At 50.0% G+C, this 143,756-nt stretch overlaps 3 protein-coding genes across 11 annotated transcripts in view; 2 read left to right on the top strand and 1 right to left on the bottom strand.

The window, feature by feature from the left end:
* Herc4 (HECT and RLD domain containing E3 ubiquitin ligase 4) overlaps nt 1–22,274 on the bottom strand; it is a 127,456-nt gene extending 105,182 nt beyond the window's left edge. For all 3 annotated transcript variants that reach the window (XM_077680945.1, XM_077680948.1, XM_077680953.1), the window contains exons 1-5: nt 22,115–22,274; nt 21,363–21,438; nt 13,961–14,116; nt 13,309–13,494; nt 5,700–6,129 (exon numbers count right to left, since the gene is read on the bottom strand). In XM_077680945.1, the coding sequence (XP_077537071.1) occupies nt 5,700–6,129; nt 13,309–13,494; nt 13,961–14,108 (764 nt within the window). In that variant the 5' untranslated portion in view covers nt 14,109–14,116; nt 21,363–21,438; nt 22,115–22,274. The remainder of the gene's footprint in view (nt 1–5,699; nt 6,130–13,308; nt 13,495–13,960; nt 14,117–21,362; nt 21,439–22,114) is intronic.
* On the top strand, nt 8,062–10,388 carry LOC144149401 (uncharacterized). The gene has a single exon (XM_077680961.1). It carries the CDS (start codon nt 8,523–8,525, stop codon nt 10,386–10,388), a length of 1,866 nt encoding a protein of 621 aa, XP_077537087.1. The 5' UTR covers nt 8,062–8,522.
* A 47,795-nt stretch (nt 22,275–70,069) lies between the features above and the next one.
* LOC144149337 (uncharacterized) lies at nt 70,070–131,953 on the top strand. Of its 7 annotated transcripts, none has more exons than XM_077680904.1 (18): nt 70,070–70,326; nt 74,193–74,369; nt 74,488–74,664; nt 74,783–74,959; nt 75,078–75,254; nt 75,373–75,549; nt 75,668–75,844; nt 75,963–76,139; nt 76,259–76,435; nt 76,554–76,730; nt 76,849–77,013; nt 77,135–77,311; nt 88,014–88,514; nt 93,845–93,988; nt 97,173–97,259; nt 110,375–110,626; nt 117,152–117,328; nt 129,860–131,953. In XM_077680904.1, the coding sequence occupies exons 2-18, from the start codon at nt 74,211–74,213 to the stop codon at nt 130,013–130,015; spliced, it is 3,234 nt and encodes a 1,077-aa protein (XP_077537030.1). In that variant the 5' UTR covers nt 70,070–70,326; nt 74,193–74,210; the 3' UTR covers nt 130,016–131,953. The 7 variants fall into 7 exon arrangements, with proteins under 7 accessions (XP_077537030.1, XP_077537021.1, XP_077537035.1 ...); XM_077680895.1 differs by having other exon boundaries at nt 76,849–77,043; XM_077680909.1 differs by lacking the exon at nt 75,373–75,549 and having other exon boundaries at nt 76,849–77,043.
* Nucleotides 131,954–143,756: the final 11,803 nt, after the last annotated feature.

Here is a 143,756-nt window from a genome sequence, read left to right as displayed (position 1 = left end):
TTGTAAAAAACAGCGTAAATGCAGTCATAACGCAAACAAAGATTCAGAACTGTTTCATAAATACTGGGGGCCAAACATAAATTAGAATCAATCTTTTGCAACATGCTGTAGCGTTCTCTTGAGCTTAGTTTAGTCATACGGTGCCTACATTGACCTAGGGTCTGATTAGTAAGTGAAAACATGGTTCCCTGCTTATAAGAGACATCTTGTATAAGAGACAGAAACTGCTACCCGGTACGTGTCTCTTATAAAGGGGTTCAACTGTAGTATTAGAAAAACAGATGAAGTGGCAACGATTTACAGGGGTGAGACAGCTGAATCAGATTTGGGAGCAGTTTTTGGAGCAGCGAAATCTTGATTTTGGAGCAGAAGAACTTTGATTTGGAGCAGGTGATGAGATTTATTATGTCACCTTAGGAGCCTAAAAATCAAATTTTTGGCAACTCAAGGGGGGGAGGGGGAGTGCACTTTTTAATGGGTTGTGAACGTACACAACACTGAAACAGCCTTTCAACGAAGTTTTTTCAACTAGAGTATTACAAGGCACGAACTGCACTACCTTTTTACAAGCCATTTAAAAATTCTTCGGCGTTATGCATAGATAGCATGGAGTGCCGTTGAAAACATCGAATCGAAAAACTAAGCAATCGTAAGGCATTTTCATTATCATGTGAATGCTGAAATTATTATTTTTGTAATCTCAGGCTCGGCTTTACACACAATTGTAGAGGCATGGCAAAGCGCAAAGCGAGGTGACAATCTTCGCACCCCACCAGCCCTGCCATTTCAATTCCCAAGGTGCGCATTTACTACAATCGCAATTTGAATAACGTTGGTATGTTTATCCACCTCCCTCTTGATATTAAATTTCACTTCAGATAGATAAACCATTATTACTAGCGTGCAATAATAGCCCGTCTCACTATCGGCCACTGCTTGAACATTTTGCAGCGATGTAGCCTGCGCCGCCACTCCTGCAGTGTCGATCGTCCGATTTCCGCCACTGGCAAGCTCGCTGTCAAAAGCAGCAATAACAGCGTTTTATTATAACACCGCAATGAGTCCGAAATTTCACTTCAAGCACACACCGCGCCTCTCACTCGAGGCCGAAACACGGCGAATTCACGGGCCCCACGTTGTTTTTGATTAACTCCCGTTCTTCGAGTCACACAACTTCCCTCAACAGATCAAACGACTAAATGAAAACCCAGCCACCCCCATAACCAAAACTACAATAGAAATCAGCGAAGAGCACTCTACTCTGCCTGAACCACGAGCAACTCCTTCGCCCGACGGCCGTGTTTTTTAATATTCACCACACCAAGATGGCGGCACCCAGTCATTCCGGAGATACGGTGCTCCGAAAATTGCCGTCTTTTCATCAATTTTCACCAGTAGTTTGTCACCTGAGTACACATACGCATTTTTTCTACAGGACTTTGCAATTGTTTTCCATGGGAAAACTTAACTCCCAGAATATAACATGTGCAACCCGACATGGTGACCTTCGAAAAAACTATCTTGTGGACAATTTTATGCGGGTTTTTATTGAATGATCAATCAAATAAACCTTTACTAACAGGATCACCTTGGTGGTGCTGGAACACTATGCCGTCAGTAAGCATTTTTCCCCACCGAAACTGGCGGGAGCGTTAAAGTCCTTGACTGTCAGACTGTTTTGGAGCAGTTTGGCGCAATTTTTGCAATTTTCAAGCTTTTGGAGCAGCCTGGCGCAGGAAAGCAGATTTGTATCAAAAGTGCGCAATATGCGCAGCTGTCTCACCCCTGGATTTACCACCCACTTTTTCGCCCAGACTTTACGTTGTCCTAGCGACTATTCATAAAGCCACCACCAAGAGATATGACGGTGGGACGTATTTTCTGCCCTTTCCTTTTTTGTTGAAATCGCAATCGTCGCTGTGGAATCGCCCATCACGCTAACCTTGAAGCCTTAAATTTAGGCCTGCGTACTGGCGTATTCAAATACCAGCGCTTAATACCAATGGCACACATTTTTTATATTTGTAACAAAACAGAAAAATCCTACAACAGGCACATAAATACTACCAATGAATTAGACTTGGTCACCCTGAATAATTTGTTCGAATGTCGACCTTATCGAATGTGCTAGCCACACTTTTGTTAAAAGTAAGCTTTAGTTAACGCTCAGTCACTGCATTATTGCTCGGACCACTGCAATTACTTTTGTGATAGCTATACCGGATGTGTGCATTACAATCAGTATGTCATCGTACCACCTGACCCCCGGCCATCGTTCCATGTGCTACATTGCAGAATCTTATAACAAATTATGCTGTTACAAAATGAAAGGGAAATTTGACGCGCGCAGCATGAGATGGGACTTTTTCGGGTAGACGCTCTTTAATTCGTCCACAGCAGTACTCCCCTCCGGAACGAGTAGCAGTAGAAGTAATGTAGAGAGTTGGGCAGTCAGTACAAGTGCACCTTCGAAAAAAAAAGCAGATCTGAAAGAGGCAAAACAGCAGAACAAGCAGAAAAGATGATCGCTGGGCGGATGGGACAGTGTGAGGTATCGGCCTGCCTTCCTGCATGTGTCATCTACTTTATTACTGTTTTTGCTTCCAAGACAAGGTCGAGGGCTGCAGTTTCTTGCCAAGGGATTAAGTGCGCACCTTAACAGCTTTCCTTGACATATCTGTTGTTATTTGCATCTGTAAAAAACGGAACTTGTCCACTGTACTGTACTCAAAAACTGACCATGGAACTCATTTCCTTCGCATTGATGACACGTTTGGTTGTGAAAGGCAGGGCAAAGAAAAGTATAGAGCAATATCCACGTTTTAGTGCTTTTTTTTTACTTATTTGGTTTTATTTACTTTTTGCGTAATATTTTAAAACGTGATTCGCCATTTCTTTTTTGTTGTTTTCCGTGTAAACACATTTTTTAAAAAACTGGTGCATTTGATGCCCCGTGCTCTATGTCTGCTCCGAGGCGCAGCTTATGTTGCAGGCCGGCAGACTTAATTTAACCAGCTGGTGATATTAAACATGGATCAAAATCTCGATACACGGCCGTTCTCGATTTCCATCTACTTCAGGAAAACGGTCGTGGGGAAGGGAGATCGAGGCCACTAGTGGTCAGCAGCAAACGGCTTAGCCACTGAGCAGCTCCTGCAGTCGCACTTGTTAAGTTAATTATTAACAATTTGCAGGTGTTGGACTTTTTAAACAAGTTATGAAATGCAAAAAGTTTGTCCACACCGGGTGTGGGCTTTCGCTGTTGTGCAGTGGAGCACTCCTGCAGCCTGATTGCTCTAATGAAGTCGCAGCTAGGGAAGGGCAAAGTCGTTTTATATCCCCTGCAAGCTGCCGAGAATGACATTTCGTTTGGTCAGCTTGCACTACGCTCGCGCTTCCAGCAGCAACAGACCACTGCTACATTGGTGCTCATTCATTTCCCCTGTTGTTACATAGAGCGTGATAGTGTTCAATTGTCTGGAAGGAAATGTGCGTGGGCGGGTACGAAGTTGATGGTACGTGAAAGAAAAAAGGCCTGAATTGCATTGACTGTGCAATATCAACAACGGAGGGTCGAACCATTTTGGCATGAACCGGTAACCGTGTTTTTCTTTTTTCGGTTCAGTTCCGGTTTGGGTTCAGCGTGCTCAAAAAATAACGGTTCAGTTCTGGTTCGACACCCTGTTATAATATATATATATATATATATATATATATATATATATATATATATATATATATATATATATATATCGAGAGAGAGAGAGAGAGAGAGAGAGAGAGAGAGAGAGAGAGAGAGAGAGAGAGAGAGAGAGAGAGAGAGAGAGAGAGAGAGAGGGGGGGGGGGGGGGTCAGGGGGAGAGCAGCCCCCCTTACCCAGAGAAATAAAAATTTCTGCTTAGGAATGTGGTAGCTTGTTATTCTACACTGAGTATGGCTTACCATCACTACCTGTGCCCATGCAGGCACATTAATAGGCTATACTAGTTTATCATTGTCTACCCTGGCCTTTAAGAAAGCATAAATAGTAAAACCTTGTCACAAGAGAGACTCAAGGGACCCGGGAAACATGTCTTTTGTACCCAAGGTCTCTAGTGACCAAAAATTGTAAAAGCAGTGTGGAGTCAGATTAGATCACGTTACATCCATCTGCATCGAAGAGTGTTTAAGCATGCCTACAGGAAATGGCTTAAAGAAGTCATTCATAGTAGTTTTAGTGACCGCAGATTGCATTAACTTCCTTTCCAACTTCTGGAGGTAAAGCACTTCACTTTGCAAGCCCGGCTGTTGCTCAGAGCGCTCTCAGATGTTCATCAGCCTCAACTACAGACACTTCGTGCCCTGAAATATCATCCTCCTCCTCTGGTTCATCCTCTGCGGCACCAGTTAATTGCGTGAGGACTACACAATCTGTATGCTTTTTAGAGCACACAAGGCCCATATCTCCCCACACAAACTTCTGAAAAGTTTCTGGAAACCTCTGCGGTCTCTTGGATGCAGACCTGAGCTGCATCTTCAAAGCAGTTTTCCACACAATCTTCCCCTCTTCCATGGTGTCTCCTCTAAATAGTGAAAAATCTACTCTAGGGACCTAAAACAGTTTCCCTTAGTAACAGAGTGCCTCTTGTAACCATGTCTCTCGTATGAGATATTGCAAACATGGTGAACATTTTCAAATATCTCTTATAACCAAGTGTCTCTTGTAACAGTGTCTCTTATAACGAGGTTTCACTGTAACAAAAGACCAAGACCAGAGACACGACAATATGGAAATAGAAGGAGCTTTCAACAACAATGTTCCGTTTTTCATGCCCTTTGTTTCTAAATTATCAGGACACTTCTCAAGTGTCAGAATAGCTCGCGAGAAATTTAGTTTCCGTGAAGTATTCTGAAGCATCCAATTTAGTCAAGTGAGTCATCTTATGCACATACCCCATTTTCCCTATTCCCTATGACATCGACTTCACCCCATAACCCACCTGCACATATATCCCTCCTGTTGCTTTTATAGTTTCTTTGAAACTTCCTTCTATTTAATAATAAAAATAAATATGCTGTGTAATAACCATGTGACATGCATTTGTACACTATATCATTACTATTTGGGTAACACTCGGTGCAAAGTGGAGACTAGTGTAACAGCTCAAAGTCAACCCCAGACGTAATGTTTGCTTTGTTTTGTTTTTTCCTCACCACAGTCTGCCTCCAACAGACTTCAATACAGGCATACCACTTATAATTCAGGCACAAAAAGCAACGTATTGGTTATCGAGTACTTTTGTGAGCCGACTACAAATCAGACAGGGAGCAACAAAGTCTTTTTGCAGGCTTGCACTGGGCATAACACAAAGACAGACTGTAAAGAACATGTACACTTGACGTAGACTGTGCAAGCCTACCAACGATAAACTGTTATACCCAGAGCCAACCTACAAATGATGCTCAACCAACTAGCCCGACACCAAGCATGCAACAAAGCCTTTCATGTTTCCAGACGCTGAAACGTATCGGCCTTGAAGGGGAACGAACGCAAAGTGAGGGTGCAAAGAGAAGGATGATCACACAGGCACGCTTGCGGCCCTCGTTACCACTGTTCGAAGATCCTGCCTGCACACAACGATGGCAGTGACCTCCCTGGATCAGACGGGTGCCCTCTGGCCGAAGCTGATCCGAGGCCCTTACCCGGCAGGCCTACTGACCTGTTGCGGCCCCAGACGAGGACGGTGCCCGAGGGGGTGAGGCCGATGCTGTGCATGGCCCCGCAGGCTACCTGGGCCAGGGGCACGCCAACCAAGTGGGAGACCCGGCGGGGCAGGCGCTCGTCGGCCGTGGAGCCCCCGCCCAGGCCCAGCTGGCCGTAGCCATTGCTGCCCCAGCCGAAGAGCTCGCCGTTGCTGGCCAGGGCGAGGCAGTGGGCGGCCCCGCACGCAATCTGCACCACGTGCAGGGTGGCCAGCCGCTTGACCACGCGCGGCCGCAGCCGGCTCTCGTCCTCCGTGCCGCAGCCCAGCTGGCCCTGCCGGTTGCAGCCCCAGGCAAATACCTGGCCCGCATCGCTCAGGGCCAGCGAGTGGGCCTCGCCACAGGCCACCGCCCGTATCTCGTGCGCCGCCAGGGTGCTCACCTGCTCTGTTGGTAGCCCCGCAGGGAAGGAGAGAGGAACGATCCGTTCAGAGGAGCAGCAGAGGCCCTTCTCAGGACCTGCTGCCACAGGTAGCTTTTATGAAGCCCTCGAGAGATGCGTGTCCCCTGCTCACCCTGCTGTCTATCAGCACTTCAGCGACAACTGGCTCCACAATGCGCACAGACTTGAAAAGGAACCTCTAGCTTTCAAGCAATGCGTTAAAAAGTTTGGAAGGTCACAGGCTTGGTTACAAAATTTGTAGTGATAAGGCACCTAACAATGTAGCATAATAAGTTGAGCCAGTGCCGTCACATATTTTTGACACATGCTCGCACACGTTTATACAAACATAAACAGGGTGCCGCAAGACCATTTTGAGCGTTGTTACAAAACGTCTGCTCAAAGGAAGGCATAGTGTTTTGTTTTGGCATAGAGGGCACCTCCGTCTATGGGGAACAGGGGCTACTGTTGCCGAATTGGTGCGCTTAACAACAGTCCATGAAAAGATCGAGCCCTTGGTTTGGCATTGATAGAGGGTGCCACGTTTCAATACAGAAGAAAAGGTGGCTGTCGTGGAATCAGCCCTACAGGTTGGTGTTCCATATTTTTAGCCAACATTGGAAAGAAGCCAACATCAATAGAAGTCAACGAAACACACAGCCTCTAGAACTGCATGACCGTTGCATCTCTTGCTGGAGCTGAGGGATCCCTGGTGCAGTGATGCACACTTACAGCCGGCCGGCAGAGGCCTTGAGGAACGCTCAATATAAAAAATATTGTCTCGCCTAAAACAAAAAGGACTCTGATTAAACTTTCAGAAATAAATACCCTTTGCTAGCACTTTCAAATAAGCCTAAGACTGAATTTTTACATGGACCACCACACACTGTGATAAGCACTTAAACATGAGCAATATTTCAAATTTTTCAAATTTTATGCATTTACTGCTTTGAAAGCCCTCGATTCCTGACTCCCATCCTGTTTTCCCGCGCTTACCGTCAACAATATAACAAATTTGCAACTAGAGTGTCTCAGAAGAAGTTGTAACATTCGTAAAAAGATGTCTAAATATGGCCCAGAAATGCCCCATTGCTTCTCTGAAAAGCACATTTTGAGACACACTAGCAGTGGTCAGTGAGCTGTAGCAAGGAAGCACGGTTCTGTTTCTACCAATCGGAATTTTTTCGCCGGGCTCTGTATATTATATGTCATGTCATTTCTATGATTTTTTTTTTTTTTTTTTTGCAACCTAGGTTTTGGTCACAGTTCCGATATTCAAATTGCTGTGAGAGAGACAGAAAATTTTTTCCCGAAAAAAAAAAATTGATTACGAGGACAAATAGTGTACTGAAGGGGTCGGCCATGATTTTTTATAGTGTAATCGGAGATGGCAGTGAACTGCCTGGGACGTTTGGCGTTGAATGACCCATATGCAGTGGTGGAAGCGGGCTTGAGCCTTTCAGAGCAGCTCAAGGAGCAAAAATAACGCTGTTTTGAAAGCTTTGGAGCAATACAAGGGGAGTTTTGGAGAAGATTTTGAGCATCAAAAGACAAGTTTTAGAGCCGTGGAAGTCTGTCTGGGAGCAGATTTCTAGAGTCAAACATCAACTATTTGCAATTTTTTGTTGCTAGTAAACACACGCAAAAATTAAAATTGTTCTTGCTCAACATTCGATCAATACTTAGCCAAACAATTTTCCAATGAGTTAGAAAACATATGTTCCCATTATTAAAACATAACAGCTGATAGAGCAATAACTAAGAAAAAACTAGACTTAAGCGATGCTTTGAATCGCTACATTTAACTACTCTTCAGACAAATAAAAAATAAACGTTCGTAATATTGCAACATCATCACAGTCATGACAAACAGCCCAGAGAAGACCAGAGATAGGCAAAACGGTCCCTTTTGCATCTAGGCTGTTAAGGGGAGACGCGGGTCGAAAAGTCGCGTTTTTTTTTTCAAATTTCACCTTTTCTGTTTTTTGTTGCTTTATCATCTTTATACATTATATTTTGACATCTGAAAATATCACATCGAAATTTGCATCAGAAGTCGGTGAAAAATGCGTCTGAGTGAGTGGCAGTGACGCGCGGCATCACGAAATTTATGCAAAACTTGGTGCTGTTCGCGTGCTCGCGGGGCCGCGAGAAGAGCTGTCCGCCATATTGCGGCCGCTGGCTCGTGTAGAGTTGTCCTTACTCTCCACGATCCCGGTTCCTGAAGTCTCGTACGTTCACGAAAATTCTCAAAAAAAAAGCAACAAAAACAGTCTTTTCCTGCCGTTTCAAACCGCGCGCCACTGACGCGGGGCCGCCATTGGCTGACAGTGCCTGTGTGTTCTTGCCGTAGTTCGCTTCACTGTTTTCCGGAGTTATTTTCCGCTGTTTTCGAGCGATGGCAAGCCCGAAAAAGGCCATTGCCGACCACCGGAAATACAGAAGTAGGAACAAGTTCAGAGGGAAGCGGCGGAAGACGTACAACAAAGTCACCGCCGACAAAAATGTCCCCGACGGGCCAGCGGCCGCTAGGCCTAACATCGACCACGGCAACGTCGACCATGGCAACATCGACGACGAGATCAACGCTGCAGTGAATTTTGTGAGCGCATCGCAGAAAAAGATCGCGTTTTTCGAAAACGACGTCAGGCCGAATGCCGATCGTGCCGAAAGCGTAGTGCTGTGCGAGCTGGGTGGATTGACGGCTCTCGTCGCAGGCGCGGCATGCCCTGTTTGTCACGAGCGGAAACTAGCAGTTCGGGCGCCGAATAAAAAGTGGAAAGGCCTTTCTGTGTTTCTGGAACTACACTGTGAGAATGTGGAGTGCTCGGAGAGCATCCTTTCGTCCGCGTACTCGTCGAAGCGGGTCACGTCAGATGGCGGCCACGGTGCAAGCAGAAGCTACGACAGCGGCAGTTCGCGTGACGCTTTTGCCGTGAACCTGAAAGTGGTGCTTGCAGCGCGGGCCGTCGGCATCGGGCATGAGCAACTTTCGAGATTTTGTGGAGTAGTTGGATTGCCAAACCCTATGCACCATAAGACCTTCCATGCTATCGGCAAAAAAATTCACAGTGCGGCGGTGAAGGCTGTCTGTGAAAACATGCAAAGGGCACGCAGCGTGACCAAAGAGGTGGCTGGTAATAGTGACGTGCCAGTCATGTTTGACGGCACATGGCAAAAAAGAGGCCACAAAAGCCACAATGGTGTGGGAACTGTGGTGTCTTTGGACACTGGTTTGTGCCTGGACTATGAAGTGCTTTCTAACTTCTGCCTGTCGTGCAGTTTACATGAAGACATGGGAGGCGAGGAGGAAACATGGCAGGCGTTTCATCATCCCGTTTGTGAGAAGAATTGCGACTGTTCTTCCCATGCCATGGAGGCCGAAGCTGCAGTGCGGATTTGGCAGAGGACTGCAGACTATGAGACGCCCTTGCGGTTCACCATCTTCCTAAGTGATGGAGACAGCAAGGCCTACAACGGGGTCTGTGATGCCAACGTGTACGCCGACACCTCAATTGAAAAAGAGGAGTGCACCAACCACGTGGCGAAACGTCTGGGCACCGGCCTGCGGAAGCTGCCAACGCCACTTCCACGAGGGGAGAAGCTGAAGGAGACCACCATCCAGAAGCTTCAAACCTACTTTCAGGTGGCCATTGTGAACAATCGGGGAAATGTCCGCAAAATGTACACTGCCATATGGGCCTCATATTTGCACTCGTGCTCAACAGACGGTGCCGGAAGCCACAAGTTCTGTCCTGAAGGCCCAGACTCGTGGTGCAAGCACCGACGGGCTGAGGCCCAGGGCCAGCCTGCACCCTGCCACACCCCCCTCCTGACCAAGGCCCAGGGTTTGGCAATCCTCCCCATCTACAAGCGTCTCACAGATGCGAAGCTGCTTTCCCGGTGCCTCCACGGCAAGACACAGAACGCGGCCGAGTCCCTGAACAGCAAAATATGGCTGCTGTGTCCAAAGACCCGGTTTGCTTCCCGGACTGCTGTGGAAACAGCCACAGCCATTGCAGTCCTGTGGTTCAACAGGGGCCACGCGAGCTTTGAAAAGGTGCTGGAAGAGCTTGGGGTACTTCCTTCCGAGGCCCTGGTTACCCTCAGCGACCGCCGAGACAGCATGCGCATGCACAAGATGAATGTGCGTCAGACCGCTGAGGCGAGGGCACACCGCCGCAGTGCAGCCAAGAGGGCCCGGGTGGAAGAGTCCTGCCGCACCAGCCGGGAAGGGAAAACCTACGGCGCTGGAGAGTTCTAGATGCTCAGTATTCCCTCTGGACATGTGTGTCTATATTCAGCACAAGTTTCGTGCTACTGTGTTTTTCATTTTTGTAAATACGCACTTTCAAACTTTCAAACGTGTTTTTCTCATTTCGCAATTTTGGCCAATTTGCATTTTTTGCGGGAAGTGTTTCGGGCACTTAGAATGGTCATACGACAACGAAATTTGGCACACACATTGAGGAGAGTGCGTAGAGTGCCGATATCTACTTGAATGAGCACTACCTCTCAGCCGTAAATATCTATTAATAAATTAAATTGTAGTTTAGTGGCAAAAAAACAGTACTTTGCTACGCAGATATTTTTTTCATAGTTTCAAAGTTTCAGTACAATTTCTAGCTAGATATCAGCACTCTATGGCTAATAGGGAGCAAAAGGAGCTGTTGAACAACTCTCTGCATGAACATTTAGTATGCGCGAAAGTTCCCGGAAAACTTATGAAGTTTCACCATTACTTGCAACATAACTCACAAACTATTGCACTTATGTAAAAACTGATTACAGATTTGGAATCGGGAGGAAAAACTACATCAGTGGTCTAATTTCTGAAGCTTTAAGTTGTATAACAAAAAAAAAGTGTTTTCGAGGAGCGTCTCCCCTTAAAGGAGCCATGAAGAGAAAACACAAGTTTGGTTCATTCGAAAGATTGCCTCGTTAGAACCATAACGACACCACTTATAACGCAAACTTCGCTCAAATAAGCTACATAATTAGGAAAAACGGGAATGGTCATGCGACCCACCAGCTCATTTCCCGCAACAGAACCTATGCCGTCACATGGGCTAAGCTCTGCGATTGGCGGAGGCCGGCAAAAGCAAATGCATGTTAGGCAGGGCTTACAGTTTGCATAGCGAGCTAAATGCCCGTGAAACATACTGCACATTCTTTTTATGACAAAGAACGGTGGAGTAAACGGTTGAAGTTCCGAACGAACACGCAAGCGTGTGCGCCAATGCGTACGAAACAACCGCCTGGCCGAGCTCGACATCTCGCCGTCGCGCAGACGAATTTTCGGGTTCGAGGCGCTCTGACCTTGGAGGAAAAATGCCGTAAACACCGCGCATTGACGCTCGTATCTTTCTGGTCGAAGCAGAGAGCTCGCGCGAACGGCTTTCCATACACGACACCGGCCAACTGGCATAAGCGATACTGCTACTGAAGTTGAACTATTATTAACCGTAATAAAAGTACGGCACATACGTACCAGTCTGTATTCGTCCGTGGCGACGGCGCTGACGAGGCAGCGGTGCCGACGGCAGGGCGTTCGTCTGTTGTGGCTATCGCGGAATGGTCGCTTTTCCGTCCACCGCGTATCCCACAACTCTTGCCGCTCGTGCACTTAGAAGCGTTGAGCGTTCAAGTGGTGTGAGGTTGTTAAATGCAAGCCCGAGCTCCTCGGCGAGAGTTTTGTTCTCCGGATCAGGCGATTCCATGACTAGGGCTGCGGGTGCACTAGGTTTTACTAGCATTTTTAAAATGGCCGCCGTCTCGGTCGACTCCCGCGTGTGGGTGCTATATGGAGTCGACATACTAAGTATCTGTTTCATGGACCGGCCCGTGTGACACCATTGCTCACGTCACCAAATGTGCAATTTTAGCGGGAGATTTAAAATTTTGGCTTAAATTGCCTTATTTCTCAGTGAATAAAGCATCATTTGCTTCCGGGAAAGCGCTTGGGGTACTATGAAACACCTAATCTTTCGAATAAAACAAACTTTTGTTTTCTCTTCATGGCTCCTTTAAAGTTTAACTTTGTTCTACACCAAACGAGACTAAAAAAAAAAAAAATAGAAACTAAGAGAGAAAGAAATGGAGAGAAAAATAAACTAAGAGGAAACGAGATAATTAGATGCATCACGTAACTAAACCTGAGTAGACTCCAGACAAATTAAAAATACATGTTGATGTTCACAAAACACAAGAGAAGAAATTTACCATTCTGTTGACCAAGTAATTAATACTTTGTTCTACATAAAAATTACCGTGCAACTGTGTCGTGTTTATCCAAATAACGACCATAGCAATGTTTATCAACTTTTTTTTAGCACAAATGGAGGGCTTACTGGAGGGAGGATGGGGAAGGGGGAGCCCCTCTTCGGGCCAGAAAAAGCACTGCTGTACGGCAAAACGTACCTACTGAGCCGATTACTCGCACATAGCTGCTAGCATACCAGAATCTCCTCTCTCACTTGTGCCAGGGCCGCACCTGTACCTTTGGAATGGCAAGCACACTCACGATAAGATAAGATGTTGAAGGTCCAACTGAACCGTAGAACTAGAGAACTAGTATTTTCTTTGTTTTTTAATAAGTGGGAAGTTTGCAACAACTGCTGGTGACAACACACGCTTCATGGTGAAGCACACTGTGCGGTGAAGCTGCATTTAGGGGAAAAGTTTGCGCGTTCTCCGTACCCCACACTCCCAAGTCCCGTGAAACTGTGCCGCCACTTGGAGCCTAGGAAACTGTAACGAGTAACTCAGAGCATAAGTCGTTTCGAGAGCCGGAGCGTGCCAGGTCGTGAATGACTGCTGAACAGGGTCCTTACTGCTTGCTCCCTACGCAATGCGACTGGCATTGAACATCATCTTACAGTTGCTTCACATTTCACAGCACCGCGTGGGAGCACTTTCGGCACAATGCTGCCTTTTGGAGCAGGGTGGCGCAGGAAAGAAGGGTTGGTGCAGCAAGGCGCAAATGGCACAGCACTTCCACCCCGGCATATAATTTAACTAGGTGGTGCTCTTGGCCTTAACTATCATTGTGTCCCACCACCATCTCACCTAGAACACTGCGTGCTTGGGAGGATTTCAGCTGCACTAGAGCCCAATGCCACTGCAATTTCATCCCGTCTCTCACTTGTGACACATTCCCCTCACACAATGGCCGGAGTCCTTACCCAGCTTGCGCATGGAACGGTCCTGACCCAGCTGGCCGAAGTCATTGGAGCCACAGCTGTAGACGGAGCCGTTTGCCAGCAGCACGAGCGTGTGCCGTTGGCCACAGGCCACGTCCCGCACTGCCCGGACACCGAAGCGTCTCACCCGTTCAGGCTGGCCCACAGCTGTCTCCGTGTCCACACCCTCTGCGATGCCCCCCCAACACTTCAGCACCCTCACAAAGGTACAAGGCGTACACGGAAGCTCTCAAAAGGCTGCCAGTTTGCCCCCGTTTGGGCCAGAGCCACATCGAGCCACCCCTGGGAGGGCCCATCACATCACACATTTCCACTTCGATTAGTGACGTCGTCCTAGCTACAATGCAGGAAAGACCACTTGCTCGGGAAGCACGAGAACTCCATTGGCCCTTCACGTTTGGCTCCCTCATGTGATCGCCTCTGTTCTTCCTGCGTTTTATCGCATGCTGGACCCAGAATACATAATATACTGTGGTTGACAGTCGAACTTTAGTCAGCATGTGTCCCACTTCTCACCACCCTGTCAGTGTACGGAAAGCAATCATAAACATGCATCTGTCCACACACAAACGGACGGCTCCAACAGCCAGAGCAAAGCAAAGGGCGCTTCCTCAGCTGCCACGTTTCCCCTCACCTTTGACCTGAGTGAGTCCCAGCTCTCCGTGGGGTCCCAGGCCCCAGGAGAAGAGCAGCATGGGAGTCCCCGTGCCTGGCACTGCCCCCACCGATGGGCTGGCCCTCCCGCTGCTCCCTGTCACTGCCTCCGAGTGTGTCCTCTTCATGCTTGCCACTGCACAGCCAACAAAAAAGGCAGTACGCTCTAGGGCAAGGTAGTGACATCAGCCTTGTGGAGAACACCAGGCAAAAATGAGCTCCGAAAGAAAACTTAGGGCCTCCAATCGCAATAATTACAATTTAAAAACGCACATTTCTGAGCCCATTCAATGCCAGAAACACTACTTTGCTCACTTGTTTAAGACTTTTATGGATGATCGCATTTCCAGCCCCGTCTGACCAATAAACGATGTGCATTCTTACATGAAAGAGAGCTTTCGGAATGCTCCTTTCCCCATTTGGAATTTGACATAAGTTTCAAGGTAGCAAACATGGTTCACAAAGCAAATAAACCAGGTAAAGAATAAACCAGTCTTGCTTTCTGTATTTTATTTTGGACAAGACAGGTGACGCTGCTGCTTTACAACAGTCATTATTTTTATAACAGCTGCCATGGTTTACACAGGTGAAAATTGTCTTATTTCGATTTGTAACAAGAAAATGATAGGTTCAGTCCCTGATCGTGGTGTTAAACAAAACAGACCATAAAATGCCACATTCATGCAAAGTTTGAGTGAAAATAAACAAGCAATTTGCTTAAAAAAAGTTTTAAAAACTCTCATTTATTTTTTCAACAGCCTGCTTGAGCATCTGTTTATCCTATTGTGCAGTGATCCATTGCAGTGCACACCATACTTCCATTACTCACTTTTATTTTCCACATTAGAGATGCAGCCAAGTGTAAAAACAAACGGGCCTATTTTGGTAGGTTACAGTGCACTGAATACAAATATATCACCCGCAGATGCAACAGTTGCTCCTAATGCAGAAAAGGTCAAAAGACTCAAAACGGGTACTGCCACCCAACACATCTTTGCAAACGACAACTTGTGACGACGCAAACTGGGGATGGCAAAATGAAAAGTGTTTGTCTGAAAGCGAAAAAGAAATTGGCTGGCAATTACGATACTCCCTAATGCGATATGTGGGCGCAGCTGTTTGGCTGTTTTGACTGTGCAGAATATGTTGAGGCAAACAATTTCAGACCAACATGTTTGTATGGTTACAGAAAGCTTGTATTTGCTGTGGCTGACGAAGCACATGCACCGGTTGCCTCGCTCATTGTTCAGACCTCACTCGGGGTTCTGGCGTTCGCGGTGCGGAGCCTCCGCTCTGGCAGCTCGTTTAGCTGCAGCAGCTGACAAATCGCACGACCGGTTGCCTAAATTGCAGTGCAGCACTCACTACTGATGGCTGCTGCGGCAGCACTCACTCGTGTGTTATTTCAACGGCAGCTATGGTGAGCCTCTGCGTCGGCGGCGCGAAGCGCGCCTCAGGAAGGGACTGCGAACTGTGTCTTGGGAAGCAAGCGCACGCCCCCCTCACATTTTCGCCAAGTGTCGCGCAGTCGAGCGTCTCGTGCAGGCACAGCATACTGCCCCCTCCCCCGCACACTTTCGAAGAAGCGTACCGCGCCACCATGGCGAACCACCCTCCCCTCCCAATTTCTCGACAGTCTCCCCCTCTGCTTTCTTTCCCTCTTCGGACTTGCTATCGTTCGCTCAATGACACCGATGGCGACGCCCCTCAGCCCATAAACGGCCGCCAAAGGGCTGCACCCTAAAAAATACAGCAAGGCCATCATCATCGTCATCAGCCTGGTCGTGTTGACTGCAGGATGAGAGCCTCTCCCAAAGATCTCCAGCCTTGTCTTCCAAGTGCTAGCTGAGTCCACCCTTTGCCCCCGAATTTCCATAATTCATCTCGCCATAGAGTCCCTGGTCCACCTCCGTTGCGTTTATGATCTACTGGCAGCCACTCCATTATCCCTTTCACTGTCGGGTGCAGTGTTGCCATCGCTGGGGGTCAGACATCCGCCAAAAAGCAATGAGAAATCCACCAGATTCCGCTAGATTCTAAAACATATCCGCTAAATTTCCCGCTAGGGCCTAATTTATTTAAAAAACAGTGCAATTTCGTATGATAAATACCTTTATCATTCTTAAAACTCCCCAAAACTACGAAAGCTGAAATAACATAAGAGTCTTCCAAGGAGTCTAACTAGAACACTTGTGGCTTTAGTGCTGCGGTGGTCGTCATTTGTCAACCTCATCACAGGTGAGGCTAAAAGTTATAAATGTTCACACTGATGAAAAAAAAGAACTCACAGGTCAACGAAAAACACATCGAGGTCTTCGGCGCCGCTGTCGTCGTCTGACACCATCTCCACAGGACCGCTGGTACTTGTTAAGGGGCCAGAAAGGTGGCTTGGTTGCACATATGTTGCAGATGTCCCGATTGCACTAACAACGGTCGCGGGAAGTTCGTAATCAAAACAACTTTTCTGGTGTCGCTTCAGCCCCGCTCTTACGACGAGGATGGCGCTTGTGGTTTCAGGCTTCAGCTTGTTCCTCAGCATGAATTTTACTATGTTAAGCTGACTAAACGTCCTCTTTACTTCGGCATTTGAATACGGCAGCACAAGCATCGACATGGCAAATCCGGCCAGCTCGGTGAACGGGTTTTCGCCGCAGGCGTCCTTATAAGAGTGAACTTCACACCAGAACGACTGCGTGTATGATATTTGCTTGCAGTCCAGGAGGGTGATTTTGCTTCACGGGTTTTGAATTTTTTCGATTGTCTCAGGGGGTACTGCCATTGTTTCCAGCAGAGGAATCAATGGCTCCTTCACGACGCACAAAGCGTTTTCTACCGATAAGAGTGATGTTTTCTGGAGAACTGTGATGTTGTCTCGAAGTCGCGGTCTGATTTGATTTACTAGCATTGTAATAAAACTTATGCAGCTTTCTCGCATCACAGCTTCATCTGCGAGAGAGAACCCGTCCGTCTTCTGAGCAAATTTTACATTGTCAACGTACGTCTCAAACAGGTAGCCCAGATATGGGTTGGGGTTCAAGTGGTCCTCAAGTCTGCACGTCAGAACGTCAATCTGCTCTGTCGGAATTACAACTTTTTTAACCAAGCTTGAAAGCAAAGTGAACAAGCGTCCTCCTATTCTCTGAAGTTAAACAATTTCTGCATTTTTAGAGGACACGGAAATGGTTTCTTGCAGGGCGGTTTTGAATCGGTGCACTGCGTGAGGTATCCGCCAGAAATCCGCTATGTATGAAAATGGCCCGTCAAAAAATCCACTAGCCGCTAGACTAATTTTTTCCCCGGCAGAATAAAATGAATTCCGCCAAATTTAGCGGAAAATCCGCTAAATTGGCATCACTGGTCGGGTGTTTCTGGCTGTGACACACCTCCAGTGTCAGCTTCGTTTCCGAAATATGAGGGAAGGAACATAGTGATTTATTTGACTATGATAGCATCAGGAACGTAATGCGTCAAAAGGAAAGAGCGTGGCTGAGAAATCGCCTTTCTTCCAGATATTTTCAGTTTGCTGGCCACTTCCGGGACGACGACCACACTGTTTCAACATCAGAATCTGACGCTGTGGAACTCGCACCCCTTTCCCGGATAAGAAATTCTCAGAATGCGAATCCGAGCTCAACTCATATTTGGATAGGAATCAAAGAACCATCGCTGCTGTCCACAGTCGAAGGCCCAGCGCGGTCAGCCATCCGAAAGTAACCGCGAACACGGAGTGAGCACTTTTACCAGCTCGCACAACGCACAGAAATGAGCGAGTGAAAGCCGCGATTGAGTCATGTTTCGGTCTATTCGAGAGGCAACCATGCGCTGGGCTAACCTGGCATGTCATACCAGATGCGGAAACAGAATAAAAGAAAAACCTAGAAACCCATTGCAGATGGCACAACAACCCTTACATACGAAATCGCACGCGTGCCGCATGGCCACTCATCCCGACAGAGCACAGTGCATGGAGCGACCAAGCCCCCAGCAACGAAAGGTGGGCGCGGTCGCTCCATACTCTTTAATAAACTCGAGTCTACTTATAACGATACCGTATATAACAATATATCGGATATAACGATGAACAGCTATGGCACCATCCACTTTCATATGCTTTCTATGGGAAAATAAACCGATTATTACAATGCTCCAGTGCCGCCACACAGGATATAACGATTGAATCTGGTTCCAGCGAGCGCCGAAAATGCGAGCTCCCGCTGGCCCACCACGTCGATGACATGCCCCGCGAGCCACGATTAGTCTTGCATCAAAATGTGAAATAAACGTGTTCAAAAACAACAACATCCCTTCCACCCCTCAGAAAACGAGTCGACTGTGCCTCTTACGAGAAAGCGGAGAGGAGGAGAGCAGTTTTCCCTCCGAACCCCACCGCTTTGGCAATTGGCATCGTCCCCGCGCCCGCCCGCATGATCGCGGAGCCGCTCGCTCGCGATTCGCACGTTCGCTTGTTTTGTCACGTGTGCACTGATTTTTTAATTTGACTGGGTGCCTCTTCAACTGCCCCCGTTTTTTCCGCGGGAGGGACATCAGAGCCGATGTTTTTGGAAACATCCGAGTGCCTCACTCAAAGGCCACTGTTGCGCAGATACGTGCTGCTGATAGCGGTGACAGTGACGACTCTAACGATGCGGTTGTGCAGCCACAGGTAATGCCTTCGCAGGAGGCCCAATGCATGGCACAGTCCCTCAGGGATTTCATTTCGGCCAAAGACTTTTCTCTCAGCTAGGTGAATCACCTACAGATGCTCTTGAAAGAAATGTGCACTAGCTTCACGTGCGGCAAACAAACCTAACCGAGTATGGCTTCTTTTCCGCAAATAAGTAGTAGTACGACCTTGCTTGCATGCAAATAAAATGTTTTCAGAGCTCTTTCGTCTTTGTTTTTTCCGCAATCCGCTTATAACAATGATCGGATATAACGATGGGATTTCCTTGGCACTTGGATATTATTATAAGTGGACTAGACTGTATACCGTTGAGAGAGCTAGCGAGTGAAAATACGAGCTACTAGAAAGATTCGAAAGATGGCATGAACAGTCCAGGCGTAATCGCACACATGCCACATGGTCACTCATCCCGACAGAGTACAGCGCGCCGAGCAACCAAGCCTTCCAGCAATGAAGGGTGGGCGCGCTAGCTCCATACTCTTCAATATACAGTCATAGAGAGCTAGCGAGTGAAAATAGGAGCTACTAGAAAGATTCAACAGATGGCGCGAACAGTCCAGGCGGTGTGCACCCGCTTTGCGCTATGACGCGAATTTTTGATTGCACAATGGAAAACGTACTGGTACATCAGTCACACTGTGGAGGGGAAATGCGAAAATGTACCGGTACGTCAGTGACAGTGAAAGGGTTAAACGAATGGTCTGCTTGTTGTCCCTCATGCACATGATGTGTCCCGCCCATGCCCATCCACAGTAAGATAGAGACATGAAAATGCAAAATAAATTAATCTGGCAACTTCTGCTGATACCATTTTTAAAATGACCCTATGAATCAAGCAATAAATAAAATTTTATTAATTGCTTTGAAAATAAAAGCACAGGACAGGGGTGTTACCAAGAGATGTTAGGAGTGAGTGTGCAAAGATAGTTCATTTCTCTTTTTTAATGCCTGAATGACTGAATATCACGCTCCTCAATGCACATCTCACATTTTTGAATATCCAGATGAAATGCCAGAGCCATGCAAAGAGCTTTGCCCGTTCATGACGTACAGAGGTCAAAACTGTTAACAACAACGCGCAAATGCGTGGCTTTCGATATGCGCAGCGCAGCCTGCTGATAGCCATCGGCATGACCAGCGAGATTAGGTGATGGCGCTGCGGCATCTTGGCATGTGAAAGCCATTGCGGGTGCTTCCGTGTTTTGGGGGGCAAGGTTCGACGCCAAAAAACGGACCACGACCGCCGCCAAAGCCTATATTAAATGTTATCTTACGCTGATAACCAGTGCAGTCTTGTTATCGGCTTTGGAATGGTTCCGATATAAAAAAGGGGGAATGTGGGAGCCATACCAAAGGCAAAAACGAGACTGTGCTGGTTATCAGCATCAGATAATGTTTAATATAGGCGTTGGCGGCGGTCATGGTGAGGGACTTTTGGTGTCGAATCTCTCCCCCCAAAACAAGGAAGCATCGGCACTAGCTTTCACATGCCGCAGTCAGCAGGCTGCGCTGCGCGTATCGAAAGTCGCGCATTCGCGCATTGTTGTTATGAGTTTTGACCTCTGTACAGAATGAAACAACACAAGTGTCTGTGATGAGAAGCTCGTCACTACAGCGACAAGTGAAAAGAGGCACCAGTATTAATTCTGAGGAGCAAGTTCAAGGTCCCAAACATTACTCCTCACATCGCTCTTGTTGGGCCCCACTGCATGCTAGCAAAAGGTCCCCTACATCATTCCACACCCCCGCCTTCATGCCTGTTGTCCCTCATGAGGTGCACGAACATTTTATTCCTCACAGCAGCAATTCCCACACCCAAGGACAACATTCCTCTCTCATCACACACCTGTGTCACCACTGCAGCTCTGCACAGCCCCCTTCCCCTGAAGAATACAAAGAAATGCCAAAGTGCCAATGGGCCCTCTTGTCTTGCCACTACAACCTATTAGTTTTGCCATTTGGCTTTCTCTTGGTGGTTTTACTTTTTTTTTTTTTTTTTTGCCAACGTGAGATAACGAGGAGTCTATTTGATTTGGTTGCACTTGCTGCACTCATTCAGGTAGTGCAGCATTCGCCTCTTCAATTTTCCAGTGCAGCCTGCACTTTTCTCTTTGATTTACTGTCGGTGCAGAGTGCAGAATGAGTTCAAAGCTTTCCCTGCACTTCCCAGTGAGGAGGTGCAGACGCAGACGACAAAAGTTTCAGGACCAGTTCTGCAGTGGCGGTGCCTGCGCTGAACTGGCTGAACTAATTCTGCACCCACGCAGAAAGTGTAGACCAAATCGAAGAGACTTTACACTCAGATGTATAGCTCACAGGCTGTTTTCAGTCCTGCCAATGGACATTATTTGGCATCACTGAATTGATAAAATTCCTGCGAATAGAGCAGACCCACCTGCATCCCGCTCTTAGTACTTTTGGTATAGAACTCTGCCTATTTGCTGGCAACACAACGATATGTCATAATTATCATTAACAGCATTTTGTTTTGACCTGAACCAAGTACCAAGCGTCAGAATGAAAAAAAAAAACTCGTATTTTTCTTTAATTCGTTAACGTAGCACCTAAATGAAGTAGCCATTCCGTGATTTGAAACATCCCCACGAAATTTTAAAACACAATAAGGTTTCAAAAATGGCTTGGGTCACCAGACCAAAAAATATTTTCGAGCGGTTTATTCGGAGCTATCAAAGCTCACCTTGATATCAGAACTTCCAGAAGGGCGTCGTGAATGACGGCAGAGTGAAATTAAGTGCAGCACCACAGGAACGTAACTGCAAAGAAGAATCAAGAATTGTTTCTAGAGGCTTCCAGAAAGCTAGGTATTTTTTCCGGCTTAATCTAGGTATTTTTCCGGCCTAAATAAAGAACAGAGCACAGTAACCCAAGACGACCATTAAATAAAGAACAGAGCACAGTAATCCAAGACGACCATTATAAGAAAAGACGACAGTTAACGCTGTGCAGCTGCACGTTTGGCATTTTCAACCAACATAACAAAAATCACAGGGTGAAACATGATCTAGAACCATTGACGAGGGGGGGCTCCAGTAGTTCCTCAGCGGAGATGTAAGCGTAATAGTAGCAGTGAAAAGTGTTTTGCGTGGGTAGCTTCGGGTCCCAGAAAGTGACACAATTTGGGTGCGCGAAACAGCAGCAAACGCAGTCCAGAGTAGACGAGAAATAGTTTACCGCACATGGCTCCTGCATGAGAAACATTACCTAACAGGCCGACTGACAACGCGACGACCTCTACACACACTTGATTATCACCCCATAAGAACATCTGCAAGTGCACATTTGTGAAGGATTATTACGTCTTAAGTAAAGCATTACAACCAAGTAACTGGTGATATTACGCAACGGACGCGGAAAGAAATGCAACGGCTTCGATTCCCGTCGTCATTTCCCAAACGGCGTTCGCCGCAACAGATAGCTTGGTGCACGCACCTTGGAAGGCATTCCAGGCGTTCAATATCAATCTACCGGAGCTTGTAAACTCCTGTCGTCGGCGTTCTGGGACTCAAAACGATACGAAGCGATTACCGACAATTTTCCAAGCCTGCGAATGCGTGCACGGAGGAGTGAGAGGGTAAGAGCCAGACCCGCGGCTACAGTGGCCAAGCCAATCCAGAAAACAACCACCCTACCAGCGCCTCCTTTATACTTTCTGTCAATGCCCGGCAAAAAAACCGGAAATACACAAGCCAGAGCACCATCGGCGCTAGTGCATTGCCCCGCCGCTACGCGCCGCAACTTAAACTGGGTAAAACGCGCTTGTCCGCAGTGACCCCACGCCTGCCGCGTTGGCGACTCCGCGAGTTTCAAAAGTTTTAATGCGAAAACAAAGTAGAGATCACTCCAAAGGCGTGTACGGGGAGTAACCAACCACAAATATGTTCATTTCCCAGCTAACTGACGTTGACAACAGAAAATCAGCAGAAAGAGTTGCGGCAAAGCACGCACCAGGCTCGGGAAAAACAAAAGAGAAACAAAAATTCCCCCGCATTTCCCCGAGGGGGAGAATGTGAAAGTGCGAATGCACGGTTGTCGGCCCGCTTGCGGCGCTTGCGCTCGGCCCCCGCAGCCCACCGCCTCGCCGCCTTCTCTTCCATCTCTTCCATCGGGTTTGTAGTATCACGCCAACGCACGCCGCTGACGACGTAGTTTGAATGCGTTAAAGATATAAGGCGCGTTACTCACACTGATATCAGCGTGGCGTCCGTGGCTTAGTCTGCAGAGCGTCGCGCTGCGGCCGCAGAGTCCTCGGATCGAAACCTGGCGCCGGATGCTGTTTCTTTTTTAAATATAGAGGAGCACTGCGGACGCCGCCGCCGCCGCCGCCGGCGGTGGATGGTTTGGGGTCGCTTATAAAGTGCATTCGCACTTAAAACATTTTCCTGCTCTCTTTAGCACCCTGATCTCAAAGTTAGAGGTAGAGTACTGCACAGGCCCCGGCTGGCCCGAAAGTCCGGGCCAGGCCCGGCCCGGCCTGCAGTGGTTTATTGGCGGGCCCGGGCCGGGCCCGGACTAATGCCGCGGGCCTGGGCCGGGCTCGGGCTCGAAGCCATGGGCCTGGGCCGGGCTCGGGCTGTAATTCATGAGCCCGGCTGTTAATATTTCCGACGTGATGTGTACAAAAGAGCATGTAAAAGAATGTTGTGAGTTTATTTCCATGTGCCTCTTGATGTTAGTTCTATGCATTGTTTTAAAACGTGTTTAGGTCTGATAATCGCTGGGATGCATGGAGGAAAAATGCTGGGATGTAATTTCAATGGTGTTTCATGTAATGCATCAATATTTTATATTTTTGGGTATAACATACGAAAGATACGATTACAAGCAGTGCCGTACCCGGGAAGCAATTAATTCGGACAACCTTGAGCTTATAGCATCCTCGATTAACCGCACCGGTGCACACCGGGGCACACCGGTGCGCCTTTTCATCCTCGATAAACCACACCGGTGTGCACCGTCCGTCCTCGATAAACCGGGGCGCACCGTCGCGGTGCAATTTTTGGTTGCACCGCCGCGCACCGAGAGAGTCGATGGTGCGCCGGGGTGCAATCCCGAGATGCATCGCGGACGATGCCGGCGAAGGGGCTTCCTCCGCCGTCTGCTGCAGCGACGGCGCATCGCCGCACTCGTGTCAAGGCGGAAGGGGCTGCATATTGTTGCTGACAAGGATGGCGTGCTTCGGGCAGCGATGCGACATGCTCCTAACGGGCGGTAACAACGGCTAGAGATTGTAAATGCGGACGCGAAGTTCGTGTACTTCAAAGACGGCTGCATGCATTGCCAGACAGTTGGGAATTGACATTCGTTTCGTTCGATCGAATTATCATGAACTGTCACCGGAGTGCCTAGGCGATGAAGACCTACTTGTTTTGCTGTAACGGAAGGGCGGAACAAAACAGGCACTCGCATTATGGCTCAAACGAAGATGAGAAGCAGCTTGTATGTAGCTGTTTAGTGGAAGCGGTGGCGGTACGTTGTTCCGCATGTGTGACGGATTTAAGTTGTGCGTACATACAGTGTGTTGCGACGATAACTGGAACACTTTAAAAATTTTTCCTGAGCGATCCGCCGCTCTGTTCACGCTCAAACTTCACACAAAGGTCGCATTTTGTGGTCTATTTTGTTTGACACCGGGAACGACAACGGTACTTACCTGTTTATTCTGAAAATAAATAAAAACGATTTTCGCCTATGGGAAAATGGCGGCGATTTGGACGTGCGAGCCCGAAAACCGGGTTTTCTGATCGTCTGTTAGCTCATTTCTAGGTGCATTTTCTGATCGTCTGCTGCACCATTTGGCTCCGTACGTGAATCCCAAACATGCGTTTCACTCTGCAGGTGGTTCCGTCGTTCCAACATCAACTTGCGCTGGCTCGCACGTCCAAATCAGCGGCCATTTTCCCATAGGCGAAAATCGTTTTTATTTATTTTCAGAATAAACAGGTAAGTACCGTTGTTGTTCCCGGTGTCAAACAAAATAGACCACAAAATGCGACCTTTGTGTGAAGTTTGAGCGCGAACAGAGCGGCAGATCGCTCAGGAAAAATTTTTAAAGTGTTCCAGTTATCGTCGCAACACCCTGTATAATCATTGGCCTTCAATAAATACCACTTTCTAATAGCGCTGTGCTGTATTGCTACTTGTGAACGTTTTTATGAGTTGATTTCTTAGATTAAAAGATGGCGCCTGGGTAGAACCGCCCCGTTTGTCCTCGATCAACGCTCCGTGCCGGTACGCACCGTCGTGGGGCACTGTGCACCGCGCCGGTTTTGGGGGCAACACCGGTGCGTGTTTATCGAGGACGCTATTAGAGTGGCCCGAGCGGCGGTAAGCCACCCTAGCGGCGGCCTCTCCCATTGCTCCGCCGGGTCGACTTTCGCGCAGAAAATAAAACCGGTATAGCGGCGGCGCTGCTGTCGCCGACAACTGAACAGCCGACGCTTCCCGGCACCTGCGCGCGGCAAGATTTGCTTTGCTCGCTGCGGTGTTTTGCGCTTGCTCAGCTGATTTAGTTTGGATTATGAGGTTTAACGCGCCGGTGCTACACAGGCGATGAGGCAAGTGGTAGTGGAGGGCTCCGGATTAATTTTGATTTGGGGATCTTTAGCATGCGCCGAAATCTCGAAGACACGAGCGTTTTTCGCTTTTATCCTCCATCACAAGAGCGGCTGCCGTGGCCGGGAATCAAACCCGCACCTTTGGTCAGCTAAATCTACTTTGGTGATTTAGAAAGTAGACGCAGATCGTTATGACTCCGCTTGATCAAACTTTAAACTAGTACGACCCAACATTTATCTAACCCCCCCCCCCCCCCCCCCCAAATACTTTCTCATGTTTTAATGCGTATTCTGAAAACGTTGTTGATCTACAGTAATCTCTCGTTAACTCAAAGTCGTAAAATTAGCTGAAAATTTCGAGATAACCGCGGAGTCTTGAGTTAAGTCAAATGCAGGAAACTTTTGGCTAGGTCCCTGAAATAGCAGCTAGTGCTTCTAACAAAAGCACTATTGCATAGGGGAGATTTCGTTATAAAGGCAAAATAATTTGCAGGAAAAAAACTTTTATTACTGCAGAAGAAAGAACTGTGTTGTCCTCGGCTGTGTCGCGTTCGCATCTGCGTACCAGAAAAGCCTACTCGAGCTTCTCAATGCATCGCATGCATATCGCATGAATTGGTGGTCGCCACCGCTACATTATACCTTGCTACGAAGCAGACGCAGCATCTATTGGACCCACCGCGGTGGCTCAGTGGCTAAGGCGTTGCGCTGCTGAGCACGAGGTCGCGGGTTCGATTCCCGACCGCGGCGGCCGCTTTTCTGATGGAGGCGAAAAGCAAAAACGCCCGTGTGTACGAGATTTCGGCGCACGTTAAAGATCCCCAGGTGGTCAAAATTAATCCGGAGCCCTCCACTACGGCGCGCCTCATCGCCTGCGTTGCGTCGGCGCGTTAAACCCTACAATCAATCAATCAATCAGCAGCATCTATGTTGTATCGGCCGTTGTTGTATGTTGTATCTGCCGTCGTAGAAACTTCTGGGTGCTCCTCCGCATGATCAGCTGCGTCGTCCACAGCTATCTCAATGATGTACGCGCCAGACAGCATTCCGGTAACGGGGACACGTAGTCCGCGTAATTAAACTTGCACTTCACGGTGTTCGGTGCGTAATGGGAGTAAGCATTCGAATGGGGACCTTATCAGCTGCTTGTAGCGGACTTTGCCTTGTGTCCTCTCTGCCAGTATTTCAAGATATCCGTGGTCCTCCGAAAAAAAAAAAAAACGTTTCGGATAAAGCGGGCAAATGCGTATGGCCTATGGGAGGTAAACACACGGTAAGAAAAAGTTTCGCGAAGATATTCTGAGATAGCATGAGTTCGAGTTAATGAGGGATTAATTTGACGTACAGGCACCAGGAATGTTTTCCCTTCCCATTCTTGACTCTGCGCGTGAAGCAAAAGCGCTGGGGCGCACATTCTATAGGCTGAAAAAAGTTTACTGTTTTTTTACGTTCCTATTTGGAACGAAAATATTAAGAGCCTTCTTCTGAGATACCCCTAACGTTGGTGCTTGTTCTGTCGTTAGTGGGCTATCTTATTTTATTAACCTACTATGTCGCAGGCACTTGGTCAGTAAGCATGTGTACTGAAAACGAAGTGCCAAGTCTGCAGGACCACCTACTGCTTCCTGCAGCATGCATGCCAGGAGAAGATGCCGCTGTGTTTACTACCTCTTGTAATTTTGGGGGAATTCTGAATCCTTCCGTGCATTTTTTAAAGTTAATTAGCGATCTCTAGGACGTTTTTACCGGTTGCTTCAGGGACAAGGAGCTCCACCATGACAGCGTTACGGATGTGCTGCAGCCCTTATTCACAACAAACACCTTAAGGTTGCGACCAGCACAGTGAGACCTTGACAGCACATTTGGTTGGTTCTGTATACATTGTGACACGAATTCATTTCTATGTAAAAGGTTGAAACAAGTTTCGTGATTACATGCGAAGGCGGGAGCAACACCTTAAACTTATCCTTCGCTAATGATCGCAGGTGAGGTATGAACATGCGTTGGCCAAAAACGTCAATTTAAATCTCCCTGTTAGCGTCATTCCCAAACCGTTACCTGTGTAGACTTCGTGCATGATTTCCCGCGTAACATTTTATATGCTGGGCTATTGAAAATGAAAGCACAATGTGTATTTTGTTCTAGTTCCGTTTATTTGAACCTCCATGATAGCTTTCTTGACTTTGTGTATGATTTCCCGTGTTATATTTCATTTTTGTCGCGGTAATATATTTCCTGATCTATGCTTCGCTTTCGTTTTATGTGCGTTTAATTATACTCTCAGCATACTTGCGAATTAAATTTGTGTTAATTTTATTGAACGCCGAAATTCTTGACCGAATCAGGTGAAAGGTGGTGCGATTAATAGAATGTTGTGGGCATAGTTCTGTGAAAGACGGTAATTGGGACAACTGAGCTAACCGCTGGGCTATCTATCCCCTTTTTATTTAAACAGTTATCTCCCTTGCGCGTGTAATTTTCTGTTCGGACAGGTGACAGCATTGGCACCACGGTGACCCCTAATTATCACATGCGGGCTACTGCTTAAATAACTCCCGCAATAAAAAAACACAACCTATGATATTAACCCACATAACTGCAGTCGGTGCGTAAAGTGCGAGGCAATGAATAAGAAATTATTCTGAAAAACCATAATCCCAGTCCTCATATTTTTTCATGTCATTTGTGTCGACCAATTATGTCCATCAAGCAGCACAATAAGGACACACTCAAGCAATCATGAACTGGTTCATATCAGGCAATTTCACGCAAAATAAATTTTGATGAAAAGTTGGAATAGCCAAAATGTCGATGCAAATACTTTATTTACAATCTGCTAAGAATGTTGCACTCAATTAAGAAAAATCCTTAATTTTTTCGTTGTTATCGAGGGGAAAGGCAAAACTAACGCAAAATGAGCTGTAGCGTTTATTATTCCTTTCGTTACCCACAGTCCACTGTACCTACAGTATATTGAAGCAATTGTACGCCCCGCAGAACAAATTTCGAGCGCTCCGCGCGTAAAGAAGCAGCGTTTCCTGGCCCGACTGGGCGCGCGGCAGTACGCGCGGTCAGCCGCCGCTTTCAGTTGTTGTTGACTGCAGCGCCGCCGCTATTTTCTGCGCGAAACGAGCACCTCTCCGGGCGGCCGGTCGGGCCACTCTATAACTTCTAGTACACTCTACTGCCACGGTTGGTTTGGACCAACGTTTTTAGATTAGGTCAGTTGGCAAAGAGCGCGGCCTTCCAAGCAGCGCGGCGCGGGCCGGTGCTGTCGCCGACCAGGCGGTGGCGCTGCGGTAGCGTTGAGATCGGTCTCGGCGCGTCGTCTGCTACTCCTTGCTTGGAAAGGCGCCGGTGAACGACCACCGCACGCCTTTAATGTTCTTCTTTGACATGCGAAATCCAACTTCGCTCTACTCTTACGCTTTAGTGACAAGAGCTTTACATTTTTATCGACATTATAACGAGAAACAAGCTGTACTTAAGAAGAAAAAAAAAAGGCAAGGCGAACACTGCACAGTCCGCTTGTCTTCGGCTGCTTCCCGTTCTATTTATTTATTTTTCCATTTAGTTTTTCCCCAGTACGGGATCCCTTATAGCTCAATAATGTTTAAAGCATAGCCGAACACGTCTTACACTTCTGAAACTGCGGGAAAGCCTACAATAGTCAGCCACCTACTTGGAATCAAGAAAAAACGCCTCGACATTTTTATTTATGCTGTGTAAGAAAATGCAGTAGGTACGTTTTCACAAGAACATATTTACAACCCCAACAAAACTGATCAATTGAGCCGATTGGAAACCAAGTGCTGACGTGCGCGCTCACGTGCACGTGCTCACGTTCAGCAAATTCTTGGTATTTTAACTGCGGACACGAAAAATTACGATTTGTTAAACAGCTTCGCTGTTAACAAAGAATATTGAACCAATTAATAAACCAGTGTTTTTTTTATTTCTTTGACCAGTATAAATGTGGTTTCTTAAAAGAAATAAACGTTTTTTCTCGGATGAGAATGCTTGTCGTACTGCTATTTTTTGTTGGTTCGTAAATCTGATGGACTATCTGTTAGGGTCACAGAAACTTTCATTTATCTTCTTGTAGTCCTGATAAGCCGATTTTTTAAAGCGTTTCGCCTGGTAGTTTTTCCGCTGAGCCATCGCTTATGCTGTCTTCTGCGTTGATTTTTCCTGCTCGTTTCTTTTTGCAATCTGCAGATAGGCAACACTTCTCAGTTTTGACTAGTCAGATTGATTTGTAAGAGGTTTAACGCGCCGACGCTTCACAGGCGATGAGACGTGCCGTAGTGGAGGGCTCCGGATTAATTTTGACCACGCAGGGGATCTTTAACATGCGCTGAAATCTCGATTGATTTGATTTGATTGATTGATTGTAGGGGTTTACGCGCCGACGCAACGCAGGTGATGAGGCGCGCCGTAGTGGAGGGCTCCGGATTAATTTTGACCACCTGGGGATCTTTAACGTGCGCCGAAATCTCGTACACACGGGCGTTTTTGCTTTTCGCCTCCATCAGAAAAGCGGCCGCCGCGGCCGGGAATCGAACCCGCGTCCTCGTGCGCTGAAATCTCGAACACACGGGTGTTTTCGCTTTACGCCTCTATCAGAATAGCGGCCGCCGTGGCCGGGAATCGAACCCGAGTCCTTCCGCCCAGCAGCACGGCGCCTTAGCCACCGCGTCGGGTTGGGATCTGATCTGACAGCACCGTGAATATGTTGTGCCGCACACACTGCATGCCCTTTCACGGCAGTTGTTGCGGATGAAACGTCTGGAAACAGGTAACATTTGTTCCAAGGGCTGATCTTTAGCAACAATGTAGCGAATAAATGTTGTTACATTCTTCTGCCTTGACAGCTGAGGGTGAATATTCCCATTTTTATCGCTGTAGCTACACGGCGTAACAAGCAAACCTCTTGAATTAACTTCAACCGACAAGTTTTGCCCGACTACTGCACCCTTCTCAATGACCACAATTGCACCCAGAATCTCCGAGCTTGTATAGAGGATAACCTGGGTAGGCGAAGCCTTCACATTCTACGATTGAAATGTCGGACATTCGCTGAATTCCTGCATAACCGCGAACCACAGCTCAGTTCCCAATGTACGTGCTGACATCGGCGTTTTCTACACCACTCGCGCCACTTACGCCAGTTTCCTCGTGCAAAGACCCATCATTTCGGCAGGACCCAACATAGGTGGGAACCACTGTCATCCATTTGGGTGGTTTTCGGCATGACTTTGACGTCTTTGGTGGCGACAGATGCTCAGGTATGTCAGGGAAAATACGGGGCGCCGCGGGGTCCCTCAGAGTCCACCTGCCTTACGGTATCCTTACAGTTTGACCACTCACTGCGTGTTCGTAACAGTTGACGATGTCTGAAGGCTCACAATGAATGTCACAAACGTATGTTTACGGCGTAACCTCGAAGTTTTTCCGCGGAATCGCGCTTTCCCACGCCTTCAATCCGTCAGGACCCTTCGGCGCTTTGAAGAAATGCCGCTGCACGGACTTGGCTGCTTCCGAAGCATACACCGAACGGCAGCCCGGCGCGCAGCACGTCAACAAACCGCACCGACACTTCAGAGATCCACTAAACTATGTATGCACGATAACAGCACAGAGCTAATACGTTAATACAGACGTGACGAACAGGCGAGCGCCAACAGCACAGCGTAAACACATGGCCGGGGCGAGCCTCGCTCCCCAAACTAGATCTCAACGCTACGCCAGCGCCACCTCTCGGACTGGCGACAAAATGGTGCCGCCTCTCGAGGCGCAGTTTGCAAACTGACCTAATCTAAAAACGTTGGTTTGGACCACGGCACAGAACAGGGGATGGTTTGGACGCGCCCGAGCTCGTACGGGAGTCGCAAGCGACACCCGCGACACCGCTGCGCGCCGATTAATTGCGAGAAAGCCTGCCGCTGCCTAAGGAGAGCGAAAAATCCCGCGCGGGAGAATTCGATATATCCATTGTGAGCAAAATCGAGTTCGATATAAAAAGTTTTAAATACATGTAAATTTTACCACAATTATACAAGGATTCGACATAGGCAATATTTCGATATATCCGTGTTCGATATAAGCGGGCTTTACTGCATTAGGCAGATGTGACGTGAACCGAAGACGGTGAAAGCTAAAGTACGTGCACTACTTAACCATAATTTGCTTGCCTTTCAATCCTTGACGTGCATGCTGCACAGACTAGAAGCTCATGCTCCGTCTGACTGCCCGCTACGAAGACACTCAACCGAATATAATAAATTTCCTTCAGCGTCTAAGCCCGGGCCTGGTCACGCGCACGCGGGCACTCGTTAGGCTTAAAAATAAATTATCGGGCCTGGGCAGAGCCAGCGCTTGAGGAGACGGGCCTGGACAGAGCCACCTACTAGATGGCTCTGGCCTGGGCCGGGCCGGGGCCATGCTCGCTTATGAACGCCTGGGCCCAGGCCGGGCCCGGGCTAGGTGTTACGAGCCCGGGTCGGGCTCGGGCTTCACAAAGCAGGCCCGGCCGGGCCCGGGCCTTAAAATCAGGCCCGTGCAGGGCTTTTTCGAGGTACTTGAGAATATTCGTTGCTAGGTACATGCGGACTGTCTTTCGGTGATTCCTCACAGGTTGAGGTACTTTCTTGACAATGGTTTTTTGGTGATGAACTGGAAAGCATCATGCCTGTCTGTGACACCAAACGCATAGTTCGCGAGGAGAGGCTAAAAAAAAACGCACCGCGATCACCTTCATTAACTTGAGTCGGTGCACCTTACTGCTGCGCGTGCACTCGAGTAGCTTCGAGCTACAAAGAATAAGAATTGCGTTGTTCACCAGCGTGCTAAGGGGTCTCGGCAGTGTTGGATTCCCCTTGAGTGCCTGCTCAGCAAGAACTCGCAAAGTGTCGAACGCGAATAGCAACTGGTCTGAGGGGTAAATGAGTCCACCCCGGTCCTGGTTGCGGGTGACTGTGAACAGGGGTTGGTTCGTTCAAGTCTTTGCAGAAACGACGTCACAACTCTCGCAATTCATCTGCTCGTGTATAACTCTGGCGACTTAACCACCAACATACACTGTTGCTGATGGCTGCAGTGAAGGCGGCTGAGACGACAAAACATCAGCGTCGAGCCTTGGAAGCTTGTGAAGAGCATATCTTGAAAGTTGAGAGTTAGGCTGAGAAGAAGTTGGTGGTGGTGGGGACTCAGAAGGCGGCAGCTGAGACATCACTGCAGCTACACGAAAAATGCTTGGTAGTCTCCTCGAATTTCTCCAGAAGCCGGTCGAGGTAGGCTAATAGTGTCATCGCACTAAGAAAAAAAAAAAAAAACACCGTGGATAGGGTTCATCTTACTTTGGCTTCTATTGTAAGGTGTGGCTGATGACGGCGGGTGGCCGTCTGTGGCACGTGAATGGCTTCTGGTGAGAAGATAATTTATTATAAAACCACATATCAGCTCGCAGCGACTAGTGGTAACAGCGCTGCCCGAAAAAACAGAAACAAAAAAAACTGGCCGGCGATTACGATACCCCTTAATGCCCCGCACCTCCCCGAAGGGAATCGTGCAGAAATGCGAATGCATTGTGTGCACCGGTGAGTGTGTTGCGAGTAATGGCGTAATTAATGACGAGAGTGTGAACGTAATCATTTATTCATCAGCACCTGTTTGTGTTATCGTTGTACCTGACGGCCACAATCACTGCCTTGTGATCGCTAAAGTGCACGGTCAAAGGGTCTTTGAGAAGCGTACGCGCGTCACAGTTTCGCGTAAAGACCAGATCAGTGCAACTCCAGTGAATGGTAGTGGGTCACGTGCCGAAGCCGGCAGAGATACCATGCATAGAGTGCCTGGTCTGCATGTACTCGACCAGCCACTCGCCACTCTTCTTGCGCACGTCAACGTTTAAGTCGCCAACCAAGACTATGGGGTCACTTTCCATAGCCGCGTCCAGCTGCGCGGCAACGGCGTCTCGAGCGAGGTTGGGCGCGAGGTACACGGTCACCACAAAGTCTCCGTCTCCGGTGTAGGCAAGGGTGTACAAGTCCTTGTACGGAGACGTGTCTCGAACGGGAGACGTGGCAACGGCGTGCGATATCAAGTTCCCATACACGTTAGACACGAGACTAACACCGCAGTACTAGCCGTCCTTGCCGCTTCGAGCAAACTAGTACAGCTCGCTTCAAGCGCATGCGTTCGGCATTGAGCGCGGAGAGAGAGAGAGAAAAGGACTTTATTTACAGTAGCCCTGCTCCAGGGGGATCACCGCACAGGGTTCCGCCCTGGTCGTGAAGGCAAGAGCTGGAGCACTATCTAGCCCCCGGAGCGTGACCGGGCGGGGCACGAGGGACGACCCGGCCATCACTAGGACGTTCGGCGCCCGTCTCGGCCCGCCGCTGTCTGCTCAGGGCTGTCACCAGCAGCTGGACCACCGTTCGTTGTTCGAGAAGGTTCGTGGACACCAACCCAGAGTTTATCCTCTCGGGTAGAGTCTGTGGGTACCCTCGACGTTCGTGTTCATTACACCCCCACAACACATGTGGCAGATCTGCCAGCACTGCACAACACACACTGCACGTTGCCGACGCGTAATGTCCGGGCCGCACATGTCTCGCCAGCGCGGGAGTAAGCACTGTGCCTGTCTGAAGCCTACGAAGATGGACTTCTTCTTCTCTGGAGAGACGGTGATGCGGCCGAGCCATGCTTCGACGCTGCTCTCTGTACCATACGAGCAAGTCACTATAATTAGTGATTGGGCAGGGATCTGTCGCCGGAAGTTGTCGAGACGGCGGAGTGCCGGCTGCACGGTGCGTGAGCTCGCGTGCAGTCGAGTCTGCCTCTTCGTTCCGGTTAGGCCTGCCGCCTACTGTGGCGCCCATGTGTGCTGGAAACCATCTGATGTAGATTTTCGGGCCAGCGACAGCGGTGGCTGATGACCTACTTCCTCCATGTAGTAGGGCTCGCGCCGTCTGTCCGACATAACCCTTACCGAAGTTAGCCACGGCACTCATCGAGTCGCTCAAGATAGTGACCGTGTTGTGCTTGCTGCAGCCGATCGCAAGCGCAATTGAGATAACACCTGCGGGCGCACGCCGACGGAGCACGACAACCCCCGACTAAGAAATGCATTCGTATTTACGACGACGACGACGACGACGAAGGCAGAACTACGAGGCGCGCGCTCACGTGCGCTCGCGCTGGAGGAATGCAGGCGCACGCCGCTCGATGGACGCAAGACAACCCCCGACTAATAAATGCATTCGCATTTAAAATCTAATCAGTTTCCAAGTACTCCAGGCAGCCTACACTTTGCACAACAATTGTCTATGGTGGTGAAACAATTAAGCTTATCTGAAATCAATGCGCAAAAAGTTCACATGTGTTCAAAGAAAGAGTTCAGAAACTCGTTGAAAGTCAGTACGGCACAATAGTGATGCTCAGGATGTTATTCCTGAAAGGATAAATTTATTATCAAAAAATCCTGGTATCAATGATACAACGTAACAACCAGAAACAATTAAACAAGTGCAGCGCCTGTCGCTACAAAACTAATAGAGCGCGAAAGCTGCCAGTTACAGACACTTACAGAAACACATAAACAGTTTCAAGTTGATTGTAGACAAAAGATTAACATACAAACAATTTAGAGTTGCTTACAACCAAAAGATTAACATGCGAGGAAAACCATGATACAAAAACATTCGCTTCAAGAATGCAGCAATATACAAAACAGGGTTGGTTTTATGTCACAACGGGTACTGTAGCGCACTAACACTCAATTCTAACACCAAGATCAATTGTTACAACGAAAATCCCTAAGGACACAAGTCTGGAAAACTGGCATGAATAATAACCCTTTTGTTTGAAACCTCAATAAACCGGGTAGACCAATGTCGCAAAAACTCTTCCTCACCCAAAAGGGCCAACTCGCTTCCAAAAAGGTCACGAGGTGTTGTCTGAAGAAGGAAAGCAAGGGCCACTGCATACGTAGCCTGCGATTCTGTGCTACAGCCCTGCAGCGATTACGCCATAGTATATAATCGCCAATCACTACGAATAGTTTGCCAAGGGGAGTGCCAGGGCACTGTTCTCTCAGTTGATACCGTGCAAGCCCCAAACTTGGAGCGGCACGGTGTATGATGCGCCAAAAGCAACGCGCAACAGTGCAGCTTGAGAACGTGTGAGCCGTGGATTCTGGTTGACCGCAGTTGGGACAGGAAGAGTTCTGTGTTACTCCCCAGCGAAATAATCTATCTTTTGTGGGAAGAATTCGCCACGCTTTTTGCCACTGGATGTTTTTGGCGTCCTCTGGTAGCCTACCTGAAGTCAGCCGTAACCAGGGGAAATCTGGTGGATCCACACGTCTGCCCGACCTCGCAGTAACTATTTTTTCACACAGCCTGGCAGGTTGTTCAGTCACAAAATCGAGATCAGCATCCAGTGCACGAATTTCCTTAGCTAAAGTAATGACGGCCTTGAACAGTCTTGACGGGAAAGCTGCACTGGGGTACAGGTTTCTGGCCATAGTTGGACAAAGAACCCGTCTAGAGGGACCGAGAAAGTACAGGATCAAAGGTCTGCCCTGAGCTTCTACGTCACTGAGAAGTGAAGAGACGACTCTAAGGGCCAACAACTGGCTCATGAGGTCGATGCAAGGGAGACCATAACCCCCAGAGCGACGTGGGAGGCGCACGGCATCTCTCGCTAAACGCTCCGTGCTTCCATCCCAAAAGAAAGAAAAAATGTCGCGGGACACTTTGTGCGTAACAGGATTGGGAGGCAGCATAATCCTGGAGACAAAAAAGAATTTAGCAAGAAAAACGCATTTAATCAGATACGATTTCTCCGAAAAAGAGAAGTTGAAAGACCTAGCCCGGGCAACATTCTTTTGAATATCCTCAACTAACTCGGGCCACATGTCTGGAGAAACACCTTCTTCGGTAAATTTGACGCCGAGAATCATCAGGTCTCGAACTATTTTTAAGTTATGAATGGGGGCGAGTGTAGCGTTTCCCAGAGGGAGAATAGCACTTTTTGTGGCATTTAACTCGGCACCTGAAAGTCGAGCATAAGACTTGAAGTCCCCTAAAACAGCCGTGAGGCTATCAGTGTCCCGGATAAAAATAGTGACGTCATCTGCGTACGCAGACACTTTAACCGAGCCTTGTCCGGGCAAGGGGAGACCCCTAATTTTGGGGTTATCAACGAGTTTTCTGATGAAGGGGTCTAGACACAAGACAAACACAAGCGGCGACAAGGGGCATCCTTGTCTGACACCTCTATGAATTGCAATTTCACCCTGCACCACACCATTAATGACCAGGTCACCGGATAAGTTATCATACAATTCTCGGAGAAGCTGAACAAATTCAGAGGGAAACCCATATGCCTGAAATATGGCAAGCAAGTATGAATGATTGACCCGATCAAATGCCTGTTTTTGGTCTAAAGAGACACACAGGCCTGCAATACCAGTTTGGTGCGTATAGGCTAGTATGTCTCGGGTTAGGCTAAGTGCCGAAAAAATATTTCTGTATGGGACCGAGCCAACCTGTTGGAGTGAGAGGAGGTCCGGCCAAAGGGCTTTAATTCTGGATACCAAAAGGAAAGTTAAAATCTTGTAGTCCGAATTCAAAACGGTTATTGGCCTGTAAGAACTCGGGAGAGAGGGGTATTTTCCTTCTTTCAAAAGTAAGATTAGACGGCCTCTCTTAAACGAGTTTGGAAGCCGCTTATCTGCTAGGATTGAATTTATAAGTTGCACTAAGGAAGAGCCTAATTCTGCCCAGAAACGCTTGTAGAATTCCGTTGGCAAACCGTCCGGACCAGGCGCCGATCCGGTTTTCATTTCTCTTAAAATGTCGTATAGCTCGGAACAGGTTACGTCCTTCAGTATTTGGGAGTGTATGCTTTGTGGAACCTGAGGTAGGGAATTTGAAGCAGAACATAGTTGTGCTACCATGTGTCTTTCATCTACCTCGAGCGAATCTCCCGCAAAGACATCAGAAAAGAAAGAAAGAAACCCTGATTTTATAGCTGATGGGTCTGTGGAGACGGTGTTATCCGGGCAGCGCACACACTCTATAATGTTTGGAGCTTCACGCGTCGCCAAAAATCTTTGAATTTCTAAACTACCGTTGCAAGGACCATGAATATTGTAGGAAGCGGGTGGTTGCATTGTTTCATTCAGTTGGCGTTTGTACCGCTCCCTAAGGATGCCAAGATATTCGCTCATTAACGGCGTTAGTTCTTTATCATATCTAACTATCCGGATACGCTTGAGCGTATTGTTAAGCTCAGCTGTGTCACGAACCTTTTTTTGTTGGCCAACTGTCTGAGCTTGTTGCCTCCATATGGATTTTAAACTGTCCCACTGTTGTATGCTAACTTCGACCGGTAGGGAAGAAGAAATATCTGCTTTTAAGGACAATAAAGCTACGTCATCTTGCAGTATTCTAGTATCAAGCTTCCAGTGCCGGGCGCCATCCAGTCTACGGTGACCTGTAAATAGGCACAGGAGCACTGGGTAATGGTCGGAAATGTAACCGGCCATACTAGGGAATTGATTTACTTCAATGTTTGACACAGCCGGGATTAGGTCTGGAGTAGTCGGGACATTGAGGAACCGCGCTTCCACGTGGGAGAGAAATAATTTCCGCAATGGAGCAGCCATACATCCTCCAGGTGAAAGACTTGCACTAGGAACCCGAGTTCGCGTGCGTTCCACGTCGGTCGTCCCTGACCCGGCCCTCGTACATCACGCATACTATCCAGGACGCAGTTGAAATCTCCGCAAAGAACTGCGGGCACGCGCTCCAAAAGATAAACCCCTAGGCAACGAAAGAAGTTGTTTGTAGCTGTCACGCGTGCAGGAGCATACACGTTAATGATCTTAAAGCGGGCACCAGAAAGAGAAAATTTCAAGACTAGCAATCTTCCCTCACTATCTGTCGAACTAAAACTGGAGCAACGGATGGTGTGGTTGAAGATTAGGACGCCCACCCCACAGCAGTGGTTAGACGCCAAAGAAAAATAAGACGGAATATTAAAGTTCTGCTGAAACGTTCTGACGTCTTCAATAGAAAAAAAGTTCACTTCTTGGAGGAAGACTAGATCTACAAAATTTTCTCTGGCAAAGTGAATCACCTCTCTTTGTTTGTCACTGTTTTTAAAACCTTGGACATTTAGTTAATTATTCCTGACCGCTATGCAAAGGAATTTTTATTTTTCTCTCGTATCAAAAGGAAGTACAAAACACTCGTGGTTACGCTTTCCCACGTTTACATACTTGGTTCATCCGTTACATTGCAGGACGACATCTCTCCTTGCTATCAATAAAGCAGATACGGAATGAGTGAAAAACTAACATTGCATGAACACAAATACAAATGAAACCGTCAGCGGCTGCCGTGTGGGGAGCCAATCTTCTTCTCGAGCTGAGCAGGTTTTTTACTCATGGGTGACGACCTTCGGACAGTCATGTTTACGCGGTGACAGAATGCCATCGTTTTAAAATGCTGCTCCCCAGTTTGGTACGACTATAATGGCAACAAAGAGAACAAATGCAACTAACGTCCATTCACCCATTTGTTTACGGGCTCAGTAAAACAGGAACGTTTTTGTGCAGGAGATAAAAAGAGGGTGGGTAAAATTCTAAAAGAGTAGGAGATCCTCGAGCTTACGAAGAACAAGAATGAAGGCGAGGGGCAATGTCGGTGGTGGTGGGGGTGGCCCATAATCTGGCGCATACCAACTCAGGGGGATTGGCCAAGAAGATTTTTTTTCATTAAAAAGAACCAGTTAATGCAAAACAGTACAGCCGAAGAAAGAATTTAGTATTTAGATTCAAGAGAGAAAGGGAAAAAAGAAAGAGGAACGAGAAAGCCTGATCGGAATCATTTCAACACGGCAGACGAGCCGTCTCTGAAATAAAGGAATGGATGGCGTGACAAACATCGCCATGGCAGTGGTCTAGCTTCGTGCCCCCAAAAGACAAAAGCACTGGCAGAGTTAACGGCAGTCCAAGACGTCGCAGGGGAGCCTCCATCAACCTTATCCGGTGATTAGAGAATCGACGGGGAAAAAAAACGAAGAAATGTCCATCCGATTCAATATCATGGCAGCAGTGGCACAAGGGTGAGGTTGTGAAATCTGTCCGATATAGGTACCGATTAAGTGGGGGAACACCACAACGAAACGAGGTCAGCGAAACTTCACACGAGCGAGTTTGGTTGAGGCTTCTTTTCCAACGGAATGAATGAATGACTGAATTATTGTAAACAAGGAAAGGAAATACCACCAGCAGGCGTAGTTTGTCTCACCTAAGGGTGGACACCGGAACGCCTGCTGGTGTGGGGGGTGTGGGGAATGGGGAAAACAGTTGTACAGGAAAGGGAGGATAGAGAGAAGGAGAGGATACATATATACAAATATACAGGTATATATACAAATACGTATATACAAATATACACATATGTGTACAATATATACAAGGTAAATACTAAAACACGAAGACAAAAAAAAACAAGAAAAAAAAACAAAGCACCCACACACACACCGTTTCGTTTATGTGGGGAGAAAGCGGAGAGCCGGGAGGAGTCCTGAGGCATCCAGGTAGGACCCCAGGGCCTCATGGACTCCGTCCCGCTCTCTGGCACTGCCTGGTGGCCACAGAAATTCTTGGTTCACTGTGCCAAGCGAGCGCCAAGACCTGGTTCGCTGCGCCAAGCGAGCCACGCGGAGCTGCTCCATTGCCAAGGATGCCACCACGCCAGACCTAAAGCTGCTGCAGCTGCGAGCGGAGCGGAACCGGGCTGAGAGGAAGGCGCAGCGCACCGGAGCCAGGACTGACTGGACGGCATACCGCCGTGTGGACGCGGCCTGTCGACGGCACTCCAACCGCCTAAGCAGGCAGCGTTGGGCCGAGCTATGCGTTAGCTCGGAGGCCGACCCACGCTGCCGCCGCCTCTGAGGAATTTTACAGACGGTCCTCAAGCCCCGTGGTAACCGCAACCCCCTGGCAGCCCTGGCCATCAGGAGGAACGCCAGCTACGAGGAGCTGGCAGAGCTCTTCGTGGAGCACTTCCTGCAGCCACACCAGGTAGCGGCTGGGCAGGTGGTTGCAGCGCCGGAGGAGTCAGAGGGACGACATCCCCTCAATGACGCCCCCATCACGGAGGCCGAACTCCGTGGGGCGCTGCGCTCCTGCAAGCGGAAGTCAGCACCAGGGGCCGACGGCCTCACCTACCAGATGCTGCGCAACCTGGACGAGGTGCGGTTCGCGAGGCTTCTGGCAGCCTACAACCGCATCTGGGAGACAGGGTGGCTGCCTCCCGATTGGCTGCTGGCCATCCTGCGGCCCCTCCCCAAGCCAGGCCGTGGTTTTGGGGCAGTTACGGCCTACCGCCCCGTTGCCCTCACCTCCTGTGGCTGCAAGCTGCTGGAGCGGGTGGCCCTTGTTGCGACCGAGTGGGGGCACCCGATCCGAGCTCCGTGGCCTCCGACATACGAGTGGTAGCGTGTATGATGCGAGCGGCCAGCCGCTGTTGCAGCCGTGAAGCAGTCCAAAAGCCGTAGGCTAACGTAACTGTTTACTTCATAGCGAGAGGTGAGCCGAAGCCAAAAAAACAATGCCCCGACGGACGAGGTTACAATACAGGACTCGAGCAGAGCGACAGCATGGATTCGCTGCTCAAACATAGATTACAGCGCTTGGGCAGCTCTATTTATACCCAAAAGCGATAACGGTCAAAACGCCCACAAGCGGCAACACGCCACAAACGTCACAGACACACACAACGCTCTTTCCAGAGTTCGTGACAGTCGGTAGCCTTGGCGCACGTTGAGTCCGAGAGAGGGGAGAGAGGAGGACTCTGCTGTGATCGACGGGGCCTCTGTGTCCTTGAAACGCGTTGAGACGTGCCTCGCCGGGCGGCAACCGTCGAAGTTTGAAACGCGTTGAAAGCGAGGCGTCTGGCCCGGCTTGTCGAAACTTGAATGAACATGGTGGCGCCTGACGGCTGAAAGGCGCCCGCAGTGGCTTCGCCGCACAGCCGAGGAGTGATGCGGGAAAGTACGGCGGCGCTGGCCGATTCGTAACACCCTGCGCAGGATGGAGGCCATCACGTCGGAGGAGGAGTTCATCCCGGAGCAGCTCACAGGCTTCCGGAGGCATAGGGCTGCGACGGACTCCATTGCCGACGTGGTGGCAGCACTGGAGCATGCCCGGGCCACCAGGCAGGTGGCAGCCCTGGTGCTGCTAGACGTCAAGGGTGCCTTCGACAACCTGCAGCGCCCTGCCATCTCCCTGGCCATGGAGGAGGCAGGTATCGCGGGCAAGCTGCGGGGTTTCGTCGAGGCGTTCTTGACGGGCCGCACAGCGCGGGTGCAGGTGGGCAGCGCCCTGTCGGCGCCCCGGCCAGTGGACGTAGGCACCCCGCAGGGCTCCGTCGTCAGCCCCTTCCTCTTCAACCTGGTCAAGGCGGCACTACCAGACTGCCTGCCGAGAGGAGGGGCACACAGGGTGTACATGTCTGTGTATGCCGACGACGTGGCCCTGTGGGTGCTGGGCCCCAAGGGGAGCTGCCGAAGCGGTGCTGCAGCTGCAGGCGGCCCTGGATGCGGTGCGGGCCAAGCTGGTCAATGTTGGCTTACAGCTGTCAGCAAGCAAGACAGAGGCGATGCTGGTCCACCCGGATGCCCAGTCCCGTCGCAGGGCCAGGTGCCTGCACATCTATGGCGAGGAACTCAGCTGGAATCCCAGTGTGCGCTACCTGGGGCTCACACTGGACCACTGCGTCAACTTCCGGCAGGCCACCAGGGAGCTCCGAGCCAGGGCACAGATGGCCCCCACGGCCGTGCGAAAGATGGCTGCCCGGGACCGCGGCTGCTCGCAGCGAACGGCCCGGCGGCTCTACAATGCTGCGGCTGTGGGTCTGCTCATGTACGGGCTACCATTGGTCACCCTGTGCAAGCCCAGCTGGCAGCAGCTGGAGGGCGACCACCGCAGGGGCGTCCGCACCTGCCTTGGCCTGCCTCGAGACTCCCAGTGTGCGAGAACTCTGGCTGAGGCGGGGGCATGGACGCTCCAAATGACGGCGGACCAGCGCGCCCTGGGCCACATTGACCGGCTGCGGCGGGCTGAGGGAGGCAGCCCCATGCTGCAGCGGCTGCGCACACACCGCCACTCGCGCATGGGGCGCATGTTGGCCCTGTACGAGGAGGTGGTAGCCCCCGTGGAAGCAGGCCCTCCCTCCAGACGCCCCCCTGCCCTGGAGGCCGAAGTGCACACGCACATCCCGGGCCTGCGTAGCAAGCGGCGGACGTCGCACTGCGGGAAGCTGCAGCTGGCTCGGGGCGTCGTGTGGGGCGACCTGGAGGACCACACCCTGGTATACACGGATGGCTCCGTGCGGCAGCAGCAGGGTTCGGCCACGGCGGCGGCAGTGCTGGGGGAGGCCACCAGGCAGGCCCGGCTGCACTACACCGCATCATCCGCCACGGCCGAAATGGTGGGCGTAAGCCTTGGCCTGGACCTTCTACCGGAGCTGGAGCCACCCCCCGAGCGCTGCGCCCTGCTGTGTGATTCTCGAGTGGCCCTATTTCGGATCCAGGAGGGCGACCCGCGCTCCCTCCTGGTGCGGGCCGTGCGGGACAAGGTGGCATGGCTGGCCCAGCGGGGGACTCGCAGGCGGCTGCAGTGGGTGCCAGGCCACATTGGGCTGGAGGGCAACGAGAGGGCAGACGAACTGGCCGCCGACGCCCACGAGCTGCCCCCTTCGCACACGGCAGCCCACGCAGCTGCGGATGACGCCCGCCTGCTGATACAGCGACATGTACGGGCCCAGCACCCGGACCCGAGGTTGGCCGCTGGAGAGGCCCCACCACCCGTCCGGGCCACACGGATGTCCAGACATCAACGCTCGGGTGTCCTGCGCCTACGCGTGGGGTGCATGTGGACAGCCAGCGAAAACACCGCCTAGCGCTCATCGATGACCCGTCGTGTCAGCACTGCCGGGCGGCTGTCCAGACCCTGCCGCATCTGGTCCTGGAGTGCCCCCAGTTTGTGGCAGGGAGTACCGAAGTGTTGGCCGCCTTCGGGGGAGGGGCTCGGCCCAACGGAACCTGAGATGTTCGAGTTCCGGAGAAGTGGGCAGCCCGTGATCAGATACGTCCTGGCCCAACAGGTATTGGCGATAACGGGCTAGCAACGCGCAAGCGAACGGGGGAAGCACCTCCACAGTCGGTAACGACAATGCCATTTTTGCTCATTTATCAGCGGCTTCATTAAGGGCTAATCCACAGTGGTTAAGCAGCCAAACAAGCCTAATTGTCCGCACATGAGTGGGAACGCAGGAATGAAAAGTTTTAAAAAAGCATGGGACTGACATTTTCCGAGGAAAGGACCACATATGCACACGCAAAGGGAATCAGTGAGTACCATCACTGAAGATTCCGCCGAATCGAGTTTCAGGACGTCAAGAAGAATAGCAAGAAATTCTGCATAAAGTATGGGAATATAATCTGGTAAACGCAATGAAAAAGACCAATTCAATGCCGGAGAGAAGATGCCTACCCAACTTTCTCATTTTCCCCCGAGGCGTCGGTTGCAATAACCACTTGCGATGGGTACTCAGACTGGTGAGCCAGGAGAATGTTTTTAATCAAGTTAGTTGGAAGAAACGTAGCACATTTTTTGGGAAAATATTGTTTTTAATCAAGTTAGTTGGAAGAAACGTAGCACATTTTTTGGGAAAATATTGTCAAAAGAAATCTCCACTACTGTAGGTTGAGACTGCAAGGCGGGAACTGAAAGGAACGTGGAGTTTAATTAAGTAAACAATTGGCAAAAATTACCCTTGGGCGCCGGAAACGAGACCAATAAGAACCTAAAAACGCCATTGAGTGTTGGATAAAAACAGCCTGTGGTCCAGCCAGCGGTTACGGTGGGACATTGCTCGTGAAAGGAATGAAGAGCGTGCACCCCATACGTAGCCAGGGGATCCTGCGATCGGATAGACTGGAATGGCCAGAAATTGGCCGTTAAAATCATCCACATTACCCAATTAACTATAATAAACCAAACTCACAGCTGTGTTGGCCAAGCTTCGTGTCAATTGTCCACAAGTATGCGGCTTTTTTATATAGCAGGATGGGGGGTATGATTCGCTCGTAGCAAAAACGTGTCCATCACTACATGCATCTTTCAAGAGCAAGCACCATCGTCATGATCACCGCCGTGCCGCCGTCGTCCTGTGCTGGCGTACGTTGGACATGCCATATTAGTATGAAACTCTATGGGACATGCGTTGGACGAACCGGTGGCTTCCGGTGCATCTTGTGTGTTCCTGCTTTTCTGCCCGACCGTTATAGAGCCGAATTATCTCTCTCGTGAAGTAAACCAGCAAGTTCAACGGCACGTTACACTGAAGCTAAGTCTTTGTAAAACCTTGTTGCTGGTGTCGGTTCGGATTGTTTAGCAAAGGAATCTCTCGCTCTTCGGTACTCGGAAAAGCGAACGCACAAAGCATGCAGGAGACATACGCTGACGGTGGCACAAGCAAGATGAGGAAAACTGCATTTACAAACTGAGTGCACAAAGCGTATTTAAAACTTCACAGTTGGGGCCATTACAGACTTGGCGTTAGACTGCTCTGCTGTTACTTTGCACGGAGGCATCACTTTTCGGCTCAAACGCACGCGAATTTGTAAACTTCTCGCTCAAAGCGTGCACCACTGCAGACCGTGATCAGATAGTTCCACTTAGCATGATGAACCAATTTTGGGTTCAGAATTAGCTCTGTCACCCAGGTGGTTTAATCTCTCCATTCCATTTAATAAATTGGTCTACGCTACTCTCTGTTAGCATTGCCAACAAGAGGGGAAATGCGAACTCTTTGTGTTAGCATTTCCGGCCGCCCAAGAAAAACGGGGCATCCGGGGCATCGCTGTCATGTACAAAAGTCGTAGTCAAACCCTTCAGATGGAATTCGTCATGGCATCGGCCGTCACGCCTGCTTGTCTCAGAAACGTTCGCTTACCGTGTGGACGGCGGAAAAGGGTCGGAGGGTTTCATCGCTCGCACGCCTTCGGCCACGCTTCTGGCTCGGTGTTCGGCTTTCGAGCCGTGCAGTGAGCCCTCTTCCCCCCCCCCCCCCCCAGCACACAAGCTGAACGTAATTACAGCGAAAGTAAGCGTTGCGTCCCTCCTGCCCACCTAATTTAGCGAAGGCAGTGTGGGACTCTTGCATTTCATATCCCAACCCGCTATTTTTCACTTGCTATTACCTACCCATACCCATCGTGAACCTTAACTTATCGCTACCCCTAAGGGGGTCTGATGCACTAGCAAGAGACCCCCTTGTGTTTTTTCTACATTTCAATAAACGTTCAAAAAAGCGCTTGTGGAGGAGGAGGAGGAATCAACTTTTACTGAGCCCAAAAAGAAATCGGTGGTGCACGCTGGCACCAGACGGGGTGGTTCCCTAGTTACGGGACCCATATGTTCCCAGCAGCTCCTGGCCCCTGTCTGTCAGTGTGCGAGCTGAGTCGGCAGGGCGGGGCTGAACAAGGTCTCCCATCGCTCAAGGGGTTGGAGATTGGGGGTGTTGTGGGGAAGGGAAGGAAGGGGGCTCTTGAGTTCTGTGCACTCTTCCAAGATGTGCGGCAGGGTGCCCTTCTCTCTTTTGCAAAACGGACAGAGCGTATCGTGTTCCGCAGGGTACATGCGGTTCATCAGTACGGGTACAGTGGCTGTAGTACGGGATGCGCAAGCGATCCCGCCTGCGCTCGACGCAGGATCGTCTGTTGTTGCCTAGTCAGTTTGGGGTGCGGTTCCGGCAGTCTGCACCTCTCCTCACGGTACATCCGGGTAATGTCCCGAAAGCTGGTAACCGGGTGCGGTAGCAAATAAGCCGAAGATAAGGAAACATATTCCGAGAAGAAGTCATTATATAGTGGACTTGAGGGGCTCTGAGCCCTAAAGAACGTATACCTTCGTCGCAAGCAACCCCTGATTACCAATATACTACACCACTTTAGCAGGGAGAAAGACTAAAAAAGGTTGGCAATGCTTCGTATCTAAGTCCCCCTAACTTTCCTCCTTTGAACATCAATGGGTTGAAAAAAAAAGGGGGGTCGGGGGAGGGGTGCTTAGCCCCTATAAAACGCGGTGCTAGAACAATTAGGCGGGTATAAAGTAATCCCACGTAGTATATACGTCAACAGGTCATGTCAGACATGGAGGTGCGGTGCATTCGAAGCGCCCTAATCAAGGGCGGCCAGTGCGCCCCCGGTGCGCATGTTCTCCCTTGCGTGCGGTGCGTGCGTGTGCACGATCCCCGTTTCACCACGCAAGGCTCTTTATTCCTACGCTGATCAGTTCGACGATTGTCCCATGCCGACCGAAAATACACTCCATCTGCGACCCACTTCTGTGTTTGTTTCGCAACCAGGCCGCGGCTCTGGGCAGCCTCAGCGCGCCGTGTGGAGCCTGCGAGAGACGCGAGAGAAGGCCTTTGGGTGGATACAAGGCGAAGGCCAAATTTCTACAGCCATGTGCGTGGACACCGCATGTGCAGACGGATGGCGACTGAATACCCACTTTCCCACTCTCCCCTTGCAACGTCCTAAAACTAATTTCCGTGATTTACTGATGCCGACAAAAGCAATCGCAAATTGAAATATTTTTCTGAGCTTACGGTTTGAACTGATCAAGTATTGATGGCCTTACGCAGTTAAGCTACACCTAAGCTGTGAGGCGCGCCTTTGTGATTCGAAATTACGACACACGGGCGTTTTCGCTTCCTCCTCAATCAGAAAAACGGCCGTCGTTGCCTAGATCGAATCCACGCCCTTCGGCGTAGCATCCCAACGCCTTAACCACCGATCCATTGCCGTGGGTTAGTTTTTCCTTACAAAAAATATGAGATAACGTTATTTTACGGCTATTCAGAGGTCAAAACCGGCTACCATGAGAAAAAGGGTGCTAAAAAAATTACACAATCTTTCCGTAGGGGAACCCTGAGTAGTATGCAAAGCAGCCATGGGGTCGATTCAAGTGCCCATTAGTTTTCAGTTCGTAGTTTTTGTTAGGTTGAGGTACGTAGCTACTGTTATATTTACAGTTTCATTTCCATGGTAACTACCACACTTTTTACTTACCTGAACTATGAAATGGGAAATTGCGTTGAGCCCATGGCTGTTTCGCATACTACTCAGCGTTCCCCTACGGTAAACACCCTAAAAAAAATCGAGCTACCGTTATTTGCGAAAAAATGTGTACAGTCAATTTGAAACATGTTTGCCTGGGTGGAACTTGTGTTAAAAAGATTCAAGATCGCTTAGGCTCGAACCCAGGCTAATTCTAACCAAAGACTGTTCCTCAAACCAACCGAAGTCGAACGGCGAGTTCTTTAAGCAGTTGGTCAAATTTATGTAGCTACAGGATAGCTAAAGGATAAAGCGAACCAGTAGACGCGCTAGGTGCTTGCACGAAGGCTAGGCCATAAAATTTTCACCCTCGTGTTGCAAAGTCATATAACCGCACGAGCATCATCATCACCACCAACTGGCAGTTCTGCGCCGCCCAGGAAGAACAACGTTGCTGGTTGCTCAGAGGAACTGGAGCATGGCTGAGGAACTCGCTTTCTTAACTGGCAGTGTGTCAGGGGTCATTCTTTCTGCTCGCCTCGGCGCTCTGATCCTCTTACTCTTCTTCGTGCCTCGCAAGAAGGAAGACGATGCCAAGCAGAAACCGTCGGAGAGAGGCAAGGAAGAAGAAACGGCGCCGAAAGACCGGCAGGTGGACCGGCACATGAAGGGCCAGCACCCGTCCGCACGCGAGGCCGCCACCCTGCAAGCAGAGAGGGCCCCTGCTCGTGGCGTGGACGTTCATCGCAACAGGAAGTACCCTGTGGCTGCGGGTAATGGTCTCATTCTGCAGTGTGCTTCCAGCACCGAGGATGACTTGCAGAATTAAGCCTTCGACAGACGCCACCTGCTCGGCTACACGGCGCAGTTCGGGCCAACTCGCAGACACCTCGCCTCTTCCGCCTCGCACCCATGACTTGTACGACCAGCTCCTCCGCTACGTGCTCAGCCCTCAGGAACTGGATTGCCGTGGCTACCCCCGGGTATGCCCTGATAAGCCCGGCCGCGTCTTATTGATACAGGGGGGCAAAAAGGCGTACTCAAGCCGCAAGACGTGCAGCCGCTGTCGTGCGTCCTTCGTGATCACGCACAGCGGTGAGTACTACAGTCAAACCCGACTATAACGAACTCGGATAGAGCGAATTATGCTATATATCGAACAAAAATAAATCAGTTACGGAAATACTTATTCCTTATAACGAACTTCACATCTGATATATCGAACTCGGCGTGCCTAGAATGGCCGCCAAAATGCATGGTCTGAGAGCGGCGATTGAGATGTTGATTGGCCGCGACCACTGAGCAAAGGCCGCGACTGAGACATTGCGCCTCGTATTGAGCGACATGACGCTCGACACTTTCCGTAACTGTTTCCGACGCACGGAACTCACGACGGAACCCGCCCAGTCAGTGAGTCCGGACCAAGACGGTAGCTCGCCAACCTTCCCGATGCTGTGCCGAAAGGAGTGTCCTTCGAAGATTTCCTGAGTGTCGACGAAGACGTTGCCGTCACTGTAAGCCCCTCGGACGCGGGCACCGTCAGCAGCACCGTCGTAATGCTGATGAAAAGCACCGAGGAGGCAGAGGATGTCGCGAGTGAAAGCCGTCTAACGCTTAACGAAGTGCTTTCGGCAGTCGATGTCCTCCGCCAATATTTCTTCGATATTGAAGGACACGGACTCGAAGTGGTGCAAACAATGTCTCGTGTAAAGAATGCTGTGCTAGTTGACGCTGCCAAAACGAAAGGGAAAACAAAAATCATCGCTTTTTTTGGGAGTAGGCAGTTCAGGCGTTAAAGGGGCCCTAAACAGGGTTCCAAAGGTTGAGATTTTACGTGCGCAATCATTGGAGTACTATCCGAAGAACATCCTGTCGCAAAAATGATTTAAAAGCGTCCAGTATTAGCCGAGCTATCGTTCATTAAAAAGGGCCCGCATCAAGGCCTGGCGCATTCTCTTTAACCGCTCCTCCAAAGCACTGTGGAAACGGAGACGCCACCGACCAGGCGCAAGACCTGATCGGTGACACCTAGAGAAACAGGGTTGCGTCGAGAAGCGCGCAGCCATTGGCTCCGCTCGGCGGTACGTCACGCTTGTAGCAGCCGACGGCCAAGCTCCGCCTACTATCGCTCAGCGGGGTAAAATCCTCCCTGTTCTGTGGCAGGGTCGGTCGGTGGCCGGCCCGCATCGAACGGCTCCTCGCGCCGGCCGTGCTCGCGTCGGCGGAAACGAGCGCAAACGAGTGTTTGGAGGCAAGGTAGGGGGCTTCCTAACTCAACATGCTCGCTAACGACAATAATTGAAGATTGCCACCGACGACTATAGCGGCTCGCTAGCGTTAGCGTTTCGCGGTGAACTCGTCCCACCGAGGTCGGTGAAAAGGCTTAGCATCGCCGCAGTTATCCAGACACTGCTTTGCGAGGCCGCGAGGACGACGACGCCCCGCGCAATCTTTCACTGCACTATCACCCCCTTTCGCGTATTTGCAAACTGATTTTCAGCAATAGTCCCGCACTGGCGGGCGGTGACAAGTTTTAGCTGCTGCGGTGTATGCGTTATCGTGCGTACACCGCACAGTGCACCATGGGCTGCTTGCCGACCGAGCAGGCAGATGCTTGCCGCGGTCGCGCGTGTAGCGGCCGTTTGTGCCCGCAGAGATTTTCCGTGTTTTTCAGCGTTATTAATACCTTGTAAACGACTACATACTCAGCTCCGCTCGTGTAACGGATGATGACGATAAACATTCGTCCGTGCCACCCGTGCAGGACGAATACGCCGTGCCGCCGGTGCAGGAGCGCTGCGCGCAACCGCGTTTCTCCCAGAGCCGGGAACGCTGACTGGCTACAGCACTTAATTAACGGGGCCCACCAATAGCGCAGCCGTACTGTTGAGAGCTTCGTGCGTCACACGGGTGCGTCACAACCGCTCTGTCGCACGTCACAGCGCGCAAGTGTGGTGGCAAGGAAGCGGTAGGTGAGCAAGGAAGAAAGAAAGCATCTTTGTTGCGTGTTTGTGCGGCCCCTGCTTTACGCAGAGGTGTAATATTTGGTATACATTGTCGTGAAGGGGTACTCTAGCGATTGCGCGATTGAAATGGCGACCTTCAGAAACCTATTTAGGGCCCCTTTAATGAATGGAAGAATAAAACAAATTTCGTCAAAAAAGGGGCAAGGGATGGTGGGGTATTGGTAATGGGTGTGGCGATAAGATCACGCCTTCCAGCAATTTCCACAGCTCTTGTTACGGCCCAAACTTGCATCGAGGGGTCGGTGCTGAGCATCCCACCCTCCCACTGTTCTGAATTAATTGCAGACCACTTGGAGGGATCCTCGGGGCAGCCATACAATATATTGTTAGGCGGTGGCAGGACAGACGACATGAACGATGGTTGATGGTGGGTGAACGTTGTATTTACAAGGTGTCGGCGATGGACCTATTTACAAGTGACCATGATCTTTAGCCAGGTTGCGTGCTGCTCACATCTTCGTCGCCGTCGTTGGTAGATGAGCATATATGTAGGGCTACCAGACAGTTTGTTTTTCTTTTTCGACCTCTCCTCCCAGTGTGCCCTGGTGGAGTGGTCCCGGGTGGCCAGCGCAGGCAGGCCAGGGTATCCCAGACTAGAGAACCCCCCCCCCCTCCAGGCGGGTGCCCAGACATCAGCACCTAAGGCTTGCCTAAATAAGGTGTAGCGGCATCATCATCATCACCACAGCAGCGCCCATCATCATCACATACGCTCCGTCATCATCATTATCATAATCTAACACGGGTGCTGGTGTGGGAAGTCCGAGCCACGCGTAGAAAAAAAATCCCGCCAGTGTGAGGTCACTTTAACCAGCATCAGATGCAGAATACCGCAGCTTAATTTTCATTTGCATCACGCTGGTCTCACCTCCTCCGGTCTTTGTGCTGCTTGCGGTGAAATTGAAACAATTGAACACTTTTTCCTGTACTACCGCGGTTTTTCTTTCATTCGGAAACGGTATCTAGCCGCACCAGTTCAACGCATTGGCCTTCCTCTGTCGATGCCTGTGCTCCTTTCGTTCGGGGCCACATTTTGTCATAGAGGGATTATTGCGTCCATTCACGCATACATATCAGAGACCAGACGCATGTCCTGCTAACCCGGTCAGAATTTTTTAGCCTTTTCTCCCAAAAATGGCATCATTCACTGATTCTTCTCTAGATCTATTTATATTTCGGTAACCGTTTCCCCAATTCCTACAGGCTGATTATATAGGGCCATGAGGTGGGCGTTTTAGCCCCACCCCGTTTCTTGGCCAATCCCCCACGTGGGTATGTGCCACTAGAAGAGGAACAACAACAACAACAAAAACAAAAATCAGGTTCCTGTTGCGGCAAGACGTCTGGTGCCGTCTCTCTCTCGCCTGATTGGTGCTCTACAATTGGTGACCCGGACGTGAGTCGATTACCGTTGCCCATCACCGGGCAGGAAGAGGGAGCCATGGCTGACGGCGACCAGACCCCGCCTTTGCCGCCGGTTGCTGACGGCGACCAGACCCAGCCTTCGCCGCCGGTTACAATCGCCACATCTACCGCGACGCCCCTTCTGCTGCCATGGGATCAAAATCCTACTACCTGGCTCCTGCAGGTCGACTGCTGTTTTGAGCTGGCCAAGATTACGTCGCAGTCGACGAAGTACCGCCGCGTCATCGCGTCTCTTCCGGCCACTGTGGTGGATGAGGTCGCGGACATTGTAGCTGCGTTCAGCGCCGCTCTACCGGCCATGCCATACGACCAGCTTAAAGCTGCCCTGCTCGAACGCACTGCCCTGTCGGAGCGCGTATGCGGCAAGTGTTGTCCATGTAAGAGCTCGGCGACCGGCGCCCGAGTCAGTTGGTATACGACACATGCGGCAACTTCTTGGCCCTAGCGCACACACCATGGAAGACGCATTGGTGTGCGAGCTGTTTCTTGAGCGCCTTCCAGCTAACGTGCAGATGCTTTTGGCCGCTTCTTCCACAACAGATTTGAATGCGCTCGCTGCCCTGGCTGACAAGGTGATGGGCGTTGTGACCTCACCCCATCAAGTTGCCTCCATCGCCGCGCTTTCATCCTCGTCCAGCCACGCTACAAACCAGCGATACGCTCCATCCGATGTGGACTGGCTGTGCGACCGCCTCGACCAGCTCATCGTGGCCGGTACGCGCAGGGGAATCTCTACACCGGGCGGGCACCGGCGTCACCGTTCGCCCTCTCGCCTTCAATCACCTTCGACCGAGCGTTTCCGGCGTAACTCTCCAGGAACAATCGTTGGCTACTACCACCGTAACTTTGGCGACCAGCTAGGCTCGCCACTGTCGGCTTTCGTGCTCCTGGTCGGGAAACCGCGTGGCCGACCACTAACGGCGACCAGTGGTCAAGGCCTCAAGCCCGTTCTACATGGAGCGAATTTCGCCTGCGAATCCGCTGGAACGAACATTCGCACTTGCGAAGTTCGCAATGCCTGGAATTGTCGTCTACATGGGGCCTGCGAACGCCGCGATTTTCGCATTTCAGACGCGCCTTGTTTGCAGACTGAATTAAGTTTGCCACCAGCAAAGGTTGTTGTGATTTTAACAAGGGTGGTTTTATTTTACTTTCTTGGCAAGTTGTTTCTGCCTGGTTTGCGGTAAATATAAGTTTATTTGCGGTTTTATATAAGAATCGCCAATTCTTTATCAATATACGCACACACAGCAGAGAAGACGGAGAAGACAAACGTTTTGGTGCGCTCGCGCTTTTGTCGCGCTCAGACAAGCAGCGCCATCTGGTTTCCAAGCGTGCAAGTGGTGCCGAGCTGTGCTCCTATTGGCCGCAGGTCCGGCCCCTATACGTCGCACACGCCGCACGAGCGGCGTTTGCTCGACCGCTTCAAATGTTTGGCACTTTGCCGCAGCAACGAAAAAAGGTGGTTTTGCCGCACGAGCGGCGCCGCATCAGCGAATTCGCAGGCGAAATCGCTCCATGTAGTACGGGCTTCAGAGAGTGTCGCCTTTTCTATGACGTTGACCGTACAACCGGACAAAGGTTCCTGGCCGATACGGGAGCCCAGGTCAGCATCCTGCCCGCTACACGGCCGGAGCGTTCGTCCACCTCGGCGATCATGTACCTCCAAGCTGTGTGGGGATTGCGGAGCTCCGCCATCTTTGCTACCTCGCTCGGCCCGCCGCGGAGGCGAAAGGGTGGTACCTCTCCCTTCGCGGCCGCGCGCTTCCCTCTCCGGGAGGATGCCCGAGAGAGCGGGGGGGCGCGGCCGAACCCCTCACGTGACAGGTTTGCCCGGAAGCTCCGGCGGCCTGGTCCGGGGCGGACGACGGAGGTAGGGCCTCTTTCGATGCGAACCATCGTCGGGAGCGGCCGTAAGTACGACTCGCTCCTTTTTGGCCTTTCTTTGTCCGCCCTCGCGCCCGACGTCCCCTTTATTGCATTGCAATAAACGTCGGAGTGGGCGAATTCTGTGTCCTGTGTTCCTTGCTGTTCGCTGCCGCTACGCCAAGTTGGCGATCCGTGGCGGTGTTCAGCGGAGCTAGCCTTGCGGCCGAATCTCGAGGATCGAGCTAGGCCGCCGTAAGAACCCTGGACCCCACAGCTGTCAACGGTACTAGGATCCCGTGTGCAAGCAACGCTCACTCACGCTGAACCTGGGACTCCGCAGAGCTTTTTGGTGGGTTTTCATGGTGGCTAACGTCGGCTGCGCAATCATAAGAGCCGATTTTCTCACGCATCACGGCCTCCTTGTCGATGTCAAGCGGCGACGTCTCCTCGATGCCACCACATTCATTTCCATCCAAGGCATTGCTGCACTGGCAACTACAGATGTGGCACGTTCTTTTGCCACTGTTGCCGAAGGGCCATTCGCGGCCTTGCTGCAGGAGTTTCCGGAGTTGACATCGCCGCCCGATTGGAATAAGCCTGTCAAGCATGACGTTCGTCATCACATACCCACGAAAGGCCCCCCTGTCTTCTTTCGGCCCCGACGACTTGCCCCTGACAAAGACAAGGTCGCGCGTGACCTCCAGGTAACGATTTCGGAGGGAGGAGAACCGCCGGCAATACAACAGGAAATGGTCAAATGTTTCCTCCTCTTGACAGAAGCCTCACATGGCCGATGGCGCTATGCGTGCGCGGTGTATATTAAATGTCGAATTAGGCGTTCGGCAGCGCAAGCAGGTCATTGTGACCTCGCACAGTCGAGACTGCGCAAAGTCACACTTCCAACAGTACCGGAGAGGCTGAATGTCAGGGCAGCCAGAGATTGTCTGATGGGAAGCTGTCCATCGAACTGTATCTTCGAAGCAACAACGTATACGTTGCTCGATGGACTGCCGATAGCCTATAGGCTATCGGCAGAGGACCATTCAGTGCTACTCCTGCCAGGTAATCAGCGGTTTCGTTAAGTTCAATACCTCTGTGCCCTGGGACCCAGACTAAACGGATTTCCCTGACATGTGCCGGTATACACACCGACAGCGATCGCGATGTGGAGTAACGGTTGGACAAGATAAAGCGGAGCAGACCGAAAAAGAATAAGTCACAATGATCACGTGGGAATGCTTTACGCTCAGTTTTCGAAGAGCGAGTGCGATTCCCAAAAATTCTGCCAAATATATTGACGTGAAATTTGGAATACGCAGAGTAAGTGCCCAGTCAAGCGCAGGTGAAAATATACCCATGGCTTTACCGATGCGCAAACAAACGAGGACGAAGAAAGAACCAACACGGACAAGCGCACTCTAACAACTGAAATTTTATTGAAGAAAACGAAAGACCTATATACCTACAAAGAAAATATACCTACACCAGCTTTTTTGTCTCGAACAGAAGCATCTGTGGCTATAACCACATGTGTCGGGAACTCTTCTAGGTATTTTGCTAAAAGGCCAGATATCGTTCTCTCCGGCAAGCATTTGGCATTGGAGGGGAAAATCTTGACGAAATCAATGTCCACCATCCCAGTGCGATAGTCAAACGTAGGTACAGATAATATGTTGATATTTAAAGGGGCGAGCAAGGACTGGACAAACACTACCTGTGGACGCTTGTACATGGACCATGATTGGGCAAAAAAGGACGCTGGGGAGTGTACAAAGCATTTGTGATCGTGATATAGGCAATTCCATTGCACGAAGGAAGGATGCGAACCTCCCAGTACAATAACCGAATGGGGACGGCAATCCCAAACACAATCGCAAAGCTTGCCTTTCGAAAATAACCAACGGTCGGACCTTGTAAAATTGATAACTGGAAAAAAGGATGCGGCCGACTTCCAGAATAGGGCGAACGTACAGGCGATAGAGCATAAGGAGGACGTCTGCATACCCGACTTCTTATTGCAAAATCTTTTTAACAACAAAACCGAGCTCTCCCCTCCCCCCCCCTTTCACCCCAATGAAGTCAATATGAGGATTAATTCAGCGTGCTCTCATACATAACTCCTAGATATTTCAGAGAGGTAACCTGCGGTACTATTTTCTGTCGGTATGTCAGACCAATCGAAACTGTGTCTTGCACCGGGAATGCCAAGAGGGCACACTTGTTGACATTTAAGGATAGGCAGAGGCCGTCCAGTCATGATTCTAAGGTCCACAGATAAAGCTGCAGTGACTGGAACAAGAAATGTATATTATTTGAAGAGCTAAAAGATGTCAGACCATCAGCATACAAGTACGACTGTACGCCCGCAATAGCGGGAACCTAGCTGAATAACCCATTAAATAAAAGAGGAGACAGAACGGATCCTCGAGGTAAGTCTCGCGTTTGATTGTAATTTGAAGATCGTCCTCTTTGCAGGGCAGAAGGTACCCAACTACGTGAAGTACGGTTCCATGCTAGTGCGATGCGGCTTATGCCGCAAGCACTTCGAAGTCTGCAGAAAGTGCGGCAAAGTGGGACACAGGAGCGACGTGTTCCCATATCCTAACACCAGAATATGTTTTGCGTGCGGAGCCGCCAACCCTGGCGCTGACCACGAGAGGGAGTGCAAGCCCCACTGCAAGCTCTGCGGTGGGCAACACCCGACGGGCGAACGGGAATGCAAGAACAGATATTAGAAGCCGTTTGTGGTAACCAAGAGACAGTGGGAACGCAAGATCGAGACTCTGCAGCAACAGCGACAGGGACGGGTACCAGAACCGGCAAGTTTCTTGCCACTCGCACCGAGGCGAGAGTCGCGTCAACGAAGCGCCAGCCGCCGGCGAGACAGGAGCAACAGCGCGAGGCGGGGAAGGAGCGCCAGCCGTCGGAGACGATCGCCGTCCCAGCCCCGGGAGAAGGTCGCGTGGGCCGACGCGGTCAAGATGGCGCCCACGACGAGACTCCAGTCCCAGAGGCAACAACAAGCTAAGACCAAGACCCAGGAGGAAAGCGGTGCCGTTACGGCTCTGCGCGCAGAAAACGAGAAGCTTAAGCAAAAGATCGTCGAGCAAGGCGCCACCATCAAGGAGATCAACGAGAAGCTCGCCATGCTGATCTCGATGCACCAACAGCAGCAGCAGCAGCAGGCCGTGCAGCCAACAACGCCGCAACCACAACCCCAACCGACGCTAAAGCGACACCAAGAAATAATGAACGAAGACGAACCAGAGCCGGAAACTGACCCTAGGGCGGCCCGCCCGTCGGAGCCGAACCCCAAACGACGGGCGGTGGAGAGCGCCAGAGACCGCAGGATCAACGCAAGACTAGACAAGCAAGACGAGCGAGTGGATCGCCTAGAAGCCAATGCAAAGGTCACCAACGAGCGACTCACGGCCCTCGAGCAAACGACTCACGCAATGAACGAGCGCCTCACGGCCCTCGAGCATGCAGTACAGGGACTACAGTACGCGTTCACGCAATTACAAGCACAAATTCAAGCCCAGATACAGGGACTGGAGAACGAGATCATTGCCAAACAGCAGCAACTATGGATGGGACAACCCGCCGTAGCACAGCAACTTCCGCAGTCGCAGCCCCAGTTCCAATAAAGGACCTCCTCGTCTGGCACTGGAACTGCAACGGGTTCTCACGACGAAAAGCGGTGCTACAACAACACATAAGGCAGCTCAAGCGCAAGCCCGACGCAATACTACTGCAAGAAACCCACTGCGAAGGTCCCCCGCCGAGATTACAGGGGTATCGTACCCACGCAGAACCAACCACGGGACACAGCGTGGTGCTCAACGGCAAACGGCGCAGACACAGAGGTACGTGCATTCTGGTTCGGAATGGGATCACCTTCGTCGAGCACACGCTTCTGACCAACAGCACGGCGGAGCACTGCATGGTCGAGCTCGTTACGGGTAAAAGGAAGAAGGAAAGCGCATTCGTGGTGAACGTATACAGTAACCCGCTCCACCACCAGCAGCGCTTCAAGGCCCTCATGCACAAGGCGGCCCGGCTGGCCGGCGGGAACACCACGGTAGTAGTATGCGGCGACTTCAACGCCCCGAACCAGGCTTGGGGACACGCCAGAACGACAGTCAAGGGAAGAGAACTACTACAGGATGCCATAGACGCGGGCTTCAACCTGGTGACGGACCCGTCGCAACCCACAAGAACCGGTACGTCGGTGGCGAGGGATACCACCCTGTACCTGACGTTCGTCAAGATGGGGACGGCGTTCTCGCGCGAAGCGCAATGGCGCAACACGGGGGCAGACCTTGGCAGCGACCACATGATAGTGGAGGTCCGAACCCCGCTCGCCGGCCGCAACAACTACGGCAAGAAGACGCACAAGCTCACGGACTGGGAGGCGTTTCGCCGAACGCTACCCGAAGCGCACGACGACATAGAAGACATAGAAGAGTGGACCACCGCCGTCATGAAGACGGTGGACGACGCTACTCAAGAAATAGAAACGGACGAGGACATCGACAAGATGGACAGCCGCTTGGCGCACCTTCTGGAAGCCAAGAGCTCACTGAAGGCCCGCTGGCTAAAACAACGCACCAACCGTCGGCTGAGGAAACGGATCGCCGAACTCAACAAACAGATCGAAAAGCACTGCAGGGTGCTGTGCACCCAGCAATGGAACCAGGCATGTAACGAGGCGGACGGCATGATGCACACGGGAAAGACGTGGAACATGCTACGACACCTCCTGGACGAGACCACGACCAAGAGTACCGAACACAACAACCTTGCCCGTACGCTCCATAGGGTCATCACGGAACTGGGAGAGGACGAGGTCAAGAAAACACTGGACGCCAAGTACCTCCCGACCTCCCCCACCGAGGACCATCCGGGTTACCTCGGAGAGGAGAACGCGGAGCTAGACAAGGACATAGAACCATGGGAAGTGCGCGACGCGCTGCAGGATCTCAACAGAAGATCGGCGGCGGGAACTGCAGGGTCACCAACAAGGCGCTCAGGAACCTAAACGACGCGGCAGTGGAGGCGCTGCGCGCTACTTCAACAAGTGCTGGCGCGCAGGCCAACTCCCCAAGCAGTGGAAGGCGGCCAAAACGATCCTAATCCCAAAACCCGGCAGGCCCCCGAGCATAGAGAACCTTCGACCAATTTAACTTACGTCGTGCGTGGGGAAGGTGCTGGAGCACGTCCTCATGAACCGGTGGCAACGCTACCTAGAAGACACAGAGCTCTACCCCAACTCCCTCATAGAAGTCAGAAATAAGCTGAGCACGCAGGACGCCATGATCCTGCTAAAACACGAGATCCTGGACGATGACACAATGACCAGAGACAATAGAGCGGTGCTTGGCCTGGATCTGCAGAGTGCGTTCGACAAGGTCGGACACTCGGCAATCCTAGGACAAGTCTCTAAACTCAACATGGGAGGACGGACGTACTACTACATCAGGGACTTTTTGACGAACAGAACGACCAACATCTGCGCGGGAGACCTGCAGCTGCCCGAAAAGAAGCTTGGCAGCGTCGGCACGCCGCAGGGTTCAGTCATTTCCCCGCTGCTGTTCAACCTGGTGATGATCGGCGTGGCAAATCGGTTAGAAAGGGTGGCGGCCGTCCGCCACACCATCTACGCCGACGACGTCACGCTGTGGGTCCCGGGAGGCAGCAACGGACATATCGAGACCACTTTGCAAGAAGCTATAGACGCAATCGAAGAACAGCTAGACGGATCGGGCCTCGTCTGCTCTCCGACCAAGTCGGAGTTGCTGATACTCCCACCGAAGGGCGTTAGGAAACGCAAAAGAGACAACCGGTCAAGCATCGTCTTACACACGGCAAACAGACAGGTCATCCCGGAGGTCGATCAAATCAGGGTGCTGGGCATGCTTCTCGAACGAACGAGGGTCAACGGCGCCACAGTAACCAAGCTGATCACGAAATCCGACGCGGCCATGCGCCTTGTTTCCAACAGAAGGGGAGGCATGAAGGAGGAGAACCTGATGAGGCTTGTCCAGTCCTTCGTCATATGCCACGTCGCGTACGTCGCCGCGTTTCACAACTGGAGGGCGTGCGAGAAAGCCAAGATCGAGGCGACCATAGGTAAGGCGTACAAGACGGCTCTTGGCCTCATCAGAAGTACGAACACTGACAAGCTCGCGGCGTTGGGGGTGCACAACACCCTCGACGAAATCGCGGAAGCACAGAAGACGGCGCAGTTTGAGCGCCTGTCGGGCACCAGAACGGGACGGTACATCCTCCGACGCCTGGGGTACGTGCCCAAGGAGGGAGGACAACCAGCAGGGGAACCGCTGCCCGAGGGAACGCGGGCACGGCTCGTCGTCTGTCCGATCCCTCGCAATATGAACCCAGAACATAACAAGGAACGAAGGACCGCTCGGGCCAAGGCCCTGGTAGACCTACACGCAAGCGACAACGGGGCAGTGTACGTGGATGCTGCGAGACACCAAGAAGAGGAAGACGTCTACGCGGCGGTGGGGGTGACAGCCATGACGGGAGACACGAAGACGGCGGCGAGCGTTCACGCCAAGAAAACACATCAGGCCGAGGAGGTAGCGGTGGCACTCGCCCTAGCAGACCCCGGGTGCACGACGGTTCTTTGCGACTCGAAAACGGCGATCCGCAACTATGCCAAGAACAGTGTGTGCGGTGAGGCCGCGCGCATTCTGCGCAAGGCCGAAGCCAACGGCTGCTTCAGTAGAGGCAGTGTGGTGCTCAAGTGGTTCCCGGCCCACATGGGTAGAACCGTGGCGGGCCAGGTGGGCAACGCGAACCACGAGACGGCCAACGCCTTCGCGCGAGGACTTCTACGCCGCGCGGCGAACAGCGACCAGGCCGCCTCGGACGACGTGGACGCAGGCGCCGAAGGCTACGACGGAACCAAGAATACGATGACCAGCTACAACGACGTTGTGCGGTGGTACAGACTGTGTCGACGAACGATGCCGCCTCCCCACCCGAGGTTGACTCGGGAGGAGGCCGTATTATACAGACAATTACAGACGGACTCAGTGATCACCCCGGTGCTCGCGAAGTACATGTGCCCAATGGTGTACGACAGTGATGTGTGCAAACTCTGTGAGTGTGAGCGGGCCACGCTGACCCATATCATGTGGGACTGCAGAATCAGCGCGACGAATGCAGCAGAAGAACCGACGCTTCCACCACCCTTAGAGGCGGCGAAGTGGACTTATGACTACGACGATTAACTCCAGGCAGTCCAGCAGGTCTCGGCGGTCCTAGGTTTGCAGCGACCGAGCGACCCCGCAGAGGGGAGGGGGAGCGGTGGCTCTCTCCGACCCGAGCGGGGAAGCAAGGGCGCAGGTCCTAGGGTCAAGCCGGGACGACGTCCAGGCCGCGTCACGGCTAGGATGAACCTCTCGTGAGAGGGTCGTTTGAAACCGCTCTGCAGGCGACTAAATAAAGTTGCTCTCTCTCTCTCTCTCTCTCTGAAGAGGTAACTCCGCGCTGGGCAATAAAGAATTCGAAACCGGTTAAAATGATCCTAACCCACGAAGTAATATTTTCTGAAAAACATAATCGAACCATCTTTTCTAAAAGTATGCCATGTCCCACGCAATCATAAGCTTTGGCCGCATCCAATGTCACAAGTGCTGCGGCCTCTTTGGAACGACGAGCCGGATGAAGGCGGCTCTGTAGGTCTATGTGAGCCGACCATATCGAACAGCCTGGCCTGAAGCCCAACTGCCGAGGACTCAAAATGCATGTTAGCGCTATAAAATAAAAAGAGTACTGACACGAAATTTCAAAGCTGAGATAACTATGTAAAACGCTTCCTTTTTATCAGGAGATATCTCCCAGCAAGTTTCAACAGCAACCGTTCAGCGAAACATATTTAAAACCCATTTTAATCTTCGCCCGCACGAGAAAGCCCGGAGCGGGCCGACGTGACATCATCTGCTGCGTTCCCCGGGGCTCCCGTGACGAAGGCGCGCTGCTCGGGCGTGTGTACACGTCATGGTTTTGGGACTGACGTCATGCTGCCCGGGCCTGTGGGGACGGCGAAGACCTCGGCCGGTCTGGGCGCGTGCGTGCGCTCGCTCGGGCGCGCTTCCAGAGAGGCAGCGATACGGCAAGAATGGTGACGCCATGTGATACATGCTGTCATGGCGGCCGCTCGGCGTTTTTTTTGTCGAAACCGAAACTGGCACGAATAAACGACGCCGTAAATGAATGTTTACGCTGCGCTCGACCGTCTAATCTGTCATTCTATGATTAGTGGGCTGGTAGGCACGCATGGCAGTGAAAAAAACGTAACATCAAAATTTCGTGTCAGTAGTCCTTTAACAATTTTTACATGGCTAGGCGTTAAGCTTATCGGCCTAATGTTATTCAATGGTCTGTCGTGATTATGTCCTCTTTTTTTGCGACAACACTATCGGCATAAAAGGGATATATGTCCGGCGTGTAATCTTCGCGCCAAAACGGTTACGGTGGTGTCGCCTGGTGGTGGTTTTAGCTGGATCGAGCGCCCGCCTCTTTGCTCGCACTGGGGCAGTTTTGTGTCGACTTGCGTCTTCTTCTGAGGTGTACCCCGGAAGACTCCGGGGAGGAAGCAGACGACGACCACGACGAAGACGCAGGGGAGCCCCTCGTCGCCTACGGCGAAGTGCTCCGGTGGTACAGACGCGAAAGAGGGACTTTTCCGCCTCCACACCCCGGCCTGTCTCGGGAGGAGGCGGTGCTCCTGCGGCAGTTACAGACCGAGACCGTGCTCACGCCGGCGTTGGCGCGCCACGTGTGCCCGGAACTCTACGAGCGGACCGAGTGCTGTGTGTGTGCGCGAGTGCCCGCGGACCTGGCCCACATCATGTGGGGCTGCGACGAACAGTGCACGCGCGACGGAGGCGACCGCCTCCCGCCGGACATTCGCGAGTTGATCGGCTCCCCGGAGCACGGCAACCAGCTCAGGGCCGTCCAGCGGCTCGAGGCAGCTCTGGCGCTGCAACGGCGAAAGGAAAGCCAGCGCCCCTCGCCTCCCGGCCCCCGCGGGGGTCGAGCGGACGGCGACGGCGCGGGCGATCCGAGTAACCCGCGCGGCCGGCCGGGCACGACGCCTCGGGCTCCGCCCGCTACCTAGCGCAGGTAGTTAGACGAGGTGCGGCGAAGCCCTGCGTGGCCTGACCCGCACCTTTCTCGCAGGACGAATTAATAAAGGTCATTTCTCTCTCTCTCTCTCTCTCAGTGGGCGACCATAGCTGGAGCAAACGCCCGCCTCTTTGCTCGCACTGGGGCATTTTTGTGTCCGCTTGCGTCTTCTTCTGAGGTGTACTGCCGTGGGCGACCAAGCTTCCCATCTGCCGCTGAGGTAGACGCCTCGCAGTCCATCGTGGTAGAGACGACAAAGACATGCAGAAATGTGCCCTGTGGTGTGAGTGTGTTCTCTCAATAACATCGTCATTATGCGGTTCCGATTGCGTTGTTTTCTCCCCCTGTGCTACTATGACAGATGCTTGGCCAATATCCATTTTTCATATATACGCTATTAGAGTACAGTATACCCTTCCTACTATTGTAGCATGGTCAAGTTACTCATGCAAGCCTCAGTGGCGAGATTTTGCCCTCCTTTGGGCATGCCACAGAAACCTCGCCGACGTAACGGATCATTCAGCATCAGGACTCAAGAGCATTGGAAGGCCGCCTTGCTCAGCTCTCACTCTGACTCACAGCAACAACTCGCAACAACAGCAACAAGCGGCAGCACCCCCGCTCCATCCTGCACCGATCCTGGCCTTGGAGACTTATCCTGGACGGCCCCTCTCTCGAGGACCAGCTGCTGTTGGTCGGCAGAGAAGTGGCCGCGTCAATGGAACTCGGATTCTCCTGAACCGGAGTCCAAGCCTCCTCTCCCAATCTCCTTCTAAAGGCCAATAAATTGCGTTTCACCACCCCACTCGTTCAACTGGCCGAAGATGCCACCAGAGTCCACGGGCTTATGGCCACCGTTACCTGTTATAACAGGGAAGGTCACGTGGCTCCCTCCTCCTCGTCACCCTTCCTTCTACAGTTCGGGCATACATAAAGTTCCTACATAAAGTTCCTTCTCTTTCTCTCTTTGCATGCACGCGCTTACCCGCTTGGCTACTTTCGTAATTCGCACGCTCAAAATACTCACATGGGCATCCAGTGGTGCGATTGCCTCCTCTCATTACCATCTTCATCGTACATTTCTCTTTGCGTGGTTTTCATCTTCCCTTTAATTCTCTATGTGTTCCTCTTTAAGGTATTAGGAAGTTCCCACGGAGGGGGATTGTTTCCTTCTCTTTTGTTCTCCCCTTATTTGCCCCTGTAATCACTGCGGGTTCGCTATTAGCGCAAACTGGCCTTGCTGCTTTTCTAATTAAGCGTCGGTGCATGTACTGGCAGTAAATTTCTCGATTTTGGTTTTTATGCTGTAAAGAATACCTATTGGTCCAGTAATTACAAAAATCGAACCAAAAGTGGTCAGCCGCCAGCTTAGAACTAATTATAACGCATTCATTCCAGTCAATTTCAAATTTGGTCGTCACGCGCCAAATGGCCGTTCAAACGCAGGACGGAGAATGTGACGTCACGGTTTCCGTGACGTCAGGGACGTTTCCCGCATCGTCTGCTACGATTGCACATGGTCCGCACTCGCCCGCGCAGTCGACATGTCGTCTGAATCGTCAGACTCGGGTGAGTCGCTGCCACGCGACAAACAGACAGAACAACTTTATGTTTTTTAATATCGCTGCGGCTCGAACCGGCGCAGACCGTGATAGCAACAGCTTGTCGCCACTCTTCCAATCAATCTGATCGCGGAAAAGAAGTTCCACATGAGAGAAAGTAGATGTTAGCGTGGTGAAAAATTGTTCTAGGGATTGTTATCAGCGCTGAATTTAATAGCGGCGATCAGATATTTGCCGCGATGGTAAGCCTACGCTGACCGGAAGCGGAGGTTCGGCGCTCCGACCCTGCACTGGTGCGGCGAGCGGACGAAAGATGGTGCCACCTGCGTGGTAGGATCAAAACAGGCCACTGCAGATGTCTTGGTCACCGATCGCTGAAACGGCAATTATCGCCAAAATAAAGTTCCACATGCGAAAAAGGGGATAATAGTGGGGTGAAAAATTGTGTAAGGGATGGTCATTCGCAGTTGTACAGATAGCGGCCATAAAATATTTGCCACGATGCTAAGCCTAAAGTTCCCAACACCCAAACTGACCCGAGCAATGCAAACGTTGCGGGGCTGGTGGGAACGCCCCTCTTCTGAAACTCGCCGCGCACGAGAGCGTTGCGTTTGGCTTCCCCTAACTTCTCGGGGGCCCCCAACGCCGGCTTCCCCTAATTCTAAAACTGCCTAATCGCTTCCACTCCGCTTTTAATGCAGCCAACGAGCACATTCTGCTCGCTGGCTTGGGCGGCAGTTCTTGCGGCCGCCGCTGCGCACGAACTCAGTCCACGTTTCGCGCTGCACGTCGTCGCTTGGAAAATAATGCATCTTGGCGTCGTCGTCGATTTGCTGGGACAGGCTTCCAATGAGCAGTACTTCGCATTCCGCGACCTTGCCATAGCAGAACTTTGGCGAGCTCGGCAAGCGCACAGGCCGCTCAGATAAGACACCGCGCAGTTTTTCGCACCAGTGCAAGGGAACACCATGCGCCGGCCACGAACTGAAGAGCAAAGACGTCGAACACGCAAAGTGCGCAAAGTTTACAAGCATTGCTCACAGAGGTACACCCACGTTTCCTGCCCAAACGAAGACCACCGACAACAGCAGCGCAGGCTTTCGTTTCCGGTTCCGAAAACGACTATATGACGTCACCCTGAACCGGCCAGACACGCCGGCCAATGTGTCGTCACGCCGATAGAGAGTTCGCTAGTGCTGCCGATTTATGGTAGCTCGCGGCCGGGACAATCAAAATCGATTTTCGATGGGCATCCGGCTTCGGATCGCTGCAAAAATTTCTGGGAGGCATTTGTGCAGGCTACTGAAGTCAATTATATCATTTTTAGGCGTCAAAATTTCGTGTCAGTACTCCTTTAACACACTTTTTTAACTCAAAGGCCCAAAAGTACACCTAGATACTAGGTACACCTGGGTACACCTTACTAGGTACACCTTTTGTGTGTTGAAGGTAAAGCTCGGTGATGTCGCAAGGGATACAGTCAGGATCAATTTGAAGGTTATCGCGGCAGCACCGACCAAGCAAGACGACAGCGCCGTTGCGTGTCACTTTTTTTCATTCGCGAAGGTGAGATTATGCTACCCTCTCTCACCCTTTGGCTGTTGCATAGAATTCGCTCACCCCCTTCTGCAAAGGCCGACTGCCGCAGTTTTTTTTCTTCATTCCTTTTTGGGTGACGTATCCGCGTTTCGTTCCTCGGCAATTTGATAACAACGAAGATACCTCGACATTGCGGAATTGCGGAAGAAAATTCCAAGTTTTTTTTTTTTTTTTATACTAGAATGCCACGGAATGGCGACATAGTTATTCTGAGAAAGCTGCGTATCAGTGTGTATCGGTGACGGTAGAAAAGAATAAAGAAAAAAAAAAAAACGAGCGTACGTGGCATTTATCGTTTCTGGCGGTAGTGCGCGCACTGCATGGAACAGCCACGGGAGAAGCAAACCTAGCATAATCTCGTTGTGGCTAATACTAAGAAGCGTCACGCAAAGGCGCTGTCGTCGCGGTCGGTCGGCTCTCTCGCGATAACCTTCAAATTGATCCCGACTGTACGTGTTGGTCTCGCAATGTGTGGTACCCGGGTTCGAATCCCAGGTCCACGTAATTTGTGTTGGCGCTGTCGTGCATTTTTCCGACCAACTTTAGCTCACGCCGACACGGGGCGCTGCATTTTCGCCTAATGGGGCGTTGATTAGTTTCGCATTATAAATTTTATTTGAGTGAAAACCCACCGAACTCTGAAAAAAAAAAAATCCATTCCAGACGAAAAAAAACGCACCTTGGTTTCTATAGCCACAAAATCATCATGATCATCATCATCGTCATCATCAATTGCCTTGAGCCCCCCACCTTCGCATTCAAAGCGCTTCCGAAGCCTCTGTGCATGTTGGGCCGCATCTATCCCTGGATGAATGGCATCGGTGTATCTCTAGGTTTTTTCGCAAAATGCAATTCACAAAATAACGTGAAATATTCGGCGTGCATATATGCGGGCGTGCCTTGGCGCGTGCCTCTCCCCCCTTTCCGCGGGCTCGCTGCGCTGATGGTGTGAGCAGGGGATATCAGCGCGCTTTTCGCCGTTGCTTCGGCAGGCGATGATACCGAAGCTATCAATTTGCCGGTGCAACGTTTCAGAACATAACTGCATTTTGCGATGAAAAAACTTTGTAAAAACAATTCTAGCCATAATTCGTGTGTTTATTCTTTACCGAAAAGTCTAACACTGCCGACGACCGCCTGCTCGCACAACATTCATGTGCTGACTGCAGGGGGAGTTGCCTTGAAAGTTTGATAGCTTATTACCTGTTCGCTTTCAGTAACTGGCTTTCTTGAACTGAGTTGCGAGAATCCCCGAGGAACTTGCTTTTGTAATGCAAAATAGAAACATTTTGCTTAGTGCCCTATTGGCACTCAGCAATTGTGATTCCTACAGAGCTCTTGCATGGTGGCCCCACTGTTTATAAAGCTATTGTTGTAGGACTATCAACGACCATCTATACTAAAAGCTGCAGCAATAATATTGATAGGAGACGAAGAACATGAATTGAGTTTATTTACGCAATGAAGCTCGTCTTATATATATATATATATATATATATATATATATAAAAACCGGCACTGAAAGGCAGAAATCCGCGTTATTATTAGGAAACGACCTGAAAATCATTGAAAAGCTAGACGAAGGGCGCACTTTCTGCTGTGAGGTCATTCATGTCCCTGCTCTATAAAGTTATCGGTGGTAGAATCTCGTTTGATTTTCTTGTGGGCTATCACTTTATCTACGTTGCTTAACACCACAATGAAAGTCAATGGGGCCGGTGTGCTCCTACTGACACCAAATTTTGACGCCTAAAAAATGATATAATTGGCTTCAGTAGTTTGTACAGATGCCTCACAGAAATGTTTGCAGCGATCCGAGGCCGCAATCACATCTAAAATCGAGTTTGATTGTCCCGGCCGCGAGCTTCCACAAATCGGCAGCACTAGCGAAATCGCTTTCGGCGTTACGAAACATCGGCCTGCGTGTCTGGCCGGTTCAGGGTGACGTCATATAGTCGTTTTCGGAACCGGAAACGATATCCTGCGCTGCTGTTGTCGGTGGTATTCGTTTGGGCAGGAGACGTCGGTGTAGCTGTGTGAGCAATGCTTGTAAACTGTGCGCACTTTGCGTGTTCGACGTCATTGCTCTTCAGTTCGTGGCCGGCGCATGGTGTTGCCTTGCACTGGTGCCGAAAACTGCGCGGTGCCGGCACCGCGCGGTGCGCGATGTCGACGCGCACCGCGGCGACGCGGCGGTGCGCGTCGCCGAGCTCGCCCAAGTTGTGCTATGGCAAGCTTGCGGAATGTGAAGTACTGCTCGTGGAAGCCTGTCCGAGCAAATCGACGACGACGCCAAGATGCATTATTTTCCACGCGACGACATGCAGCGCTAAACGTGGACTGAGTTCGTGCGCGGCGGCGGCCGCAAGAACTGTTGCCCAAGCCAGCGGGCTCGGCGTTGCTCGGTTCAGCTTGGGTGTTGGGAACTTTAGGCTTAGTATCGTGGCGAATATTTGATCGCCGGTATCTGTACAACTGCGAATGGCCATCCCTTACACAACTTTTCAATCCACTATCGTCCCCTTTTTCGCATATAGAGCTTTATTTTGGCGATAATTCCGTTTCAGCGATCGGTGATCAAGACATCTGCCGTGGCCTGTTTTGATTCTAGCGCGCAGGTGGCGGCATCTTTCGGCCGCTTGCCGCACCGCGGTGCTGGCAGTGCTGGGTCAGAGCGCCGAACCTCCGCTGCCGGTCAGCGTAGGCTTACCATCGCGGCATTTATCTGAACGCCGCTTTTAAATTTAGCGCTGATAACCCCTAGCACAATTTTTCACTACACTAACATCTACTTTCTCGCATGTGGAACTTCTTTTTCGCGATCAGTTTGATTATAAGAGTGGCGACAAGCTGTTGCTATCACGGTCTGCGCCGGTTGGAGCCGCAGTGATATTAAAAACGGACGACGGCGAAGACATCGCCGGCCTAATCGCCTGGCCAAATAAAGTAATTCTGTCTGTCGGGTGGCAGCGACTCATCCGAGTCTGACGATTCAGACGACATGTCGACTGCGCGGGCGAGTGCGGACCATGCGCAATCGTAGCAGACGATGCGACGAACGTCCCTGACGTCACGGGTGAGACCGTGACATAAGGCTGGCCCGCTTGCAGACTGGCCTTCGAACGGCCATTTTCCCGCGCGGCGACCGAATTTGAAACTGGTTGCAATAAACGTGCTATAATTAATTCTATGCTGGCGGCTGACGGCTTTCGGTTCGATTTTCGTAATTACTGGGCCAATAGGTATTCTTTACAGCATAAAACCTGAAAGCGAGAAATTTCGTGTCAGTACTCCTTTAAAATTTATGTGGTGGCAACGAGTACTCCTGCATTTATAGTGCTGTCCCTGCTAACCCTTAATCAGAAAGTCTTTCTACGCGGGACTGCAGGTTGCCTTAGTGCGCACAAACGTATATAATTACGTTTTAAACAGTAATCTCAGCTTGAATTCTTTTTGTAATCTGACCGTGGCTACTGTCTACGCATGCATGAACATTTGAAGATATATTGGATTTTTTAAATGGCGCTTTATGCCGCAAAGTCTCAGGTGCACCTCGAAAGTGCAGAATAATTCATATCCATCGCACTTATAAGCGCCTGCTCCGCACCAAAGAGTACTGGGAACACCATTTTACTTTCCTTAGCCCAAACCGCGGACAGCTTCGACCATGGATGTTTCTTCTGTGGTAAAGGAAAACTGCTCCTCTGTGTTTTTGGCGCTTATCATGAGAAAACATTTCAGTGTTTTGTTATGTATCACGCGCATTTTATCTTAGGCCTGAGGCGCATTCACTAGGCAATTTTTTTCTTTGAAAATACATTTTCACACTTCGCGCGCTGTCTAAGCTGTCCCCACCTGGTGAGAGAACATGAAGGCTTAAATGCGTGAGAGTGTTTCGATCAAACTTTTAATAACCAAAAGACACAAAATTATATGTCGTAGAAATAAAAAATGACAATAAAGGGTTTAAAGTTTTTTTTGTTGTGAAATTGTCAGACCATTGTGCACCATAACGTCATTTCCGCGTTTCACGCAGTTTCTTGCATGCACATGTGATCTGCGTTGTGCGCAATTCGAAATGACATGTGCGTGCTTAGTGATGGGTCTTTAGCGTTCGCGCGTTAGCGTGTCTTCAGTCCCCGGTTTCCCAAGGCGAGGACTTCTCGGTGCAAGAACTTCGCTCGTGCTGACCAGGCTTGGGCTGTCAGTTCCAAAGTACTGGCTGCTGGTCCCACTTCGGCAAGACCGGGAGGACCTCCAGATACAGAAGGCTGCGTGGTGCTCCACTCCAAGAGGTACGGTTGAAAGGTTCGAACGCCATGGTTCCATGGTTCGAATGTCATGGCGCTCGAACGCCATGGTGCTTTAGCTTTCAAACTTCTTTAATCGCGACAGACGCTGTTAGAGGGCAGGGTAGAGGTTGGCAGCTGGGTAAAACAATCCCGTCTAAATTCCTACTCAACTAGTTCGCTTGCCTGGTGTCTGGTATCTGTTTGGTATCTGGTATTGGTATTTTGTTCTGGTATCTGGTATCTATTTTGTTAACAGCTAACCCTAAACATCGAAGAGCGTTCGGCATTCAGAATAGCCTAGGAGTCGGTGATTGATTGATTGATTGATTGATTGCTGTGTCTAAAGGTACGGCGGACGTACCCCGACCCCAGCGGCCAAAGATACGTCGGACGTACGCCGATCTCAGAATCTAGAGGTACAGTCATGGACAATTCAAATACGAACCGCGGGGCGCATGGCCGAAGATACCATGCCGTCACTTGGCAGCGGCCGTGAAAAACGCACGGACATGCGCAGTTGAGATGTCGGGAGCGAGGCTGCGTGTCCCACTGCGATGTGTTGCGCTCTGCTCGCTCGCATGCTTGCCTTCTCGCTATGCCGCAAGAGCGCTGAAAGAATTGTTAGCGGTGCGGTGCAAGATATTACGGTGTGCTCGGCTTACAGGAGCGCCTGCTCGCCGTGTGTGCCGGCGTCACATTGCCGATATAGCTTTGTATGCGAGGTTCAGTAACTTGACCAAATAACGATGGACACCAGGATCACTCCCAAACCAAGCTCAGTGCTGCCCGCTCCAAAGATTTCTGCAAGCACTGAGGGGGCTGCCGAAAAAAAAAAAAAAAAAAAACGAGAAAAGCAGACCGCCAAAATTGTTGCGCAAAGGCAGCTGGCCTATAGAATGGTTGGACCTGCCTATCTTCCTAATTTTTGTTCATATTAGAATTCTGCCAGTAATTTTCCCAAACCACACAATGCTTGCAGTTAATTTATATCATTGTAGATGAATTCTGGTGGTATATCTGTTGTTTGCTACTAGCACCAACTCCGCGGAATGACTCAGCCATGACTCCGTTACACAAAGGCGCATTCTTAGCGGCCAGTTCATTGTTCGATTCCCGAGCCACTGCACCACGAATGCAAAACAATGAAGCGCCATCAGAAGTCAGGTGGCGTGCATTCATTTTAGCTCCATATCTGTACGATTGTTTTCTTCAAGAAAGCATGATGAGCTCAACAGCATGCCTTACGAGAGCGTGCACGCGATTCCCACGCAAGCACTGGCCGCAGCTGCAAGCGAATACGCGCCGTATTGCTCTTAACGTGACCAACACCTTCAGCTGCAGCAGCACTGGTGGTACTTTCAGTGCTTGCAGCTCTCTTGCGGCATCATGACAAGGCAATATGCGAGTGAGGAGAGGGCGACATGTCGAAGTGGGACACGCAGCCTCGCACCCGACATCTCAACTGCGCATGTCGGTGCGTTTTTCACGGCCGCTGCCAAGTGACGGCACCGGTATCTTCGGCCATGCGCTCCGCGGTTCGTATTTAAATTGTCCATGGCTGTACGTTGGACGTACTGATAGCGAGAGGCTAAAGATACGTTGGACGCACGCCGACGCCGAAAATATTACGGTACATCGGACTAAAGTCCATTCTCCAATTAAGGGACTTTACGTAAGAGGTGCCCGATGCCCCGATACCCAGAGGCGAAAGAAAGGTACGGTGGACTTAGCCGGTGGATGGCAGTACAGGCCAGTCGGACGCACCCGCAGGCCGCAGATGCATTCTCAGGTTGTACTATGTGGTTCCCTCTGGAAATGCAAATCCGGTGCTACGGAGGAAGAGCCTCCCGCGTGGTCTCATGCGATTTACACCGGATGAGATTGCCCCAATGCAGGGGTGTCTAATGTAGAAAATTTACCACTGGGATATTGATCACATGATTGTTCGTCTTCTTGGGCGTCTGTTAAGCGGAGTGGTCCTGTGTGGCTTTGTGACGACGAGGTACAGCCTCGAACTTGTGAAGGGAAGTCCTAGGTTCGAATCCACGTCCCCTCCCCCCCCCCCCCCCCCTTTTTTTTTACCAAGGCAACCAACATTGCTACGGATTTTTGCATCATTTTTGGAAGATGGACCTTCCGAGGTGCCAGCCGCTACTCTTTTAAGTTTTCCCCCTCTCGCAGTGCGAAAAAAAGAGGAGCCATCCATGTACAGCTTGTGAGCTATGTCTGGGTTGCTTTCATCAAGTCTGTGCATGCTTCCTTGATCAGCCAAAACAGTGTTTTGCAGCGGCACAACCCAAACTGTGAAAAATTCACTTTGTGAAAAATTTAACTTTTCTTGCTCTTTCGCAATGAGTTCAATGAGCCTGTTCTAAGATATACTCCCTAACTGAATGGCTGGCTGAATTCTAGAAATTTAAGCCGTGCTTTGATCACACTGTGTGTACCGTAGTAGCAATCAGTAGGGTTGCCACCTGACCGGTTTTGGACCGGCCCGACTGGTTTTTTAGACAGCGGGCCGGTTGCCGGTCTGTACCTAAAACCGGCCGACATTGGCCGGTTTTATGGCCATCGTGCCGCGGTTTGTGGCCTTTTGGCCTTTTGTAAGCGTAAATACATGTACTACGACAACCAATATGTGTCGACAAGCTGTGCAAAGAAACACGAGCAGAAGAAATGCGTCGCCGAGCACGATTCCAGAGCTGGAAGGGCACCAAAGGGAGGAACAGCACAATGAAATGCCGCCGGCGCGGTCAGCAAGTGCGGTTACTCTTCAGTGCAGCACATTCAGAGCCAAAACCTCAATCGCCTTCAGTGCAAACGTTATGTTGCTTTCTCTGTAGGGAAAAGCTACAAGAAATGGCATTGCATGCCAATAAAAAATGTGGCGTCTTTTTTTCAACACAAGTTCAGCCTTCTACCCCCCCCCCCTCTCTCTCTCCCTCTCTCTCTCTCTCTCTCTCTCTCTCTCTCTCTCTCTCCCCCCCCCAATCCTAATTGCCGGTTTTTTCTTCGGGGAAAGGTGGCAACCCTAGCAATCAGCCTGCTAAAATCGAGTGATTGGTGCAGTGCTTTGTGGAATGAAAGCAGCGTAATACATTCCACTGCAGTCCATCTTCTAAAAATGATGTAAAAATGCGTAGCAATGTTGGTTGTCATTGTAAAAAAAAAGGGGGAAACGTGGATTCGAACTTAGGACTTCTGCTCGCAAGTTTGAGGCAGTACCTCGTCGTCACGAAGCCACACAGGACCACACCGCTTAACAGACGCCCAAGAAACAAGAAAACGAACAATCGTGCGACCAGTATCCCGGTGGTAAATTTTCTACGTTAGGCACCCCTGCATTGTGGCAATCTCGTCCGGTGTAAATCGCATAAGACCACATGGGAGGCTCTTCCTCCGTAGCACTGGATTGGCATTTCCAGAGGGAACCACATAGCACAACCTGAGAATGCACCTGCGGCCTGCGGGTGTGTCCGACTGGCCTGTACTGTCATCCACTGGCTAAGTCCGTCGTACCTTTCTTTAGCCTCGGGGCATCGGGCACGTCCGACGTAAAGTCCCTTCATTGGAGAATGGACTTTAGTTCGACGTACCTTTAGCCTCTTGTTATCGGGGTACATCCGAGGTACCTTTAGATTCTGAGATTGGGGTACGTCCGACGTACCTTTAGATTCTGAGATCGGCGTACGCCCGACGTACCTTTAGCCACAGTGTTGATTGATTCATTGTAGGGGTAACGCGCAGCACACTTCGCTTCATCTGGTGGCTGTTTACTGCACACCAACATTAGTAGTGATGGAACGGATTGATTTCACAGATACTGGGCCGACACAGATGGGGGAATGTCCCATAATGAAATTTTTCAGATACAGGACACTGGAGCCATGACAGGCGACACCAGCTGCAGCCGCGCAGAGGTGCCCGGACCCTCGGGAAACCAGTTGCCCAGCTGGGGTCAACCCTGCAGCGGTCGCACGGGGCAGCCCGGAATGTCGCCCCAGGGGAGGTCCTCTGATGATCCGGAGCAACCCTTTGATAGCCAGGTACCCTCTCCTCTACTCGCATAAGTAGTAATGGAACGAATTGATTTCTGTGATAGCAGCACATGCAGATGAGTGTCCCGTTATGAAATGGCTCAAAGGCAGTGCCCGCGTGTTTCAGGTCCAGCAGCCTGGAGCCATGACAGGCGACACCAGCTGCAGCCGCGCAGAGGTGCCCGGACCCTCGGGAAACCAGTTGCCCAGCTGGGGTCAACCCTGCAGCGGTCGCATGGGGCAGCCCGGAATGTCGCCCCAGGGGAGGTCCTCTGATGATCCGGAGCAACCCTTTGATAGCCAGGTACCCTCTCCTCTACTCGCATAAGTAGTAATGGAACGAATTGATTTCTGTGATAGCAGCACATGCAGATGAGTGTCCCGTTATGAAATGGCTCAAAGGCAGTGCCCGCGTGTTTCAGGTCCAGCAGCCTGGAGCCATGACAGGCGACACCAGCTGCAGCCGCGCAGAGGTGCCCGGACCCTCGGGAAACCAGTTGCCCAGCTGGGGTCAACCCTGCAGCGGTCGCACGGGGCAGCCCGGAATGTCGCCCCAGGGGAGGTCCTCTGATGATCCGGAGCAACCCTTTGATAGCCAGGTACCCTCTCCTCTACTCGCATAAGTAGTAATGGAACGAATTGATTTCTGTGATAGCAGCACATGCAGATGAGTGTCCCGTTATGAAATGGCTCAAAGGCAGTGCCCGCGTGTTTCAGGTCCAGCAGCCTGGAGCCATGACAGGCGACACCAGCTGCAGCCGCGCAGAGGTGCCCGGACCCTCGGGAAACCAGTTGCCCAGCTGGGGTCAACCCTGCAGCGGTCGCACGGGGCAGCCCGGAATGTCGCCCCAGGGGAGGTCCTCTGATGATCCGGAGCAACCCTTTGATAGCCAGGTACCCTCTCCTCTACTCGCATAAGTAGTAATGGAACGAATTGATTTCTGTGATAGCAGCACATGCAGATGAGTGTCCCGTTATGAAATGGCTCAAAGGCAGTGCCCGCGTGTTTCAGGTCCAGCAGCCCGGAGCCATGACAGGTGACGCCAGCTGCAGCCGCGCAGAGGTGCCCGAACCCTCAACAAACCAGTTGCCCAGCTGGGGTCAACCCTGCAGCGGTTGCACGGGGGAGCCCGGAATGTCACCCCAGGGGAGGTCCTCTGGTGATCCGGAGCAACCCTTTGATAGCCAGGTACCCTCTCCTCTACTCGCATAAGTAGTAATGGAACAAATTGATTTCTGTGATAGCGGCACATGCAGATGAGTGTCCCGTTATGAAATGGCTCAAAGGCAGTGCCCGCGTGTTTCAGGTCCAGCAGCCCGGAGCCATGACGGGTGACGCCAGCTGCAGCCGCGCAGAGGTGCCCGGACCCTCAACAAACCAGTTGCCCAGCTGGGGTCAACCCTGCAGCGGTCGCACGGGGGAGCCCGGAATGTCGCCCCAGGGGAGGTCCTCTGATGATCCGGAGCAACCCTTTGATAGCCAGGTACCCTCTCCTCTACTCGCATAAGTAGTAATGGAACGAATTGATTTCTGTGATAGCAGCACATGCAGATGAGTGTCCCGTTATGAAATGGCTCAAAGGCAGTGCCCGCGTGTTTCAGGTCCAGCAGCCCGGAGCCATGACGGGTGACGCCAGCTGCAGCCGCGCAGAGGTGCCCAGACCCTCAACAAACCAGTTGCCCAGCTGGGGTCAACCCTGCAGCGGTCTCACGGGGGAGCCCGGAATGTCGCCCCAGGGGAGGTCCTCTGATGATCCGGAGCAACCCTTTGATAGCCAGGTACCCTCTCCTCTACTCGCATAAGTAGTAATGGAACAAATTGATTTCTGTGATAGCGGCACATGCAGATGAGTGTCCCGTTATGAAATGGCTCAAAGGCAGTGCCCCGCGTGTTTCAGGTCCAGCAGCCCGGAGCCATGACGGGTGACGCCAGCTGCAGCCGCGCAGAGGTGCCCGGACCCTCAACAAACAAGTTGCCCAGCTGGGGTCAACCCTGCAGCGGTCGCACGGGGGAGCCCGGAATGTCACCCCAGGGGAGGTCCTCTGGTGATCCGGAGCAACCCTTTGATAGCCAGGTACCCTCTCCTCTACTCGCATAAGTAGTAATGGAACAAATTGATTTCTGTGATAGCGGCACATGCAGATGAGTGTCCCGTTATGAAATGGCTCAAAGGCAGTGCCCGCGTGTTTCAGGTCCAGCAGCCCGGAGCCATGACGGGTGACGCCAGCTGCAGCCGCGCAGAGGTGCCCGAACCCTCAACAAACCAGTTGCCCAGCTGGGGTCAACCCTGCAGCGGTCGCACGGGGGAGCCCGGAATGTCGCCCCAGGGGAGGTCCTCTGGTGATCCGGAGCAACCCTTTGATAGCCAGGTACCCTCTCCTCTACTCGCATAAGTAGTAATGGAACGAATTGATTTCTGTGATAGCAGCACATGCAGATGAGTGTCCCGTTATGAAATGGCTCAAAGGCAGCGCCCGCGTGTTTCAGGTCCAGCAGCCTGGAGCCATGACGGCTTACAGCTGCGCAGAGAGGTCTAGACTCTCGGGGAAGAAGTCGCCCAGTTTTTATGTACCCAGCAGCACTTGCTTGGGGGAGGCCAGCATGTCGCCCCAGTGGATGTCATCTCGTCAGGGCCAACCCTCATCTACCGAAGTATCCTCGTCCCTTCTCGCATATCAAGTGGTAGAACGGATTGATTTCTGATTCAGGGTTGACGCAGATGGGGGAGTGTCCCGTAATGAAATTGCTCAAAGTAGGGACCCTCGTTTTTCAGGTCCAGTACCTTGGAGCCATGACTGGTGACACCAGCTGCAGCAGCGCAGAGGTGCCCGGACCCTCGGGAAACCAGTCGCCCAGCTGGGGTCAACCCTGCAGCGGTCGCACAGGGGAGCCCGGAATGTCGCCCCAGGGGAGGTCCTCTGATGATCCGAAGCAACCCTTGGCTAGCGAGGTACCCTCTCCCCTTCTCGCACTGTCCCCATCTGTGGGGCAGTGCTCCTTTGCTGCTGCTTTCAGCCCTGTCGGGGTGAGAGGCAGGGTGAGCCAGTTAAGGGGAGACGCTGGTCTTAAAATAAACTTTTTTTTTGATTAGTCTGTGAAAATGAAAATCACTGTGCATTTGGGTTTTGTCTTTCTCATTTCAAATATGCAATCAGTTTCCAAGTGGATAAATTATTTTGTGAGTTGTAAAGAAAATACTGCAGCCTAATTAATTTCTTACGGGCCTTTAGGGAACTTTTTATTCAATTTTTTGGATGGTATGGATGTGTAGCTTAAGACCTGCCATGCATGTTGATGCTATTGATTTTCTTGTAAAGCTAGTTGATTCGATAAAATCAGTCTAATTATGCCAAGTACAGTTTTCAGGAAGCCTAATGAGCTCACATTATTATTCATAACATTATTTGAGGCACATTAAGCCAATCAAAATAGCATCAGCTTGCAGCTCATTTTATCCCGAATTCAACGGTATAACGTTTGTAAAAATACTTCGAAAAAAAAACAACCTGAAAACCCCTGTAAGGCTAGGCGCACATGCAAAAAAAGGGAAGCTGAGCAAATCGCAGCAGAAGTTTTACTACAAGTGACAGTTTTGTCTATTGAGCATGTGAAAAGAAGAAATGATTTAGAACGTAGCTCGCTTTTCTCTCAACACGAGCATACCAAGTTTGCTGAAATCAGTTGATGGGAAAATTATGAAATACTCTGTCTACAGATGGCACTTGGCAGAAAAACTGAACAAAAGCAAGGCCAGAACGTTGCTTCAGTTTTTATGCTGTTGGCAGCGCGCCGTCACTCTTTGGCGGCCAGAACTGAGGTGCCGATCGTGCAGGACAGTTGTAAACATTTATTTTGCTATGTTACTGCTTCATCTGTTGCAATCCAATTGGCTCCAGGGCGATTTGCATCGTGCGAAATGAGCTGCAACGAAGTGGCCAGTAGCGGAATGAACCCCACTGTTCTGTGACGTGCATGCGCTTGGCAAACGCGGCCTTGTAGTTAGGCGGACAGTGCCTAACGCGTCGCCCGCTTTCCAATGGGAGTGGTAGGGACGCTTAGTTCAGGCACTCACCCGGTATGTGGCACGTGCCGGCGGACGTCCAGCCTTACATCACTGCTCGCGAATAGCGAACACTGCACCCACTTCTACAGCGTGTCTGTCAGCTTGCCTCGAAAGCGTCGGAGTGCCGCCTGGGGAATGCTAGAGAAACTGTCAACTGTTTTGCATAGTTTTCGAGAAGCGGCGCTGGCTGGCGGACATGAAAGCACATACGAAGGCTACAGAGAGGGAAAGGGTAGCAGAGAGCAACAGGAGAGTGGCTGTTTGGCCATTTTTTGCTCGCGCGTTAGGCAAGGATTATATAGGCGGCGTTGGCTTGGCTAGGTGGGATAACTACGTTTTCGATTCAGTCTACTCATATATCACGTCACCCCTGCTCATTGTGCACAGGGCGAGCCTTTATCATTCTCAAATTGTTTATCTATATGGTAACCTGCCGATAAGGAAGCTCGCACCAGGAAGTGGCGACCCCCCGCCCTAGCATCGTTGATAACAGAATGAATACACTTTTCCAGGCGCTTTCTAATACTGTTCGTTCAACCTTTCGGTTATCGATGGGCATGTTTACTTCATTTTTATGCTGTTCGGGGCTTTTGCTGGTCGTCGCATAGACGAGTAAATGACCTGTTGCACAGTGATGAGAGTGTCGAGTAGATCACCCACGGCACCCGGCCTATGAGATTGGATCGCGTGCAGTCAGTAGCCAAGTGGGCGGTGCGTTCCGTCTTTTTTGTGCCCTGGTTATACTTGCAACCAATGGACGAAACGAAACGGTTCTGGCGGGGATTTGAAAACGGAAAGACGCACTTTCGAATGAGACCAAGATGGACGCCATAGCGCCAGTAGAACCCAAGCTCCATCAAAAAAATGCTATTTTCGCATTGAATACTGGCCGATTTTAGAGGTTGTCGGTGCTATAGATTGATATTATGGCTCAAATACGTACTCCAGGGTCTGGATATTTGGCTGACGGGGAGAAAAATAGCTCTACTTTCCAAAAATGGCAGTTTTGAGAAATCGATTTTTTTGGTCAAATTTCGGGATTCCAAAACCCGCACCTCCCCTTAAAGGAGCCATGAAGAGAAAATACAACTTCGTTTAATTTGAAAGAACTAGGATTCAGTATCTCACTCAGCTCCATTACAGCCCCAAAAGATGTTTTTTTAACAAAAAAAAGCGAGAAGTATTTAGAGACTTTCAAATTTTGCGCCACAGTGACGTGTTATGAGCAAGGATGACGTCATACGGGCCAACAATAAAACATAATTTTTAGTGCGTTAACTGCACGTTAGCATTCAAGTGATGCGGTCAAGCGGAACTAGAGGCCCCATTACAGACGTCCAGTCATGTGTCGTCGCGACAGGTCAGTTAGGCGGTCGCCAATCGCATAAACAAGGTTCTGTGACGTCATAGAAAAGTTGCGGGAAATCGGCTAGGGGGTCGCGACTGCTTCACTCGTTTTCTTTAATATCTCCGTTATTTTTTCGAAGATTGCGATTATATTGGTATCATTGTTATCGGGACTAAGCAGTCTTTCTAATAAAGCCAACTTGTATTTTGTCTTCATGGCTCCTATAAGACGAGAATTGCAAGTTGTTGGGAAGGGGACTTTGGGAAATTATGTTTATCTAAAACGTTGTTGGGGTGAGTAACCAAAGCAGTAAGCATAATGATTGCATTAAATAAGGTCCAATGTCTAGAGCGGGTACATTCTTGTAACTTGAATATTAAAGGGACCCTGAATTAAATTTGTCAAGCTCCCGTTTTTGCTTGCACTGCATAGACTGGCGCAAATTAACACACTTTTCATCGTTTATCCAGTGGATAAGTCGGTAATTGTTCTATAAAGCCTGAAAGAAGAAAAACTACCATGCGCGGTCTGCGGTGGCCGCACCAACTAAAGGCTGTGACGTCGGGAGGAGGTGCACCGTGATTGGACGATGTCCGAGATTGGCATTCAAACAAGTTTCGGTTTCAATTCTGTAAATCAGCATGCTTGACATCCGTTATGGTTGGATGGGCATTCTCGTTATCTCAATAAATGTCGTACCGCACTTCTGCCATGTTGTCGGCTGTAAAATGCCTAAGATAAGCCTCCCAGGACGGCTAGCAATCGCTAGCCAAAGCCTAGGCAGTGGATGAATGCCCTCCGCGTCACCGCAGACACTCAAATGCCATCCGCTTTTCCCCATATTTGGAGCTTTCCTCACTCATGCCTGTATTGTAAATAAAAAGCGTGTTTGCACCAGGCCAAGGGCCTGATGATTCTGGCCTGTGCCCACTGCCCACAAGCAGTCGGTGCTTATGGCAACAGCACGCCAACGAGAATTCGCTAGTGCGTCAGTGTCCGTCTGCGCGCGTTCTGCGAACTAGCTCGTGGAGCAGTGAACGTTATGGCCCAGAAATGGTGATTTCAGTATGGAAAACATAGACCGAAAACGAAAAAATCAACTTACAAAAAAAAAAAAGTACCCTCAGGGTTTCGAACTTGCGATTTGCAAAATAATACAATTTAATCCCGCTACAACAAAATTGACGGGACATGCGAAAAAATCGCGCGCCATCAGCCGCAAAGGGTTCGCACAACATCCGACAGATGGCGATGAGTGTACTGGCCAGTAGGAAGACGCAGTGAAACATCCCCCTCGCGAGGGGCATGATCAAATGCAGAGCATTTCCGGGGGCGCATGACGTTAAGTAGTTTGCGTTACGTTAATGTTGTTGCACTTGTGGCAACTGCTGACGAGAGAGCGCTCGTCAGCAGTAATTTGAATGAGTCAACGATATAAGGCGCGTTCGTAGCCTCCCATTCTGTGTCGGCTTTGTGGCGCAGTGGTTAGAGCACCATGTACATTGCGTTCCGCCCGCAGGGTCGAGGGATCAAAACCTGGCGCCGGGTAGTATTTTCTTTTTATATAGTAGGGACAACGACGGTGCGGACTACGGACGTCAACGCGGGTGACATTGTGAGTTACTGAAATGCTCTGCGTTTAAAATTTCGTTGAAGCGGAAATTCGTTGAGACGAAATCTGCCCTAACACACCTCGGAAGGGCAAGAAAATAGCCCCGTATATTATCCGCATCATTGACAGCATAATACAACGTTTAGAAAAAGAATTTTGGATAAGAAACGTGCGAATGGTTATCTGTTTTTGCCTGCACGTAAAGAGTGCGTGATGGGAGGGGGTGAGGGGGGAGGGGGGTGTTAAAAAAAATTCAGTCGCAAAACATATTACTGCACAACAAGGCGTATCTACCGAGCTTATTACTAGCACTGCTCGGCCGTCGGAAACCCCCCTCTCGCTTGTGGCTGGCAGGAGAGGTGCTGTTATCTTATCCTCCATGTATTTATCCTACCATTAGGCATGGTGGCAACTGACCATGGCAGGCAAGCCGCATGCACTTGCATTTTATCGCCAGTGCGCGCTCGTGTCTAAGATATGCTGACGCGGGTTCAAGATTTTGCCTTTGACTTTGAGGAATTGTACAAGGAAAACTGCAATGACAGCTGCTCGCAAAGCATACAGGACGGCGCCGCGCCATCAGCAGAACACATTCGCGCGATTTCAACTGGATACGGATTGGCTCCAGCTTGGCGAACCGGGTCGCCGCGCCATCAGCAGAACACATTCGCGCGATTTCAACTGGATACGGATTGGCTCCAGCTTGGCGAACCGGGTCCGCTGGGCCTGCACCTCATGTAAAGACGGCCAGCCACATCGTTATCAGCAGCAAACAATGGCGTCCGCCTATGAGTTTGTTTTTATTTTGGGTGGTGGTGTGGGCGCGTGGGGCACGTTTTTGGAGAAACTAAGTGCCTTAAATGTATAAAAAGTTGCAGTTAGCTGGCATTATGCTTATTTTATTGTGAAACAAATGTTCAAACCCAGCCACAATGAGTGAAAATTTCGTTTAAAAGAGCCATGAAGAGAAAATACAAGTTCGTTTAATTTGAAAGAACTAGGATGCAGTATCTCACTCAGCTCCATTACAGCCACAAAAGATGTTTTTTTAACAAAAAAAGCAAGAAGTATTTAAAAACTTTCAAATTTTGCACCCAGTGACGTGAACTTATGAGCAAGAATGACGTCATACAGGCCAACAATAAACATAATTTTCAGTGTGTTAACTGCACGTTAGCATTCAAGTGATGCTGTCAAATGTAATTAGAGGCCCCATTACAGACGTCCAGTCGTGTGTCGTGACAGGTCAGTTAGGCGGCCGCCAATCGCACAAAGAAGGTTCCGTGACGTCATAGAAAAGTTGCGGAAAATTGGCTCGGGGGTCGCGACTCCTTCACACGTTTTCTTTAATATCTCTGTTATTTGTTCGAAGATTGCGATGATATTGGTATCATTGTTATCGGGACTAAGCAGTTTTTCTAATAAACCCAACTTGTATTTTGTCTTCATGGCTCCTTTAAGCGAAAGCAAGGCAAAAAATTGGTTCGTTGTGACGAAGACTTTGTTGCATTGACTTCTATGGCTAGCTGACGGGGAATTGGAAATATTTCGTTGCAGCGGAAATTTCGTTGAAGTGGACTTCATTGTAGCGGGATTAGACTGTATACTAGCGCTCCAAACCACTCGACCACGGGCTAGCGCTGCTAGTGTGGGAAATATAAGGTATATAATGAATAACCAGTTTACACTTTTATTTAGTTTTAGCATTTCAAGCAGCTTAGGTGACTTAGGTTGCACAGCGCTCGTGCAGTAAGCGTCCCCCAAATTTCCATAATATCTCACGTCTAGCAATTGCATTTCTTAGACTGAAAAGCGTTCGCAGATGTGTGGTCGTGCTGCTGACGGCTGTGCTTGTTCACCCAGAGAAAAAAAAGTGCTTCCTGCTCCCTAGTGTTACGCTGTACTGCAAAAGTTTCAGTTGATTTTATTTCCTTAGTACCTATATTGACTTCACCGACTCTCTCCCGCCTTCAAGTGGCCTTAGATTTTCCTACTAGCATACCAGTCAGCGAAGCGTCGCATGTGCGCTTGTGCAGCGCTTGTGTGGAGTGACCTGTACATGGAGCTTGATATGGTGTACAAACTAACAAAGTAAAGAAAGGCACATTCTTTCGTTCACAAATGTGTCGTGGCTTAGTTTCAATTGAGCGAACGAATTGCGACGACCTGTCGGCGGCCGGCGGACTAAACACTGGGCCGACTGACTCTGCCGGAAAGTCGGCGAGCCGTGGAGTAGGGCAGTCAAGCCAAGTCATCTCCTCCTGACGTCACACAAAAACGCCACAGAAAATGGGCGAGGATGCAGAGAGGAGGACAGCATTTTCGAATTGATTTTTCTACTAAATAAATTCGCGTAAACGCACTCAAAGGGGTCGAAGCACGGCCTATAGACTCCAGACTAAAATTTGCGCTAGTAATCCGGCAATGTTTACAAAGCACTTCAGTGTCCCTTTAAGAGAGAGAGAAAACAAAACTTTATTTAAAAACAAAAATGGGTTAGCGAGGGGGGGGTAGCGGAGGAGCAGAGGTCTGCCGCGACCGCCAGAGCTCGGGAGGTGACCAGCACTTGGCTGGACTCCTCGGAGCTGCCCAGGGCCTGCTCCCAGTGGTATGAGGAGGGGAGTGGGGAGTATGGGTCCGCAGGACATTCTCAAAGAGAGTGATACAGAGTATCCAGCTGACCGCACTTGGGGCAGTGCGGTGTGTGGAAATGATGCGGATGCGTATGTATTAGTTGAGCACGATGAAGGAACACGTGTGTTTGTAGTATGCGCCACATGTGGGCAGCCTCGGGGGATAGGTGTGGGTGTGGGGGTGGGAGAGTACAGCGGAGGAGGCGGTAATGAAGGGTAATTTCCCTGAAACTGAGGAGAGACTCGGAGGTCTCGTTCTCGGGAGGCCTGTGTATAGGTGTACGAGAAACGGCGGCCCGGGAAGTAAGAGCTTGAGCGTGTGCATTTGCTGCCTCGTTAGCACCTATGCTTGTGGGGGCCGGGGTCCACACCAGTTGCACGAGGTCGGTCGGGGGGCTTTGGAGAAGAATTTTGACAGCTACGGGGGCTATAAAGCCTTTGGTGAAGTGCTGGATGGCTTGCTGCGAATCTGATAGGACGGTGATTGGGGTGGGACTCTGGGAGAGCGCAAGGGCAATAGCCGTTTCCTCCTCCGTAGTTGCACATGAGAAGGAGATGGTAGCAGTGTGTGTCAGGACGTTGATGTCAGGTCCGGTAACCGCAAGGGCACAGGCCGGTTTGTGTGGGTAGGGTGGAGTTTTGCATGATGACTTGCACGAGCTGCTCGGCGGTTGGCATGGAATATGGGGTGCATGTGACGGGGAAGCGGTTTGATGCGGATGAGAGCTCGGATGTTGAGTGGAATGGGTTGGGGGGTAGTGGATGTTGTGAGGGGTGCATGCCCTGGGATTTGGAGTATGTAATGGCCCGTGGGTGTGGTGGAGAGTCTGACGAGTTGGGCTGTCCGGTGGGCCTCAAGAAGTTCAGGGATGGTGTTATGGATGCCTAGGGACATCAGGCGATTGGTAGAGGCCCCGGGAGGAAGGAGCTAGACCGTGCGATATGCTTTGCGGAGCATGGCATCCAGGGCGTTTGTTTGAGTGTTTGCGATATGCATGTAGGGGAGTTGGTAGAGTATGAGGCTGATCATAAAGGTGTGTAATAAGCCTAGTCAGTCCAGTTCTGTTGGCGGTTGGCAACGCGTTTTATGAGGTGGATAGTTGGGCTTTGCATTCCTAATGTATTTATGTTCTTAAGGTGCATTATTAGGCCAGGCACATCCATTTGAAGTAGTCTGGGTTCACGTTTAGATGCGCTAGGAGAATTCATTATTGCAACCAGTGTAGATAGCTGGTTCCCGATTAAAAATTCTGCAATCAAGTTTGTCCTTCTCTCTGGTTTGGGCATTACTTGTCCGGAGGTATTCTATCGGTGCATTTAAAGGAGCCATGAAGAGAAAATGCAAGTTGGTTTTATTCGAAAGATTTCGTGTTTTATAGTGCCCCCAGCGCTTGTCCGGATACAAACGATGCTTTATTCATTGAGAAATTAAACAATTTAGGTTAAAATTTTGATTTTCCCGCTCAATCGTGCGTTTTCGTGGTCCCAAGTGACATCACTGAAACCGACCGCTCTGCAGCCTAGAGTACCTTCATTCACGCATCCGCCGTACAGGGTAGAGACACGTATACGCTGGCGCCGCCATTTTCGGTTGCTCACTCGCCGCCGAAGCAAGTCATTGTGTCAAAACCGCGCTAAAATTATCGCCGCAACGCGGTTTACTGAAGAAGTTTGAATCATATTGTCTGTTTCGCGTTGCTAGGTCTCGTGGGAAACGAAAAGAATAACGCGTTGAGCCCGTTGGCCCAATTGCGGCGGCACGGGACCGTTCAAAGGTTGTCTCCACCCTGTACAGCGGTGTTGGTTTGTTCCCGCGTTTCTTTACGTTCCGTAACCTAGATGGCGCCACCATACCGTGGCAAGCGTTTGGTTTGTTTTTGCCCGCATTTAAACCTGGCTTGTTTTTGTTCTGGGAGAAAATATTCGTTCCCTGAAACAGTGCTCGCTCGACAAATGGGGTCACGTAAGACACCGTTGCTTGCGTCAATCGGCCAGTGTCGTCTGAGACAACCCCAAGCCCCGTAGTGCTGTGCAGCGAAACCAAGCATGCTGTGCGCAGTACGAACAGCAGAACGCACCAGTACTTCTATGTTTACATGTGCTTTCGTAACTTCCACTGTTTGTCCCATCATTCTTATTGCTTTGTAAAGAATGTGCCCTAAATTTAAGCGCAAATCGCTCGTTCGTCTAGTTTGTAAGTTCTACCTAATTTGCGTCTGCTTCTGCCAGCCTCCGCCAATCGCAGAGCTTAGCTCATGTGACGACATAGGTTCTGTTGCGGGAAATGAGCTGGTGGGTCGCATGACCATTCCCGTTTTTCCTAATTATGTAGCTTATTTGAGCGAAGTTTACGTTAAAAGTGGTGTCAGTATGATTCTAACGAGACAATCTTTTGAATGAACCAAACTTGAGTTTTCTCTTCATGGCTCCTTTAAAACAGAAGCGCTGCATTGAAGTTTAGTTTACGAAAACATCAAACGTAGTTGAGCCTGCTGAGGGAGGCATTCTGGCTGCGCACAAACTTCACTGACCCATGAACAGATGGCATTTGAAGGGAGCAGTAGCAGGGCTATAGCAAGCTCCGCTGTTTGTACAGGAAGCTTTGAGGCAGCATCAAGCAGCTGTTTGAGGGAAAATTGATCTTGTCGATTAACAACCAAAGCGAGCTTCAATGTGTCTGTCTGGCACATCTTGCACACGCACTACAATGGGCTGAGTGCATCCAAACTTGCAATTTTCTTCTCTGATGCAATGTGGCAGTGAAAGGGCCTGTTGAAGGGGAGGTGACCTACTGCAGCACGTGAAGGCACAACCACTACCTTAATAAGCGGAGACGAAAGTGGAAAAACGAGTTGGCCCATGCGTGTAGGTTACAGTGTCATGGATGCAAACATAGGCCCCCACTCGCGGCACCAGCTCCAGTTCTTTAGCAGCCAAGGGGGGCATCGGAGCTGACTCAATTTTGGCGCAGAGTAAGGAAATTTCGCGGGCACAACACTCCAAATGGTGTAAAATGGCGTTGCGATACCTTCAGTGTTTTTTGCGTAGCACAGGTTTACACTGTGCTTACTCATGGAAAGCCCAGCAAGCTAATGAAACATGGTAGGTAGATGCAAATGCTTTTATATTTTAGTCGGAAGCTTCTATGGAGTATGACGGTTTTGTGATTTTTTAATACTGTGGATGTTTTTTACGGCACAATATTTTCATCCATACTAATTACTACCCAGCTGATTGTGCTATTAATACAAATCACGTAAGAAGAATAACCAGGACCTAAAGTGACCATCTGAGTGTCATACCCTCCACAGCACTTCCGGAATTGAAATAAAACTGGGTCAATATCTACCCGGTGGTTGCTGTGCTATCGTTTCTACAGGCAACAAAGAACTGTGCAAACACACTTTTTGCAGAACTGCTCCTAAAGCTTACAGAGCATGGTTTTCAGAATGCACCAGCAGCATTGCCCTTGCTTTTCTTGCTTGGCGATAACATTTTGGAACCCTGCTGTTTGATTTGGTGCAGATGTGGTGCCTTTCTCGCTTACTGAAGCTACTTATGTGCAGGCTGGAGCGATGACTTTTTCCAAAGCTCACCATAGGCGAAAAGGTTGCTTAAATATTACTCGACAAATGCCTGATGCATAGCTTGACTCACAGTGAAGATGTGAGATATAATGTTCCCTTAATGTTGATATGGAAGCTGATTTTCAGCTGTTTCTGGAAGTTGTGACATTGCTCAGGTATCAACAAAGTGCACGCTGCCGCTCTATTTTCTAGACAACGTATCCAGCGCATCACAAGCATAGAATGAGCTACGTAGAAGCTGGGTGTAGTGATATTTTTTTTTTTTTTTTTTGCACAGTTCCTACATTAATTCGTGTTAGTGCAGGACACTCAGGTCCTTCAGGGGAAACAACATTCCTCGCAGCACTGCCTGATTGCGGCCTCGGGTGGTGTGATGGCAGCGGTCTTCCTGTTTCACTTTCTGCCGTAGGCCCAGATGAACGAGCGGCCGTTGAGTGGCAAGGAGGTTCGGACGGCTCTGCAAGAGACACTCACTACTTTGGGCCAGCCCCTGGAGCAGGAGATCCCAGGATTGCCGCCCAGAGCACTGCAGCTCTGCAGGCAGGAGCCCAACGGACAGCAGCCAGGATCAATACGACCGAGACGACACAAGCCAAGACGTCTGGAACAGAACACACCAAACCCTCTGCAAAGGCAGTCGCAAGGACCTGGGGCAGGGGCGCCCGAAGCACCGGAGCCGAAAGGACGCGAATTAATGATAAAGCATCCATCAGGGCATGGATCTAGAGGGGAAGAGCAAGAAACACAAGGGGGAAAGAAAGAGCAGCCCAAGGGACAAAAGCGACAAGCACCGAAGTCGAACACTCCACAAGCAAGAGCAAAGCGGCCCAGGGTTCAGAAGCAAGAATTTCCGAAGCCACAAACACTGGAGACGAGGGGAAGGCAGCCGAAAGGAGGCAAACGGGGAAAGGTGCGCCGGTGGTAACACCGCTCTGATTACTTTTTCTCTTGGGGCTCATGGGCAGTGACTTGGGATGTTGCTGAGCCTAGCTCAATGAGCCGACTTCTAAGGTTGGTAGTGATAACAGTGAAAAAGGTTGGTAGTGGTAACATTGAGCGGTAAGAAATGAGCTGAGTTGGAAGACATCCTGGGTGATATTAAAGGGAAGCAATGGACATAATGCGGACGGCTGGCTGCAGGTGGACCAGCCATTTACAAGAATGGCTCTTGGGGATGGGGACAGGAAGTAGGGCAGGAGGTGAGAAAAATGTAGGGGCAAAGAAGGGATTTTGCATAGCAGAGGGTAAGAGCAGCTTGAAGTTTGCAAGAAAGAGCTTTACTTTCTCCTGCAGGAGAAAAGGAAAGACTGAGTGGGAATCGTCGGGTAGTGCGAAAGCATTCTTTCCAGGGGCTCACCTCTGTACATACCTCTACGGGTGTGCTTTCAAGGCCCTGGAGCCTATCGTAAAAGGGGCTTTTGTTAAATAAAGAGCCTTTTATCGAACACCCTTCCATAGCCCTTTGGAGTGTGGAGCACATTGTCTTGGGCATCACAGACAGACAACAAGTTTCTGGAGGGAATCGCTTAGAGAAGAATGCTTATGCATTATTAGACTGGCTTGTTGATGCCTTGCATGATGTTTACGAGGGCCCAAAGGTTTCTACGGTCGAGTTGACACTTCCCAGTACAGTGAAACCCTAATTATACGTTTCTCGGTTATTGAACAATCCACTTCTTACAATAGATCACGGTGGTCCCAGCAAACTCCCCATAGAAACAAATGCATTAAATGCCCCTGGTATATAACGCAAGATTACAAGTAGTCCACTTTATACGATGCCTCATGCATCTAGAAATGCCCATGGCAGTTGAGAAATGGGTGTCCTTCTCAACTTTCCATTGGCTTTTCTTGCTTTCTCTTTCTCCAGTTAGTCACGGCCTCGATCCTCACTGCTCTATCCACTGCAGTGCCTCTCCCCCTCCCCAGTCACATTTTTTCCGCCTTGCCTCGATCTCTATTATGCTGCCCAAACGCGTCAACCCGTCATTTTTTTTTAGGGGCTCAGGCTGTTGGCGCCTCCTGTCGTCGCCGTCGTTTCATCTAGTCACGGTACTAAAACAGCGGGACACCCATTTTCCAACGCCTTGCGCTAGAACGTAACACGTGCTAAAAGAACACACTGTGACACTCGTTTTCTAACGCCTCGCGCTAGAACGCTTCGTGCTTCAAAGACAAGAGACTTTTGCAGCAAAGCTATATACCTCTACCCCCAACGGTTTCATGCCAAGGCATCAAGAATGCACTTACCGTATTTACTCGCGTAATGAACCCTCCCCTCACTTTCCTTCTTGAGAAGTTACTCTTTTGTCACATTGAATAAAAAAATGCAGCAGGAATATGTTTTTATCTCAGCATGGTTGCTGGTGCCGTAGATGATCGCAGTAACTTGATATCATGCTACAGTATGTGCCGAAATGCTAAAAACGTATTCCAACAAAAAAATCTCAACAGTAGCCGGAGACGTGAGCGCGAATGCTGTGCCTCACAATTTAAAAATTCTGCGCTTGCGGAGCGCCACCTGCTGAATGTAAAACAAACCTTCTTGCGCCATAGAAATGTTCCGGCGTGCGAACAAAGCACTAAATGCACTCCGCACTCCTCTGCTCTTGCTGTTCCGCAACGTCGCCATTGTTCAGCTGTGGTGCGACCTTTTTTTGTGCTCCTGGTGCATGCCGTACTGATGGGCCAGTACATGAGCTACACAGCCGGTTTTAAACTGAAGGTGGTGGAGCATGCGTTGATGCACATGGAAACTGCGCAGCTGGGCAGCACTTCAGTGTTGACCCAATGCGTGTACGCTACGGGTAAAACATGTTTTTAGGCAGCGGTGAACAGGGATCGCCGTGTGTTTCGTGGGCCGAAAGAGGGGAAGTTTCCTGGTGCCAGAAAAGATATTTTGGAGTGCCTTGACAGCATGAAGGACGGTGCGCTGTGGGCCTACAACAAATGTGAAGCCGCAAGTGACTTCAGTCAGGAGTACAGCTCCATATGACTAGCATGTAGGGAATAAAAAAGAAATTTGATTACGTACTTACCTACGTGTTTTACAAAAATGGGAAGGCACTAACAGCGCTTCTCTTAGCAACTTTATTGTATGAAATTTCAACTATTAAAAGTCTCTTGCAATTTTTGAATTTTCTAGAAAAAAAGTGGGTTCATTACGCAAGTAAAAACGCTATACACTGCATGCTTTTCCCCTCCCCAGGTTTCATGTTAAAAGAGATGGCCCGGTGTTTTCTTTTTTTCTTTCTTTCTTTCTTTCTTTTTTTTTTTTTTTTTTTTTTCATTGCTTTGTACTGTCATCTGTTTCTATTCTGCCACCCGCCGGTTCACTTCATTGCTGGCTTGTTCCTCCCCTCTGAGCCCCCTTGCTTTTTTGTCCCTGGGCTTATCTTGGGGAATTTCCTGACGGCACCCACCTGCTCTTGTTTTGTTTGATAGTAAACAATTGGCAAGAAGCTCACCAGGTTCATTTTCTTTTCCTCGCTGCAGACGGTACTTGAAAGAGAAGGCCATGGTCAAAGTAACTGAAAAGGCAGGAAAAGATGTGCCGCAACCGTCTACCACAAGCTCCTGCATCTGCAGTCGCTGCTTTTGTTTTCGCCTATATCAAACCTGTTTCCCTGCCCTGGTGTGATTTGCATGCAGGCCTGGCATTCACATCCTTGCACTATTGGCTGTCTTTTGGGTGGAAGGGGGGGGGGGGGGGGGGGGATGTGGGATTTAGGGTAGTTGCTTGTTAGCTTTGGGAGTCGCAATTTAAGTGCCATCTTCTCACCTGGTGAGCCTGGGGAAACATTATTGCGTTGTTATTGCCATAGCAATGCTGCTGCTGTGTTAGCCTTGAAGGTGTTATAATTGTCATGGCAATAATGCGATGGGGCACAGGCTGCGGGGAGGAAATGTGATGCTCTTGCCAGCTCATGCCGATTTGATTCTGCCGCTGCCTCCACCGGGCCAGCTCCGCTGCGTCCGGCTTGCAGCCAGCGCAGCCACGCTGCTCGGCGTACGCCGCTTGAGTAGTAACGATGCCAGCTCGAATTACGTGACCACTTTATTCAGGTTAAGTGCATGAACGCGACGTGCGGTGAGAAACACTGATGCACAATACAACACAGGCAAGGTCGTATGTCATCAAACATAGCACACACACAACACAAGTCCTATCATTCAGCTCAGCTTCACGGCATACGAACGATGTTCTCACCTTTCACTAACAGCACTCAAACAGACGTTGCGATTCATCCTGGTGTTCTTGGTGTCTCTTTTTCAGAACCACAATGCCCGAGAGAGCACACACAAGAAATCTCCCACTAAATGAGAGACTCGTTAGCCTCGCCATGCGGCAGCGGCCGCAGTGGCTGTTTTCGCACGTGCGCCGGGCAGACGCGGTGAGAAAAAAAAATGAGAGGAGGAGTGTTTCCCGAGGCCTGCTACAGTCAAACTCCGCTACAACGAACTCCGCAACAACGAAATTCCCGCTTCAACGAAGGTTTTTCGATTCCCCGCCCGCATCCCATAGGCCCCAATGTATTAAAACTCCCTCCACAACGAACCACTTTTTTTATTGTTCTCCCGGTTCAACGAAATTTCCCCGGTCATTTTCACTGACTGGCTTGTCTCTTTTGACAATGAGATGAAAAGGCAAGACCGCAGTGTTTGCTTGCTGCTGGACAATTGTTCAGCGCATCGCCTGGACGGCAGCGTCAAGCTGACGAACGTTGAGCTGAAGTTTTTTCCGCCCAACTGCACTTCGCTGATCCAGCCTTTAGATCAAGGCGTGATCAACAGCGTGAAGTACGCATACCGGTCAAGGCTCCTTCAGCGAATCTTCCCGAACACCGAGCATGGCCGCGACACCAAAGTTGACTTGTACATGGCTGTACAAATCTTGGCCGCCGCTTGGATGTCGACGTGGGGTGAAGTTGTGAAGAACTGTTTCGCGCACGCGGGGTTTCGACCCGAAGAGATGTGCAGTTCAAGTGACGATGCACAAGCTGCCGACGACGTTGGACCGGGGCAAGACGCGACAACGGCCGAAGCATGGGCAGCTCTCGAGGAAGCCGGCATTGTTCCTGAGAACGTAGCATTGAGCGACTACGTAAATGCCGACGCGGACGTGATCGTCTACGAGGAGCTGAGTGATGCCGAGATCCTCAAGAGTGCTCGCGCCGCCTCCGCCGCCGCCGCCGATTCATCCGACGACGAAGAAGTCGGGCATGGTGTTCCGACGGTCCCGACGTCAGTGACCGCGTCGCAGTTCATGGACTCCTTAGACGTTTTACGTAGTTTCCTTGGCGCCCATGACGATGATGTCGCCATGCAGCTCCTCGCAGACTGTGAGCAGTGCATTCTCCCGTCGCTCGTGCGAAAGCGCAAACAGTCAAAAATCAGCGATTTTTTCAAGTTTTGGAAATAAAATGCTCCCAGAGTGTCGTGCATATCCTGTGCATATCCGTGACCGCAAATTAAAATATAAACTCCGCGCTGTGATTTCACGACGCCTGCTTTTGCGCGGATCTCCAGGAGTACGACGCGCATATTACAACGCTGGTCTAAGCGCCGCGAGACGCGTTGTGACCGCAAATTACGATATAAACTTTATGCTATAAAAAGGGTGCTATTTTTGGCGGAGCGAGCTCCAAGCAAGTTGGCAAGATTGGGGCGAAAAGGTACGTGGGAGATTTCACGACGCCAGTTAGACGCCTGCCCTGTTTTCTTTATTTACTGATTTTTCCGCGACAACGAAATTCTCGCTACAACGAAATTTTTCGCGATCCCCGTGAATTTCGTTGTAGCGGAGTTTGACTGTACCTCTAGGAGCGCAATAATATAACCGAAACTATAAAAAGTAACATCGGCCTGGCTCAGTTGCTATGGCGTTGTGCTGCTGAGCCCAAGGATGTTGGTTCAATTCCCACCTGCAGCGGCCGCTTTTCTAGAGGAGGCGAGAAGCAAAAAGGCTGTGTGTTCGAGATTTCGGTGCTCATTAAAGATCTCCAGGTGGTCAAAATTAATCCTGAGCCCTCCACTACAGTGCACCTCATCATCAGTGTAGCGTTGGTTTTCGTCACGCCACAATCAATCAATCAAGAAAAGAAAAATTTGTCACGGGGCCACTGTCCTTTGGTGTTCCACATTTTTAGCAGGAGGGGCAATATATGCATGAAGTGCGCAGGAGACGAGTGTGGAGCTCGGTGGGTTCCGCCACTGCTGCAAACAGTGTGGTATGTGCAGGCGGGGGCGAAGACACTCCCCCAAGGCCGTCCGTGCAAGGCCACCTGCAATGCCCCGGCACTGCCATCGCCCCAGCCGGGCCCTGTGGCACGCCAGCCCAAGCGGACACCCTTGTACAGGCTCAACCTGGACTTCGCTGAAGGGGTGAGCAGTAGCTTTTGGCCACCCTCAAGAGAGAATGAGGGTGTGGGGAAAGGCTGTAGCGGCATTTGTGTGGAGTCATAAGGTCTGGTTTCTCTTTACCTTGTTGTTTTAGGAGCCCAGCTTACTCGCGGGGCAGCGGCTCCTGGCCGGTTTGTGCTCAAGCTGCGTTGTTGGAAATATGAGCCTCTGTCTCTTAATGTGTCGAGTGGTGAGCTGTGTAGCTTGTGCTGATGCTTTCTTGAAGCGAAGGTGCGGGGCGTGGGAGAGGGGCGTGGTCATCCACAAATGTGCAGTTTGGCCCTGCCGTGGGCATTATTTGTATGAATTTGGTCAGGAAGAGGTGTGAAGGCAGGCCCTGATTGCCATCCCAAGCACCACAGAGCAACAGCACAGCAGACCTGCCTCTATTACAGTGCAAACCATTTGTACCCTAACTGCTTATGGTGCAGGACCTGATTATAACACAGGTTTTTATGGCTGGCCGTTTACCTCCCATAGAACTCAATGCATGGATGTACCACTTGAAATGTGATCACGTTATGCACTGCACCAGTTATAGTGCACCGGTTCTTTTTGGTGGACCTGCTGATTCACTGAAGCAACTGGCACATTGTCTCAGGGAGAGAAAAAAAAATGGGGGGGGGGGGGGGGGGGGATTTTGTCATTTGACCCAGTGCACGTTGCTCCCCCACCCCCTCTCCTAACTTGGGCACAGAAAAGGGAAAGATGACTATGCATTCTGGTCAAAATTACATGATAACTGCAACCACTCTAATTTTAATTCCCTCAGCACAACTCTGAAGATGGGGAGCTGCTACATTGTGAGTTATCTCTCCCAGTTTTCTCTACTGTTCCCGGGATTCTAAGGGGTGTTCCTTTGAGTGGTGGTACCTGTGGCGTAACTAAGGGGGCGCCGGGGAGTACAAGTGCCCCATGTGCCACTTGGGAGGGGGCGCCGAACCGAGTCCTCCTAACATGTACCCGAGGGGAAAAAGGGGTAGCGGGTTACCGTACGTCACCGCAGTGGGGCAGCGCTGCCGCAAAAGTCACTGTTGAAAAGAGCGCCAGTTTTTGTTATCACGACATTGTAGCAAAACAATAAGGCTGAGGAAGACGAGGACGACAAGAGGGGTCACACATGGGGCGCAAAGTCGGGGGATGCACACGGGGCGCTAGCGCCCCGTATATGTCCCTCTCCGTCCATCCTTGTCTTCCCCAGCCCTATTCTTTTGCTACAGTGTCGCTGTTCAAGCAGTTTAAGTGTTTTCCTTGTCACGAAGTGGCACCACCTCTGTGTGAATACTTAGGTACGGAGTCCAGGAGGCAACCCCATATGATACCCAGTGTGTGTGCGTGCTGCATGTATGCATGTGCTTTCATCTGTTTTCGTTTGTATTCCAGAAGCGGGCGGTGGGGTGGGGGCGCTCTTAAAATTTGCACCCTTACAATTCTTTGCACCCTTACAATTCAATACCTTTGCAGGTATTCTTACAAGGCGAGGTGAACCACGTGCAGTAGATTGTAGGGAGCCTCTTTTATTTTCACACCAAAGCCTTATGGTCGTGTTCCACCAAAAACTACCCACCGCGAATGCCCAGTGGAAGGCGTTGCGCTCCTGAGCTTGTGCAATTGCCTTCTAATACCAGCCGTAGCGGTTATTTTTCTGATGAAGTTGGTCGTTGGTTGGTTGGCGATGGTCGTGGTGAAGAAGTGACCCGCTCGTGGCTAGCCTATCTTCTTCCAAGCAGGCAGCATTTTGCATTTGTTCCCTCGTTTTTTTCCGGTCAAATCAACTATCATCTTTGGAGAAAGAAAAGTGATTTAACGAGTGGAAGGAGCGTGAAATTTCGACAAGAGTCCTCCACTGGATAAAATTCCTTGCTACTCACAACTTAGCATTGCGAGGGCACCAAGAGTCTTCAAACAGCGACGAGAGCACTGTCGGAAATTTCCTTGGTCTTTTGAAGTTGCTGTTTTTGACCTCGTCATGGAGCAACACTTCGCATACGTTGAATGTCCTCCCGGGTCCACATGGTACCAATCACGTCTTGCTTAAGACGAATTCATCCACATGATGGCTGCCGCAGTTCGCAAGTCCTTGTTGCAAAGAATGAGTAAAGAGAAGTATTATGGCATTATGTTGGACACGACTCCCTACCAGGAGCACCGTGAACAAATGCGACCAGGAGACAACAGGGATTGTTGGGATGAGTTTTTTAACGCATCATTAGCATTAATATAAGAATGTTGGCATAGTATGCAGATTTGAAGTTTTCAATAAAAAATTTTGAGCAATACATTTCATGGTCCTATTTCATGTCAAGCGAGATGAGAATCGGTGACCGACAAGATCTATTTCTTTCACTTTTCTTTCGAACCTTGTGGATTCCTGGCGTATGGTACGATGCATACATATGCTAAGACGGCTATAGTCCACTGTAGCGAACAATCAATAAAAAAATCACTCATTCGCTTTCCCAAAACAGCCAAATGGCCTTTTTTCAACATAAATGACGATAGTAGTAGTAGTAGTAATAGTAGTAATAATAATAATAATAATAATAATAATAATAATAATCACTATCACCCTAATCATGAGGGGCACAAAAGTACATTTGCCATGGGTGCCATCCTATCTAGTTATGCCACTGGGTGGTACATAAAAAATGTATATGTATATAGGTTGTATATGTGGTTTGGTTTATGCATGTTTTGCTTCAGGTACAGATTTTTGGAGCTTCTGTGACACATGTTATAAGTGGTTTGCACTGTTGCCATCTCCCGAGAAAGGTTGTCGATAATGCTGAGCACATGGTTTAGACACTACTTAGACAACCACTGTATTTGTTTTTTGTGTGCTGGTTTGTTTATTTGCTAGGTGAACAGGACAACCTTCTTAAGATTGCAGAAGACATCAACAGCAAAGCCAGTGTTTCACACTTCAGAAAAGTTGTCGATGTTGCTACAGTCATCTACTTTGTGACTTGCCATACCAAAACTCGCGTACTTGGAGTGCACAAAATATGGCCACACTTTTCTTTTTCAGAAGAAAGAGCCTGCTAGAATCAAGTTATGTAAATTTGTAGACATTGTCCATTTCAACCATGGCAAGAAAGGATGCTTGCAGGAGGCCAGCCTTGACTAGGCCTCCCCTACATATTGCTTTCCCACTTTGGTGTTGCAGACGCCACTGGTGTGCTCATCTTGCCAGGAGTCCTTCGTGTGCAAGGATGCCATTGCCAAGCACATCCTGGAAGTGCACTACAACCTGGTGAGCCTTGTCTCCCATCTGCCGGCATTTGTGAGGGCAGGGATTCTGAGCAGAGGGATGGGAAGTTTGTACGTATTCAGCAATGTGGGAGCGCAAATGGTGATTTTCGCTTTCAAAGCAAATAACGGTTATGTCCAACCAGTATTCGCTCAGCACGAATATTGTGCGATTTCCAATTCAAAACCTGATAAAACTGATGTACAATTTCTCAAGCATACTTCAAGCCTGTACAAAAAGAAGAGGCTTGTTTAAAAGGTATTACATCCCTCAAGCCTGTGGAAAAATGAAAGGCCCAGTTTAAAGAGTTTACAAAATTTTCCTGTGGCGTGAAACATACACACAGAAGCTATCCTGCTGCAGTTAGCTTGATTGAGGATGATATTTTTTCTATATTGGGGCAACGTTCATCTCATGTGGTGACCTAGCTCAACCAGAACTGTTTCAGTATTGTAATGAAAGCATATATTCTGACAAGCTACGATTACCATATTTGCACAATTGTAGGTTGACCTTTTTTTTTTTCATATTTGACAATCCAATGTTGGGGGGTCGACTTAGAATCGAAGTCGAACCGTGCACCGCTAGTAACGGCAAGAGAAATGAGAAATAAGGGGTGCTACGAGGTGGGGACTACTTTGCACCCTCGTTTCCATGGTTATGGTCGAAGCGTAGCGTATTAATTTACCAGTGCATACATTCTGGTGTCAATAATTGTGATGCTGACTTAGAAAGTTGGCGCTCCCGATCTGTGCTCTTTGTCTACCATACCTAGAGTGACTGACCTCCCACCCTCATGTTCGGAAGTGTACTGAACAATGTGATATGATTGTGGCTACGTTAGCGCCGCGCATTGAATCAGGGGATTCGCTAATACTTATTTTGTTTATTAGAGACGAACAAAATGCTTCTTGAAAGCGAGTAACATATGAATTAAAGGAAATCACGAGCGGCCGCTTCCGTCAGCCGCCATGTTGTTTTGGTATCGCGCGGTAATGGCCGCCGCCGGTTGCTTCAATGGTTGTCATCTCACAGCGAATGTGTTCTCATAATTGCGAATAAAGTTTCCTGCTCAAAGCCACAGCACGTGGTTATTCCGCCTGCTTATACAAAAGCTTTTCTTTTTTGACATCAACGGCACGCACCACAAGTGCACGGCTCTTGTGGGAGCATCGATCATTGATGGAAGAGCTGTCGTCTGGGGGGTATTGATAGCTGATGGAAGAGCTTCTCTTTGTGATACAATTTTATAAGTGGCGCTCGCTTTTTTTTCTTTCTTTTTTCTTTTTTGAAAGAGCAAGAGAGAGAGATGCAGTTTTGGGGGGTCGACCCACATTCGAGTGGACGTACAACTGTGTAAATACAATAACACATTTCTAATGTTTTTAATGTAAATACCTTTTATAAACGTTGATGTCATTTCTAGGTAGGGGACTGAATATGGGGCACTGGGAGGCATCAGCTTGATTTTTAAACTTTCCCAGGCATGCCTTAAAGGAGCCATGAAGAGAAAATGCAAGTTGGTTTTATTCGAAAGATTTCGTGTTTTATAGTGCCCCCAGCGCTTGTCCGGATACAAACGGTGCTTTATTCACTGAGAAATTAAACAATTTAGGTTAAAATTTTGATTTTCCCGCTCAATCGTGCATTTTTGTGGTCCCAAATGACATCACAGGAACCGACCGCTCTGCAGCCTAGAGTACCTTCATTCACGCATCCGCCGTACAGGGTAGAGACACGTATAGGCTGGCGCCGCCATTTTCGGTTGCTCGCTCGCCGCCGAAGCAAGTCATTGTGTCAAGACCGCGCTAAAATTATCGCCGCAACGCGGTTTACTGAAGAAGTTTGAATCATATTGTCTGTTTTGCGTTGCTAGGTCTCGTGGGAAACGAAAAGAATAACGCGTTGAGCCCGTTGGCCCAATTGCGGCGGCACGGGACCGTTCAAAGGTTGTCTCCACCCTGTACAGCGGTGTTGGTTTGTTCCCGCGTTTTTTTACGTTCCGTAACCTAGATGGTGCCACCATACCGTGGCAAGCGTTTGGTTTGTTTTTGCCCGCATTTAAACCTGGCTTGTTTTTGTTCTGGGAGAAAATATTCGTTCCCTGAAACAGTGCTCGCTCGACAAATGGGGTCACGTAAGACACCGTTGCTTGCGTCAATCGGCCAATGTCGTCTGCGACAACCCCAAGCCCCGTAGTGCATGCTGTGCAGCTAAACCAAGCATGCTGTGCGCAGTACGAACAGCAGAACGCATCAGTACTTCTATGTTTACATGTGCTTTCGTAACTTCCACTGTTTGTCCCATCATTCTTATTGCTTTGTAAAGAATGTGCCTTAAATTTAAGTGCAAATCGCTCGTTCGTCTAGTTTGTAAGCTCTACCTAATTTGCGTCTGCTTCTGCCAGCCTGCGCCAATCGCAGAGCTTAGCTCATGTGACATCATAGGTTCTGTTGCGGGAAATGAGCTGGTGGGTCGCATGACCATTCCCGTTTTTCCTAATTATGTAGCTTATTTGAGCGAAGTTTACGTTAAAAGTGGTGTCAGTATGATTCTAATGAGACAATCTTTTGAATGAACCAAACTTGTGTTTTCTCTTCATGGCTCCGTTAATGGCAAACATGTTGGTGTCATGCCCACTTTGGAACCCTCTGCGCGCATGTCCTTTTCTAAGTACTAAAAACACATAAATGTATTAGCTTGTTAAGTTTATTAACTCTGGCAGGCATGGTCTCATGATGTGTTGGTGTCATTCCTGCCTTGCAACCTTCTTCTGCTGGTGGGTTGGTTCCTTTGCAAGTATACTGACAATGCATTCATTTTATATAAACACAGAAGAAACACTTGCGCCACAAATGCTTGGCATGCACAAGAATCTTGATTATGCATTTCGCAAAGGGCATTTAAGCATATAAATTATAAAGAGCTAAGAAAAAATTAGCACAAGTGTTTGATAACTGCACGGTCAGCAAATTAGCTTCACCAGTGCCATGGTGTTAATGCCTTTTTGTCATGAAAGCTTTATCCCAGTGTCTAAGAATACAAATCTGGACAAATGAAGCGTTTTTCGCAGAAAAAAAACAAAACAAGAGCTGTACAGGTTGATTGATTGATTGTGGGGTTTAACGCGCCGACGCAACGCAGGCGATGAGGCGCTCCGTAGTGGAGGGCTCCGGATTAATTTTGACCACCTGGGGATCTTTATCGCGCGCCGAAATCTCGTACACACGGGCGTTTTTGCTTTTCGCCTCCATCAGAAAAGCGGCCGCCGCGGCCGGGAATCGAACCCGCGACCTCGTGCTCAGCAGCGCAGAGCTTCACAGGTTAAAAAAGGCTGTCAACTTTGTGCGTCATTTGTTTCGTATACTGAGGACTTGGCTGGTAACGCAGCTAGGCTTTCTTATCCAGAGAGTTGACAGGGTCAGCTTGAGCACGATCAGTTGTCAGGATGTCGAGGGTGGAGTCGGCCCACTTCTGAAGGGATCAGAGGCGCTCCCCACAAGCCCCTTCCTCTTGCCCTTTAGCCACACCTCACCGGTGTGTTGCAAGAAAGCATGTTGCTGCTAGTGCAGGAAACTGGTGCATGTTTGCAACAGTCTACTGCAAGCCCTCGAAGCGTGATACATCCGGTGCCCAATTAGTTCCGACTTGTTGCAAAGAATATATTTAGCCAGACTTTTTTCACTTTTAACTCTGCATAATTTATGCATCCCAATTCATCAAAACAACTATTCATTTGTATTTTCGAGCTTTGAAAATATCCCACGGTTCTCTCCCAGGGTATGTCTCATGGAGGTCGTGATGTCACGGCCAGTGCACATGCTCGCTGCGGCCGGACGGGTACCGTATTTACCCGATTCTAGCACGCACTTTTTTTCCGAAAAAATAGGCCGAGAAATCGCATGCGTGTTAGAATCGGAAACAAAACCGAAACTGCCGAAGCAGCGGAAATTTCGCCCCACCCATCGCCATCGCCATCTCAAGATGGCGCCAAAACTTTTAGCAACAATTTTTCGGACGCAGCAAGTCTAGGCACCTAGGCTTTTCTATCGGAGTTCACACAAATCGTCAAATAGTTTCACTTGCGCGCTTGATAACAGCAATGGCAGCAGCGGCTCCCACGCGTTCAAAAAGAGCGGTCAGCTGAAGTGTGCACCTCTGGAGAAGCTCTCGGGATGGGCGTGCGAGGCGTGGGCCACGATCCCATAGACCATGATTGAACGTTCGTTCAGAAGTGTGGCATCGCGAACGTGCTTGAAGGCACCGAGGCCGAGATGTTGTGGTCAGCGGAGAGTGACGAGGAGTGAGATGAGCGAGATTACTTCAGGAAATAAATCGCCCGTTTCTCTCGCATTCGTTTGTCTGGGTCACAAAGTCCCGTGCGCGTTACAATCGGAGGTGCATGTTTTTTCGTTTTTTTTTGCCAGGAAAATCGGGTGCGCGTTAGAATCGGGGGCGCGTCAGAATCGGGTAATTACGGTAATTGGCAAAATATTCAAACTGGCGCGTGGCACGTATGCAGTGACGTTGCTTTGGACACGCGCAAAAGTGGAGTTTCTTTGTGTGTGTTAGCTTTCCGATGCTGGTGGGCTGTTGTGCCTTCGGCTAAGCAAATTGTTTGAGAAAAGCAGTGGCATCAGACTCTTTCGGTCCCCCCCAAAAGTGAAATTGAGAGGGTATTGTTATGGTGGCTAGAGCCACCATAGTATTGTGGACGCACGTGATGCGCTGAAAAGACTGGGAGCCATGCGGCAGCCACAGTCTGCTGTTGCTCATAGCAACATTTCCCATTTTTGAACTTCTGCTGTTTCAAGAAACGCAGCACGCCGATTGGGGGCCATCAGACGATGTTGTTTATCCATCAAGCACGAGCAGAAATTTTGGCCGCTGAAACAGGGGGGTATTAAATGTTCAACTTAAATAGTGGGGTGGAAGAGGGAGATTTTTGTGCTGCGAAATATTTTCAGGTTTAGAACACAGTATTACAAATAGACGCTAATGTCTAACCTGCCGAGGTGAGATGCAATAATTGTTTCAACCAGTGATCCACGATAGCTGCCTACCACCAGGGGCGTAGTTAGGGGGAAGGGGGGGGGCACACCGGGCCCGTGCCCTCCCCCCCCCCCCCCCAGAAATGTTTCGTGTTTAAGTAGCCTGAAAAACCACCTGAAGTCGCCTGCAGGCGCGGAACCTGCAGTTTTAAGGACATTCTTGCTCATATAAAGCTGAAAACAAGGGCTACGTCAACATCTGATCCCTGCGCCCGCTCCAGATGCTGTACCTGTCAATAAATACAGCCCGGCTGCATTTCGCGCTGGATACACCTAGCAGCGCCTGGAACCTGCCGCGAGTCGATCGAAAGTCCTGCTGTTTTGCTGGCGGAACAGCACGGCCGGGAAATGGCTGAACATCGGGAAAAGCCTCATATAGGCATACATGTTGTCTGGACTTTAGCGTGTCATTTCTTGTCTTTACACTGGTACAAAGTATAATCGCAGTACTGAGCATGTCGCTATATTTTGTTCAGTCAACTATCAATCCTTGATATGTTTATTTTTCTACCGACATCGCATTTCAATTGACTATTGCAGTTCCATAATTTCTGTTGCATGAAAAGCATTGCTCTGCCCATCTTGTATTTCCTCCACATCAACAAAACTACACAATTCTCTTTATTGCGGAGCTTTGTCTTTTTGGCACTATTCCATTGTTTCCTCCATTGTGACCTCCCTCTTGGTTAGAATCAGCATTCTGTATTTGCTTAACCGGAATTTTACTGAAGCCATGTGTATTTCTATTTAACGGATAGAAATATAATGAAATTTAAGGGACGTGCAACAAGCTCAACATTCAACAGCAGTGAAATTGTTCCGCTACGCGCAAGTTTACTACTCACGTTACTTAGCACAAAAAATAACAAAAGGCGATCACTTAAAGGAGTACTGGCACGAAATTTCTCTCTTTCAGTTTTTATGCTGTAAAGAATACCTGTTGGCCCAGTAATTACGAAAATCGAACCGAAAGCCGTCAGCGTTTAACACAGAATTAATTATAGCACGTTTATTGCAACCAATTTCAAATTTGGTCGCCGCGCGGGAAAATGGCCGTTTGAAGGCCAGCCTGCAAGCGGGCCAGCCTTACGTCACAGTCTCACTCGTGACGTCAGGGACGTTTTTCTTTCCTCCATGCGTTCGCCGCATCGTCTGCTACGATGGCACATGGTCCGCACTCGCCCGTGCAGTCGACATGTCGTCTGAATCGTCAGACTCGGATGAGTCGCTGCCACCCGACAGAAAGAACAACTTTATTTGGCCAGGCGATTAGGCCGGCGATGTCTTCGCCGTTGTCCGTTTTTTAATATCACTGTGGCTCGAACCGGCGCAGACCGTGATAGCAACAGCTTGTCGCCACTCTTCTAATCAATCTGGTCGCAAAAAAGAAGTTCCACATGCGAGAAAGTAGATCTTAGTGTGTTGAAAAATTGTGCTAGGGGTTGTTATCAGCGCTGAATTTAAAAGTGGCGTTCAGATATTTGACGCGATGGTAAGCCATCGCTGACCGGCAGCGGAGGTTCGGCGCTCCGACCGAGCACTGCCAGCACAGCGGTTCAGCGAGCGGCCGAAAGATGGCGCCACCTGCGCGTTAGAATCAAAACAGGCCGTGGCAGATGTCTTGGTCACCGATCGCCGAAACGGAGATTATTGCCAAAATAAAGCTCCATATGCGAAAAAGAGGATGATAGTGTGATGAAAAGTTGTGTAAGGGATTGTCATTCGCAGTTGTACAGATACCAGCGATCAAATAGTCGCCATGATACCAACGATACCAAGCCTAAAGTTCCCAACACCCAAGGTGACCCGTGCAACCCCGAGCCCGCTGGCTTGGGCGACAGTTCTAGCAGCCGCCGCGGCGCACGAACTCAGTCCACGTTTTGCGCTGCATGTCGTCGCGTGGAAAATAATGCATCTTGGCGTCGTCGTCGATTTGCTCGGACAGGCTTCCACGAGCAGTACTTCGCATACCGCGAGCTTGCCATACCACAACCAGGGCGAGCTGGGCGACGTGCACCGCCGCGTCGCCGCGGTGCCCGTCGACATCGCGCAATTTTCGGCACCAGTGCAAGGGAATACCATGCGCCGGCCACGAACTGAAGAGCAAAGACGTCGAACACGCAACGTTTACAAGCATTGCTCACACAGCTACGCCCACGTCTCCTGCCCAAACGAATACCACCGACAACAGCAGCACAGGATATCGTTTCCGGTTCCAAAAACGACTGTATGACGTCACCCTGAACCGGCCAGACACGCAGGCCGATGTTTCGTCACGGCTAAAGCGATTTCGCTAGTGCTGCCGATTTGTGAAAGCTCACGGCCTGGGCAATCAAAATCGATTTTAGATGTGATTCCGGCCTGGGATCGCTGCAAAAATTTCTGTGAGGCATCTGTACAAACTACTGAAGCCAATGATATCATTTTTTAGGCATCAAAATTTGGTGTCAGTACTCCTTTAAGGACGAAGACGCACATTTGCTAGCTTCACCGCTATAATATACGAATGTGCCGCATGTAACAGTCCACTGCGATTCGAAGGTTATCGAAGACGTTGTTTTATGTGCGACCTGCTTGCTGAAGTAACCATGGTGACGATGACGCTGTAAACAAACACAGGTAGAACCGCCGCCATCAAAAATCACGGGCGTAGAAGCTAATTCAGGCGGCCAACCATGAAATGAGTGCTTCGCCTCGGACGAGGTCGGACTTCTATGTCATCGCAAGCCGTCAAGCCAACAAACAGTTTTGCCTCGTCGGGGTAATAACTTTTGTTAGCATGAGCGAATATGCTCGATACTTTTGGACTTGCCTCTGCCAGAACTAGAGAGTTGATTTCTGACACAAACGAAACCACTTTGAGATCCATCTCAGGGGCCCTTTAAGTGCTCCAGTGCCACTTGTCGGAGTTGTTGTTCATAAATTTATTTTCTTTATTGTAAATTGCAAATGTGCAATGACCAAAGGAGAGCCTAGCAATCGATCACAGTGGACAGAAGGGCTGCGATTACCTTGTGCTGCTGTCTTTGCAAGTGCGCCTTGTGCGTTGCCGTCCATCGCAGGGCCCGCCATATTCATGCTGCTCGAGGGCTAGCTTGACTCATGATGTTTACTCGTGTTCAGTATGTTGCTGATATTGTGCTTAAAGTGCATTCAAAAGTGCAGTAAAGGTGTTGAGGCTCTTTTTGCTCAGTTTTTGCAAATATTAAAGCGCTTACTAAAATATTTTCTCAGTGCAAGCCCATAGCAACTGCTATCAACTGCAAAGGACATTAATTTTGGCTGTGTAGCAACTCGTCAAGAACAGGGCATTAAGTTGAACAAATGACATTTGATGGGAATGACATAAAATTTTCCATGTGGCGGGGGCATTGGCAGCTTTATGTCAACGGAGCCTGTGAATCCCAACACCCTCATAATGGTCACAGCTGTAGTGGCTCCGGTATAGACAATGAATCTCAAGATGTAGCCTGTATGAACAGCACAAAGAATGAACATCTTCACTCCAAACTGATTCCTCGTGGAGGGAATATATTGGCGGAAAAAAAGTCGTCCTCTCCAAAATATCAGAGACTCGTCTATGCAGAGGTCTTGAAAAGGAGCAAAAACAGTGGAAAATTTTTCTTGTATTGCTTCCATTATCTGTCTGATTGTTCTTTGGTGTGCTTTTTCATCTGTAATGGAGCTAAAATGCAGCACTTGCAGGAGTAGGCAAAAGCGGTTGACCGAAAAAATTGACCGGAAAACCGGATAAATGATTTATAGTGGTGGGTTTATTCGAGCCTGTCTACTCAATGCAAGCAAAAACAGAAGCTTGACAAATTCACTGGTGTCCCTATAAAGGCTGACCCCAACATGTACTTTCTTGTTTATTTCTTGGATTGTAGCATTATGAGCTGCTAATCTGAGCATTTCTTGTACAGTGGAACCCCAATGATACGTCCCCCGGTCTTACGACGACCCGCTTCTTACAACGGATCACCGCAGTCCTGGCAAACTCGCCATAGAAACAGTGCAATAAAAACCCTGATTATGCAAAGCACGGGTGCATGCGGTGCACTTCATAAGACGGACAATACCTCACGGCGATGACTGAACTTCCACTTTCCACACCTGCTTGCCCTTTCCTGTATAACTTGCCTGCAGACCCGCCGCGGTGGCTCAGTGGCTAAGGAGTTGTGCTGCTGAGCACGAGAACGCGGGTTCGATTCCCGGTTGCGACGGCCGCTTTTCTGACGGAGGCGAAAAGCAAAAACGCCTGTGTGTTCGAGATTTTGGCGCACAAAGATCCCCATGTGGTTGAAATTAATCCGGAGCCCTCCGCTACGGCGCGCCTGATCACCTGTGAAGCGGCGGCGCGACTTGCCTGCAGCCTTGGCCACACTGTCACCTTTTCCCCTCTCGTAGTGCTTGGCAGCATCGGCCTTCCCAGCTTATGTCGCGCGTGGAAAACACTGGGCTGGAAGGCTACCGCAGACATGCTGTGTGGAAAAACACAAAATAGGTGTGTGTGTGTGTGTGCTTTTCTTTTTTTGTGTGTGTGTGTGTGTGAAACTTGGGAATTCAGTTAGGGGTTCGCAAATTATGCGAGAACACGCTATATTTAGCAATTTAAATATGTTCTTATCTTAACCCACCTGTCGTATGAGACGGTCTATTTGGGTGGCATTAACCCTTTGAGGGTCGAATTTTTTCACCAAATGCGACCCCCCAGAGTCGATTTTTTTTATTGCTGATTTAAATTCTTCGGATGAATCTATTTCGAGAAAAAATTATCGCAATTTTTTTAGGGTGACCATAAAGTGACAAAAAAAATCGTTTGTGTTACATACAAATGGGTTATTCATGAGTAACACAGGAAAAATTCTAAATAAGAATGAGAGAGCAACAAGCTGGCACCTTTTGAGTGAATCAAAATCAGATAGACATCAGTTTCGCGGGCGCAAAAAGCAGGAAGCGCCGGAAGATGATATCAAGACCAGCCGCTGCGCGCGCGGGCGCGCGGTTGCAGAAGTGATAGATGGCGCACCGCCCATAAAATAAAAAAAAAATGCAGAAAAGATCCTCATCAGTATCGCAGGCGACCTTGGTCTGTGGCAGGAGCAAGAAGCGAGAGGCGCCCGGGCGCGCGGTGGGCGATACCCAGCACACCCCCTCATTAGCGGATGCACAAGCGATAGCCAGTGCGCCGCTGAAGTAAATCATAAAAAAAATAAAAAGAAGAGCCATCGGCGCAAGAAAAAAAATTTGACGTATTTCCGAAGTGTGGCAGCAGCGCATGCCAAGCAAGAGAAGTTGGTGAAAAAGGCGCACTTTTTAAAGATACAAGCAATGCCGTACATGTACGTACGTTATTGACCATTTTGAAAGTGTTTGCCGATGCCGCACATGTACGGCCATGACCCTCAAATACCTCGGTCATATGACGCTTTCGTGCGGTCCCTTGAAAGTTGTATTATGAGGGTTACAGTGCATAACGCTTGTGCAGTAAGCTTCTTCCTAGCCCCCACAAATGTCTGATCATCACCGAATGCATTCCTTCAGGCAGCAAAAGTGATTGGAAGTGTTTGGTGTGCTTCTGCTTGTCACGGGAACAGATGATGAGGTTGTCTTTACCAGCTCGGAGAGATGGGCGCAGGAAAGCAGTTGACGTGTTTGTCAAAACACACATTTAATGCACACTAGGAAAAACCCTCAAGCAAACCACTTAATAAATAAATTGCACTCTACCCCGGTCGTCGGCGCTGACGTGTCGCACCCTTGCGTGGCCGCGACTCGGTGGTAGCCGTCCTCGTCTCTCCTCGATGCCGGCATTTGGTGCGCTCGGTCGTTCCTTGGACGGCGTGGGCTCCGCGCGTCCTGACGTTTCCTTGGTGGCTATCCCCTGGTAGCCGCTGCCGCTGGAGGTCCCAGGTAGGCTCAGCACAAATGTAGCCTTTCGGGGCCGTCGAAACAAAGGTCGACGGAGCGTAGACGTTGGCCGCAGGTGCCCGACCACCGCCACTGGGGCCACGAAGACACAGGTTCGTGGTGCGCCTAGGATGCTGCAGCCGATGCGAACATGGCCTGGTCGCGCCCAGGCTTGGATGGCATGGTCATTGGCCTGGCCACGTCCCGCTGGCTCGCTCCTTGAAGCTCACGTGCTCCTGCCGCCTCCTGGTTTCTTGCCTCCCTGTTTCTTGACTCCCTGTTCTCTTTGTGCGCCCCGCTTTTATCCCCTCTGGGCTCTCTTGTGACGCACTCTCATTGGCTTTTTGCCTTTCCCATGTCCATTTATGGCCATCACGTCACTGGTCTCCTGCGCGGCGTTCTCTAATTGGCTGACCAGCGCGCTGCCATATTTAACCATGATGCCTCGGGGTTTAGGCGCTGCCGTTCTCTCATTGGTGCGCTCCTGGCGCACACTTCAAATTTCCATTCCTTTGTTCTTTTTTTCCCCCTTTTTTGGGGGTTGTGATGAATACCCTCTCGGGGGTGCCTTTGACACATGACACCGCTAATTCCTCTGAAAAAGAACTTCTCAAACCTTGGTTGTACGGTTTATGATAACAGTTTCAGTTGATTTTAATTTCTTTTTACCTATTGTAATTTTGCTGACTCTTACCCTGCCTTTAGTTGGGCACATGCAACTTACAGCTTTGGTGAGGCGAAGGGAGTGAAGTGTCGTGAGCCAATACATGTATTGCAGGTGTGCTAGTGTGGAGCTACTTTATTGACTTTACTAAGGTTGATGTTGTCTACAAACTAACATAATCAAGCCACATTCTTCTGGGCACACATCTTGTAGGGCTCAGTTTTAACTGAGCTAGCGGCTGGCCGAGTGACTCAGTCGAAGGGTCGGCAAGCTACGCTGTAGGTGCAGTTGAACCAAGCAGTAAGAGTGGCATACAAAACATCGTAGGAAATTGGCAAGGAGTATTCAGAGAGGAGGACAGCACTTTAGAATTGATTTTTCTAGTAAATATAAATGCACTCAGAGTGGTCAAAACATGACCTAGGGACTCCAGACATTAGTTTGTGCAAGCAATCCCACAATGTTTACAAATCACTTCAGTGTCCTTTTAAAGCATGCCTTGTGGACTTGGCCTTGGAGTGCTTCCTTGGGACTTTCCAGAGTTGAACAAATCCTCAGCAGCATCCTCTACACTGCAAAGTGGATTGCAGCTTTGGTGCTCCTGTTCTAGCTTCCTAGCTGGGTAAAGCAGCCTGTTTATAGCCACTATTACCACAGGTCCACAGGTACAGGACATGCAATACGGAAAACTGACAACCAGTGGACTATCAGGGCAACAGCGTGGCTACCGAAAGACGGTACTGGAAGTAGAGGAAGACCAGATGAAGGGATGAAATCAGAAATTTGGAGGCAAAGAATGAACTAGGTAATCACAACATAGAACTGGCCAGAGGAATGTCGGGGAGGCCTTTGTCTTGTTGTGGACACAAGTAGGCTGATGAGAATGAAGTTCATTATATCAAATTTTTGCTATACTTGTGGTGCTGTTCCTCTGGTTGCTAGAGCTGAAAGGCGCAAAGGTTGCTGGCCTGTGTAGCTTCGGGGTGCTGTGCGTGTAGTCTTTCCGCCTGCCAGCCGCCACAAAACTGCTGCAAAGGTGCAGCAAAGAACAGTTCTGAGGTGGTGCAGTCCTCCTTCCTTCAGGTGAAAGGGTTGCTCTTTTGGGACATCCCGTAGACATGCGGTTTCTTCTTCCCATTCCTCGTACGTAACAAAAATGCCCTTCTGTTGACAATTGGGCACTAGCGGCCAAAATTAATACCCAGGCCTAGGCATGCGAAGCCACAATTTAAACTGTGCCTCATTCCTCTTCTTTTTCCCTCGGAATCAGTGTGATCGGGGGCTGCCAGGAAGCAGTCCACCTTTGCACGTGTGCATCTGGTGTATGCCTTAAATCGGAAGCAAGCCCCACTCCTTCCTCACCATGCTGTTAATGCATGCTGAGAGGGGCGGAGGGGGTACTGTTGTGCTGCCACATAGTAGGTGTCTTCCCTCCTGCGTGCAGTCAGGGGACTGGTGCAGGTGCCTTGATTCGGTGCTTGGGTCCCATGCAGGCCCGGGTGAATGACGACCGGCCCCTGATGCTGGTAGAGCTGCGGTCGGCGCTGCGCCAGGCACACTTCAGTGGCGTGGCACGCTTCAACTGCCCTGAGACAGGCTGTGGGCTGTCCGTTGCCGCCTTCATGACCTACTACAAGCACCTCAAGACCTGTGGGCCCTTCCAAGACGTCTTTGAGTCCGACGGTGAGAGTGACGGAGAGGACAAGGTGTCCCAGCAGCCCAGGCAGAGCAAGCGTGCCCGCCAGGTAGGATGCTTCTTTTACGAAGCAGAGATACTTTTGAAGCTCCGACCTTGCACCGCAGCATGCTGACTCTCCATGTGTGTCTTGCAAAGCAGATGAGCTTGCTTTTCTTTTACTTAATTGCAGCTCGATGACACACAACACACTAGGCCTGCCCGTATTTAGTTTAAACGTTCTGAAGAGAGGCGAATAGCTTTATATGGAAACTGAAATTTACAATTTCTCATGTATGCTTGAATAGCTGATTTGCAGAAAACAGAAAGGCTTTTTTTAAAGGGGCCATTAAGACAAAATACAAGTTTGGTTCTTTAGAAAAACTGCTTTGTCCTGATAGATATGATACCAATTTTATTGCAAACATGTGAAGCAGCAGCGACTCCCTAGCCACTTTTCGGCAACTTTTCTATGACATCACAGAGTCTTGTTTGTGCGATTGGCGGCCGCCTAACTAACCCATTGTTAATTGACTGGACGATAGTAGTGGGGCCTCTAGTTATGTTTGATCGCATCACTTCAATTGTAACATGCAGTTAACACACTGAAAATGATGTTTTTAGTGTTGGCCCATATGACGTCACTCCAGCCCATAACACGTCATCATAGTGCGAAATTTGAAATTGCTTCTATATTTCTTGCGTTTTTCTTTTTTTTTTTTTCGGTTTAAAAATGTTGTTCTTGCTGGAATGGAGCTGAGTGAGGTACTGAAGTCTAGTTCTGTCAAGGTAAACAAAGTTGTATTTTGTCTTCATGGCCCCTTTAATCCTTTGCGGTCGGATACCTCTACCCACTTTCCAGCCGTCCCGGTCCAAAACTATTTTGCCAGTTTCTGGCGTCGCGAAGAAAAACACAAACTGTGCAAGAAAAACTCATACAATATTTGTTTTTTCTCTTGCATTCTGCTTGCAACTCCTTTACCAATATTTGAGCACTTCGTGAAACCATTCGAAGCATTCTCCTAGTTGCATGCCAGGGTTCTAATTACAGGTTTTGCTGAAAGACCGTTTCCCTGCTCCTCCTTTTGTTTTCCATCGCTTCAAACAGCACAGTCCTTGATGCTTTGGCCTGGGAGCTTGTAGATGAAATGGCTCGTCCAATCTAGCCTTTCCTTGCTCTCCATACATGCAGACGGGCCCCGCTTTTTGGCGCGAGCCGTCGGGTCACCCACCTGATGAGGTTGTGGATGAGGTTGGATGAGGTTGTGGCGGTACTGCAGGTGTCGCTGCTCTTTTTGCCATGATTCAGCAGCTGTGTGTGCCTCAAAATAAAACTTTTGACAATGCTGCAGCCTTTACATGTTAACCACAAAGGGTTAACATGTAAAAGCCTTGTTAAAGTCAGTGCATGTTAACTCTGGTCTATGTTAGCTGCAGTGAAACGCATCTTGTGCATAATTTAACAGCCGAAAAGAAGTTTCTTGTCACTATAGTGGCATGAATGAGGAATCAAATTGCTACAGTGAAACCCCGATGCTATGCCCCCCTGTCTTACAGTGACCCGCTTCTTACGACAGATCACCGTGGTCCTGGCAAACTCCCCATTGAAACAATGCATTAAAAGCCCCGATAATACAACGCTCTCGTGCACGTGGTCCGCTTTATACGACAGAGCCTAGTGGGGATAAACCAGCGTTTTTCCCATCTCTTGCACCACTTCGCTGCCTCAGCCTGACTTTTCTTTATCCTTAACCCCTGTTTGACGCTGCTTGATGTTCTAAGGTGCGCAGGCGGGCAAGACCACTTGCTGAACAGACGCAGCAAGGAAGCGAGCACTGGTGGGCTGGAGTTATAACCTTCGATGACCCCACACAGCAGACCATGAATTTGAAGCGCCCATTCAGCTGATGAACGTGAAAACAGACACGACACAGCCGCACAGCGGTGACCGAACATCTGCTTTCAGGCTTGCTCAATTCAAAAGTTTCTTCCTTTCACAATGCTTTCTGTCTCTTTCTCTGCTTATCAATGTCTTTCAAAGCCGCGTTGTTGCTCCGTTCCTTTCTTTACCGCTTTTTTGCCGTCACCACCTCGTACTATCGTTCGTTTCGATTGGCCTTGGCAGTTTCACACTCGCCTTTTCCCCTCACAGTTTGCTCGACCATGTCGGCCTTATTTTACGCGCGCAAGGCGCGGGGCTGGCGGGCTATAAATAGCCCCGAACGGCACGGGGGTCGCGCAGAGCCAACACCATTTAAAGTCTAGGTGGTGTTAGTAGCACGCGGTGCTTGCTGGCGGGCTAGCTCGAATGCCGTAGAGGGAAGAGAGGCACAAAATAGGCATTTTTTTTTTTTTTTTTAACTTGGGATTTTAGCTAAAGGTTCGGAAATCACCCGAGAGTGCACCAAATATAGTAATTTAAATAAGTTCTTAGCCCACTTGTTGTGTGAGACCATCTACGAGGCCGGCATTTACCCGCACCATGGTCGGACAACGCTTTCGCGCGGTCCCTTGAAAGTCGTATTATCGGGGTTCCACTGTACTTATTGGCCTGCAGTAAGGTCATACCGGCCACTAGGATGCATAGCAAACACCAGTGACTGGAGGGACTGCAGCCAGTCTACTTCCTGTATTCACAGCACATCGAAGAATGCTCATTTTTTTAATGACGGTGTAAGTCAAGTTTTTCTTGCACTCACACCATGTCTTATTGTTGCATATTTAATTTTTGCACCAGTGCCTTATCAAGCATTAGTGTGTAAGTTAGCTTTTTTTTTTTTTCTTTAGGAGCTCTATACACACTAAAGAAAAGACATCCGTATTCGAAAACATTCATTTTGATTTCCACACAGTTTTAACTACAGTTGAGCCCACTTATAACAATACCATTTATAACAATATATCGTATATAACGATGAACTATGGCACCGTCCACTTTTGTATGCATTCTACGGTAAAATAAACCACATATTACAATGCTTCAGTGGTGCGATATCGGGCATAACAATTGTATCTGGTTACAGTGTGCATTGAAAATGCGAGCAGCGCCAGCTCTCCGCGCCGAAAGCCTGCGCCATGAGCCACGATGCATCTCGAATCCCTTTCACTCCTCACAAAATCAGTCGACTGCACTGCTTACGAAGAAGTGGGAGGAGGAAGGGAGCATTTTTCCTTCCAAACTCCCCTCCCCACAACGCCACTCTGGCGTCGTCCCCGCACCCGCTCGCGAGCTCGGGTGCTGCTTGCTCGTGTGCCTGTTGTGTCACATGTGCGCCGCTTTGAATTTGACTGGCTTCAACTGCCTCCGTTTTTCTGCGGAAGGGATGTCAGGGCCAATGCAGAGTCCTTCAAGGGACTCTGGCCTCTCTGAAGAGGCGATCGTTCCACGGGTGTGTGCTGTGGACAGTGGCAAGAGTGACTTAGGTGGTGCCTTTTCATGACGCCCAACGCATGATAGTCCCTCAAGGACTCCGTTTCCACCAAGGACCTTTCGCTAGCACAGCTAGGTGAAGCACTTCGCGTGAAGCAAACAAAGCTGAGCAACTATTGCATCCTTTCAGCAAATAAGTAGTACAGTGTAGACCGCTTATAGCATATGTCGCGGGAGCCGTAAAAATCCGCACTATAAGCGGTACCGCTTAACCAAAACATGCGCAAATCCAACCACATCGCAACTTAGTTCTCAAGTCATCCTATATTTATCATCGCTCAAACGCACAGCACTTGAAAACAAGGGCACAGTCTTTATTTCTTTCTTTTTTTCATATGAGCCGCTGTTGCAGGGTCTCACATTGCAAGTGTGACCTTACAAACGGCGACCACGGCTTTAACTTCCGTGTGTTGGCGTTTTGAAGGACTATGGCTGCGTTTTGAGCGTTTATGAACAGATGCCGTGGGATAATGTTATCAGAATGCCAGTGCGGTGGTTTTTTTTTTTTTTTTTTTTTTTTAACACCTTAAGTTCATGATGTCGAAGGCGGCTGCTTATCAACGTAACATAGTGGAGATCTTCCGCTTCGCGCGGCTTTCTATCTGCACATGTTTGGAAAGAGAAACAGCGGGAGGCTTATCTGCACAACGTTCTAAAGCGTGAACAGCATGGAGCGATTTCTTCTCGTGAAAACGCACAGTGCACGCCGCAGGCACAGCGACGGCGGCGCGGGTACAACTGACGTGGCTTGTGCGGTGCGGTAAGAGGCGGCAACATAGCGTCGGCACTGGCTGCGAAGTGGTGCAGGCAGCTCCAGCGACCGCTTCTAACCGCTCGCTGAAATGCCGCACGGGGGGCAAGCAAAGATGCTCATGCGAGAGAAGATCTGATAACCTGGGCAAAAAATAAGATGCCATCCACGTCGCTTATGAAAACGCCCATCAAAAAATGCTAGGGGGTAAGCCTAAACATCCCTGGTGTGCCCAGCCATCTGCTCGAAGTGCTTCGAATCTTCTGCCAGAAGGTGCACGTCTCCCCATTGGTGCAAGTTGTCAGGCTCCTCCCACTCCCACATGAAGAAGCCATCGTGAGCGCAGAATCGTCGACACAAGCGTGAAAAAAACGCAGGTGCAACGCCGACTTGCGCGAATCGCGAGCGAAAACGAGCCATGCGGTTCGCGCTTAATAAAAACTTGCCGCATGCGTATGGGGAGGGGGGTCGCTATCTTCCGAGGTGCGTCAAGCAAGGTCAGTTGTGGTTATCATGTGCGTGTAAACTAAAGAGTGCCTATTTTTTTGTTGTGTCGAAGTTGGAGAGCAAGGGGTGTCCGCTGCGTCATATGGCCGATTTCATCCGTTCTTTTTTCCTTTGCTACCCTAAAACGATGCCGCAGCTGCGCCAGTTGATCAGCAGACCCGCTAAAAAACCGCACTATAAACGGTATTGTGCTTTGACCAACCGCATTTTAAGCGGTATGCTTATGCATTGAGTTCTATGGGAGGCAAGCTGGTAGTCACAAAAACCTGTGTTATATCCGGTCCCGCACTATAAGCGGTTACGTTATTAAATAATTTACACTGCAGTACGACCTTGCTTGCTTGCTTTTTTTTTTTTTTGCAGCCGTTTTTTTTAACAATTACCAGTTATAACGATGGGATTTTTTTGGCACTTTCATATTGTTAAAGTGGGCGAGACTGTATTCATGACTGCTCCGCAGTCTCAAATTGGATATTTGCACGTATGTGTGAACGTGAATGTCAAATTCGGGACTGCTAAAATAGACGAGTACTCATTGGTGTACCAGCCTTAAATAGTTTTAATAGCATAGCTGTTTAGGCCAACACAAATCCATCCGTCGTATACAGAAAACCCATAAACTGCCTCGAACCCAAGTCCTTTACGCCATGAAACCGGCAACTTAACCACTGGGCCACCCCAAAGGCCTGAGGGGTACGGGTTAGCAGCGGTGGGAACAATAACATGTGCAGCCAACTGGAAGGAAAAAAAAAGAACTCTTCCTGTGGTCAGTATCGAGCCTGGGTCCTGGCATTGTGAAACTGGCATCTATCCGATTGAGCTATCATCGCATTCCGGGCGCACAGCATTTCCATTGGGCGCACAGCATTTCCACCGCATTTCCGTTGGCTTTGAGTGTGGCCGCAGGTTGTAGCTCGTGCTAATGCTGTCCACTTTGGGAGAGATGTGGAAGCTTGCGGGTGATACGATCTGGGCCTGCTAGTCATGGAGAACTTTCAGCGGCAGTTACGGAAATCCATGTGAGGTGATGACGTAGGGAGCGGAAACTTCGTGCCTTACTGAACAACTTGAAAGCAAACTTAGGTCAACTCAACAAGCCATGGGACGAGTAATGATTGGAGTGACACTTAGAGACAGGAGACAAGTTTCCTGGATCAGAGAATAAACTAGAGTAGAAGATATCATAGTTTGAATAATTAGGCGAAATGTCAATCGGTCAACTACCAGGGTGACAGAGTGGACATCGAGAGATGGGTTTAAAAAAAGAGGAAGGCCAATTACTTGATGGAGGGAAGAAATAAGGAAATTCGGAGGCAAAGAATGGACTTGAGCAGTGTGGGACAGGGGGGGTTGGAGGTCGATGGGAGAGGCCTTTGTCCTGCTGTGGACCTAGTGCGCTGCTGCTGCTGATGATATTGCAACATCCAGGTCTCTCATGAAGGGAAAGAGGCCGCCATCTCTTCTGTTTTTCCAGCCTTGCACCACTAGTGCAAGCTGTGCCAATTTTTTCATGTTTTACCCATTATTGAAACATTTCGTGTTGCAGATATGTACATGAACCGTGTTGGTACCATGACTGTTTTAAAATGAACCCCGAATGGAAAAGATGCCTGCTGTCTAATTACACATGTTATATAATCCAATAACAGGCTTACCGCGCCAGTTAGAGTGGGTGAGGTGCCTGTAAGTGAAATACCTCGCAGAGTGCCCAGCACATAATCCAGCAACATCGCGTGGGGCATCCGCTCCTGTTTTGTGGTATTTTGTCCTTTGCATGTGTAATAAAGTGTACGACAGGGTTCCTCCCTGTTGATGCGTGTGGGTGCAGCATAGGAGAGGATCCCCGCGATGTGGAGGGGCAGAGGGATAGCCCCGTGGATTTGAGTGTGTGTTCCCTGGAAACGCAGGCCAAACAGCTGCAGGGAGGAGCGAAGGTGCGCTCTGGCACGCTGGCGACCCTGCAGCGGAGCTGGCGGGGCAAGTTTGTGGGACCTGCAAGGGCTGTGCCAGTGGTAGATGCCACCCTCAAACGCTCGTGGAGGCAGGCCCTAGCTGAGAACAGCCCCATCTCCTGCCCCAACGAGGTAGGAGGGGGCACTGCTTCTTTCTTCTTCTTGATGGTAGCTCTCCCTGCCTGCATGTGTCTGTGTGTGTGTGCACGTCTGTGTTCAGCGCGTGCAACCGTCTCGGCCCCTATTCATGCAAACACCCACTCTCTGGGCCATATCTTGAGTCTGCTGATCTTGTAGATAACTCTTGTCAAGATTCGTATGTTGTAGCCACAGCTGCCGACAAATTACGTGAGGGTGTGTGCATTGAATGCCTCCTCTGCTCAGCACCCTCCCTGGTGGTAGGTCCACCTGCAGGGAAAGTTGTAAACACTGGCAAATCGAAGGTCTTTCAGTAAGGAATGTGCTGTGTACTGTCGTCTTGCAGCACATGATAGAATCAGCAGAATCTTTTTTTATGTAACCTTAGTATTGTTATACGAAGGGCCAAATTTAAGCAATTTCCGCTTAGCAGGGTTCCGCTCTAAGTGTGCTGTGTCATTCGCATTATGATAAATGCAGATACAAAGAGGCTGTATTACCCTTTTAGCAAGCTATATCACGAGAACCAAATCCACAATCTACAACACGGTGTTATGGTATGAGAATGACAACAACAGGGGTGAGACAGCTGTGCATATTGCGCATTTTTGATACAAATTTGTTTTCAAGCGCCAGGTTGCTCCAAAAGCTTGAAATTTGCAAAAATTGCGCCAAGCTGCTCCAAAACAGTCTGACAACCAAGGCTTTTAGTGCTCCCGTCAGTTTCAGTGGGGAAAAATGCGTACTCATGACCTAATTTTCCAGCACCTGCAAGGTGATGCTGTTTGTAAAGGTTTAATTGATTGATCATTCAATAAAAAATCCGCATAAAATTGTCCCTGAGATTGTTTTTTCGAAGATTATAAATGTCGGGTTGCACGTGTTATATTCTGTGAGTACTTAAAGGAGCCATGAAGAGAAAACACAAGTTTGGTTCATTCAAAAGATTGTCTCGTTAGAATCATACTGACACCACTTTTAACGTAAACTTCACTCAAATAAGCTACATAATTAGAAAAACGGGAATGGTCATGCAACCCACCAGCTCATTTCCCGCAACAGAACCTATGATGTCACATGAGCTAAGCTCTGCGATTGGCGGAGGCTGGCTGAAGCAGACAAAAATTAGGTAGAGCTTACAAACTAGACGAACGAGCGATTTTCGCTTAAATTTAGGGCACATTCTTTACAAAGCAATAAGAATGATGGGACAAACAGTGGAAGTTACGAAAGCACATGTAAACATAGAAGTACTGATGCGTTCTGCTGTTCGTACTGCGCACAGCATGCTTGGTTTAGCTGCACAGCACTACGGGACTTGGGGTTGTCTCAGACGACACTGGCCGATTGACGCAAGCAATGGTGTCTTACGTGACCCCATTTGTCGAGCGAGCACTGTTTCAGGGAACGAATATTTTCTCCCAGAACAAAAACAAGCCAGGTTTAAATGTGGGCAAAAACAAACCAAACGCTTGCCACGGTATGGTGGCGCCATCTAGGTTACGGAACGTAAAGAAACGCAGGAACAAACCAACACCGCTGTACAGGGTGGAGACAACCTTTGAACGGTCCCGTGCCGCCGCAATTGGGCCAACGTGCTCAACGCGTTGTTCTTTTCGTTTCCCACGAGACCTAGCAACGCGGAACAGACAATATGATTCAAACTTCTTCAGTAAACCGCGTTGCGGCGATAATTTTAGCGCAGTTTTGACACAATGACTTGCTTCGGCGGCGAGCGAGCAACCGAAAATGGCGGCGCCAGCGTATACGTGTCTCTACCCTGTACGGCGGATGCGTGAATGAAGGTACTCTAGGCTGCAGAGCGGTCGGTTCCTGTGATGTCATTTGGGACCACGAAAACGCACGATTGAGCGGGAAAATCGAAATTTTAACCTAAATTGTTTAATTTCTCAGTGAATAAAGCACCGTTTCTATCCGGACAAGCACTGGGGGCACTATAAAACACGAAATCTTTCGAATAAAACCAACTTGCATTTTCTCTTCATGACTCCTTTAAAGTTTTCCCATCAAAAACCATTGCAAAGTCTTGTAGAAAAAATACTTATGTGTACTGAGGCGACAAACTACTTGTGTAAGTTGATGAAAAAACGGCAATTTTGAGAGCACCGTATCTCCAGAACGACATTACTGGGTGCCGCCATCTTGGTGTGGTGAAGATAAAAAAAAACATGGCCGCCGGGCGAAGCAGTTGCTCGTGGGTCAGGCAGAGTGCTCTTCACCGATTTCTTCCGTGGCTTTGGTCATGTGGGTGGCTGGGATTACATTTAGTCGTTTGATCTGTTGCGAGGAGTTCATGTGAAAAACAACGTGGTGCCCACGAATTTGCCGTGTTTCGGCCTTGTGTGTGAAGCACGCGTGCTTGAAGTGAAATTTCGGACTCATTGCGGTGTTATAAAACGCTGAGTTATTGCTGCCTTAGGCAGCGAGCTTTCGAGTGCCGGGAATGGGACAATTGACAATGCAGAAGTGGCGGCGCAAGCGACATCGCCGCAAAATGTTCAAGCAGTGTCCGATAGCAGGACGGGCTATTACTGCACGCTATTAATAATGGTTCATCTATCTGAAGTGAAATTTAATGCCAAGAGGAAGGTGGCTAAACATACCAACGTTACTCAGATTACGATCGTAGTGATCGAACGTGTACCTTACCTTGGGGATTGGAATGGGAGGGCCGGTGGGGTGCGACGACTGTCACCTCGCTTTGCGCACCTTTTGCCATGGCTCTACACTTGTGCATAAAGCCGAGTCTGGGATTACAAAAATAATAATTTCGGCATTCACATGATAACAAAAATGCCTTACGATTGCTTAGTTTTTCAATTCGATATTTGCAACTGCGCTCCACGTCATCTATGCATAGAGCCTAAGAATTTAAAAATGATTTGTGAAAAGGTAGTGCAGTTCGTACCTTGTGATACTCTGGTGGAAAAAACTTTATTGAAAGGCTGTTTCAGTGTTGTGTATGTTCAAAAACGATTAAAAAGTGCACTGCCCCCCCCCCTTCTCTCCTCTGGGTTGCCAAAAATTTGATCTTTTACGCTCCTAAGGTGACATAATAAATTTTCTGCTCCAAAATCGAGATTTCATTGCTCCAAAAACTTCTCCCAAATCTGATTCAGCTGTTTCACCCCTGCTAAAAGAATATTGGCTATGATCGGGAATCTGCCTGCCTGACCTGTTTAAATTCTGTTCTCAAACATAAACGAATCCTCTTTGTGTATTCTTTAGTTATGCAGAATGTTACAGCAGTAAATGAGCATTTTTGCATGTTTTTCCTGAAAAAAAACCATCTTTTGTTTGCGCTCAATCCGTACACAAAGGTCCCAAATGAGCCATGAAGACAAAATACGAGTTTGCTTTGTTCGAAAGATTTCGTATTTTATAGCATCCCCAGTGCTTGCATGGCAGCAAATGATGCCGTATTCACTGAGAAATTAATCAATTTAGGTTAAAATTTTGATTCTCCCGCAGAATCGTGTGTTTTGGGGACGTCTACAATGAAGTTATAACGGCGCATATACAAACAAACTTCCACTGTGCCGTTCGGCTCTCCAGCCTTGCTTGCCGTCAAACCTCCCAGGTGGCGCTAGCATACTCAGCACTCCGCCGTTGGTTTGTTTTTGACCGTATTTACACCTGGCTTGTTTTTGTTACGGTAGGAAGTAATCGCTTCGTGGAACATGGGCTATGGGACAAACAGGGTCACGCAAGGCAACGTCGCTTACGCCAATCGGCCAGCGTCGTATAAGACAGCTCCAAAGCGTCGGACTGCTGTGCAGCTAAAACAAGCATAGTGCGCCCAGTACCAACAGCAGTGCACATTGGTACTTAATGTTTATGTATATTATCGTAACTTTTGTTGTTTATGGCACCATTCTTACTGCTGTAAAATGGATATGCATTGCATTTAGGCGCAAATAGCTCGTTCGGCAAGCTTATAAGCTCTGCCTAAATTGAGTTTGCTTTTGCTGGCTTCAGCCAATCACACAGCTGGGCTCATATGACATCATAGATTCTGTTGCAGGAAATGAGCTAGTGGGTCGCATGGCCATTCCCTTTTTCCCTAATTTTATAGCTTATTTGAGTGAAGATTACGTTAAAAGTGGTGTCAGTATGATTCTAACGAGGCAACCTTTCGAATGAGCCAAACTTGTGTTTTGTCTTCATGGCTCCTTTAAAAAAGTACTGAAACCAAATTTTAACGCCTAAAAAATGATATAATTGACTTCAGTAGCTTGCACAAATGCCTCACAGAAATTTTTGCAGCGATCCGGAGCCGGAATCACATCGAACATTGATTCTGATTGTCCCGGCCGCGAGCTACCACAAATCGGCAGCACTAGCAAAATCGCTATCAGTCTAAAGAGTTCGGCTTTTACCAACTGGTTTACCAGTTGATAAAAGAGTTGGTAACAGTCTAAAGAGTTCGGCTTTCTTTGCAAGCTCGTATGTGTGAGCGAGACGCCATTTAAAGTGAGTACCTACCCAGGCAATGGCTGCTTCAATTCCGTTGATGTGGTCATCGGTAAAAATGTCTAAACCACGGAGCAAGATAAACAGGAGCGCCGACTTCACTCTCTCCTGCGGGCTCTTAATGTCCACCACTCGCGGAGCACAATGTAGATGGCGCAGCGAATGGTCAAGCGACCGGCGTTCCCCGTGTGCCGGCGGGCGCGTTGGCGGAACGCATTCTGTCGGCTTTTGTCGTCTGCTTCGGCGACGGTAGTTTTGTGCACGGAGTGCTTTGGGCCTGCGTTGGCGCCGCTTCGCGTTCATTGCGCTCCTCCTTCGCACGGCTTGATTGTTCGACAGCCCCTTCTGGGTAACCCAGACCCGAAGGAATTGAGTGGTCGTACGGCACGGCAGAGATATGTTAAGGACTGGTTTGCATGGCGGGAAAACAAAATGTAGAGCGCACATATAGACATATGGCTGCTATGCAAACACTACCTTTTGCGCAGTGCTTGCCGAAAATGTGACTCCGTTTTGTAAATTTGTGAACACCAATTCGGGTGTGTTTTAACAGGTTTTACAAAAGGCGAAAGGAACAACTGGTTCTGATCACTAGCGATTATAAAAGTTGCCTCAGCTTTATCGCCATTCTCCAACTTACGTCCAAAACAGAGTGTGCCTAGAACACGGACCGGCACTCACACGCTCATCAGAAAATAACAGAAACGCGATAACATCACCCGCGACTGCCCGCGACGTAGCAATCTGCTCAAGATCGAGGCCCTGACAGTGCGGTCTTTTCACAAGCCTTCATTTCACGATATTTGAATTCGTCCGGACCCTATATCTCTGTGGTGATGACTCGCTAAAAGAAAAGGTTTGACGAACCGGATGCTTTGCTGGTCAGCCGCTTAAAGGGAAAAAAAAAAAAAAAAGAACGCTGGGAACCCTCGTAGGCCGAAAATTGCAGCCATACAAAACGCAGCATTTTATTTGGAATCCACGGCGTTATCGACGAGATAACACGACCGTAGAGCGACAGTGAACATCGGGCGGTAAGTTGCGGTATGGGTTACAATGAAGGTTGCGTTTGATATTCTTGGGTGCCTTATCAAGATGACAGTGTTTTTGTACACTTATTACAACAGGGCAGCTTATTACAATTCAGTCATTGGCACAGAAATGTGTGTCTCATTGCCGTTTGCCGATGGAGACTCCGGGCGACCCTTGTAAGCATTGTTCGTGCGCAGAAGGGGCATAAACAATTAAGCAGGCGGCCGGAGAGCGGGCCAAGAACAGAGGGTAATTTTTGCGCTGCATCGGTTTGTCGTAAGCAGAATCACGCTAGACTGCATGTTGTGGCGTTTCATATTACTCTTGCTCATTCTTTGGTGATTCTAAAGTCGTCGTCGTTCATCGTTCAGTTGCGTCTTACATCTGCTGGGTTAGTACAATATTTTTAGCGGGTCTTCATAATGTCAGAATAAACGCCCCCCGATAGGGAATAAGCGATCGCCATGTATGCGGTGGCGTGCGATTATCTGCGCCGTCTATTCCGGCTGCGCACGGGTGTTTAAATTCCGCGCGTGCAGGCATTCCTCCTGCATAGTAGGACTGGCATACGACAGGCGTCGTTGCGAAAGAAACGACGCCTCTGGGGAGAGCGAAGAAGGGAAGAGCCATGTACAGAGGCACAGCGACAAGAGGGCAAACGAAGGAGGAAGAGAGCAAAGGGAAAGCTGGGCGGCCGGCGGCGCGTGGACATTATCGGCCCGAGCAAAACAATTTTTCTGGGCCACAGTCGGCGCTCCTCTTTATATCTTGCTCTGTGGTCTAAACCCATCCAAAGCCTTGTCTTGTGCAAGTTTTTGGTTGTGCCATTCTCGTACTTCTTCTCAACAGACAATCAGTCACCATGTATGGGGGCTAGTGGTGGTCGTTTTCAGGGCAAAAAAAGAGTGTCATCTGGACTGATAAGGGAATCCCGCCCTGAAGCATTTGACCTTGGGGGCTCAGGTCAAGCCATTGTCGATGCCAAAGTTGAGTCTCTTTTGCTATTGTCAACAGAGATGGAAGTGGAGTGGCTTACTTGAAGATGTCAATGCGGGCATTTGTGGGGAGCCTGGTTATGCTTCTCATTGTAGCCCACTATAGGATGGGAAGTGGGAAGACTGTATGCGTTTCTTGCTTAAGTTGTAGCAGGTAGGTTGGACATGATTCATCTAACTGCCACTTCTCAAGCAAGGGTGAAGCAAGCATGTTAACTCAAACTGCCAAACTTGTTTAATATGTGAGTGATAAGGTGAAGGGTCAAGGCATATGTACAGGCGGTCACAGAATAAACCGGACCAAGCGAGCGGTGCGCGAATACTATCGGCGCGACACCTTCCGGCCCAGCGCCTGCTGTCGAGATAGCGGAGGGCGCATGCGTGTCCCTCCCTAGAGTTTGTGCATGTTAGTTTCCTTGATTTCGGCTGCAGCACTTTCATCCTCTCGAATGCGACGCGCGGCGGCGCCTTGCGCGGCGCGCCTACCGACCGGGCGTGATGCATGTCAGCAGCCGGCAGCGTGCGCCATGCGCTGATGCCGCGTAACTGTGCGTTCATCTGAGAATGTTTGTTCGGCGCTCTTTTTATCATTTTATTGACTGAAACGCAAACCGGGGTTGAAGAAAGGCTGCGATAAAGATTCACACATGACTGAACCAGTGCTGGTCGTTATGCGACAAACACACAGTTGATAGAACTAAAAACAGCGATGTTTTTTTTTTTTTTAATTTCGAGTTTTTCCCGTGCGGCATATGAGAGGCGGTTTAAAGATGGGAGGAGGGAAGAAAGTAGGAAGGAAAGAGTTTATTCGCTTCGGAAAAATAGACCGAAATACACAGCTGTCGGTGTGAGTGAATTGCTATCGAAAAGCAATGAGGCGTTTCCTTCCATGTCACCCATTGGACAGTGATAGCTATGAAGCGTATAAAGCACGTAACTCGTCCTGCATGGTCATATTCGTGAAGAATGCCTTCCCGCGTCCCCATCGAGCAACGGAGGCACATTGTGCGACTCTTCATCGAAGGGACTACTCAGTGGGAAAGTTGCTACCTCACCGGGAGGTCTAGGACTTCTGTAAGCCGCATTATTCAAGCTTACCGCGATGATCAGGGCAGACTCATTGACGCAGAGCGCAGCGGGCGGCCTAAAGTCACCAGTGAGGAGCAGGAACTACTGATTGTCGCAGCCGCTGTGGCAGATCCCCTCCTGTCTGCAAAAGAAATTCGACAGGAGCTGTCATTGAATGTCTCTTGCGAGACAATTCGAAGTCGACTGAAGGAGGAGGGACTCGGGAGTTGCGTGGCAGCGCAGAAACCGCGCGTGACGGACCGCCAGAGGCTGGAAAGGCTGGAGTTCGCCCGGGCAGTGGAGCGGTGGACAATGGACGAGTGGAAGGAAGCTATATTCAGAGACGAATCGACTTTCTCCACTCGCTGGGATCAACAGCGGCGTGTTTGGCGTCCGATGAGCTGCAGGTACGAAACTAAACTATGAAGCGTAGCTGGTAATGTGCATTCTAGATGATATATAAACTACTACAGTCATCATTATCATCAGCAGCAGCCTATCTACGCCCACTGCAGGGCAAAGGCCTCTCCCATTATTCTCCAATTACCTCGGTCCTGTGCCAACTGCGACCAAGTTATCCCCGCAAACTTCTTGATCTTATCTGCCCATCTAACTTTCTGCCGCCCCCTGCAACGCTTGCCTTCTCTAGGGATCCACTCTGTTACCCTTAATGACCAGCGGTTATCTTGCCTTCGCATTACATGCCCTGCCCACGTCCATTTCTTTTTCTTAATCTCTACTAATATGTCCTTAACACATGTTTGTTCCCTGACCCACTCCGCTCTTTTCTTGTCCCTTAATGTTACACCTGTCATTTTCCGCTTCATTGCACGCTGAGTCGTTCTCAATTTAATGTGTAAGAGGTCAAATCGGGAGCATGGTTTAATGTGAGAATTGCTGAGCATTCTTTCGGGGGTCCCGAGTGCAACGCTAAGCGTAATTGTTAAGTCTAGCAATGCATACCTGGTAATAACTATATTTCGGAGCAACCGATATACAATGTCCCTGTGAATTTTATTCAGCTGGGTTCATTTGAAACGTTTTAATCGTAGTTTTATAAGCACCGTTTGTTAAGCGTTTCTTGTCGCTGTTTTTTTACGAAACACTTCAGGTAACCCGCATCGGCTAACGGGGCTTTTGTAATTCCCGATGTGGAAAGAGGATGAAATTGATGCATAGTTTTATACAGGATACTGTTCGCCTACGTGGCAGTGGGGGTGCAGCCTCCCGATAAAAAAATGTGCCAGTAATTTCAGTCGATGTAAACTATCAAACACGGCGAATGTCCTTTCATTGATTTAGCTAGTATACCTTCCGAACATCTTCGGAGATATCTTTCCTCGGAGATATCTTTCCTGCAGTGTATTTCTGTATTTAGCCCGATGGTATTTGGATACCAGCCCGGCTACATCCAAAGCGTCCTTTCCAGTGGGAGGTGCTCCGTCAGCGCATGGGGCGCAATGAGTGCGGATGGCCTGGGACCCCTCGTCAGAATTTCTGGGCTATTCAATGCTTCCCAGTACTGTAACATCATTTCGACAAGTCTGCTCCCCTACGTCCTGGACGGGTGTTTCATCCTGCAAGAGGACCGAAACCCTGTCTTCACAGCACGAGCCGTGAGCTCACTGCTCGAGGACCACGTGTTGCGACAGCTGCCATGGCCTCCGTGCGGGGCAGACCTAAATCCGATAGAAAATGTGTGGGGGATTATGAAGATGAATCTCGGCAAACGAAATGACTGCGGTCGCACGGCGGACGAGTTGTGGCAGGCAGTGGAAGATGAATGGGGATGCCTGCGCCCCCGTCCCGAAATCATAAAGTCGCTTTATGAGTCGCTCCCCCGACGCATTCGTGAAGTTATCCAAAACGACGGAAACTTCACACACAATTAATAAGGGGAACTACTCGGACAATCACCGATGTCTTTTTTTTCTCTTTTTTTTGGTTCCGAACCGAATAAACCTTCGCTGTATTCAGTTCTTGCTATCAACTGTGTTCGTCGCATAACGACCGGCACTGTCTTAGTCATGTGTGGATCTTTATCGCAGCCTTTCTTCAACGCCAGTTTGCGTTCCAGTCATAAAAATGATAAAAAGAGCGCCGAACAAACATTCTCAGATGAACGCACAGTTACGCGGCATCAGCGCATGGCGCACGCTGCCGGCTGCTGCCAAGCATCACGCGCGCTCGGTAGGCAAGCCGCGCAAGGCGCCGCCGCGTGTCTCATTCGAGAGGAACGGAGTGCTGCAGCCGCAGTCAAGGAAACTGACATGCACAAACTATAGGGAGGGACACGCATGCGCCCTCCGCTATCTCGACAGCAGGCGCTGGGCCGGAAGGTGTCGCACCGATAGCTATCGCGCGCCGCTCGCTTGGTCCGGTTTATTCTGTGGACGCCTGTACCTATGCCTTGGGGCTGTTGCTCTGCTGACATAAGTGTAAGTCTTATGATGCTATTTTGTAACGTCAGACTGTCATTGCCCACTTGTAGCTTTAGTTTTCACCGTAGCTATGAGCCTTTTTATTGAATAAAGACAATAAAAAGGTGCTTGAATGCACTGTTACGACAATGGCTCCTAAGCACGCTCTTTGGCTGACCAACTGATATTGTTGCCTAAAGGGGTTACCGTATTTACTCGATTGTAACGCGCACCCGTTTTTCGCAGTCCGAAGAAGAAGAAAAAAACGCTATGTCCTCGATTGGTAACGCGCACTATACTTTAATTGTTTCATACAAAAGTGCAACTTTTTCTCACTTGGAACAAGCAAGGTTTATTCCAAAGGTGACACGAAATGAAATGTTCCGGTTATTGCCGGCAAGACAGTCACCACGACGATGGTCCGGGGCAGTGCCGTTGCTGCCCTGGCAGCTCTGTCGTTAGGGGTCTCTGAGGCGCTCGCTGCTGCTGCTGCACGTACAATATACTCACCGCCAAATCTAAACGTCTAAGTCCGATTTATGTGTTCATACTTGTCAACATTGTTGTACAAGAACAAGACATTCATTACGCAAATATAAGACATAATATTAATACACAAGGGATATTTACAGTGTTCCTCTATAAAATATTCATATATGCTTGATTTTAGTGAAATGAAATACTACATCCAGTGCAGAAAAAACTCCCAAGCATTTCCCCGAGGGTGAACATGGTTAAGTGCGAATGCACGGGGTGATGCTATGAGGGGGAGTAAAGTTAAAATCCGTTGGCATTCGCCCGTGAGCGCGCGCGAGCCGACCCACGGAGGTCTGGCAGTTTATCGCTGCATATATAGGGGGGTACGCCGCGCCGAGCGCGCCGAGCCAGGTGGCTGAGAGAGGAGGCGAGCGCAAGGGGAGAGGGACAGCGGCGCACGGCAGCTGCAGCCGAGCGAGGGGGAGAGGAGAGAGTGTGACGTCACGGTGGAGAGAGAGGCGCGCGGCAGCTGCTGGGGAGAGGAGGCGCACTGTGACGTCATACCATGACGTCACGGCGCGAGGAGCGGTGCGGGGAGCGGCGCGCAGCCACGGCGAGGAGGCGGAGCGAGCGCGGTCACGTGGTGAAGTGACGTCACCGCGCCGTTGCTACCGACGCTCCTCTCCGCTCCACGCCGTTGCTAGGGAGAGAAGGACTGCGGACGCCGCCGCCGCCGCCGCCGCCGGCGGTGGAAGGTTTGGGGTCGCTTATAAAGTGCATTCGCACTTAAAAAAAAATAACACTGTCGCCTGCTGTCGCTTGCACCACTATAGCTTCTGGCGGCATTTTAAGAAATCAAGCGGCAACAGTTACAAAAGGTTCCAATAGATAGTTTCCACTTTCTCTTGGAATGCACGTGGACTAGGGCAACGCAGTTTTCTAAACGGTGAAGTAGGGCGTCTCGATTCACGCGCGTCTCCGCCGTACAGCAGCGCTGGCGTTGAGGCACCTGACCTGGAGCAGTGGAACGCAATAAATTTAAATAGACTTGAGCAAACCTTTAGCATGTTTACCTTGGGAGGAGTGCAACGCAAGAAGAACGACACTAGAAGCGAGCAGGAAAGTGAACGGAGTCATTTACTTGGCAAATGTCGACAAAGACTACCGTCTTTTGTCGACATTTACAACGAAAAAAGCAGATAGGCGGCCAATTTTTTGGTCCGCTGAACGCTTTCCATGTCGCCTTGCTTGCGAAAATTTTCTCTTTCTGTTTGTGCCAGTCCCGCACGCAAGTGTCCGGAACACTGAATGCACGTGATGCGGCCCGATTTCTATCACTTTCTGCGCACAAGATTACTTTCTTCTTAAACGCAGCATCGTGGTGAACCCGCTGTGTCTTTGCAGTGGGAAATTACATGGCGGAAAGAAAAGAGGAACGCAAAAAAAGACTACACAGACAACAAAGGCAAATATGCACAGACTACGAAGCGCTGGCTACGCTTTCAGTAGTCAAGCAGCCATCTTGAAGCGTCGATGGCAATACGGCGCCGTAGTTTTGAGTCGTACTCGATTGTAGCGCGCATGTGATTTGGGACCTATTTTTCCGGAAAAAAAGGTGCACGTTAGAGTCGAGTACGGTAATGCATGGAGTTGAACAGCCCCAGTGAAATGTTGTGGGGTATTCAGAGGTTATAAATGCTTATGTGATGCACTAGACAGGCAGGCACACTGAGCCGATTGAGGAGCTGGCAGGCGGCACCACTCAGCAGGTGTACCATCACAGGCGCCATTTCTCTAGGCAAGCATTCCGTCAATACTGTATTCATGAAAGGTAATCTGAAAATGTGTGTCACCCAAGTGTGCAGCTGTTGTTGCATACCAGCTGACTGTGCTTCCCTAGTTGACACACAGCAGTGATCTACTGCTGCGGGATCAGGGATGGAGGGATGCCGGGTGGGAGCTGCTGGACTCCTTGGCAGCCAATGCAAGGCTCATGGTGTGGCTGCATGAACAGCAGGGCTTGTCTCACCCCCGTGCAGGGCTGCCTCAAGCGGTTCCGGACGGCCGTTGGCCTGCAGTACCATTACCCTCGGTGCGACCTCACCCGCCTCTACCGATGCCTGAACTGCAAGTGGAGCACATTCCGGCACCCAAAGTCCCTGCTCAAGCATCTCCAGCACTGCTGCCGCGTTTGAAGGCCAAATTGGCAGCATGCCTTTATATCAAGTCATCAGTAAAGCAAACCGCCATCATGTTTACTTACCATCATTACCATAGGTTCTCACTGGTGCTCAGAAGCAACATCACAGTTGGTGATTAGAATTTTCAATGTTCGAGACTGCATTTTGCATAGCCTCTGATTGCTCACCGCACGAGTAACACTGGCAACTCCTTCCCACCGTCCTGGCCCGTCACTGATGCGGGGTGCACGTTGGGTCCACCCCACATCACCGGCAACATGCAATTCACACTGGCAATGTGCAACTAGTATTAATCACAGGACGTTTCTGCCGATATTCAGAGCTAAAGTTGCTTCATGTGGATCCTTTTGTTTCTCACTGCCATGTGAATAAACTCCAAGCTAAGGAGAGAAAGTTTATTTTACTGTATTCCAGATAGCAAATTACATTGAAGGGACAGACAACCAATTTTTGTCGAGTATATATTCTGTACACCAAATGAAAGGGCATCACTTAAAGCACCTTAATGAGAGACGGGTTTGCTGATAACGCCCTAGGACTTCTTAAATTGAAAATTTTAGATCTACGAGCAGTATGTGTCCTCCCAAAAATGATGCTAACAACCATGACATACAGTAGCGGGGCACCATACTTTTGTCTGTATGTAAATGAAAAACGATATTAAAAAAACTTGTCCCCAGCTAAAAAAAGTGTGAATCGCAGGCTTTCTTATGCCTTTATGTGTTTTTTTTATTTTAATTCAACAGTCTTTTTTGCATGAATGCGCCATCTGTTGGGTTAAATGACAGGTAGAATCTGGCTTCACGCTGTGGACGTCAAAAGTTCGATTCTCCCCGAGCGCAGCTTTTTTCTTTTTTTTTTTTTTTAAGTTGCCATTGGCGTATTTGGAAACTGAAATCAAATATTTTGGCAGAACAAACGCCCCTGTCTCGGGTAGAATCGTCAAAGCTCCTTCACTGGGCCTGTTCACTGAGTCAGGCGGCTGCTTTCGCTTGGAGGGACAGACTAGTGTGAGGGCTAATCCCCTCACCAGGGCGCATTTCTATGCATCACCTGTAAATCCCCATCATCACGCAGTGGCCTCAGCCACTTCCTCATTTTGTAGATTTGCTGTTCTTCATCCCCGATTGCCTGAATAAAAGGCTGCCTCGAACCGTCGCCTTTCAAGTGCCACACTGAGAGCAACTTAGCGACGGCGGGCGGCATGTCTTAAAAATTTTCAAAATAATGTTTAAAAGTATGTATAAAATTGAAACTTATACAAATACTTGTGTTACAAGGTTTTCGATAAGTAAATAAACGTTTCAGCAGTTACAGTAGCTGCTAGGTTTGCAGGTCACGTGACAGGGACATAATGTAGTGTCAAGTTCCGACACTGTGAACCGCCGCCCTTCCGATATCAGAAAGTTTGCTGCCAAATTAAAATTATTTCTCCCAATTTGTTTATAAATTTCTTGTGGCTACCAGGGTATATAAAACGCTTGCTTTCATATGAGCTAAAGAACATATACGCAACAAAAATCAGTTGTCCATCCCTTTAACCTTTTCATGTGTTACCATTCTAGTCTCAATGGTTTGATGCCCCTCAAAAAAGTGCACAGCATGGCACCAACAAGGACGGGAGAAAAGCAAAACATTGACACTGGCCCTTTTTTTGTTGTCTTGTTTTCTTGTCATTTCTGCGTTTCACCCTGCATATATTTCGTTATAAATTTTACCAACTGGTCATCATTTGTACTGTTTTATTCTGAGCACTGGCGATCTGCTTTCTTCCTGGTTTCTGAGGTGTCCTTTGTCGGAAGTGTTCAGTGGCTCATCTCAAGGCTGCTGTGTTTTATGCCACTTTCGTCAACATTGTTTGAGGAGCACTGAATTATTTCATATGTTATTATAAAATTTGTACATAGAAAGTGCTGCAGTTTATTGAAAAGCCTCAATTGAAAATTTTAATATGTTGCTTTCACTGTTCATGCAACTGCCAAGCACCTAAAAAGTCTTTTTGCCACGGAATTGCGTAAAAGGTTTGTTGTCCTGCTCCAGAAAATGTCTCTGAATATTTTTTCAGCTGACTCATCTCTCTGCAAATAAAATGTCAAAATCGCAGCAAAAAATATCCTGAAAAGGAGAAAAAAAGTCGTCTGTGATGCATATGTCATAAAACTTCACCCTAGAAAGCAGTTCAAACATAAATCTTGGGCAAGTAGCATGCAGCAAGTAGATTGCCCTAGCAACAAGCTTGAGCAAAAAATTTTTTGTGTATTTACAGTACTGTCATGTTAGCAGAAAGCACCCAACATATGCACCAAGGCGTCCTCTCCTGATTGTGCAAGGCTCGTCCCTTTTTTTATTGCTTGCTTTTTTCCTGACTTCCCAGTGCCATTGGTTCCTATCAGGAAAGTGACACCTTTGGTCATGGTAGCTCGCATGTTACGACTATACTCGGGTGCAAACCACTCAAAATTTCAACCTCTTGAAAACATTATTTTCGTATAGTCTGCCTAAACATGCTGCAACATACGAAACATTGCAGCTGAAATACGGGTATCCGCGGTGTAAACTACCATCAAAAATAGGAGATTTTGAAACCAAAATTGAGAAGAGCGCGGCCATGAGTGATGGTCCAGCCAGCCCAGACGGTGAGCGATCACCGCATGCGGCCGGTCAGCCGGAGCGAACCTGGGTGCAATGCACCACCCTCACTGCAGCCGTAGGAGATGTGTGCCCAGTAGAGCTCTCCTGGCTCTCCTGGCTGGCCACAGGAAAAAGCACCGGCCAATCACAGTGTCACTCCCACTTCATGGCTGTTTGCATGATCTGCCACAGGTGCAGCGTTGCCTGCAACGGAGCTATTTTAAGGGTTTCTAATTAATTAACCACGCATTCCACGGGTCGACAAGTCATGTCCCAATTGGTTTGGTGGTGTGTACAGTACGTTCAAAGGAAATTTGGCCAAGGAGAAATTTGAGTGCAGTTGGCCTTGGGGCCATGCAGACAAAATATGTTTGTTTTATTTGAAAGATTTCGTGTTTTATAGTGCCCCCGGCACTTGTCCGAAAGCAAACTATGCTGTATTCACTGAGAAATTAATTTACGTTAAATTTTTGATTCTCCCGCCAAATTGTGTGTTTTCGTGATGTCTGCAATGACATCACAAGAACTGCTCTGCATCCGATTGTGGAGCTTTGTTTACTATTTGTCAACCTAGACGGTGCCACCATACAGGAAGGGCCGTTTTCTGCCTTTGCTTTTTCTTTTGACTGTCTTTGTACCTGGATTGTTTTTGTTAACCCTTTCAGACGCCGCTCGCTATTTCACCCTACAAAATTTTTGTTGTTGTTTCTATGCTCTGTATCTCACCAAATAAGGTGAATTGGCAGGATACTGACCCCAACACAATCTTAGTTTTTTTTTACTGTCATGTACAGAATTGTGTACATAGCGTCAAAGAAGTCAGGAGCGTTAAGTAGCGCTGAATGTTTCCACATACGTATATATTTGTGTGATATGCATTGTTTCTATCTTTTTTTAGGGCCGCAAGTCTTTTGAGAAAACGTGGAGAAAGAGTTGAAAAAGCTTACCCGCTGAAGCCGTCGCATGCATCGCCATTATGTTTGTTTATGCTCTGATTAATCTTACTAGCCGCGAGACGGCCCTAAAATATTCATTGTTAGACGAAGGATACAAACTTATGCTAAACTAGCCAAAACTTTCAGCTTTGGTATTCGCAGTGTCTGGAGTTACGTCCAACGGAACACAAAATTGAAAACTAGAGTTACGTCAGACGGAACTGTAAGCCAGTGTCTATAGTGACGTCCGACGGAACCCAAATTTGAAAAGTAGAGTTACGTCCGACGGAACTTTAAGCCAGTTTCTAGAGTTACGTCCGACGGAGCTTTAAAGGGACACTGAAGTGAATTTGTCAAGCTCCCGTTTTTGCTTGCGCTGCGTAGACTGGCTCAAATTAGCACACTTTTCATCGTTTATCCGGTTGAGAAATCGGTAATTATTTTACAAATCGCGAAAGAAGAAAAACTACCATGCGCGGTTTGCGGCGGCCGCACCAACTAAATTTGCTGTGACGTTGGGAGAAGCGGGCACCGTGATTGGACGATGCCCAAGGTGAGCAACCAAACAAGTTTCGGTTTCGGTTTCGGTTCTGTAAAACACAACCGGTGGCGTTGTTGGATGGGCATTCTCAATAACTCAGTAATCATCGTACTGCGCTTCTGCCATGTTGTCAGCTGTAAAAATGCATAAAGATAAGCCTCCCAGGACGGCTTGGAATCGTAGCATTCACTAGCCGAGGCCTACGCAGTGCATGGACGCCCTCCGCGTACCCGCAGTCGCCCAAATGTCATGCGCTTTTCCCCCATATTTGGAGCTTGCCTCACTCATGCCTGTACCGTAAAAAGCGTGTTCGCACCAGGTCAAGGGTCTGTTCATTCTGGCCTGTGCCCACTGCCCGCAAGCAGTCGGTGCTTATGGCAACAGCACGCCAACTAGAACTCGCTAGCGCGCCAGTGCCAGCCTGCGCGCGTTCTGTGAACTAGTTCGTGGAGCCATGAACGTTGCGGCCCAAAAAAAGGTGAACTCAATGTAGAAAACATCAGCAGAAAACGAAAAAGTTAACTTACAAAAAAAAAAAAAAAACACGGTTTTGCAGTAAGCGTCCCCCGAGTTTCCGCAATAGCTCACGTCTAGCAATTGCATTTCGTAGACGGAAAAGCGTTCGCAGATGCGTAGTCGTGCTGCTGACCGCTGTGCTTGTTCGCCCAGCGCGAGAAAGTGCTTCCCGCACCCTATTTTTACGCTGTACGGTAAAAATATCAGTTGGTTTTATTTCCTTAGTACCTATATTGACTTCGCTGACTCTTCTCCCGCCTTCAAGAGGCCTTATATTTTCCTACTGGCGTACCAGTCAGCGAAGCGTCGCATATGCGCTTGTGTGAAGCGACCTTGACTTGGAGCTAGATACAGTGTACAAACTAACCAAGTAAAGAAAGGCCCATTCTTCCATTCACAAACGTGTCCTGGCTTCGTTTCAACTGAGCGAACGAATTGCGACGACCCGTCGGCGGCCGGCGGACGAAACGCTGGGCCGACTGACTCTCTCTGAAGGCCGGGGATCCGTGCAGTAGCGCAGCCAATTGCGAGCTCGGCTCCTCGCGACGTCAGACGAAAACGCCGCAGAAAATGGGCGAGCGTAAAGAGAGGAGGACAGCATTTTTGAATTAATTTTTCTACTAAATAAAATCGCGTAAACGCGCCCAGAGTGGTCGTAACATGGCCCATGGGGACTCCGGACTACAATTTGCGCAAGTAATCCCGCAATGTTTACATATCACTTCAGTGTCCCTTTAAGACAGTTTCTAGACCTACGTCCGACGTAACCAAAAATTGAAAACTAAAGTTACGTCCAACAAGAGTCGAGTCCTGGTCCAACTTAGGCCAATGTTTTGAGTTTGTCCAGCGTAACGTAAAGCACAAAAAAAAAATTTTCCAGCTAACGGCACCAAATACCGTGACGCTCTATATGTGTAATCCATACACAACATTGAGGTTCCTCGATTATCAGTCCCGAATCATCTGCGGACTGCCCGAGTCGATTTGACGTGATTTCCGGTCTGAACGCAGTCCTCGGACTGCCTGCGGACCGTCCAGGACTGGTAAAACGAGTGGACCAATTATTAAAATGGTCGCTTGTACGATACATGACGTCAAATTCGAAAACATAAATGTTGCTGCTTTACGGCCAAACCGGTTCGGGATCACTGAATCATAGGTAACATGCTCGACAGCGCCGGTTCCCCGTCGGTCGAGTGGCCAGGAGCGTGATATAAGCGCCCACACTACGGCAGCGATCTGGGTTTGAATCTCAGCAGGGTTGATGGAGTTTTTTTTTTTTTTTTGTAATTAAAAGATTCAAAGTTTTCTGTACTAGTCCACGTTATACTAGTTATAGCAGATCGTAAAAACGGTTCCGGTTTCGGTACGCAGTACTTGTTACCGGACCGTACCAGGAAAGCTCTTTCTCAAAAGCGCTAAAGGCAGTATTAAAAAATTTTTATATCCAACGCCCCTACGGAGATTTCAACTAGCGACTAAGTGAACATGAAGCAGGCACGGCCTCCGCGATCAGCTGCCGGCGGCGCGCCGCGCCGCCGGCAGCCGATCGCGGAGGCCGTGAAGCGGGCATTTTACCTCTAATGCATCTCAACAGACGGCGCCAGCAGGTCAAGCTGGGCTAGAGCACTGCACGGGCCGCAATTTCTAGGCCCGGCCCGACCCGGCCCGACAAATTTTTAAAATGTGAGCCCGGCCCGAGCCCGACAAATTTCTAAAAACTGAGCCCGAGCCCGGCCCGAGCCCGACAAATTTCTAAAATATGAGCCCCGCCCGAACCCGATAGAATTCAACAAAATGAAAAAGGCGCCTCTTTCCTGACAGTTTTCCATTCTGTTTACATGATCAAGTACCAACTAACTCGCATCGACACATTATAAACATAAACTCGAAGTTTGCTGTTACGCTAAAAAGCACCAGCAAAAAGCCAATACGACTACTTTAGATTTAATTTTCTTTTAAATTTGGACCGAACTTTGTACAAGTAAAATATTCTCACTTAGAAGCTGTATTTTCGGTAGTTTAACTTCATTTGCCACTTCATTTGCCAGTCTTCGAAATCCAGACACACCGAGGATACCTTAAAGGGGGCCTGAGATGGATTTCAAAGTGTTTTTGTTTGTGTCAGAAATCTACCCTATAGTTCTTGTAGAAACAAGTCCAAAAATAGTAAGCATATTCGCTCACGCTAACAAAAGTTATTACCCCGACGAGACAGAACTATTTGTTGGCTCGGCGGCTTGCGATGACGACATAGTCCGACCTCGTCCGAGGCGAAGCACTCATTTCATGGTTGGCCGCCGAAATGTCCCCGATTTTTGACGGCGGCGGTTTGGTTTAGAGCGTCGTCGTTACCATGGTTACTTCAGCGAGTGGGTCGCACTTGAGACGACGACGTCCTTTTTTTTTTTTTTAAGCTACGTTTTCAGTCGTTACGGACTTTGAGCAGGAGATACTGGTGATTGCGGAAGTCGACCTTGCATGCGCGAGAGTTTCCGTGAACGGTAACTTATTTTTACCGTCGCTACATAGCGATACAGAGGCCAGAATTTCCACCGACTGTACCGACTGCCGGCGAAATGTACGCTCGCGTTTTGATTAGATTACCGGAAAGTTCCGAGTGAACGCCCTCCCCCGAAACATCGCCCACCCCCTTTTACGGGTGAAATATTCAATTTACTGAAAGACGCGCGCCCACCCCGTAAAATCCATGGCTTTAGCGCCGATGAGTGAACAAAACAAACCCGAATCATCACTTCATGTGTAGATGCGGTCACTTATTCGTCCTTTCCGCGCTTGACCCGAAATTTCGCCCATCTCGTATTTTTCATTGATATCACTGTACTTGAATTTCGGTGGGCGTTCTTCCGGAACTTTACGGCACAGCAAATGCGCTGTGCTCTGCGCTTCATGCAAGCAATCTTAGTTGATGTTGTTTACTACATTCTTGCTAAATGATGATCAGGAGCACGATAAATGACAATTTTTTTTAGAATGAGCGAGCAAAATTTCCGCCCCTACTTCAGCTTCCACGCTTCCAATGGTTCAGATGCCTTTATGAACTAGCATAGCTCTTTTTTGCTTTCAAAATCGTCTTGGACAAGGTAATATAGGTAACTGCGGAATCATTACAATATATCTTACTCATTTTATATCGAAATATTCAGCGGTGGCGTGAATTCTGGTTAATGCAATACTTGGTCCTAATTCTTCCCACTAGATGGCGGCGTCAACGTCATGTTTTCGATTTTTTAAGCTCTACAGTAGAAGTATACGGCTCTTTAAAAAAAAATTATTGTATTGTGAGAGGTTAATCTACGACGTCTAAGATTCAAGCCATTTCAAGCGTAAGCGAACAGTTCTGCGCAACAAACGTTTGTGTCATTTGCTTTGCGACAAATTCGCCAGATGTCGCTACTCGGCAGAGCCGGTAAGCCGGAATGCAGAAACCGCAGAGTGCAATCCTTTCGTTTTCAGCGGCAAACGGCCACTCTTGCATCATTTAACACGGTAAACGGTAAAGCGCGCTAAGGACACTAGGCAACAGGTTCATTCAGAAGGCCGGTGCAGCAAACCACACATTCCTGCGATCATGACTTGATGGGAAGCAATGAAATGGAACTCTTTGGCAGTTGTCGTTACGGGATGAGCATGCTCTTGCCCTTGTCGCGACGGCCGCCGAGAATCAGCTGCGACAGCGTTTGGGATTGAACTGATTTATTCAGCCCGCGTGAGCGCACTTGAGCGTGCGCCTCGTGATCACCAGCAGTGCCCGGCGTCGTCCAAGCGCTGCGTGCGGAGCTCCTCCTTCGTCGTCGGCGCGGCGCTCCCTTGGCGCGCCGTTCGTTACCACCTCTGAAACAACGTCGAGGCTACGCGCGAAACACATATGGTGCAAAGAATCCTTTCGGGTACAGCGTCCAAGAAAGCAAATGCAAAGAAAACTGATGATACTCTAACACCAGACACGGAGCGCTGTGCGATCACGCTGGCTGCAAGCGTCGTTGCTCCTGCGCTCACTGTATCCTTCCGCCGAGAACGGAGGAGCGTCAAGCCCGGTTTGGCCCGGCGTGTAAGTGCTTTACACTCCGGTATAAAACAAATATGTGTGACTGTGTAAAAGCACCCACACACAAAAGATGTTTTTTGTAGCTTTCTGATGTTTTTACGCTCGTAAAAAATTGATTAAAGCAAGAGCGCACAAACACGTCACGATTAGTTCAAGAAATAGCCGTTGCGCTCCGATACCATCGACCCCCCAAAAACCCCCATCTCAGGGACCCTTTAAAGGATTCCGAGTTTTTTTAAAAGGGTAATTTTTTAGTGTTGCAATTCTTCAAAAGATATTCCACCTTTCGTTGTTTGAGCAGACTATGCGTCAGGTTTCAGCACTTATTTTTTGTCTTTTCCTAGTTAAGTTGGAAGCATTAATTCATCTGCACTTCTGTTCTTTCTTGACTTTAATAATGGTTTTAAAATAATTTGTGGGGACCAGGGTTCTAACGGCGGCCTAGCTCGATCCTCGAGATCCGGCCGCAAGGCTAGCTCCACTGAACACCGCCGCGGATCACCAACTTGGCGTATCGGCAGCGAACAGCAAGGAACACAGGACACAGAATTCGCCCACTCCGACGTTTATTGCAATGCAATAAAGGAGACGTCGGGCGCGTCGTTCTACACCGCCGACCACCTTAGCCGGGCGGGAGAGACAGGCGCGAGGGCGGACAAAGGAAGGCCAAAAAGGAGCGAGTCGTACTTACGGCCGCTCCCGACGATCGTTCGTGTCCAAAAGAGGCCCTACCTCCGTCGCCCGCCTCGGACCAGCCCGCCGGAGCTTCCGGGCAAACCTGTCACGTGAGGGGGTCGGCCGCGCCCCCTCGCTCTCGCGGGTATCCTCCCGGAGGGGGAAGCGCGCGACCGCGAAGAGAGAGGTACCACCCCTCTCGCCTCCGCGGCGGGCCGAGAGGGATAGGCAAGATGGCGGAGCTCCGCAATTCCCACATCCCTCCCCCCTTTGCCCAAAGCCGCTCGACCTCGAGGGCTCCGGCGAACGGTGACCTCACCGTTCGGCGCCTGGAGAATTCGTCGAGCAGCTTCATCAGGTCCCTGGTCGGCCCCTGGTCCTCCATGCCTTGCTCCATGGGGGTCGTTGCCGCCGGATCCGCCGCCCGCGGCCCGAGAACGGAGGCGAGGCTTCCCTCCGAAGGCCCCATGAACGCATCCGCCTCGGCTGCAGGAGCCGCGTGGGCAGGGCTGTCGGCCCCCGGAAGCGCCTCCGTCCGCAGCGCCGACCCGGCGGGAAAGCTGCTCCCTCCTGGGCCCTGGAGCTCGACCAGGGGTGCCGCCGATGCCACGTTGGCGGGCCGGCTGACCTCCGCCGCCGCCGAGGCCAAAATGGCGGCCGCGAAGGCCGGATCGGCCCGCATTTGGGCCCGGACGGCCCCGATGTCGACGCGGGCCGCCGCCTTGGAGCTCGACGATGCCGGCCCCTTGGCTTTTGCGGCGGCACGGTGCCGCGCGGATGCCTCGTGGTACTCCTTGGCCACGACCAGCAGCCCGCAGGTCCCGCAGTAGTTGGCGCCAGGCTCCGCGGCCGCAACGCCGTCCGGGAACCGGGCGTGCTGCTCACTGATCGTGCGCCCGCGGAAGAACCAGGGCACCCGCTCGGGCGCCAGCTCCTTTTCGATCAGCAACTGGTGGTGGCTCCACGCCGCCGCGGAAAAATAGCAGCGCGGCGGCGCGTTCCCCTCCTGGGACGTCCATGTGGCCACGTTTCGGCCCTTCTTCGGCCGGGACGGTGTCTCCGCCCGGGGGGGGCTCCGTGGCCGCCGGTCGCCACGAGCGGTGCCGCCGCTCCTTGCGGCGTCGACTTGGCCCCTGCTCGCTGGGCGATGTGGACGTAGTCGCCGGCCGTTGGGTGAGGTGCGGGCCGTCCGCAGGATGTTGCGGACGCGGCCGGCGGTGCTGGAGCTGGCCCAAGGCGCGGGACTCGCGGGGGCTGTTTGCAGGGGGAGCCATCTCTCAATCCTTACTCGTCGGCGCGGGGCTGCGGAGTGACCGGATCGGGAGAGTCGTGCCCGGTCGCGAAACCGGTTGGCTCGTCCGGGAGGCCGCCACCCCTGCCGGGACCGCGGGAACCTTCTCCTGCCCGCTGGCGCCCTCTGGGGTCACGCTGCGCAACCCATTGCCGGACTTCACGGCGTAGGCTGCGCGTTTCGTTGGCGCGCCTCGAGGAACTTCCTCTGGCAACCCCTCCTGTGCGCAACTTTGCGCGCTGGAGGGCGGTGACCCGGTCAGCGATTTCGCCGGTTGCGGGTGTTGTAGCGGTGCGTCGGGAACCTTCCTTCCGCACCTCCCGCTAGCTCGCGACCTCGCGAGTTCGAAGTGGGAGCGTCGGCAGTTTCTCCTCTTGGAAAGTACTGCTTCAGCTGGCCCACGTGAATGGGGCCGCTTATTCGACCTGACCTCGGGTCTTTCAGCTTGTAATTCAGCCGCGAGATCTTCTCGGCGACTACGAACGGTCCTACCCACTTGGGTGCGAGACCGGCCGCGAACCCTGCGCTGGCATCGCTCAGCGCGTGGTTACGTTTCAAAACAGTGTCGCCCACTTGGTACGCCACGTCTCGATGAGCTCGGTCGTAGGCCGCCTTTTGGTCGACCCTGGCCTTACCGCGGCTGCGGTTCGCCTCCTTGATGGCTTCTGCCAAACGCTCGCGCAAGCGCCGCGCGTAAGCCGCATCTGCTGCTTTCGCGGGGACTGCGGTCGACCTCCTGGCCAGAACCGTGTCCGTCGGTGTGTTCAGCTCCCTGCCGAACATCAGGAATGCGGGCGTGAAGCCCGTGCACCGATTCACGCTTGTGCGCAGAGCGAAGGAGATCGAGCTCAAGTGCTCATCCCAGTCTTGTTGCCGCCGGGCATATGCCCCAAGCAGTGGCTTTATGTCTCGATTTCGGCGCTCCGTCACGTTAGACTGGGGGTGATAGCACGATGTTGTTTGCTGCCTGACACCCATTGCCGCGCACGCTTCACGAAACAACCTTGATGTGAAATACGTGGCGTTGTCGGTAATCAGCCGCTCCGGAAATCCGTAGCGACAAAACACCTCGGACAGCTTTTGCAGGACCTCCTGTGCTGTCGCTTTGCGCAGCGGGTAGAGTTCAGCGATCCCACTGAAGTGGCATGTCACCACGAGTACAAACTTGTACCCTCTCTTGCTGCGCGGCAGCGGGCCCATCAGATCGCACGCCAGGACCTCCTACGGCTTTGTGCTCACGATAGGCTGAAGCAAGCCTGGCGCCTTACCGCCTCGCGGTTTGCGCTCTTGGCAGACGTGGCATGTGCGTACGTACCTACATACTTGTGCCTTCATGCCGGGCCAGGTAGCATACCGACAAAGCTTCCGCCATGTCTTTGGCGCGCTACCGTGGCCGTCTGCGTCGTGGTAGTGCTGCAATGCAGCACACCTGAGCTTGCTCGGGATAACGGCCTTAAAACACTCACTTGAGTCATTTTTGCCGGGCACGTATTTCAGCAGAGCTCCGTCGGCGTCAAGCAGGTAACTTTCCAGCTCACTCGCAGCAATACCAGCTGCATTAGAGCCCGCGCCAGCCGCAATACCAGCAGCTTCCCGGCGCCCGTCATTCACCGGTGTTCGATTTGCCTGAGGGTCCGTCTCTTCATTAAGACTGGCGATCACCTCCCGACAAAACAAGTCCTCCTGCTGAGCCTCGACTAGCTCTTCCCGACTGAACGCAACCTCGAGCGGAACTCCTCCCCCGACGAGATGCACGTGCTCTGAGCTTCCGAAACTTGGGTCCTCCCGCGTTCCGCGCTCTCCCCGCGCCGAGAAGGGTCGCTGACCTACAGCGTCCTCCTCGCCCTCTCCGGCCGGTTGGGTGTCGTCCACCGGCGCCCGTGACAGCGCGTCCGCGACCACATTCGTGGCACCTTTGCGGTAGCGAACTTCGAATTCGAAGCGTTGCAATGTCAGGGCCCATCGCGCGAGCCTCCCGCTGGGCTCACGGAGGCGGGAAAGCCATGTGAGGGCCATGTGATCAGTCTCGATCGTGAATTTGACCCCCTCTACGTACATCTCGAACTTTCGAAGTGCGTAGATTATGGCCAGACACTCCTTCTCGGTGACCGAGTAGTTTCGCTCTGCCGGTGTCAGCGCACGGCTCGCAAAAGCCACGGGTCGCAGTTGTTCTCCATCCACCTGGAGGAGCACTGCCCCTACGCCGAGGTCACTCGCGTCTGTTTGGATCACGAATGGCCTGTTCAGATCCGGCAGTTTCAGCGATGCAGTGTCTGCAACAGCTTTCGCCAGTTGGCGTAGGCTGCTCTCCTGCTCCTCTCCCCACTCCCAAGGGGCGGATTTCCTCAACAACTTTGTCAAGGGTGCTTGCAGGCGCACGCAAGCGGGGATAAACTGGCGGTAGTAGCCGATCATCCCTAGGAAGCGCCGAACTCCGGCGACATCCTTCGGCGTGGGAAACTCCAAGATCGCCCGGAGTTTCTCGGGATCGGGGGACACCTGTCCGCGTTCGATCCGATAGCCGAGCAGGCTCACTTGAGCGCTGCATATTTGCGCCTTGGCAGGATTGATGGTTATGCCAGCCGCCCTGAGTCGTCCCAGGACGTCTCTCAGGTGGCAGAGGTGCTCCTCGAAGGTGCGGGAGTAGACGACAATGTCGTCCAAATAGGCGAGGGCATGCTGCCACTTTGCCTCACCGAGCACCCGGTCGATCAGGCGTTGGAATGTGCTCGGACTTCCGCACAAACCGAAGGGCATACGTACGAACTCGTACAGCCCCCGATGGCAAGTGAACGCTGTCTTGCATTCATCGCCGGGACGCATCTCGACCTGGAGGTACCCCTTGCTGGCGTCCAAAATGGAGAAGTATTTTGCGCCACCGAGATTTGCGACGATTTCATCAACGCTCGGGAAGGGGTACGCATCCTTTTTCGTGACCGCATTCAGCCGCCGATAGTCGACGCACAAACGCCAGCTACCGTCCTTCTTTCGTACGAGCACCACTGGAAACCCCCAAGGGCTCGTCGAGCGGCGGATAATGCCTGCTTTCAGCAGTTCCTCCAGCGCCTCGTCAGTTG

The sequence above is a fragment of the Haemaphysalis longicornis genome, unplaced genomic scaffold (genome assembly GCF_048455015.1).
Source record: "Haemaphysalis longicornis isolate Haplotype H1 unplaced genomic scaffold, Haemaphysalis longicornis Haplotype H1 scaffold_1, whole genome shotgun sequence".
Taxonomy (NCBI): domain Eukaryota; kingdom Metazoa; phylum Arthropoda; class Arachnida; order Ixodida; family Ixodidae; genus Haemaphysalis; species Haemaphysalis longicornis.
This window is presented reverse-complemented; position numbering and strand designations above follow the sequence as displayed.

Excerpts from the sequence above, each read along its gene's own strand:
- LOC144149401 (XM_077680961.1), top strand. The coding sequence starts at position 8,523 with ATGGCAAGCCCGAAAAAGGCCATTGCCGACCACCGGAAATACAGAAGT.
- LOC144149337 (XM_077680895.1), top strand. The coding sequence starts at position 74,211 with ATGACAGGCGACACCAGCTGCAGCCGCGCAGAGGTGCCCGGACCCTCG. Across the intron at positions 74,960-75,077 it reads AGCAACCCTTTGATAGCCAG|GTCCAGCAGCCTGGAGCCAT; the intron begins GTACCCTCTCCT and ends CGCGTGTTTCAG. Across the intron at positions 97,260-110,374 it reads TGGAAGTGCACTACAACCTG|GCCCGGGTGAATGACGACCG; the intron begins GTGAGCCTTGTC and ends GGTCCCATGCAG.